The following is a 115,584-nucleotide window of genomic DNA, read 5'->3' on the forward strand; positions in this document are numbered from 1 at the left end:
TACATTTTAGTGAGTCACCATTTCTCGTCTTCTTTGTTCCACTATATTATACAAATATTGTTGATGAATTGTGAATGACATTCCCTCATCGCCTCCTGATAGGGCAGGACACATTCTGAGAGTGCTAAAACCTATTTCTGATTCATTCATTTATTTGTTAGTTCGAAAATTCACGGGACATGTAAAAGATAATTTCTTCCTTGCCCATCAAATTTGCTCATGATATCACCTTTTTATCTGTCACGTGCCCATTTGGAATTTCTCTTAGTATGCAGTTTGAAATGGTGAAACCGTGACATTACAAAGACTTTGGTTTCTACAACATGAATGTTGTGTCTGATTCTTCATGACCTCATTTGGGGTTTTCTTGGCAAAGATACTGGAGTGGTTGGCCATTTCCTATTCCAGGAATAAGAGAAGGAAAAGAAACAAGCATTTTTTCAGCATCTATTTTATTGACAACTAGGTCACACAGTGAATATGGTTCTGGATTTAGAGTCAGGATTGTATCCCCAAGTTCAAATCTGACTTCAGACACTTACAAGTTGTGTGGCTGTGGACAAGTCACACAACCTTCTGTTCCCGATCTGTAAAATGAGGATACCATCTAAGCACCGGGATTAGTGCCAAATGAAATATTTGTAGGAATGTAACCTCTGTTTCCCAATCTGTAAAATGGAGATAACACCTCCGTGCTGGGATAGTGCCAAATGAAATATTTATAGGAGTTTAATGTGGAAGATATTGTCAAGATAACATTTGTAAAAGCATTGAACACAGTGCCTGGCTGAGGACATGGTAGTCATTTATTAAGTGTCTGCTCTATGTCAGACGTCAGATAAATGGGCAAATCTGCGTTCTCTTATTAGGGAAGGAAATGAGCATCGTTAAGCGCCTGTAAAAATCTTATTTGATGCTCACTTTAACCCTGGGATTTAAGTGATATGATCATCCTTCTCTCTTGAGAACAGTCCTGATAATCTACCTGCCAGCCTTTGACTCAACTAGGACTACAAGTGACCCTTGCACTGTGTAGGCTCCAGCAACACTAGCCTCCTGCAAGAATAGCTGCTTTTTATGCTGCCCAGGACCAGTCGTACCAAGGGCTGTGTCTGCAAAGACTCCGATGGAGAGCTGGAGCTGTTGCCACTGATAGCCTTGAGTTTGTGATGTCTCCCTGTGCCTGTTAAATAGAGGAATACATGCATGCCATGGACACTTTTCCTACTCTCTTTTCCTCTGAAATGTGTGAATTTTTCAAAATCTTTTTTAAATCCTTAAAATCTTAAAAAACAAACAAACAAACAAAAAACTATTATCTTTAATCCTAATTCAGAGGACCAGGAAGAGTGGATACTGGGCTCAAAATCACTAGGCCCACTTTCTCCTCCAAAGTCAACTGGGTCCACTGGTAAGACATAGATTAAAATAACTGCAAATGGCCCTGGATGTAGTGGGAGACCTCAGCCTTTTTAAGCTAAGGTCTTTAACTGAGGTAACAACCAATGATTATGATTAAAGCTAAGTAAGAAATGAACCAGAGAATGGCTTCTTTTACTTAATCTACACACACACACACACACACACACACACACACACACACACATATGTATATCACACATGAGTGTATAACTCTTGGGGGGGGGTTTAACCTTAGAGTTTCTGATCAAAATTATTTCTATTTCCATTCACTCTGAGCCAATCAGGACCCAAACAATGATCAAGGGCAGTTTAACCTGGGACCTATTGGTCATCAATCAAAGAGCCAGATTTGGGTTTCAGGCCTGGTCCTAAGTAGTAAACTCCTTGATGACTTTCAGGGTTTCAGTGTATCAAAATTTATGATCCTTTGGACAGAATGCCCGCAGATAAAGGTGATACCCTATATGGATAGAGAGAAGGGAAAGGAAAGATGAAAAAGGAAAGGAGCTGTGTTGTCTAACTGGTCAGTCTTAGTTGGGTTCCCCAGGGGTGTGGGTCCTACTACTATTCACAGAAATGAGACAGAGAATGGTCTCTTTATTTAGTCCAAAAAAAAAAAAAAATGGCTGGGTACAGTGTGAACTAAGGCACAAAGAAGGTGTAAAGTAGGATGAGGGGGCGGAAGAACCAGGTGGCAGTGAGTAATCTCATTTGGCCAGAAAGAGACAAACGTGAAGAGCAACAACATGAGATTTGAACCGATCAGTATTGTGAAGACATTTGAACTTGGATTAAGCATTTGCATTTTATTCATTAAGCAAAGGGAAGACCATTCCAGGTTTTTAGTAGAGTAGGCCTTGTTATCCTTTATGATTGAAGTAGCCATGTAGAGAGATAATAGATTAGACCCAGAAAGACAGGTTAGGAGGATTTTACAGTGAAAGAGAGGAGGGTTTAAATTGGGATGAAGAAGAGGGGCAAAAAGTAACTTCAGAAATGACTGCACAATGATCTGATTATCATTGCCGAGGAAGGCAGAAACAGGGAGACACACCACTGTCTTAGAAATCACATGTAAAGTCCAGACAGAAAAGGGTTTAGAATTGTTTTTGTTTAGCTCAAAGGCAGAACTTGTAGCAGCAGGTATGAAGTTAGAGCTTATAAGTTTCCTTATAGCAAGAAAATTTTCTGAAGCGTTAGGGCTGTCCAACATTGGGAAGGGCCTTTCAGAGGGGAGGGGGTTCTCCTTCAAAAGCTCCCCTTGGCTCTTCAAGCAAAAGCTGGCTGACCATTTATTGGGCTTGTTCTTCCGGGCATTTCTTTTTTCTGTTCAACTAGATGGCCAGCCAGAGCCCAACAGAAATTCTGAGAACTTATGATTCTCTGAAGAACAACTCTTCCAGATGCTGTATACAATCAGTTCCATCAAACCCACATCCCTCGAGGAGATCAGTGATTATTTCAGAGATTTGGCCTAACACACTATGCAAAAAAAAAGAAAGAGAAAACAAACCTTAAATGCATGAAAATGCCATATTGATGTTAGATGACCAGCCCACTTTTGCTTACATATTTGTGCATTTATATATGAATGTGCATTTATATGACAAAGACCCTAAAGATGGACTCCAAGCTGTACCCATATTTAAATAGGAGGAAGAATTCTGAAGGATTGATTTGGAAAAAGAGTTGGCTACAAGCTGCTCTCCAGTACACACACACACACACACACACACACATTCACTCACTTTTGTTTTTATTTCACCATCATTTCTCAATCATCCCAGAGTCATCCTTTATAATATAACTTTACAAATGGAGTTGGGGGCAGGGGAGGATTCAGCAAAATCAAGCAGTGCATTGAAAAAAATCAAAAGTAAAGAGTGGAAAGAGACCTGTATGTGCCAAAATGTTTGTGGCAGCTCTTTTTGTTGTAGCTAGAAACTGGAAGTTGAATGGATGTCCATCCATTGGAGAATGGTTGGGTAAATTGTGGTATATGAATGTTATGGAATATTATTGCTCTGTAAGAAATGACCAGCAGGAGGAATACAGAGGGGCCTGGAGAGACTTAAATCAACTGATGCTGAGTGAAATGAGCAGAACCAGAAGATCACTGTACACTTCAACAACAATACTGTATGAGGATGTATTCTGATGGAAGTGGAAATCTTCAACATAAAGAAGATCCAACTCACTTCCAGTATCAATGATGGACAGAAATAACTACATCCAGAGAAGGAACACTGGGAAGTGAATGTAAATTGTTAGCACATGTCTATCTACCCAGGTTACTTATACCTTTGGAAGCTAATAATTAATGTGCAACAAGAAAATGGTATTTATACACATATATTGTATTTAGGTTATATTGTAGCACATGTAAAATGTATGGGATTACCTGCCTTCGGAGGAGGGAGTAGAGGGAGGGAGGGGATAATTTGGAAAAATGAATAAAAAAAAAAAAAAAAAAAAAAATCAAAAGTGTTGTGTTCTACACCTGAGTCTCAATTATTTTATTGCAGTTGGTCTTTTCCATTTACATTGTTGTGATCATTGTGTACTTTTTTTCCCCTGAGGCAATTGGAATTAAGTGACCTGCCCAGGGTCACACAGCTAGGATGTGTTAAGCGTCTGAGGTCACATTTGAACTCAGGTCCTCCGGACTTCAAGGCTGGTGCTCGATAGAGCACCGTCTAGCTGCCTCACTTCTCTTGTTTTAATACATGTCTTTCTGTGCTTTTTTGTATTCATGAATCATTGTTTCTTACAGCAAAATAATAATCCATTGAATCATTGTTTCTTACAGCAAAATAATAATCCATTATATTTATTTAGCACACTGTGCTTAGCCATTCTCTAATCAACAGACATCTGCTTTGTCTCTTCAAAAACTGCAAGCACTCCCCTGCTGATGCTGTATGGCCATAAACCCTGGAGCGCCACAGAGAAGACAGAAGACAGAAAAGCCAGTCTCCAAAAATGACCTGTGTGCCAGGTGTGAGGGATATCAGAAAGGACATGCGACCAAAAAAGGGATGTGAACCAGTCAGTGCCAAAATCAGGGTATTGACAGGTGGAAAATCTGAATTCCCCCTTGGTACTCCCTAAAAAGGGAGCCTCCCACACAATGGGTGATTCCTATGTGGAAGAATTATGAAAGAACAGACACAAAAATTGCAGAGAATAAAAATTGCCTCTTAGATGTAACAATTTGGGAGCCATTTTCTTAGAAGCAGTAATTGAAAGCAGGATGGAAGAGATCATTGGGGGAGAAGTATAGAAGAGAGGGTGAGGATAAGACCTAGTGGGAACACCTGTGGTTTTTGTTGTTCATCCTTTGTTCTCAAAGAGTCCAATGACATCACAAGGACGATGTCTTCACTTGTTAGTGAATTAGGTTTGAGGCAGAGTCCTGCAGAATAATCAACCTTTCTGTCCTCCAGTGGCAAGAGGAAGGAGGTGACAGGCAATGGTTCAGGATGTAGTGGATGACTTTGGCTCTTTAGAGGTACCATCTCACACCTCTCACATTGGCTAAGATAACAGGAAAATGTAATGATGAATGTTGGAGTGAATATGGGAAATCTGGGAAACTAATGCATTATTGGTGGAATTGTGAACTAATCCAATCATTCTAGAGAGTAGAACTATGCCCAAAGGCATATCAAACTGTGCATACCCTTTGATCCAGTAGTGGATCTACTGGATCTGTAACCCAAACCCTTTTTTGATAAACCAAAACCTTTTTTTTCCCCTGAGGCAATTGGGGTTAAGTGATTTGCCCAGGGTCCTATTAAGTATTAAGCATCAGAGACCACATTTGAACTCAGGTCCTCCAATTTCAAGGTTGGTGCTCTATCCACTGCACCATCTAGCTGCCCCATCAAAGAGATCTTAAAAATGGGAAAAGGACCTACATGTACAAAAATGTTTGCAGCAGCCCTTTTAGTAGTGGCAAGGAACTGGAAACTGAGCGGATGCTCATCAGTCGGGGGATGGCTGAATAAGTTATGGCGGATGAATGTTTTGGAATATTATTATTTTATAGGACACGATGAGCAGGCTGAGTTTAGAAAAACCTGGAAAGTTACATAAACCGATGCTTACATAAAGTGAACAGAACCAGAATACAGCAACAAAATTATGTGATGATCAGTTTTGATGGACTTGGCTCTTCTCAACAATGCAGTGATTCAAGGTAACTCCAATAGACTTGGGATGGATCGAGCTATTCATAACCAGAGAGAGAATTATGGAGACTGAATGTGGATGGAAGCATAGTGTTTTCACCTTTTTTGCTGCCATTTGGATTTTTTTCCCCCTCATTTTTTCCCTTATGATCTGATTGTGTGTGCGCACAGCATGATGAATATGAAAATATTTAGAAGAATTGCATGCTTAACCTATATCAGATTGCTTGCTGTCTTGGGGAGAGGGAAGGGAAGGAGAAATTTGGAAAAAAAATTTTTTGACAAAGGTTTTGCAAAGATGAGTATTGAAAATTATCTCTGCATGTATTTGGAAAATAAAAATAAAACAAAAATAAAAACTAAGGTCTTTTCCAGGTCTATTTGTCTGAGGTACGGCCATTCAATAAGCAAGCTAAGAATTCTAGAAACACCCACTTTTAAGGAGCCCCAGCATAGAGAATCACTTAGAAGACGTTTTAAAAGTAGACAACTGAATAAGAGTTCTTCATGGAAACAAGGAAGGATTGCACAGTCTTGTTAAACGGCACTGAGAAATGAAGGATAAAGACAGAAAGGCAAACAGATCAAGCAATGGGGTAACTGATGAATTTTCAACTGAGCAACGAAGACAAATGTCTGATGGCAAATGAAGCTCTGCCTCTTTTTCTCAAATATCCAAATGTTAGCTTCTAAAGCTGTCCTAAAGGCCATCACCCCAACCTGCTCCCCGTCCACGCCACATGCTCTGTGGAAGCTCTGTGCAATTTAATGTTTTTAGAAACCTAAATGGGTAATTTAGAACAACAAAATATAAAGCTAGAAGGGATTGCAAAAATCATCTACTGCATACATATACTTCTCTCATCTAAAAAGCAATTTTTTCCCCATTGTAATGGCTTCAATTTAGACCAAACAGAACTCTTGTGATCACAAGAAAGAAAAATTGAAGAAACCCTTTTTTAAGAGAGTTTAAGACTGTTATTAGCTAAGGAGCAGCTTTGGCCCCAGAATTTTGATTTTGCTTTGCTTAAATTTCATGTGTATCACCTTCTGGCCTCAGATAACCAGAATGACAGTGATGAGCTAAACAAGAGCGTGTCAGCGGAGGCATTAGGCTCAGCTTGGTCTGCTTTGCAAGCCTTGAGCACCAGCAGGCAAAGCCAAGGACAAGTCAGTTATCTGGCACATTAATTTCTCTGACTTAGTAGTATTCTTTATACACTTTTCGGGACAATTTAGGTTTCCCCCTAAATTGCCAAATGGGAGGCAAAGGAATGAGCCCCATCGATATTTTTAGTATAGAAAAAAAAAATCTCCAATTGCTTTTTTCCTTTTTCATTATCATTTTAAAAATGTCTCTGCATTTCTCCCATAGTTACTCTAAGATCTCATATTCCCAAGAATTAAATAAGGTCCAGATCTCCCCTCATCTTTCCTACATAGTATAAATGGATGGAAGAGAATCAGACAGACAATGAGACTTTTTAAAAATTATTTAATTTAGTTGTTTTTTTTTGGAAAAAGCAATAATGCAAAAAAACCCAAAAATATAATTATAGTTTTGTTTTGTTTGAAATCTGCCTTTATTCCACCTGTAGGACTCGAAGTCTCTCCCACTGGCAGGAATCGGGTTCTGATTCGGTACCAAACCTGGAAATAGAATGCAGGCAGCAGGGGGAAGAGAAGGTGGGCCGTGGGGTTGCTGTAGCTGAGGACTGCCCACTCTGAAGCCTTCTGTTCAAACCACTTACTCGATCCATCTCTTGTATATATTAACCTTTCCCTGCTCTGGGAGTGGGGCATGTTGGAGGAAGTCCCCCAACCAGCCTCCGTTATGCCCGTCAAAGCTGGGAAGGAAGCAAGGGAAACCCTTGAGCCAGCACGACTTCCATTTCAATGGAGTGGTGGTTTCCTCTGGAATGACCTAAACTACACAGCGTTTCCCCCCAACCCTCCCCAGCCAATACCCCTACTGGCTGAGGCTCATTTGTTAAGGAACAGAATCAAAAACACCAACAAAAGCATACAAGGAAGGCACCTCAGTGTGATCCTCAACCAGGGGTGGGTGGTGTTGGAGAGGAGAGGGAAGAGAAGGTTTTCTGGGGGAGACAAGGGACACAAACAAAATATAACAGTGGTGAAGGCAGGCAAGCCAAAAGAGCAGCAGACCTCTTCCACCCCCATGGAGCGCTTTGGGGACCCTGCCTCTCTCTTCTTCCTAGGACCCAAACCAAGGCCAACTACAAGTCTTTCTCGGGGCCTCACGGCTGCAGGACTTCCAAAGCAGCGGAGGGAGGATGGCGAAGGACTTCAATTTGGAGGGTAGGGCAGTAAGGGTATTTACCAGTGTTCAGAGATTACGGTTCGTCATGAAGTGAACCATGAGAACCTTCCCCGTTCCCTACCAGCCCACACATGATCCTAAAATCTTCCTGCCTCATCGGGAGGTGGGAAAATAGAACATGAAATCTCTATCAATATGTGCTCAATGCAAAGAGACCCGGGGTTGGGGTAGATTTAAAAAAACAAACAAGATTCTTAATGGAAGGGAGGAGAATCAAAACAGAAAAATTAGATTTTTCTCTACATATATATAATATACAGATATTTAACAAATTATTCAAGAGGTGGCTCCAGTCCATGGGGCTTGAGACAGATGGTAGAAAGCCTTATTCCAGATTCATTTACTCCCTGTCTCTCCCATTCCAAAATATGTCGGCAAACAGGCAAAGTTCTGCTCCACGCTGGAACGCGGACCCCATGGCGACCTACTGTCAGGAGAGAAAGCTGAAGCACAGAAGGCAATTGGGGTGGGGGTGAGGAGTGATGTGGAGAGCAGAATGGCTGGAAGTCTTGCTCTGGCCCTTCTTATCTTCTCAGGAAAAGTTCTCAGCTGCAGAAGTCCAAGCAGCCCCCAAAGTTACAAGTACTATAATCCTTGAGGATTAGCCCTGCTCCTGCTGAAGTGGCAGCCAGCTGCTATGTAGCCCCAAAGTCGAAGAGTAGTCAAGGGGTGCTTTACACGGATGAAGAAAACTGCTAACAGTGAAGGAGCTCCCATGCCCCCATTCTACTTACAAGTCAGCTCTTCCACTAGGGACTCTTCTCCCGCAGTCAGCATGCCCCGGCCCTCTAAAACTTCCCTGCCTTTGAGAACTCTTATTAAAAAGGGGCAGCCGACCGCCCAGTGCAGTCACTACAGATGCCATCCATAGGGCTTCTCCCTGGCTTTTTTTTAAAAAGGAATTTCGAATATCAGAGCTTACTCTTGGCAGCACCAAGATACCTCTAATCCACATACTCCACGAACACGTCTCTTGGCTGAGTGAGATACTGTTGCTAGGACGGGACTAGAGGTGCCGTAATTTTCAGTGGGGTGAACGGGGGAGGAAGAGTCAAAGACAGAGACCCACAGGTGAGAAATAATGCTAACTCCCAGCTACCCAACCTCTCCCTTCCAAACACAGGTATCTATTATGTCAATGTCGGGGTCAATCAGGTAAGGCATTGCAGCCAATCAATCACCACCCCCAGGACTTCTGCTCCTGGTGATTGCTTTGGAACAAATGATTGGTTAAGAAAGACAACCTTGAGGAAAGCACTAGGTAAGGAAGTCAGAATGGCTGGCTCTCTCTCCCAACCTTCGTCCTCTTCCCCTCTGATTCTCCTCCCTCTTGTTCCTGTAATTTCAGAAAATGTCTGGGCATGAGCTCCAGTCCTGTTTTTCTTTACTTTCCCAGTATCCTCCTCTATAAATATGGGTTAACTCCTTGGTAACAGGGTCCTTTTTCCTCTCAAACCACAGTGCCTTGTAAGGGTCATACGGAGTGCCTGTGAAGAGAGAAAAGACAGGTGTTAGGGGGACTCAGAGGGGATGCCATCCTTCCTCATTCCCTCCCAGCAGCTCCTCTCACCGTCCTCGGTGGCTTTCACGGCCTCAGCCTCCCTCTTCTTCCTGGACAGGCGCTGCTTCTCCTCCAGGCGCTGCTTCTCGGCATTGGCCTCGTCCCAGCGCCCGTTCTCCATCAGCCTCTGGTCCGGCCGCAGACGGCTGTCGGTGGGGGCCGTGCCACTCTCCCAGGCGTTGAGCGTGAGGGCCAGCTCGGAGAAGTAGTACATGTTCTCTGCGTTCTTCCTAGGGTGAAAAGGGGGAAAGCCAGGAGACAGGAGGCACTGTCCATTAGAGAGTGAAGGGCACTCAGATTCCAACCCAGAAAGCTACTGAGGGTTCACAAGACTCGTCCTGAACTGGGTCCACCCTACTATTTCTAGTCATCGCTGTGTTCATGGCCTCCCATGACTGGCAGGGCAATTCCTTCTGCTGCTTGGGGTGAGGTGACTCCCTCCTCAAGGGGCTTTGGCCCCATACCATCCCACCCTCAATTCTCCTCCCTAAACCAGGATGACCTCTGAACCGACTGTAGAAAGTTCCCACCCCACACAGAGGTGGCCAGGAAGTCACTATGACTTTCTTTCAGCAAAGGCATCAGACAAATTCACAGAAAATGAAGGCCTTTTGTGCAATCTCCCCTCTGATTCCCTTAGCCCCTTTGCCTGGACATCTAGGGGGGAAAGCAGGCCCCAAAGCTGTGCCCCTTCCTCTGGGCTCAGCGCCTCCTGCCCAGAACAACTCTCAGGGCATACTCACGGCAGGGGGTTCCTCTTCCAGAGCATGACCCTGCTGTCCTCTAATTCATGGCTTCTTTGGCGACTGTCACCCCCATTATCCCCATTAGTGGGTAGAACTTTGAAATAATCCATTTTCTCATCCCAGGTTCCCAGAAGGGCAAAGTGTACTTTTCCTGAAGGATCTGTGACTTCCCCTGTAACCTACAAGGATGCAAAGCAGGGGCACAGAGAAATCACTCTTGGTTTCAATCACTGAATTTTTTCTAAATTCAAATGGAATAACAGCCACAGGGCTATCATGATAAATTTGGGCAGCCCTATCCAAATTATTCTATAATAGAGAATATGACTTGAAATCACTGGGTCACAATAACTTTAGTAATAGTCAAGTTAAGTGGGTTTGGCAATTTGTTTTAATAATACAAAGATCTTTCACATAATGGTATTTAATTCAACAAACATCAAATTCTGCATTACCATATATTGCAGATTTTTTCCTCACGTGACTTTCTCTTACCGTAGCTGCACTGATTTTGTTTGTGCAAAAACTTTTCCATTTCACAGAGTAGAAATTATCATTTATCTTTTGTGATCATTTCCAACTCTTAAGAATTCAACCCTTGACTATGATTGAAAAAGGTAAATGACCTTTTCCCTTATTTATTTTTATGCTGTGATTTTTAGCTCAGGTCACATCCAATTTGAGCTAATTCAATATAAGATGCTAGTATAGTCTAATTTCTACCAAACTTTTCCAGTTTCAGCTCTTCCTCAATAGGGAGTTCTTCATCAAGTGATTTATGTTTTCAATTTTACCAAATCTTATTACCGAGTTCAATTGTTTTTGAATTTTCCTCATCTAGTCTGTTCTACAGATACATCCACTTTTTAATTTTTCCACTAGTACCAAACAGTTTTGATGGCTACTACTTTATAGGACTAAAGTCTAGAAAAAGTCATTGCTCCTTCATTCAAATTCTCTCCTCTACCCTTTCCCCTTCTCTAAATTCTAGACCAGCTATTTTAGACCCCCCTTAGGCATCTTGGGAAGCCTTCAGACCCTGTTCTCATAATCATCTTGTTAAACATATAGGATTGCCAAGGAAACCAATTATACTGGAAGACAGTTATCAAATTTTTTTTTTAAGTTAATGTATCCTAGGTTAAGAATTCCTTACTTTTCATCATCAAAATAATGGTTTTTTTAATTTTTGCTAAAGCAACTGGGGTTAAGTGACTTGCCCTGAGTCACACAGCTAGGAAGAGTTGTGTCTGAGGCCAGATTTGAACTCAGGTCCTCCTCACTTCAGGGCTGGTGCTCTAGCCACTGCACCATCTAGCTGCCTCCTTCAAAATGATTTTTAAAAATTACTTAATGTATCTCACATCAACCACATGTGTTACTTTGCTAGTTAATTGCCAAGAATATAAAGATAAATTTAAATCACTTCACCTTAGATCTCACAAAACTTACCTTGTTTGGGATTAGACATATACAAGAATAATTATAAGATGGTGTATTATTATAATAAATGCACAGGTCAGAGTAGCATGACAGACCAAAAAGGGGGTAATCGCTTCAGTGGGATGCTGGGAAGGGCAGATTATGTGCAAGGGTGTTAAGGGTGTCTTGGAAGAAGAACGAACATTTCATCAGCATATATTGCAAAGCTGATTGAAGAAAGGGAGAGGAATTCTGTTTCAATTCAGCCCTAATAGAAGGTGCGCTTAGAAAAGCACCAAGAGAAGGCAGGACAAGCCAAGCTAACAAGCATTTATTAAGTGCGAGACTCTGGGTTAAGAGCTACAGACAAAGACACACGAAAAAGTACCTTCCCTCAAGCTTACATTTAAATAAGACAGGAAAGCAGGAAGTCCTACTTTGCTGGAGTGTAGATTGAGTGAAGCGGAGCACCACAAAATAAATTTGGAGATGCATGCTGAAGCCAGACTGTGTGGGAATGAAAACAGAAGGTTAAAGAGTCTGTATTTTCTTCCATAGTCAGTGGGAAGTAACAAAAATGTTTTCAACAGAGAATACCAACATTGGGCTTGTATCCTGGGAAGATTAATTAGGCAGCTGTAGAAAAGATGAACTGAGTTCAGGTGACACCAGTGACCAAGTTCTTCCAAATATTTAGAAGGTGTCAGGACAGAAAGAGGAAATGAGATGTTTGAAAGGTATTTCAAAGTGAAATGACAGAACCTATTCAACTGGATGTGAGGGATGAGGGAGAGAAAAGACAGACAATTGAGTTTCAAAGCTTGGGTGATTGAGAAGAAAACATCATCTAAAGAAATAGGAGAAAGAACAAGTTCTGAAAAGAAAATTGTGACTTCTTTTAGTCATGCTGGACTTGAGGTTCCAATGGGACATGCCGGTAAAGTTGTTAAGCAGATACTTAGAACTAAGGAGACATTAAATCAGAGGAAGAAAGATGAAATTACCTCTTAGATATATGGATATAGAAAGAGTTCATGAGGAGACAAGAATGGAGAGATCAAAAAAAAGGTAAAACAAACAATTGTGATTATATGCAATTTTAAAACTTTTGCACAAATAAATTCAATGAAGCTAAGAAGGGAAGTTAACCAAGAAAAATCTTTGCAATAAGTTTTTCTAATAAAGGTCTCAATATATAAGTAATTGAGTCTAATTTAGTCAATTAGTTAGTAGGCATTTATGAGGTACCTGCTATGGGCCAGATCAGATAATGTGTTAAGTGCTCAGATAAGAATAAAAGCTATCACCCAAGTAATAAATGGTGCAAGGATCTGAATGGACAGTTTTAGGGGAAGAAATCGAAATCAAGTCATTTAAAAATGCTCTAAATTTCTAATAACTAGAGAAATGCAAATTAAAACAATTCTTAAGTACTATCAGATTGACCAAGTTGATAAAATAAGAAAATATAAGAACAATCCAAGAAAATTAAGGAAAAAAGTCAATCAATTAGAAACAGAGAATCAGAAACTTAAGAATATAATTTCTTGAAACCCAGAATTGGGCAAGGGGAACCTAATAATTTTCTAATACACCAAGAAATCGTAAAACAAAATCAAAAGAATGGAAAAAAAAAATCCCATCAGAAAAACAACTAATTTAGAGAAGAGATCAAGGACAAAGAATATAAGTATAGTCAGACTACCTGGAAATTATAACTAAAAAAAAAAAAAGAATCCTGATACAATATTACAAGATATTATGAAGAAAAATTAACCTGAAGTTCTAGAACAAGAAGACAAAGTAGAAACAGATAAAATATTCAGTCATCACCATATGAAAGCGATTCCAGGAGGAAAATTAGCAGGACTATCATAATCAAGTTTGAAAACTTCCAGATCAGGAATAAAGGAAACAAGGAAAAAAAAAAAATTTAAATATCATGGAGCTATGATAAGGATTATGTATCTAGCAGCTACCATGTTGAAGGGCTTTAGATCTTGAAATACTACATACTTTATAGCAAAAGAGGTGGAGTTATGACCAAGAGTTCATTACTCAACAAAATATAATCTTGAATTTTATTTATTTATTTTTTTAAAGGGCATTTAACAAATTAAAAGACAGATTTTTGTGACAAAAACCCCAGTGAAAATGAGACATCTAAAATCCAGGAGAAATATAAGGTAAATAGACTAATTGTAAGTGACTCAATAAAGAAAAATTGTTTACTTCCTATATGTGAAAATATTACCAGTGCTTTTATGATTGTCATCATTATTTGCGTACTTTGAAAGAAAGGCATGGGCTGAACGGAGTAAAATGGGGTGATTCTAATAAAATAAAACTGTAGGAAAAGATAAAAAGGAGTAATTATTTCATATAAATGAAGCATAAAAGGACAAAATGATTCAGAAGAACCTAGTATGAGAAAGGGGTAGTACTGGTACCTCACTCTCATCAGGTATGGATTAAAGAGAGAATAACATATATATCTTGGAAAAATATAAAAGTCTTCTAAATTCAGAAAGAAACAAGAAGGTAAGGAGATAAGGTGGGAGGACAGGATAAGGGAGGGACTCTTAAAGGAATGAGCAGGTTAAGGAACAGCAGGGCAAAGTAGTGAACAGAAGTAAAGCAGAGAAGGGAGGAGGGATAGGTAAGGAGGACAATGAAGAAAAAAAAACAACAGAAGGAAAATATACAAGTAATTGTAGCTTAGAATGTGAATGGGATGAATTTATCCATAAAATGAAAACAGCAGATGAAAAATTTGAATTCAACAATATTGCTTTCAGGAAACAAAAAAAAAAAAAAAAAAAGAAAATAAAAGGCAGGAGTAGAGTTCTGCATGCAAAAAAAAAAAAAAAACAGAGATAGTAATCATGATCTGAGACAAGTTAAAGTTAAAACTGATTTAATCAAAAGAGGAAAAACAGAGCAATTATACTATGTGCCAGTAATAGCATTCAGTACTGTTTTAGACCACTTAAAATACGTGAGTATATACCTGCCAAAAAGACGAACAGAAACATAAAATATTTTTTACACAAATAAACTCAAATCTAAATAACTGAAATAATCACTTACTATTCATGTGTAAGTAAAGCCAATATAAATTTTTAGAATGAGAATTTTACCTAACTAATCTATTCAGTATCATATCCCAATTAAATTACCAAAAAAATTATTTTACTGAGTTAGAAAAAATGATAACAAAGTTCATTTAGAAGAACAAAAGGTCAGGAACTTTCAAGAAATCAGGGGGAAAAGATGTAAAGGAAGTAGATTCAGCAGTAGCTAACACTAAACTATATTATAAGTCCAATGGTGACCTTGAAAAGAACAGTCTCAGTAAAGAAAGAATACCTGGTTGGGGAGAAAGACCAGGAGAGGAAATGATCAATGCAGAAGTTTCCAGAAAAGACAGAAAGACAAAGTATCCACACAAAGGAGCTCATGGAATAATTCTGATTCTCGCTTCTCTTACCTTCCTGGCCACATCTCGGGAAAAGTAGCTGTAAGGAACAAACTTGAGATTGCACTTGTCTCCTGTCTTGTGATTCACAATGTCGATCTCGCCAGACTATGAGTGGGGAAGAAATAAGGGCTTGCATTTACTGAGATTCAGGTTCTTGGGGCACATGTCAAATACTAAACTTAATTCCCATTCATTTCTTCAACCTGCAAATTCCAGAACTAATCAACTACTGTTTCCCACCTAAGTCACTTTGGAGTTGAGCCGGAGTCCTTTATACAGCCAGGAGATAGGACAAATACCCATCCTATAATGTCTATCCATAGTTTAAAGGTGACATAATGTAGCTTGTGGCAAAGATTTCCAGATTATAGTGATATCTGATGTTTCCAAACTTGTTTTTACAACAATGACATTTTGTAGCCACCCCTGCTACATGTACTCCCCATTCCCTTTAACCTTCCTCTATACCTCATCCAACTAGACTTTATTGATTCCAGCAGACATCCTACTCATTTCCCACCTTCATAGCCCGTGCTCACTCAGACTCTATCAACCCACCCAAATCCTACCCATCTCCAGCCAAGCTTAAGGAAATTGATCATTCCTCCAAGAAGTCTTCCCTGACCATTCCAACCCACAGAGAACTTAACTTCCCACACAACACTGAATCACATATTGCCTCATAGCGTATACTATACTGCTGGCTTACATTTTTATTCAAATTTCATTTCTATACAGCTTGCCTCAACCAGACTAGACACTTACTGAGAACAGGACCCATATACCTTTGCACTCCTGGACTGTGTCTAACACACTATATACTTTCAATCAATATTTGCTTAATGAATGAATTTTATAATAAGAATTGTAGCACAGTCATCAGTTCATAGTAGGATTAGACCTGAAAGGATGTTAAAATCCATGCAAGTCTGACCCTCTAGTTTTACAGACAGATAAGGGACTGAGAAGGATCAAGCAATTTGTCTAAAATTACCATGTTAGTTAGTGACGGAATCAAAATACAGATCCAGGGTTTCCCCTCCCATTCTGAGCTGTGAATCATTTCTGATCCATATCAATGGGAAACAATGGTTTTTATTTACTTTGCCACCCATAAGAGATTAACTAAGAGAAATTTTGTGGGCCAATCCTATTTACCTTTCCTATTTCTCTGCAAAGGTGCACCTAAGCAGATGGCCTCTGAGGGCACCTCAGCTTACCTGATCTATCCACAATTTGCCCACAATAATGTTGTGCACTGTCGTTGTAACTTTTTTCCAAGTGTAGTGATGACCAGTGGCATGGAAGATACAATGGATGCTACCTGGAGGGAGAGGGAGACACAGATAACTAGCCAAATATTAGATAAATGGCATAATTCTGTCATGGAAAGGAAATCTGAGTATTTTCTGCCTCTGATAAGCTTTTCTGCTTTTCTAATTTGTTCTTTAGGAGAATGTTATCATCTTGTAGACAGACACCTTGCTATTATGATGAATTTTGTCTAGTAACCTTGCAAACAGGAGTTCAATGAGAAATGCACCATAGATACCAGTTAACTAAATGAAATACAATCTGCTGAAAAATCTCTTGACAATCTATACATCTTGCTAAAAGCTACTCACAACAGAAATGGAAATTAAATAAAAGATACTAACTTTTTAAAAAGCAACTTTGCTTCCCTAGACATTTCTGTTTTTGAATGTCAAAAGTACTGAAAAGGGCCAGAAGAAATCTAACAGATCAAGAAATCAGTGTACAGCAGCAGAAAAGCACAACACTTTTAGATAGCAGAAGACTTCTATTTATAGCCCTGCTATTAATTTGGCATGTGACCACAAACAAAACATGTCATCTATTTATCACCATCTCTCCTTCTTATCTTTTTCCTCCTCCTCTGGATTTCATAAGTTGTTGCTTATCTAGCCAAAAGGGACCTTTGAGATACTTTGATCCATCCTTCACCTTTCCCAAATAAGAGAGAGAACCCCAGAGGGGAATGGGCTGATTTTGGTCACACAACCTGTTAACAGAAGGCACAGATCTAAAACTAAAGTTTTCTGATTTTCTATGAAATTTATTTTTGAATATTATGAAAAGGTGAGAACTGGGCAGAAAAGAGAATGAAAAAATTACCAATCTCCTGACATAATACAGTGAGATTTTTGGACTTGGACCAATTGGTTAAGATGTACTATTGCCACCTGGTGAAGATATGGCTAAATTACAGGGGCAATTCTGGTGGGTGACATTTGTTGTTCAGTCGTTTTTAGTGTATCTAACTCTTCATTACCCCAGTTGAGGTCCTCTTAGCAAAGATACTGAAGTGGTTTGCCATTTCCTTCTCCAGTTCATTTTACAGATGAAAATCTCAGGTAAACAGACTTGGTTAAGTGACTTGCCCAAAAAGCAAACAGTTAATTAGTATCCAGGGCCAGATCTGAATGCATTAAGATGGATCTTCCTGACTCTAGATCTGGCACTCTAGCCACTGTGCCAACTAGCTTCCCCAGTTCTAAAGTACAAGGTCCCAAAACTAAATCCATAGTTTAATAAATTTGAGTTGAAAGAGAGCTTTGGGGTCCTCTACTTCAACCTCCTGGTTTTATTAACATTCATTTTTTTTTTTTTTTAATTTTGAGTTTCAAATCTCTCCCACCTACCTTCCTACCACTCATTGAAAAAGCAAGGGATATAGTATTAATTCTGCATTTTCCACATCAGCCCTGTTTTTTTAAAAAGCAAGAAAAATGTTTCAATCTGTTGATGAGTTCTCACTCTGGAAGTAGAAAACATTTTTCATTGTAGGTCTTTTGGAATTGTCTTGAATGACTGTCGATTAAAGTAGCTAAATTCTTTCCTCTCATTATTTGATTATAGTACACAGTGCTCTCCTGGTTCTGTTCATATTACTTTGTATCAGTTCATATAATTCTTCCCACGTTTCCCCTGAAATCACCCCTTTGTCATTTCTTGTAGAGCGATAGTATTCCATTACAATCATATATAACCTGCTCAACCACTTCTCAACTGATGGGCATCCTCTCAATTTCCAAGATGCAATCACTAAAAGAGCTGCTATAGATATTTTAGTGTCAATAGGTCCTTTTCTTTTTCTTTGATCCCTTTGGGATAAAGATCTAATAGTGGTATTGATGGGTCAAAGGATATGTACATTTTTATAATCCTCTTCTGGGCATAGTTCCAAATTTGTTCAGCAAAATGATTAGCCAAGTTCACAACTCCACCATCAGTGCACTGGTGTCCTTGTTTTTCCACATCCTTTTCAGCATTTATCATTTTCTTTTTCTGTTACATTAGCCCATTTGACAGGTATAAGGGTTTTAATTTGCATTTCTCTAATAGTAATTTAAAGCATTTTTTTCATGACTATAGATAACTGATTTCTTCATCAGAGAACTGCCTGGTCACATCCTTTGACCATTTATCATTTGGGGAATTGCTTTTATTTTTATTAATTTGGCTTAGTTTCCTATACAGTTGGAAAATGAAACCTTTATCAGAGAAATTTGCTATCTACCACTCCCACCCCACCCATTTCCCTTCTAATATTGGCTGTATTGGTATATAACTGGTATATAATGACTTTAATTTCATGTAATCAAAATTATTCATTTTACTTCCTGTGATCCTCACTATTTTGTTTGGTCCCAAATTCTTTCTTACCATAGATCTAAGATAAAATTTCCAATGTTACTCTGATTTATTTATTTCATTTCACCATTTCTAAATCATTTACTCATGTTAACTTCTTTTTGGCATACTGACTGACCCCTTCACTTTAAACATAAGGAAAATGAGGTCTAGAGATGGTAAGGGGTTTGTCCAAGGTCATACAGGTATTAAATTATAAAGTGATAGAGTTAGGATCTGAACACAGATTCTCTGACTCCAATTTTAGGAAGTGAAAACTATTGTTTTCTTGAAAACATTATTTGTCTTCTTGAAATGTCAGCATTTCATTAAGCATTTATTAAGCAACTGCAATGTGTCAACACTATGCTAAATTCTGAGGACACAAAGAAAGGCAAGACAGTCCCTATTCTCAAGTAACTCACAATCCGACAGAGATGGGAAAGAGAATTCTCATTTGCATCTAGATTCTCGTTTGAAAATAAGATACAATTTAATTAAAAAATAAAACAAAAGATATTCAGCTTAGTCTCCAGATCTGTGTATCTCAACTCCTCAAAAGCTTCATTCTACTCCAGCCTCATGTAAGGGGTTTCTATTAGTTTCCATAAGATCAATGATTATTTCTATTCAAATGATTCTATCAATACCTAGAGTTGTCAGCTCCCTCCTGAGCATTTCTACCGGAAGATGCCACATTCAATTCTAGTCCAAAGCGTCCAAAACTAGACCTCCTTCTCTGCCTCTCTAAACCTGGCTCTCTTCCTCCCAAGGGCCCAGCAACTTTCCAGGCACCTGGAACACCACCTCAGAATCATTGTGGCACCTTCCCTCTCCTTCACCTGACACTGGCTTGGTAAATCCAACACTCATAGCACCATCTCAGTCTCTCCTACTTCACTGCCATCATTCCAGGTCAGATATATGTCTCTTGTATAAACTATTGCAAGAACCTTCTAATGAGTCTCACTGCTTTCATTTTCTCCCTTTATCCTACACATAGCTGCCAAAACAATCTTTCTAAAGCACAGATCTAAGACTCCTCTGCTCAAAAATCTTCACCAGCTTCTTACTGCCTCCTCAGGTAAAATGCAGATTCCTCATGCCAGCCTGTAGAGCTCTTCACAGCCTGGCACCCACCTATCTTGCCAGGTTTACTTCGCAGGCTTCCCCCCCACACACACTCCGTGGCCCACCAACCATGCCGGCTTCTGGTCCTCCAAACTCAGCCCTCCAGCTCTGTGCTAGCACCCCTTATGTGCCTCCCTCCTGAACCACTGGGTCTCTGAGAATCCTAATCTTGTTCATTTCAGGCTCAAGAAGCCTTTTCTACACAACCAGGTTACTATTTTTCTTTCTCTTCCCTTCCATTTTTCATCTATTTACACATAATATTCTGAAGTAAAATATAAACTCCTCAAAGGAGCAATTTTCTTTTCTTTGTATTCTCAGTATCCAGACAAATGTCTTACACACAGCAGGCACTTTATGTATTTCTGGTTGATTTTAATGGAAAGGCAAGTTTGTAAATCTACTATCAAGTCTATGGAAAAGGACACTAAGGAAAAGTGTTCGTGAAAGTTTGGAGACAGACAACTAGCCATGCTACCATCCTCCAAGATTAGACAGCAACTCTCTGAGAGGCAGAAATAGGGGCTGGGGTGAGGCACTGCTTTCGAGAGGGCCAGGGCCTGCACCTTCTTTTCACAGTCGGGAGCTGTGGGCTCTAACCTAACCCTTTCAGGAACCAGCTACAGCCTAGCTTATTAATTGTGTAAAACTGAATGATTAAATATGGCATATATTACAAAGTCTCTTTGTGGAACTCTCATGAGCAAAACAGTACTCTAAAAATTTAGAAAATAAAAACAAGTTAAAGATCCAATCATATAATAATAAAGCTTTTTAAAACCCTTTTTCCATTTCCTGAAGCATGCTACAAAGAGGACAAAAGCTAAAGGGCCTGACAGAAATGAACTAAGCCTACATATGGTAGATACTGAGCAAACTCACCTCATCCGGAAGACAGACAGACTCTTAAGGGCTCACTGCTACAGGTCCTGCTCAAGTTCATTTGGACCTGAATCCAGAAGGTATCTATCCCTGTGTAAAGCACTCAAGAACACTCTGGATGTGGACGCCTGTAGCAGGGAGTTACCATTCTAAAGAAGGGGTTAGGAACTCTTTATCAGCTTAGAGAGAATTTTTTTTTTTGCTGTTCTATATCCTTAGGGTTCAGAGTAAACAGTGGAAGGCTTGCTACCATAAATATTTCTAAGAAACTGCTTTATAATTTGGAAGATGCTGAGCAAAACTGAAGAGCCTTAAGGCATTACCAAGATTAGAAAATAAAAATGACAATAATATAAAAGCGTTAAACTTAATAATGATACGAGTTGTTTTCTTTACCCAAGAAGTGATTTTATTTGGGGCAGATGAAGAGCTGGCTCTCTCCCCTAACAAAAAAAGTGACTTGAGGCTTTTAGAGCTCCAATCTTTGGCCAAACTTGGAATAAGCATTCCAGAGTCATTCTAGAAGCAATTATAGAGTACTTTACAACCTGCAAAATGTTTTCCATACATTCTCTCATTTGAGATGCCCCCAGAGGTGTTGTACTTACCAAGGGGCATGATGGACAGATATTTGCCACGGAACTTGCTGGTGATTTTGATTTCCTGTCGTAATGTCCAGCCATTTTTGGATTCAGCATGGTGTGCAGCAGCAGGAGGATGGTGGCTCACCTTGAAGAAAAGACAGATTTAAAAATGGAAAAAAAAATAAAAGGCATAAAACTTTCCTTTATGATTTTAATTCTGGGGGGATCTTAAAAAATATCTATCCAATTCATCATTTTTCAGAAGATGACAACGAAATATTTTGTCCAAGCTTACAAAGCCAGCAGCTTGTAACAGTCAAGGTGAGAACCCACGTCTCCTAATTCCTGGTCCAAAGTCCTTTAAATGACTGATTGAAACGTTTATTAAATTCTTTGGATGTTCTAAGGCTGAAGATACAAACAGAAAAATAAGATGGCCTGTGCTCTCAATGAGCTCCTGTTGTATTCCAGTGAAAAAACACATCTGTCAGTTGCCCGACAGATGAAAGGGTTCCATGGTCTTTAGCGTGCAGCAGCAAAGCAGATGGCAAGGTCCCTTCTTTAAGGTTGGTTCCATTGATAAAACCTCTTCAGTTTCTGATGTCAAATCATTTGACAGTGGCAAAGATTTGGTGACAAGAATGTCCTTTTCTGCATTGTCAGCAGCTGTGACTATAGAACCAGCAGAAGCAGCTTCCAGGCTGACAGCTGAAGGCCCTGGGCCACTAGCACTGTCACTGCCAAAGCTCCTGGGCACGGGGTCCTGGGCCATCTCTATCAGGGTTCAAGGGGAGATAGGGGCCAAGATGGCCACCTCTTTGGAGAGCTAGGCTAGACATAGGATTGTCAGGGGTGGGGTGGAGAGAGGTTCCTGTGTCCATCTGCTGTAGGTGGTAGTTATCTAGCAGGTAGTCTCTTCTCAACAATGATTTCTCCTGTCCAGACTGCCCACTAGAGGGAAGGGAGGGAGACTGACCTGGAAGCAAGTCTGGTGGTCTGGGGAGGTGGCAGGGAAGGGGGAGATGCTGATTCTTGGTTTCATGGTCTGAATTTTTCAATGGCAGATAAGGTAGTGGTCATTTGACTTGACCAGGATATGCTGTTCCCTGTCTCACTCCAAGGGCCCTGCTGACCCAGCTAGGAGGGTCTGCCTGCCCAGGGGCATTATACCAGGCTGCCAAAAGCCAACAATCAAAACTACTCCTGATTCTTATAAGCATATGTCCCTACTATGTACCTGGCTCTGCACTAAGGCTCTGGAATATAAATACAAATACAAACAGTCCCTACCCTCAATAACCCTTAATAAGGGGAGCCAAGGCATAAAAGAATGCTAAAAAAAGCCCTAGGAAGGGTAAAATGAGAAGACTGCAGCAAGTGCCTGTGGATTCTTGGTTCCCAGGCACTTGAGGCAAAAGAAAACAGTCTCAAAGACAGAAAAATATTAAGAACACTTGACAGAAAATCAGTGTGGGGTGGCACCTTGAAATGAAGAACATCAGAGTTTCAAGAATCTGCAATGTCAGAGCCTAGAAGGATATCAGAACAGGGAAAAGAGAGCATACAAGCTGGAAGGGATCTCTGGATCCAGAGTACTGTAGTCCAGGAGAACAAATGAAGTCACGAGACTATCAACAATCACATTTTAAAGAGAAAAATACAACAGGTTACAGCAAGTATTTCTAAGTCTAGGACACAAGGAGGCAAGTCATTCTATTAACTATGAAGGTTTTTTCTTCCACACAAAGAGGCTACCATAAGAGTTCCAACATCCTGGACTCTCTCTAGGAGGTTCCTTACCTGTTCACAGAGGGATCGATAACCATTCTCTTCAAGTCGGTCCAGCTCAAAGGTCTCTCCCAGGAGTGGGTTAAATGGCTTGCTAGTGCGGAAGACAGTAGTGGAGTAGGAGGACACGGTGAAAGCTGCCACGTAGCACAACTGTTCTAGGGAGTTCTCACATTTTGCAGCTCGGTCTAATAGTTCATGATACTCTAAATCTTCAGTGAGACGCTGGAGCATGGATAGGGGCTCATTAAAGTTCACCTGACAGGAAAAGAAGCAAAATGCCAAATTTATTCAACACATCCATAAGAGCCTGTTACCATGGCACCCAAATAACAAAAACATCTACGCAGTTTCTATAAAGTAGGAAATGAAGACAGTTTGATCAAAGTGATGGAGCCAGTCCATAAAGGAGCCTCTTAGCCCAGGGCTTCGTCTCTGAGATCAGCCTTGCAAATCAATATCCCCTCTCTCCTGGGAAGGGAGCCAGGATTCACAGCAGGTGAAAGGTAAAGAAGATTTCTATTTAAACACCTTGCAGAGTTTGGGAAGAAGGGTTTTTTTTTTTTTTCAAGCATCTAAATTGACTTAATTTTAGGTACAGGAAGTTCCCAACTCATTAAGGGACCTCTCAAATTTTTGTTTCTGTAGCTTTAAAAGAATTTGGCTATTTAGATGTCTGCATTTTCTCATAGAAACAATGTTAGAAATGGAACTTCGTTTTCCAGTCTGGCCCACTAACTTAACGTCTATTTATTTCATAATGTGACTAAGCTATATAGGACTAACCAAAGCTCTGAGTGCTAAAAGTCCACCAAGTACCAAGTTTCTAATCCGAGGCCAGTGCTGGACAAAATTTCAAAGTGGGATTTCCCTTGGGCATTTTCCCATTTTTTTCTGCACTTGCCCCCTCTACAGATGGTCTTTCCTAGCTTCCAGCCCTTGGACTCTACCTTATTAGTCTCCATTGGAAAGGCAAAGCTCCCACTTACTGTCCTTCATTGTACTATATACTGTTCTGTTTCCTCCCAATTCAGATTCCCTCATGGGAGATGATCTCAACCAAAAATAAATGAATGTTAATTAATGATAGCCCAATAACCCTTCTGCAATGGCAGGACTTTTCAAAGTTCTGATGAAGCCCAAACTCTGGTCCACTGAATTCCATAAACATTGCTCATGCTTATGGAAGGGTGAGTAGGACACATACATTATTTCTGCAGAGAGGGCTATTAAGGAGATCCCTTCTGCTGGACAGCTTCTTCCCATCTCCTGCTACAGAACCCAGAGTCTAAACCTCTAAGTTTTCTCCTCTGCTTCTATGGCTATGGTGCCAAGGGTTCTGGAAGTAAGTGGGGGGAGGATCAAGAACAACTGTTCCCAAGGAGAGGTCATTTCAAAAATTTTCAAGGAAGACTAGTCCTTATTTTAATCTGCCCCATTACGCTACCCTAAACTGTCTTGTGCTTATTTGTAGAAATACAGTTATACTTTCCCTTTGTCTCTCCCCCAAGGTTGAATGTAAACCCCAAGGTTAAGAAATATGTGTTTCATCTCTGGAAAGTCTGTACCTCACTGAGTACTCAGCACAAAGGAGTCACTGAGCTGCACTGAATGGAAAGGCAACAAAAACATCAGCAGCCACCTGCACCTCTACTATCTCACTCTGCAGGGAGAGAACGGAAGCAGAACTAAATGTGGCATCAGAAGCCCTGGGCTCTCCCCTTTGCTCCACTCTTTCTGACTACCTGTTTATCCCCAGGCTCGATCTCCTCTTCCTGAAAAGAGGACTGGAGGATGTCTTGAGGCCCTTCAAGCTCTGAATCCATGATGCTGCCTGTGCAGAAGAAGCTCCAGCAAGGCTGCCACCAGTCCCTGCCGCCCACAAATCTAGCCTTTGGGCTAATACACAAGAGCCTCTCAGAATTGCATTCAGCTGACAGTCACAAGCACTCATATTTCTAGAGCCCTTTTAGCTTTACAAATTGCTTTCTTTACCACAGCCTGGCTAGGGAGCTAGTATAACAATTCCTATTCCCACTTTCTAGAGGAGGAAACTGAGGCTTGAGCCAAGATCAAAGAGCTAGTACGTGCTGCAGCTGGAACTGGCGCTGTGCCGTCTGCCCAGACCGCCATGGGTCAAAACCCTCCCACCCAAGGCCGGTCTACCCACACCACCACAGCCTCACCGGCATGGGGATCTTGGAGAGTTCCTTTCCAATACAATTCTTCATTATGCTCCATAAATTGAGGCTGTAATTTGGCTTATAGGGAATTCGAGTCCTTTTTTCCTTCTTTGTCTCTTCCAGTTGATGTTTATACTGGGGGCAAGATAAGATCCAGGAAATTATCCCTAAGAAACAAACAAACAAAAACCCTCTTCCCTAGTCTGGGGAACAAAAACAAAACCCAAAGGTGAGATTCTGTATTTGTCCTACTTCTTTTCAAATGAGCTGCCATCTAGAATTCCTTTTAAAGAACCCCACTAAGAACCCTGTCTCTTCCCAACACCTGCTAATGACCCTTCTCACAGTGGCAAACTACCTGTTCATCCAGGCTGATGTCACTGCTGGCCCCACTGATATTGCTGCCAGTCCTTCTGAATGAATGGAAAAAGCATGAGAATTAGACCAAGATCAGAACGGGCATTATCTTTCAAAAGCACAATGGTCGCTGGACTAACAATAATAGCACTGGGCAGACAATGGCCGCAGTGATGCCCTTCTGCACACCGAGCTGGCAGATAGCCCACCACTCACCAAAGGACCCGGCCCAGCACCTAGTAGCAAACATCAAGACGAACCGAACCTCTGACCTCCAGGTCAGAGGTTTGGGGGCCCACAGGGGTGGAGAGCCAAGATGAACTTACTTGTGGCCCAAGTTCTCAGGCATGGTAATGATCTCGGGAGCATCAAAGAATTCATTGTCATCATCTTCATCACTCATATCTCCTTTGCCAGAACAGATCTGATCTGCAAGGGGAAGGCCAGGCTGAACTCTAGCTTCACTTTCTCAATATCCTGAGCATTCTTAAATGCCAACCATACACAGCAAGATGGTACAAGAAAACAAAACAAAGGCAGAGACCAGCCTGCTGGAGGTCACTGTGGAGTTGGCAAACCAGGGGAATGGGGCAGTGGCCCTGAGCCCAAGGGTTGGATGCTCTGTGTCCTGATAGGAGAAGGCAGCCCCCAAGTGAAGCAAGAGGCCAAGGGGGCCCCACGGCTTACCTTTCACGGAACCCGCGCTACCAGGGGCACTTGCCGGCAGCACCGTGGCGCCTCGGAAAGCCCTCTCCAGATGGTTATGCTGTTTGGCTAGCTGCTCCAAAGTCTCCTCCAGGCGGATGCGCTGGTCTCTCTCATATTGCAGAGACTTCTGCCACTTCTTGCTATGCGTCTGGGCCAACATCAGGAAATCCCTGCAGGCCTGCATGGCAACAGAACGGATGTGGGTCATTCATTTGATCTCCTGAGAGCCCCAGTGAGTAAAAGACTCTCCAGCTGAAAAACTTTACCCTGGCCAGTTGTGGTGGATGACTATTCCCTAGGATCAATGACAGTCACTTTCCCACCACAATCGAGGTCAAATTCAGGAGAAGAGCGCTTTCAGCCGGAGATTGTATTTGTTAATATTCTTGTGGTCACAAGGTTCAAAGAAAGACTGAGTGAATAGAAAGCCTGGCCATGGTACTTCTGACATCACAAATGATGACATCTATCCCTGCAGATGCGACCATGTGGCAAATGGAGAGATAAAGATGACAAGAGTCATCAGTTCTTTACAGAGAGAGCAGAAAGGCTATGGCTGAAGAGCCCCATACAAAGCAGGGGAGAATATCTGGCCAAACTCACTGAAAAGTGGCCAAATATGCCCACAGTAGGTCATGTTTTGGGATTTGGTTTGCTGTTTGGGGCCGACACAAGTTCTAGATTTGGGGGTAATCCAGAAGGAGTGCTAAGGTAAAATTCTCTAGTCTTCTCATTTGAGAGAGCTTTAAAAGTACAACCGAGAGAAAAAAAAACAGTGTGATACTTCCAATGTCAGGATCACAAAGGATTCAGTGTGATCTCTTGAGGTCAGGTCACTTTCATCTTGGTTAGACCATTTTGGAAGAAGAAAATGAGAGTTGAAAGGGACCTCAGAAATCAATTAGTGCAGGTCCCTTATTCTACAAAAAAAACAAAACGGAAAGATCTGAAAACTTAGAAAACTGAACTCTAAAGATAAGACAATGCTATTCTTCCTTGTGATAATGTTTCTCAATTCAATATTTTTTCTCAGTTTCATAGCTACAAATATGGAAATGTTCACATATAGACGAATTTATCATTAAGTGGAAAATCAAGGGCATAGAGACAATAAGCCCAAAGCATTTTACAGAGAACTCAAATCAGAAAAGGATGAAGGCAGGCCAAGGAGAGAAAATAACCAGCAAAATAAACTGACAGGTGAGAATCCATCTCACAAATAAATGACTACTTTCTCCCTTCAAGTCTCAGCTTAGATGCTGCCACCTTCAGGAAGCCTTCCCCCAACAAATCCCCTCACCCTCAATTCAAATTCAAAATTCTCCCTCCTCAAAATTTCCCTACAGCTCTTTTCTGGATCTCTCCAGTGACCAAATCAATCCCCACCTTGTATGTCACTGGTCTGTGTCCAGGCCTTGGCCCCATTCCCCACAATGGAACACAGGCCCTTCTTCAGAGCCGGGCTGGGCAGCTGTTCATCTCTGTGGTCCCAGCACCTTCCACAATGCCTTACCATATTGCTATTGATGGGATGTCCAAGCGCCTAACTACCAGAGCTTTAAAAAATGAAGAATAATAACCCCCATAGAGTACAATACACAAATGAGAATGTTATTGAGAAAAAAGATGAGAATGGAAGAATGTAGAGCAAAATTTCATTTAGATTTTGAATAGCGTCTGAGTAGAGATGTTCTCCCTTTAATGTTTAAACAATATTTTCAGGTTCATAAAGTACTTTATATACATTATTTATTTGATTATGTCATGAATTAAGCTCCTGCTGTGCATGCAACACTTGTGTTAAAAACTGGGGAGATAGAAAATTCATTGAGAATGAATCCCCATTCTGATGACACTGACATACATGTACAGCTATAACTCCCAAGAACAGCAGAGTGGCAGCATGGCCTAAGAGAGTAAATGCTGGCCGTGAGCCGAGAGAAAGCCTGAACAAAAATACTGCCTCTTAACACTATGACAGTTGTTACTGTCCCCATTTTACAGATGAGGAAACAGAGGCTCAGAGTTTTGGAGACGTGCCCACAGCCACACAACCAATAAATGGCAGATATAGGAAGCAAGCCCTGCCTAGTCTCTGACTCCAAGCCTAGCACTAGCTAGCCCACACCGCCACATCACTGGCCTTGCTTCTTATCATTCCTTTTAGGAAAAGTTCCACATGAGCTTATTTGCTATTGACTTAATCACCTACCTTTTTTATATACAAAAACTTTGTCACAAGAGATTTAATGAAGTTTAAAAAACAAAGTGTTTGTGGGAAAGAAAGACAATAAATCTGGGAGTCAGAAAGACTGAGGGAGATCACCCATCTTCCTCCATTCCTTTCTCTTAGCAGATGGCTCTAACAAGTAGTTCTCTTACTACCTTCTGAGCTTTAGAGAATTCCCAACTCAAGTTGAACAATTATTAAAATCCTACGGTATGTACCTAAGCATATAATGCTACATGCATAGCACTAAGAGTGCAAGGTAAGGACCAGGGAAGTCACTGAGCTGCTCGGAGCCTCAATTTTGTCATTTACAAAATGGAGAAAATCCTCACAGTATTCATCTTCCAGGACTGTCATGAAGATCAGATGAGCTCATTAACTGGAAAGCCCTGGGGCCAACTCTTACTATATTTATACAGTATAAGAGAGTATGATCAAAATATTATGGGGAAAAGAAGTCTATTATTGATGAGAGATATCAAGAAAAACTTCTTAGAGAAGGTGGCATCTGAATTGGCCTTTTAATGCAGAAATTCACCAGGCCCAAAGCAGGTGGGAAGGCGTTCTTGCTTATAAGATTTATTTACAGCATCCGTTGAACATTTTAGAAAAAATAATATGAAAATATAAGCTACTGGCACACCCAGTAATAAAGAGAATAACTGAAACCATTTAATTTACAGTTGTCCTACCAATAAGAAAAACAGTTATATAGAAGTTAAAACTAGCTGTAAGCACATTTCTAAAGAATACTCCTGAAACTAGAAACATGAAATAGATACACAGAATTTCAAGGAAGAAAGGAACCTTATGTCTTTTCATCCAACTCTCTCCTTTTACAGATAAGGAAACTGAGGCCTGGAGTAGGAATGCAACTTTTCCCAAGGCAGAGGCTACAGAGAGCAGAGTGAGCTTCAAACCTGGCGCCCAACTTCAAGCCTAGTGACTTTCGTCTTATCTCATCACGGCTTCATTTCATTTAAGAGGAGAAAACCACCTGAATGTTCTTCTCAAAAATCTTCCTCCTGTCCATGATCCCTCTAACAAAACAGCTTCTCTGCTGGCCCCTCTGTATTTCTGTCCGTAACATCTGCCAGTCATAGAAGCCACAGGACAATTTAGTAGCTACCTAGCATTTTTCACCTTATAGAGCAGAGGAAGCATTCTCTCCACATTGCTGATCCTCCCAATAAGATCCATCTGCAGCAGGAAACACCACCTCCCCACATTACAGAAGCGTTCTCAAAGTAGAATTTTTTTTTTTTTTTTTGCTAACCTTGAATTACCTCTGAAGCAAGTAGTGAAACTGGACAGCGTCCTCAAGCTTCCTAAGGTTTCCGCTAACACACTATCTACCAGACCAGCTTACTCCACTCTGGGCCAAATGCACAAGCAGGACAGAAACCAAGCTTTACTTTAGGTTCCCTGAGCCTTTTTGTCTACCTGAGCAGGATATAAAAGGGTCATTTCAGCTGGGCACCTTGCTCCCCTTTAAAGCAACAAGCCTAGTAATTCTAGTTCCAGGAGCAGTGAAGCGAAGTCTGATGTTCTATGCGAGGGAGGCTCCAATTTCAGCATATATGCAGGAGTTTGTATTCTAGTCAGGAAAGGGATCAAGGGGCCACATGGTATGAGGTTTACACTTACATTAATCATGGCATTGGACGTGATCCTGAAGAGTGTAGCACGCTCATTGACCTGTTTGATCTTTTCATTACTCTCAGCAGGCAATTTGAGGGACTCTAGCTCACTGAGAGACCGCTGGAGAGCTGTGCCATGCTTGGCGATCAGGTCATTGCATGTACTCAAATCTTCCACTTTGCTGGAGAGGGTCCGGAGAGTATTCTGCAGTTCTGTCTTATCAGTTTGAGAAACCGACTCTTCATCTCCTGATTCATCTGTGGGACAAACAAAACAGATGAAGTGATTCCGATCTGGGACATGTTTGCCAGGGAACCAGCCAGGAGTACTCCAATTCTGGACACGCCTAAAACTGGTGCTTTTTGTGTTCAGAGCTCTCACCAACTTACAGGCCCTTGTGAGACTAAATGAGTACCTGATTACAGGATAGGGATGAGGAAGGGAGAGCTCAATGGCTCCTGAGCTCAGGAGTGGGTTATTAGAGCCTTTTACCTCTAGTTTGCCGGTTCCAATCCAGCCCAAGCTGACTGTTACTGAAAATCCACTACCATCTGTTGGTTGTTCGGTGGGCCCTGTATGAAATGAGTTGAGAATCTCAGTCTAATTTCTTGTGGACAAAAGTCCACATCACAAAATTCAAAACTGGAACTACATTACCGCTAACAAAGGTGGGCTCAGGGGTCAGATTTCAAAGGATATTCATCTGAGACCTGGGAAACTGCATAAGGCAGTTCTATGCTCACTAATTCTTCAGGACTAGAAAATGAAGTTTACTTCTAAAAATCACTAGCCTTATTGATTATCAGCCCAAGGAGCATAACAGCTCACTTAAGTTAGCATTAAAAAGTGCTTTAAAAAAAAAAAAAAAAAAAAAACCTCTGTCTTTCTAACGAGGGAGAAAGGCCCAAGTTCAAATGGAATCTTAAACATGAATACATGTTTAAACATACAAAAATGTGCTGTCTTTGCTATATGAACCCTAAAAATGGCATGGTGGTAAGGAGACAACAGTCATATAAATAAATAACCCATCCTAACTTAGCCTTCAAGTAACCATTCAATTCGGCTTGACTACAATCCTTAATGTCCAAGTGGGGTACCTTCCCAATTTCCCTAGAGGATTGTGTGGATGAAAAATCAAGAGCATACAAATATAATTCACTTTATAGACACCAAAGTAGCAATGGGGCTATCAGGCAGGGAAGTCTGCAATTACTGTTTTAAGGAAACTGCTGAGATTTATATTATATCCAATGATTTGGAATCAAATAGTCAAGTAGAGTCAGAAGATGCCATCAAGCCTGGGATATGGGACTTTGGAAGCAATGAATAATTAATGAATTCAGAAACCAAATCTTACAACAGTGAAGTAAGAAATAAGTGCAAATGCTTAATGGATCCAGATTGGGGGTTTGTAGTGACTCAAAGATTAAGTCATCAGTCAAAAGTGTTTCTTAAAGCATCAGACAATTTACATTAAAAAGAGAAAAATTCTTGGGTGAATACATCTAGAAGAACATTGCTACTGGGATGAGAGACACTTGAGGGAAGCGTACCTAAAAAATACGAAGCAATAGCAGACCAACTTTAAGGTCTAATCAGCAGAGCTCAATGGGGCCAAAGCCTAAAAAGGAAGCTCCCAGGGGCATCTCTCCTTCCTTTCTATCTACACTTACCTGACTCTGCAAGCATCTTCACAGCCTTTGCCTTGGCCAGTTCCAGGGCCGTTACCCAGCGCTGCCGCTCCACTTCGGAACTGGCCTTCAGGTGGTAGGTCTGAGCTCCACCATTGGAGATGATGAAGTTGCAAGAATCCTCTACAGTGATATTGGCTGTGGCCAAGTTGATGGTTCCTCTGCATGTGTGCCGCATTTCTGCTTTTGATCTATGCCAAGGAAACAAAAGAGAAGCCAGGTAGAATCTATCCCTCATCACATCCCATTCCCTTTCAATACTCTAAGACAGCTGAAAAGCCAGTAGGCTCACAAACCTGCATATTCCTGTAAGGGTTTTTTGATTTGTCTGATTCTAAAATGCAAGGTAGGATATGGAGGATGATTTTCCATGACTGTAAATTCTAACTCCTAGTCACTAGAGAATGGCTGGCTCTGTCATTCCTCCAGTTAGCCGTAAAATTACTTTTTATTGAAGAAGTAACAATGGCTAAGTACTTTAGTTACTTCTCACAATGTCCTGTAGGGCTAAGATTAAGATGTAACACCTTCCAAGGTGTTTTATGAAATACATTTGCTACTTCCCATGTGTTAGCCATAAGTATCCACTCCCCTAGTCAAGTTCTGCAACAGTTTCAATGAGATAAAGATGAGACAAGAGGAAAACTCTCTAATAGCATGCTCAATTCAAGCCCTGTGTTAGAAGGGAGTCAAAAGCCTCTCAGACCTTTTTGAAATAAAGCTCGGCAAATGCAGTGTGAAGTTGCTTCTTAGCCTGAAGTAAACTTTTTTTTTTTCCTGGTAGGGGAGAGGGGAGTACCAGACACTGTTTTTTGTTATAGATTCCTCTGCAAGACCCACAGACTCTTGATGAGAAGCCCTAACGCACTCTATTTCTTCCTAGCTAGGTGAGATTCAGCAAACTCGTTTCTGATCTTGGTATAAAAAGTTCCCCTGAGCTTCCTGACTGGCAGCTCTATTAATAGCACTAACTTTTGGAGCTTTACTGCACAGCTCAGTGACACAACAACCAGCAAGAGATGTTTCATTAAATAATAAGCCTCGGTTAAATCTATATATTTGCAGGGGGAGCAAAAATGTGCAAATCCCCTATTCTCCAGCTATTCACTGATCAGGCCCGACCAGCAGAAAGCACCCTGGTGACTGAGATTGCTCTGTCCAGCCCAAGAACACCAAGAGATCAAAGTCCTGGCCAACCCCTAGCTCTTTCTCCTCAGTTAAAAGAACAAACACACCTGGAATGTCCTGAATTCCTACATGCCAAAAAGTGAACACACTGTATCCCTTCTCTAAAAAAAGGTTCTGGGGGGTGAAAAAAGTTTGCCTACTCTCCCTGCTTGGGAGGAACGGTGGCTTCCCCTCTCCCTGCCCCCTCTGACTGTGAAAGAAGGTGAGCCTTCTGAACAGACCGTGCATTCCCTCCCCTGTACCTGATCTGCACGTAACACGAGCCCCCGCGGTAGGCTATTTGCACCCCCCGCAGGGTTCAGTTACTCTATGAATAATACAGGCCCAATTGCGGGCCCACAGCTGACACCCAGCTCAGCCTTCCAAGGGCACCACCTGGCCCCTCCATCACATTCCTTGTTTGGCAATTTCCACAAGCTACTTCATGGGAATCTCTCGTCCCAGTGGGATGTCCCCAACTAACCACCTAGTATTTACAAAGTTTTTCTGACTACCAGAGGATTGTGGTTTTCAAGGGCCCTCAAGTGAGGCCTCCTTCAACTCAGTCCTGTTGGGTTCACGTGCCTGCTCCTAAATGTCTAGTGAAGAGGGAGAGACACGAAGCGTAGGAGACTGAGGAGTTCTTGAAGGAATCGGGCATTAAATGGCATTTCCTACCCTGAAAGTTTTCTCCTTAAAAAATATAATTGAGATAATAGAACCCTCAGCAGAGGATTTACACCTGAAAATCTAGACGTCCAAACAGACATTTCATTCCCAAGCTCTAGAATGCAACATATATAAAGACACATTCTGGTGGTTGGTGAATGAGGGCCGAGAACCCGACTTGCAAGAACAAGGAAAGACAATACTTCGGGAAGAATGGGTGTAAAAAAGTCTGACTAACCTCAAAGGGATTGCTTGGGAAGGGGCAGGTGTAATTAAAAAGCAGTTTACAGATCCGGGGCTTTACAAACCTCTTTCCTCACTGCTGCCCTTGAAAGGAGGCAGTACAAGTCTTATCCCCAAAGCTTGAGATGGTAAATGATTTGTCAAACACCCCACCGCTGAAGGCTGGCAGAGCTGGGAAGCAATACTGTGATGTGGCCCCAAGTGCTGTTCTTGACGACAAGTGAAGAGCCTGTGGGCTGGATGCATGTGAGCACAATTCTCTGGGGGACAAGGTCTATCTAGCCCAGTGATCCTCCAACTGTTTAAATAGGGGCCAGTTCCCTGCCCCTCAGACTGTGGGGGGCCGGACTAGAGTAAAAACAAAAGCTCACGCTCTGTCTCTGCCCATCAGCCCATTTGCCATAACCCGGCGGGCGCATAAACGTCCTCAGCGGGCGCATCTGGCCCACGGGCCGCAGTTTGAGAACCCCTGATCAGTTCTCGGCCTTTTTGGTCTCTGGACATCTTACTCTTTTGTTAAAGTGGAAACCTACTGGTGTCTCCAGTACTAGGAGTAAAATGATATTATTACTAGTCTCGACCTCACGACTTTGTTGAGTCTCAGGGATCTCCGGTGGTCCCCAGACTATACTTTGAGAACTACTGATCTCCATCTGTTTCTCGATATGTCTTGGGTTATACTTTATTTGCAGTCAGAAACAAACTTCTCTGGGACCACGACAACAAGGTTACAGAGATGTACAAGCCCCAGCAGACTAAATGGAACTGGCAGGAATCTAGGTCAGGAAAGATCACCACAAAAGTCAAAGCTTCCTTGTTCATATGCCATTTTTTGGAGCAGAAGGGATCAGATGAGGTGAGGCAAAAAATTCAAGTAAGTCTAAATTCTGTCCTCTCCTCGGGCTGCTCTAGGAAATATGACAGGATGCAGAAAAATCTGGCTGCTAGCCGGGGGACTAGCAGGAAGGAGCAGAAGTGCAGAGTTGGCTAGCTCGGGCTACACGGCCAACAATACAGCGAGCCACCGGTTTCCTGAACCCTAAAGTGGATAGTATTTTGGAAAAGGCCCTAATTCAAATCCAACAAACATCTGTTAAGATTTTATATGACCCACTAAAGTACATTCAATACCCAAGATTTACGACTGTAATCATTACAGGTCACTAACCCATTGTCTTCTACTGAATACTTCCATTCAACTGAATAGGACCCAAACTTGACTTTGGAGAGCCAGTCAAGACTGTCTGGACTTCTCTTTTTCGGTTGTACTGAATATAACTAACATCAAACAAGGGTCTGGGCAATGGGGGGGGGGGGGGTGAGAGGGGGTAGCGTCTGTCCCGTTAAGGACCAATTCGCCAGATTATGCACTTAGATGGCCGATGTCTACCAGGTTTTGTGTGTGTGTGTTTGAGGGCAATCAGGGTTAGGGACTTGCTCAGAATCACACTAGTCTCTGAGGTCAAATTTGAACTCAGGTCCTCCTGCCTCCGGCACCAGCGAGTTTATCCACAGGTCTGGCTGTTCCCGGAGGTGTGTTGTTGGTAACCTTAATGTGCTGAGCAGAACTGCAGGTTTGGATTGTTAGGCCTGTGTAAGAGAGCCAGCGTCCTACTGGACACCCCCCTGGTCAATGAGCCACCTCACAGGTGTGACCACAAGCAGAGAATTTCAGGGTGGGAATGACAGCGTCTAAGGGGGCTCAGAAGACAAGAATCCTGCTTCCTGGTTAAACTATAAGGGGTCTGGGGCGCCCTTGGACCCAGAGGTTCCTTAGCTTTGATCACTGAAGAGTAGAGGTGAACGGGGACCCCCCTTCTTGGGCCAATCATAAATCCCAAAGGGAGGAAGGCAAAACGCTGGCAGATCTTAAGCGGGGAGGGGCACCGACTGCTGTGGGAGCCTCATTTTCGGGAGGAAAGGTCTTCCTGTGTAAGGTGAGGTGGAGGACATTAAGCGGATAGAAAAGTTAAAATCCGAGGGGCTGGAGGGAGCGGACGGGAGCGCCTCCGGCCCTCCTCGCGGGTTTGTCGTTCTCCGAGGTTGCACAGAAGGTCTAGAGTGACCACATTTATGGAGATGATAAAGCCAGGCGAGTGCTTCTTCCCGGCAGGTCCTAAGTGAGTGTTTGTGTGCCTGGAGTTACTCGGGCAGTCCCAGGGTCCAGTGAAATTAAACCAGGTGTCACGGAATAACTGAACACGCCCAGGGAAGGACTGCAGCTAAGCCTGGGGGCTTCTGGGCCACGCTTGGCTCAGGGGATGTGCCCAATGGCTACAGCTCTGCCAAGGGGCCGGGGAGGACTCGGGGTCCTGCCGCATGGGTCACTGCCTCGCGGCACAAAGTTTGCCCATCAGCATTCGCTGAGCTGCCCCGGCGCGGGCCCAGCCCCACTTGGGGCGGCAGGAGCGTCGGCGGCGCTGCCCCGGCACGGGGTGCTCCCGAGATGAGCAGGGGTGTCAGGGAGTGCGCGTGTGCGCGCGGCCGTGTCTCAGCCACTACGGCGGCGAGGACTGGGGGCCCCCCTTGCTGTCTGGGTGACCTTGGCCCTGTCGGGCCTCAGTTTCCCTTCTCCTCCCAGGGCGAGGGGGGGTCGGAGGTAGGAGGAGGGGGTGGGCCCAGGACGGGGGCCCTGAACGCCGCGCTCAGGCGCCGAACTAACCTGTAGTAGCTGAGGAGCCCGTTGCTCAACACGAACCAGCGCCGCTGGTAGCCCTTGATGTAATTGGTCCATTTGAAGAGCCAGCCCTCCCGGGCCGAGCCGGAGCCCGAGCCCCCAGCCCCTCCGCCCGAGCCCCCCGTGGGCGGAGCCGGGGCGGGGCCGGCCGCCGACCCTCCCCCGGTCGTGGCCACGGGGCCCGGCCCTCCGGGGCCTCCTCCCGACGCGGCCGTCGCGGGGCCCGGAGCTATTCCTGACCCGGGCCCGGAGTCGCCGCGTCCTCCTCCTCCTCCAGCTGCGGCCGGTCCCGAGCCTCCGCCGCCTGGCGCGGCGCCCATCGCCGGGCCGGGCCCCACTACTCCCCGCAGCTCAGTTGCCGCCATCACCCCCAGACACCGGCCCCGGCGGCTCCGCAGCAGCAGCGGCAGCGGCAACACCCGGACTCTCTCTCTCTATCTCTCACACACACACACACACTCACACACTCACACAGAGAGCGCAGCAGCCGCCGCCGCGCAACGTCCACGCCCCGCCTGTCCAGCGGCCGGAAGGTGGGATCAGTCACAGCGCCGGTGATGTCCCATTGGTGCATGTAGCTGACACTCAACCAGTTGCTCCTCGCCATTGGCGCGCTTCCCAAGCTGGTCGAATGACCCCACCCCAAAGTACACCTGGGTGGGACACTTCCGCCAGAGACTCCGTGGATTGGGTGGCAGGGAAGCCAATCATACCCAAGCCCTGGTTCATTGGTCCTGGGCATTGGAAGTAGTCCATACTCGCAGAGGAAAAGGGAATGGGACCAACCAGCTGCGTAAGTGATTGGTCCTGATTTCCGCCACTCGTTTTAGTTTATGAGTCCGTCACCGCCACGTCACCCCGTTCCATCATTCCTTCCTCATACCCTCTTCCGCCCTCACTGATTGGTTGTTGGGCACCTGCTGCTCCGGCTTACTCTAACATTCGTTGAGCCAATCAACTTCCTAGTGGGTAGGAGTTTTTTGCACCCTCACTTTCTATTGGTGGATGTTGTTGCCACTCATTAGGTGGCAAAGAGACATTTCGGAGCCCAAGCGCTGAAGGGGACGCCTGCCAGAGGAAGGAGGCGGGACGTTGGAAGCCAAGATTACTGGCTCCGGGGTCTTGACAGATTGGGTCTGTTGATGCTGACCAATAACAGCTCTGGTTCCGGAGCAGCCAATCCGAACTGGGAGCAGTGTTGTGGGTGTGGTTTCCTTCGGAATGGGGGGTGGGGAAGAGACGCCTGGGCTGGCGCAGGCGCGGTACAGGCGGGGCCTTCTCACTCTGGATTTGTCTGCCTTTTGCCTTCTGTAGGGAGGAAACCCCCGAGGCGCCCCCAGAATCCTCTGATATAGGCCGGGGTTTCTCATCACCTGGGTTTTAGGGATAAATGCAAAAGTGCAGATATGGGCAAGGCCGGTTCCCAGACTCAAACTTGCCTCTTGCTCATGCCCACATCCCTTAGTTCGTGTGCGCCCCGCCCCAATCCCGCCCTCCTTCCTCGGTTCCTCTCCTCTCCTCCCCTCCCCCTCCCTTCTCTCCTCCCCTTTCTCCACTCTCCTTCCCCTCTCCTCTCTCCCATCCTTCTCCCCCTCCCCCTGTCCCCTCTCCCTTCTTTCCTCTCTCTCCCCTGTCTTTCTCCCTTCTCCCTCTCCTCCTCCCCCTCCCTCTTCTCTCCCCTCTCCTTTCTCCATTTCCTAGACTGATTCCTCATCCCGGACCCCATCCTTACCCCTCCCCCACTTCTGCCTTTAAACAACTCTGCTCTTAGTAAAACTCAAACGCCATTTATTCCTTCGTCCACAAAAGACTGTCATGAACGGGGCGGCCGAGAGAAGACTTGTATGCACTGATCCACAGTGGCGGCAGAACCCGGACCAAGTGCACTGTGGGTAAAGAAAAGCAACTTTGTGGAAATCTTCAACATAAAGAAGATCCACTCACTTCCAGCTGATCAATGATGGACAGAAATAACTACACCCAGAGAAGGAACCCTGGGAAGTGAATGTAAATTGTTAGCGCTACTGTCTATCTACCCAGGTTACTTACACCTTCGGAATCCAATAACGTGCAACAAGAAAATGGGATTTACACACATATAGTGTATCTAGGTTATACTGTAACACGTGTAAAATGTATGAGATTGCCTGTCATGGGGGGAGGGAATGGAGGGAGGGGGGGATAATTTGGAAAAATGAATACAAGGGATAATGTTATAAAAAAAATTACTCATGCATATATACTGTCAAAAAAATTATAAATAAAAAAAAAAAGAAAAGAAAAGCAACTTTGGGAGACGTTGGACCCTGATCTACAAAGCAAAGACTGATCACATTCCAGTCCGCTGTCCGTCTCAAAACCAAAAGACTCCCGGGAAAGACGGGGCATTTCTGGTCAACGGACCGCACGGATACTAGCTTGGCCATGGTACCTTCTTGATTTTCCATTGGTAGAGAGTGAAAATCAGGAAACGAATTAATTAAAAGTGAACCAAAAGGCCCCACCGTGAGCCCTAAAACCAGAGTACTGTGTGAGGGTCTGCAGCACAACGGGAACCGGAGTAGTGGAAAGGCCTTGGCCTGGGAGCAGCGTGGTCGTTCCGCCCAAGGGCCGCTTCCGGCGGCCCCACAATCTCGTCCCTTCCAGGTCCTAGAACGAGGGGACTTTCCTTCTTTTATCTCCGAGTTCTGTCCCCTCCTGCTCTCCATGGTCCACTTCTAGGGGAGCTTCCCGGGGGAATAGACGCCTCACCTTGGGACTCCCCAAGCCTTCCCTGAACCTCCCGCAGTGTATTTGTTACCCTCCAAATCCGTCTGCCACGGCCAGCTCCTTCCACATGCTCTCCAAGAACAAGTTAATTAATCTTGCCCGCACTTGAGTCTGCCCGTCTGCTAACTGGAGATAAAAGTCTTAATGATCCCTGCTTCACCATAATGCAAGTCCCTTGTAAACTTTAAAGCCTCCTAGAATTGTGAGTCGTCGTGATTAGAAAGATGAAATCAGACAGAATAACTACCCCCTTCAAAGGTCTGGCAATCTTGTAAATGCGGATGCGCGCTCATTCAACAGACTTTATTAGATACTTACTTTGGAACAGGCCACTCTCCGTAATTATAGGTCAGGCTTACAGGACTCCGTGGGGAAGTCGGGGCAGCTCTCCGCCCGGTCCATCCCAATTCCGCCCAGATAATCCCACGGCCACTCTTGCTTGATGTTCTATGGACACTTCAAGTTATCTCGAAATAACCTTTTTATCCTCCACTTTCTCTGACTTTGCTAATTTTGGCACCATCCGATACCAGGTTCCTGAGTGAGAAATCAGATTACCTTGAATTCTTCCGGGTCGCCTGCATCTTGTCCAGTCGAGTGTCCATCCTGGCACTGGAGGAGAGCGTGAGACTGGGGCCTTTGCACAGCCTCACTTCAGTCCGGTTCACTCTGATGTCATGGCATCCCCTCCCTGATGTCATGATTCTCTTGGAGAATGAAGGACGAACAATAACAACGTTTCCCGGTTCTTCTCCATTCTTATCTTGAAAAGGACTCCATCACACACACTCCCCCCACCCCACTGCAAAAGGTCTTTCTGCTTCCTCCACCGGCCCTTCCAAGCCATCTTTCATTGTGCTGCCAGAATAATCTCCTATTATGTGGTGAGGTCATTCCCCTGCTCAAAAATCTGCTGTTTCCCTATTGCCTCCAGAATAAAGGGACTCTTTTATCTTCTCTCTATAACCCAGAGCCAGCCGGGCTTTGTCTCTCTAACCGGATCCTGCCCTCAGTCCACTGGATGCCGCAGCCAGACTGGTCTGACCAACGCACCCTGGGCCTTAGAACTTTGGTTCCCACTCATTCTTCTATATACCTATAATACAGTCCCTTCCCCTGTTGAATTCTGACCAGTCCTTTTAATTAAAGCTCACTCTTCTTACCGTGTTCTGTTCAACGAGTGCCTCCCATCCACACATCCAGGCATAAAAATTCAAGGTTCCTCAGAAGATGTAAAAGCAGAAATCACCCTGTTCATTGGCCTTCTGAGAATGATTGATAGCAGAGGCACAGTGTGACGTTTGTGCTTCGAAGTTGTCCACTACTGTGAGGGAAAAGATCCATTACAGCAGGGGTTCTCAAACTACAGCCCGCGGGCCAGATGTGGCCCACTAAGGACGTTTATGCGGCCCGATGGGTTATGGCAAATGGGCTGAGGGGCGGAGACAGAGTGAACTGGCCCCCTCTTTAAAAAGTTTGAGGACCACTGCATTACAGGGTCCAAGTTGTAGAGGGCTGCTCTGTGGGTGGTGAGGTCATCCAGATGTTTTTGTAGTGAATGATATTATGCCGTGACATCCACCTGATAATATTACAGCTTCCTGAAACAGACTAATTAGTAAACATTTATTAAGCACCTACTATGTGCCAGGCACTGTGCTAAGTGCTGGAGATACAAAAAGAGGTAAAAGTCTCTGCCCTCAAGAAGTTCTCACAATCTAATAGGGGACATAGCATTCAATTATATCCAAACAAACTCAATAGGATAAATAAGAAATAATTAACAGAGGGAAGGCACTAGAATTAAGAGGGGCTAGGAAAGGCTTCCTGTACAAAACAGAATTTTAGTTGGGACTCAAGCCAGGGAAATCATGAGGAGTTGAGAAGGGAGAATGTTTCAGGCCTGGGGAATAGCTAGAGAAAATGTCCAGATCCAAGAGAAGGAGTGGAGTTTGGGAATCAGCCAGTAAGTTGATGCCTCGTCTCTGGATCAGAGCATATCGTGAGCGATAAGGTGTAGCAGGGGTCTAGAGTATGAAAAACTCTGAATGCCAAATCGGATTTTGTATTTTTGATGTTGGTAGTGATAGAGAGCCATAAGTTACTCAGAATAATTTTATCTACTACTAGACTTGTACACCAAGGAGGCTATTAATAAAAAAAAAAAAAAAAAAAAAGCAACACTTGTGAACATAAAGAATTTGGAACAAAGTAGCTGCCCATTTGACTGGGGGAATGGCCAAATTGTGGCACATGAATGTAAAGGAATATTATTGTGCTATAAGAAATGATTAATATGTTGAAGAAAGAAGGGTGGAAAGATCTACATAAATGGATGCAGAGTGAAGTAAACAGAGCCAAGAAAACCACCATGATGACAACCATGTCAACAGAAAGAACAATCACACACACAAAATCAAAGTAAATGATGTGAAATTACAAAGAACAAACATGGGTCCAAGGAAGAGCTATGAGAAGGTACTCCAATCTCACTCCTTTGCAGAGATGGGAGGCCATGTGGGTGCTATATTTCACATATTTTCAGACTTTTGCGATGTATGCTTAGTGCTGCTGATGTTTTTCTCTTGTTTTCTTTATTTTGTGTGTATATATACACACACATAAATTTATGAGGGTTCTCTGGAACAGGGAGAAGAGGAAATAATAGGGAAATTTTTTGATGTAAAAAAAAAGACATCAAGAAAATTTATTTCTTAGGGGGGAAAAAAAAAGGATATGATTGTGATATCCTCGTGTATAAAACAGAATAAAATGTACTAGAACAGAGTCATGGAACATGAAACCCACAGCAATCTTGTCTCCTGAACCAAATTAAAATGTAGGTTTTTAAATTTTATTTATTATTTATTTAGCAAATAAATAAAAAATATAGTAAAATGTAGACAATACAACATTTTTTAAATCAATACACCATCTACAGAGATCTTTATGTATGAATTATTGGCTGTTTCTGTTAACAGCACTGTACTAGAAGATAGCACAGTTGAAATATAAGCTCTTTGAACACAGGGACTGCTTTATTTTTATCTTTGTGTCTGCAATCCTTAGCAAAGTGGCTAGCATATAGTAGGTGCTTAATAAATGCCTTTTGGTTGGGTGACTTGATTAGGTGGATTTGAGACTTATCGACAACATCCGGCAAATAACCATTAATGGGTCCATGCTAATTCAGAAGGGGACCCAGCTCTTGCTCCTGTGCTTATCAACATTTTTATTAACTGACTTATAAAAAAGAAATTCCATGTTTATTAATTTTTTGGCCACAAAGGTGGAATGTGAATTCAATTCAACAAACATTATTCATGCACCTGCTCTCTGGAGCATGAAGAAAACAAAACATTTTCCCCATCCTTTACTACTTTACAATTCACCAATGGGAAACTGGGAGTAATTTGACTTTTTAGACAATAGACTTATCCAAAAATATCTTTATAGTCTAGAAAAATGGGCTGAATCTAATTAGGTGAAATTAAATAGGTGTAACAGGAGACTGGCCCACGAGGATCCAGTTCTGGGAACATGCAAATTGGTGACCTTGTATCTGGAAGTTCCAGAAGACACAGATTGGAGAGACATTGCTCTTCAAAGTATGCATGAATTGGCCAAATCAGCCTCTTTCCCTCTAGCCTTCAAAGTAGGATTTACAACAGGCTTCCTGAGAAGGGAGTCTCAAGTTCTCCCCAGCAGGGGTGCTGCCATGTGGCCTGTGAACACATGGCTCTATCCCCACTGCATCTAGTTTTTCCGGTTTTCTGGTAAAGGATTATTGGAGACAGAATGACCAAGGGAGATTCTAATGGATTCCAGAGGTCCAGTGGTAGGAAGAATCATGAAAAAGTTTCCCAAGAGAAAAGGGGTCTATAAGTGGAAAAAATTTAAGATCCCCTGCCCTGGGAGATAACTGAGAAGTTAAATTAACTTGACCAAGTTTACACAGCTGGTGTGGGTCAAGGGCAAGATTTGATCCCAGGGATTCCCCTCTCGGAGGCCAGCCAAAAGATAACCCCCAATTATGTCTCAGACAAATGGGCTGCTTTGGAGCTACTCTTTGGCACCTTTGGTGTCGAGTTTCGATGGCTGGCTCGGCTCCATGATGATTTGGTTGGCTTTGATCTTGTTACAGACGCCATACTTTGGTGTTGGCTCTTTAAGAAAACCAGCATAATCCCCCTTTCTGCATTTTTTCAGTTCAGAAGTCAGTGTAGACCTGGGTTCTAGAGTCACAACTAAGACATGTGAATTTACAAATTCTCCCCTCCAGGAATATCTAATGGTAACCTTGGAGCAAAACTTGTCCATTATTTTCTCATCCTCAGATTTGAAGTGGAAATCCAGAAAAATGGATTTTCCCAGCCCAAAGTATGGCCACAGTGGGCAAAACATACAGAAGCTGCATGTGCTAATATACATAGCCTGAAAGGAGACCTTGAGGAAAATGATATTCTTGAACCCTTGCCTACCTCTAGACTTAGAGGAGGGCACTTTCACATGCGACATGATCCTGACATCTACAATCATCTAGCAAAGAACAAAGATTTCTTGGGCAGTAGTAGATATGGTTTCACATGTAAAATCAAGTGATGTCGACGAGCATTTATTAAACACCTATTAAGTGCTATAGTACTAAGGAGGCAAAGAAAGGCGAAAACAGATGAAAATGAGATAATGATGGAGTCTTGTGCATTTTGGAGTGGGACATCTTTTCCTCTGAATCTCATGATATCTACACAGAACTGGGCAACAGATAGCAATCGAGTTGATGAGGAAAGCAGAATGCATACATTTGCCTTTCCTGGATTAGCTGAATCAGAAGTGGCCTCCCATATTTCCTGGAATTCGATAAGAGGAAGGAGATTGCCTAAGGAAGCAAGAGGGCAGGCTGACAATGGAGGTTCTAGGGTGTGATGTAGCTAGCACAATGCCATCCACGAGCAGAAGTATTTGGAAGATTTCAGTATCTGTGGCAGGAAGCTACATCTCTGACGTGCGTGTCCAATGAGTTGTTTTATTTTATTTGACTGGATTTTGTGGTTACAAGAGATGGTACAGGGGGAAGTAGAGTAAAAGGGAAGTGTGGTAATTTTTAAAATCTTCAATTACATTTTAAAAATAAAAGAACCTGACCAGCTTTAAGTAACCCCTCTTCTATTTGAAGTCTATTTGGAGCTTCATCAATGCTGGGCATCCTAGGATTGATAAACCTCATCAGACACTATGGTGTAATCATGAGAAAGTCACTTAAAAACGGAATGCCTCAGTTTTATCATCTGTAACATGGAGATGATATTAAATATTCTACCTATTTCATGAGTTGCTATGAAGAAAGTCTTCTGTAAATTTTAAAAGTGCTACAGAATGGCAAGGAAGTGGAAACTGAGTGGATGCCCATAAGTTGGAAAGTGGCTGAATAAGTTATGATATGTGAATGTTATGGAATATTATTATTCTGTAAGAAATGACCAGCAGGATGATTTTAGAGAGGCCTGGAGAGACTTACATCAACTGATGCTGAATGAAGTAGAATCAGGAGACCATGGTACACAGCAACAACAAGATTACATGATGATCAATTCTGATGGACATGGCTCTTTTCAACAGTTAGGTGATTTAGGCCCATTTCCAATGATCTTATGATGAAGAGAGCCGTCTGCACCCAGAGAGAGGACTATGGGAACTGAGTGTAGATTACAACATAATATTTTCACTCTTTGTTGTTGTTTGCTCGTATTGTTTTCTCTTTTATTTTTCCCTTTTTGGTCTGATTTTTCTTGTGCAGCATGATAATTGTGGAACCATGTATAGAAGAATTGCATGTGTTTTAACATATTTTGGATTAATTGCCATCTAAGGGAGGAGGTGGGTAGAAGGGAGGAGAAAAAAATTTGGAACACAAGGTTTTGCAAGGGTGAATGTTGAAGATTATCCATGCATATGTTTTGAAAATAAAAAGCTTTGGAACAAAGGGTTTGGCAATTATTAATGTTGTAAAATTACCCATGCATATATCTGGTAAATAAAAACTATTTAAAAAAAAAAAAAAAAGAGTACCTGAAGACATAAGCTTCTGAAAATTTGATAAGTTCAACTGAAGATGTTGAGACAGAGATTCACAGAATCAAAGATGTATTTATTTATTTATTTTTACTATTAAAGCTTTTTATTTTCAAAACATATGCATGGATAATTTTCAACATTCAAAAAAAAAAAAAAGAAAAGAAAAAGCTTTAATTTAAAAAAATGAAGTGCTACAGAAATATACCATCAATTTCTATGTATTATAAGGATGAGGGGATTATTTTATTTTATAATTATAACATTTTTTGACAGTACATATGCATGGATGGATGAGGGGATTATTGAGCAAAGTTAACTCCAGGTTTACTTCTATCAAAGAATCTCGTTAAACTTGTTCATCTATTGTGTCTGAATCTTTAATGGCTTAGTACAGTACAATAGGTACTTTTTATAATAATATCGCATTATATATAATATATAATAATGTCACTTATGTAGTGCTTTAAGGTTTGCAAAGTGTTTTACAAATATTGGTTCAATGGAGTCTCACAACCACCCTAGGAAGGAGGTGCTATTATTTCCTTCATTTTACAGGTGAAGAAACTGAGGCAGGCAGAGGTTGAAGGGCCTGCCCAGGATTATACAGCTAGGAAGTATCTGAGGATAGATTTGAACTTCTCAGCTCTAGCTGGTTAATATACGTAAGTATTAATTTAATTGACTTGTGGTGATGCGGATTGAATTGTTTTGAGCTTGGATTCAAAAGATATGGGACAATATTCCAGATTTTGGGGGAGGGGGTGGAGAATATAAATGCAGACAAAAGAATAAGAAGAAACATGGCCTTCAGAAAATGGGTTTCGGCTACAGCAAAGATCTAAGAATGAAGCCTAGTCTGGTGGGAAAGCATTGGACCTAAAGAGTCGAAAGATTGGCAGCTGAAAAGCCTCAACAATAGTCATTTGTTGTTATTGCCCGTGTGCCAGGCAGAGAGACAGTGTGATAAAAGACAGAGGGCCAGCCTCGGAGACAGAGAGACTTCCATTCAAGACCTACTTCTTATAGGGATTGGCTGGAGACTCTGGCCAAGTCACCTAACCTTTCGGAGATTCCGTTTCCTCAGCTGGAAAGTGGGGATAATAAAAGCACCTGCCTCTTTCTCAGGGGTATCAAGTGAACTAACATGTATACAGCGTGTTGTCAACCTTAAATAAAACTGGGTGGTTCAGTGGTTAGGGCACTGGCCCTGGAGTCAGCCTCAGGCACTGTGTAAATCACTTCACCCGAGTGGTCATCTCCCCCTAAAATTACTGGGGACTGAGGGACAGGGAGGACAGATTCTGAGCAGGAATTGCCTCTCCTTTGTGAGAATAAACTGGGAAACTGCCTCACCCCTACATTCCCTCCCAGTTCTTTCTTTTCCTGGGTTTTGTCTGTCTTAGACTTCCGGACTGGAGTGTGTCAAGGGGGAAGGGAGAAGGGGAGCCCTCCTGCCCCCCTACACACACACACACACACACACACACACACACACACACACACACGCACACACGCACACGCACACACAGACACCCTTTCTGACTTGCATGAGAAGCACAAGATGAGCGGCCTCCATTTGCCTCAGTGAGACTGAAAGGGAGAGTTTATGAGTTTCCATTTCTAGTCTGCCTTTGGGCTTCTTTTTCGGCTTATGGATCAATCCCGATAATGAGCATTGCCAACCTTGGGAAAATATATTGCTCTATTTTCAGCTCAAATTTCAGGCATAAACCCCACAGGGTAATACCTCTCAGAGAAGGAAGAACAACACTACTTTGACATGGAAGAGATCAGAGATTTAGAACTTGGAAGGGACTCCCAGAGGCAACATCATTCCCCAGAGTCTCTCAAGTACACAGTGCCAGAATTCAGTATTCAGTACCGAACACACAGATTCTGGCTCAAAACCCCTGAACACAGATGGGGGAAGGAGGGGAAAAGTTGGAACAGAAGGTTTTGCAAGGGTCAATGCTGAAAAATTACCCATGCATATATCTGGTAAATAAAAAGCTATTTAAAAAAAAACCCTGAACACACTCCACTGTCCCCCACTTCCTTTCCTCAGCTCTCTCCAGGATTCTGCGATGGTGCAAGTTCGCTATAGAGAGCCTATTTGTTCAGTGCTGGGCCTCCTGCTCCACCCCACCTGTCTTTACTTTCTAGGAGGAGTCCAAAGAGTCTGCCAGATTAAACGTTTCCCCTTACCTGCCTGTGGTCATGTGGGCCTGTGTATCCTTGGGGTCTGATGTATTTTCCGTAATGGGGGAAGCCCTAAACCTATAACTGTATTATATATCTGTAGAAAAGGATCCTGTTATCCACGTTTGGGGACACCTAGATGCAAATCGTACCTAAACTTCATTTAGGAGATTTCCTCAGCACTTGGTGGAATAGAAGGGGAAAGGGCAAAGGGGAAACACGCGAGCCGAAGAGAGACCTGGAAGCTCTTGGGTCTGGGTCACCAGGATTGAGCCCCAGTCCTTGCAAACCTAGAGATTTGGGGGCCAGAGCTATAAAAGCTTTCAGTGATCTCTCTAGCTATTCATTCATTTATATTTAAAGATATTCAAGTTATAATTTAATAAATAGTATTATAAAGTATTTTTAAAAAAACAAAGTATCCTTAAATACATATATATATATGTATATATAATATATATAAGCATTTTATATATATATATGTATATATAATATATATAAGCATTATATATATATATGTATATATAATATATATAAGCATCATATATATATATATATATATATATATATATATAATACTTAAAAGTATTATATATTGTACTCTGTGTGTATTTGTATTATGGAAATACTCTGTAAACCGTGACATGCTTTCCAAACATTGTTGTGTTGAATAGTAGTGGGAAATGGTGGATATGCTGTGGTGGAATCAATTATGAAAAAACTTGAAAATCAGTAAGTTTAGGCAGAAAGTAAAGAACCAGGAAAGATTGTTGAGCAGAAGTCACATGAGAGAGTTAAAGGAGACAATCATAATTCGTTCTGTTGTCTCTGACTCTTCACCTACTAGAATGGTTTGCCATTTCCTTTTCTAATATGTTCCCATTTTACAGATAGGGAACTGATGCAAATAGGAGCCTAGGCTCACAAAGCCAGTAAGTATCTGAGGCTGGATTTGAGTTCCGATCTTCCTGACTACAGGTTCAGTTTTCTATCCACTGCACCAACTAGGTGCTTCACTGAAAAGGGAGGGAGATGCTATTATAATCACTCATTTTACGTCCCATTCTGAGAAAGACTTAAATCAGATTTTTCTTGTGCAACATGATAAGTACAGATATATATATATATATATATATATATATATATATATATATATATATATATATATATAAGAATTGCACTTGTTTCACCTATATTGGATTACTTGTTATCTAGGGGCGGGGTTGGGGAGAAGGGAGGGAGAAAAATTTGGAATACAGGATTTTGCAAGGGTGAATGTTAAAAAGCTATCTTTACATTATTTTGAAAATAAAAAGCTATTAATTTGAAAAAAAAAGACAAATTAAAATCACTTGTTTAGGGTTAAATAACTAGTAAGTATCTGAGTTCCCATTTGAACTCAGGTCTTTTTTTTTTCATAATTTTTATAATTATAATTTTTTTGACAGAACATATACCTGGTCATTTTTTACAACATTATCTCTTGCAATCACTTCGGTTCCGAATTTTCCCCTCCTTCCCTCCACCCCCCTGCCCTAGATGGCAAGCAGTCCCATACATGTTAAATGTGTTATAGTATATCCTAGATACAATCTATGTGTGCAGAACCGAATTTCTTGTTGCACAGGAAGAATTGGATTCAGAAGGCAAAAATAACCTGGGAGGAAAAACAAAAATGCAAGTAGTCCACATTCATTTCCCAGCGTTCCTTCTCTGGGTGTAGCTGATTCTGTCCATCATTGATCAACTGGAACTGAATTAGATCTTTGTGGAAGATATCCACTTCCATCAGAATACATCCTCATGCAGTATTGTTGTTGAAGTGTACAGCGATCTCCTGGTTCTGCTCATTTCACTCAGCATCAGTTGATGTAAGTCTCTCCAGGCCTCTCTGTATTCCTCCTGCTGGTCATTTCTTACAGAGCAATAATATTCCATAACATTCATATACCACAATTTACCCAACCATTCTCCAATTGATGGATATCCATTCATCTTCCAGTTTCTAACCACTATGAAAAGGGCTGCCACAAACATTTTGGCACATACAGGCCCCTTTCCCTTCTTTAGTATTTCTTTGGAATATAAGCCCAGTTTTTTTGTTTTTTTTTTTTTTTCCCCCTGAGGCTGGGGTTAAGTGACTTGCCCAGGGTCACACAGCTAGGGAGTGTTAAGTGTCTGAGACCAGATTTGAACTCGGGTCCTTCTGAATTCAAGGCTGGTGCTCTATCTAGGTACCACCTAGCACCCCCAAACTCAGGTCTTCTTGATTCCAGATGTGGCTCTCTCCACCCTTTCCCCAGGGCCATCCACATACTTTTAATCCTGGATAATGATAACCACCCTGGACATTTATAAAGAATGTTTTAAAATGTTTGTAAAGCTCTCTACAAATATTGCAAATAGCAAATCAAGTCATCAAGGCTACTTTGGATACTGTTGTAGTAATTCAGGTTATCGTTTGTCCTTTGTTCTAGAAGGGGACCATGACATCAGGGAAGTGGATGCCAAGATATGCCAGTGAATTGGATTTAAGGCAGGGAGGGCGGGACAAGGCTACTGTCTCACTTTTCCCTCCTATGGCTCCTGTGGCCTGCTAGGGATAGGGACGACTGGAGATGGTCCCGGATGCAGTGGGAGACCTGGGCCTTTTTCAGCTCAGATCTCTAACAGGTGTGAGTCTGACTAAGGTCAACAAGGGCCCGGCCTAGCATGGCGACAGTGGGAAGAGAGAGATGGAACACTGAATAGCAGAATCTGATAGGAATCGGTGACTGAATATGGGGAATAAAAGAGAAGGAGGCGTCGAAGGAGATTCCAAGTTTGTGTGACAGGAAGAACCGGGGCCAGGAACAAAAAAGTCGATGCATTTGAACTTTCTGAAGAGAAGGGATGAGCTACACCTGTAATCCTTCCACGGCCCACACTTGGCTTTTTCCTGGTTTTCTGGCCAAGTTTTTCTACGGTGAACGTCCTCTTAGCCTTGTTCTTTTGTTTATGAAATAAATTGGAACACAAGTTGGAATAGGAAGAAGAGGTGGGACCTGTTTTTGGATCAGGCTTTTTAACCCAGTTCCAAGTGAAATAAATCCATGCTCCTTTGGAACACTTACTGGAGTAACAAAAGTAATACCTAGATAAATAAAATAAAAGGTAAATAATAATAATAAATGGTACAATCCTAGAGGTCAAGAGCCATGCCTTCTGTGTGTTTTGATAGTCATTATGGACAGTTAGAGCTAGAAGGGAGCTCAGAAAACATCGAGCTCCTGACTTAGCAGGAAAGCTCCTTCCACCCCATTCCATCACCACTTCCTAGTCAATACAAGCAAGTTAGGATGGTACAATGGCAACATTAAATTGGAATCAGCAGATTGAGAAGCGATTTCCAGCTCTGCCATTGTCTCCGTGATACTGGGCAAGTCATAATTTTTCTCCTCTCTGGGTCTCAGTTTCCTCACTTGTAAAAGGAGTGAATTAGACTCTGTGGATCTGGAATCAGAGAACTTGGGTGAATTGAAATACAGGCTTTATCACAGCCATCATCAGACTGTTGAAGCTGGCAAAAAAGAATGACAAATATTGGAAGAGCTGTGAGCAAACAGAACATTACTGTCCTCTTGGTGGGGCTGTGAAGGGATCCGGCTGCTCCAGAGAATAATTTGGGAAAAAATGTCCCTAAAGCTATTAAACTGTGCATGTCCTTTGACCCAGCTTTACTTTTACTAGGCTTACACCTCCAAGAAATCAAAGGAAGAAGAAAGGGGCCAGATATAAACAAAAACATATAGACTTAGAAACTACAGAGGTGCTCATCAGTTGGGACTAGGTGGACTTAGGGTATACTTATGTAGTAGAATGCTGTTGTGCTTAAAAAAAAAAAAAATCTAGCTCCGGGGGACAGAGACCATTTCTTTGTTCCAAAAGTATCTGGCACATAGGACAGGATAATGTCAAGATTATGAACTGGAGACACTGGAAAGATGATGGTGCCTTTGACCGAAATAGAGAAGTTTGGAAGAGAAAAGAAATTAGGGAGAAGATAGTGCAGTTCTAGACATTTGAGTCTATGATATCTCTTGGCTATCCCTTCAAATGAAAGAAAACACATAACAGGAAAACTGGGAGGATGGTTTTTTCCAAGGCATAAGGCCTGGACATGTCCAGGAAGTAAAGTGGAGGCCAGGGTAAGGGCAAGATAAGGAGAAAGCTCATCAATCAAAGTCCAGGGTGGCTCTGGGACTGGATTCCATGTTCCTGAAGGGAGGAGGTAAAGGGTGGAGACTGCATGGCCAGGGATGGCTGCATTCAACTGAATTCCTCTTTAGCCAATGGTTCATGTGGTTCAAAGTCTTCGGCCAGAGTTCAAATTGATAGTCTGAGAAAGACTAATTGAAAAGAGGTTTAAAACACTTAAAAGAACAAAGATGGGGACCCTACCAAGGTCAGAGATATGTAAAAGGTCATGGATCACAGAAAAAGTACTACAAACTTGGAAAAGATCAGATATTTCTACAATTCTCAAAACAAGACGAAAGAACATTTTCCAAACTGTAGGGCAGAGGGTTTGACTTCGATTTTGGGGGGCAGGATAGAACAGATCATTAGAGAAAATCAGTCACAAACACCTACAAAGCAAAGAGGTGATTTAGAGAGTTAGCCTCCTGAAGAACAAGCATGCTAGATTAATCTTAACTAATTTTTTGACAGGATTACTAAACTAGTAAGTGAAAGGAATGTCCTGGGCATTGACTACCTAGGTTTTAGCAAAGATTATGATAAGATATCTCTTGTTATTCTTCCCGGGAAGGTTGAAAGATAGGGAGTAGGCAATAAAATGATCAGAAGGCTTCAGAATTGTTTGGATGGCGGGAATCAAACTGTAAATGTTAATTAATGGTTCTGTGACCATGTGGCTAGAGGTCTCTAGGGGAAGGTTCCCGCTGAGCAGTGCTTGGTCCTGTGTTGTTTAACATTTTTATCAACAGTGTGGATAAAGGCACATATGGTATGCTCAGCACACACATATGCCTCCCCTTCTCAACCGATTCCAGTGCTTCCTCTTGCCTCTAGGACAAACTACAGATTCCTGTGTTTAGCTTTTAAATCTTACACAATCTGGCCCGAGCTTATCTTTTCAGATTCTTTGGCCGTCATTCCCTGCTGCTCTCTCCAGTCCTGGCAAACTGGTCTATCTGTGTCTCACATGTGCCTCTTATGGCCATGCCTTTGGGTTGGTCTCTTTTGCCTGGTGGATAGAGCACCAGCCTTGAATTCAGGAGTTCAAATCTGGTCTCAGACACTTAACACTTCCTAGCTGGGTGACCCTGGGCAAGTCACTTAATCCCAGCCTCAGGGGAAAAAAATATATTTATTCTAATCTTTTTTATGGAAAGGTGGAATAAAATCATAAGTGGGAAATGAGTATGGAAACCTGTAAATGTCAGATAAGTGTTAGTCTCAGACTATCTTTATTTTATATTTATTCATTTTATAGCAATGCTGGATGTATTTTTATACATCCTTGTTCTCTCCGTTGAATTTAAGCTCATTGAGAGTAGGACTTGTCCAGTCTCCACTTGATATATGGTCAAAAGATATGAACAATTTTCAGAAGAAGAAATTAAAGCCATTTTAAAATCACTATTGATCAGAGAAATGCAAATTAAGACAGTGATAAGGTACCACTTCACACCTCTCAGATTGGTTAAGGTGATAATAAACATTGGAAAGGATGTGGCAAAACTGGGACACTAATACATCGTTGGGAGAGTTGAGAAGATCTAATCACTCTGGAGAGCAATTTGGAACTATGTCCAAAGGGCTCTCAAATTGTGCATACTCTGATCCAGCTGTGAATCTACTGGGTCCGTATCCCAAAAAGCTCATAAAAGAGGGGAAAGGATCCACATATGCAGAAATATCTGTGGCAGCCCTTTTTGTAGTGGCAAGAAACTGAGTGGACGCCCGTCAATTGGAGAATAACTAAGTTATGGTATATGAATGTTATGGAGTATTATTGTTCTATAAGAAATGATCAGCAAGATGATTTCAGAAAAGAGAACATTGTACACAGCAATAACAAAATTATGTGATGATCAATTCTGATGAACTTGGCCCTTTAAATGAGGTGATTCAGGCAAACTCCAGTGAGAGCTACCAGAAAGAGGACTATGGGCGCTGAATGTGGATCACAACATAGTATTTGCACCTTTTTTGTTATGATATGTTTGCATTTTGTTTTCTTTCTTGTTTTGTTTTTTTTTTTTAATCTGATTTTTCTTGTGCGGTAAGATTATTGTATAAATATGTATAGAAGAATTGCATATTTAACATTGGATTACTTGCTGTCTAGGGGAGGGAGTGGGAGAAAAAAAGGGAGAAAAGTTTGGAACACAAGGTTTTGCAAGGGTAGATGTTGAAAACTATCCTATCTTTGCATGTATTTTGAAAATAAAAAGCTAATTATTTAAAAAAATTTTAAAAGGTAGGATTTGTGGATTCTTTGTACATTTATTTCTAATACTTGGGACCTAGTAGATGCCTAATAAATATCTGTTGATTGATTTTAGGGCAAATCTTTCTCACAACTTTTGCAACATAAACAGCATCTTAGATAGTACCATAGTTAGTGCTAGACTTGGAGTCAGGAAGACCTGAATTCAAATTCAACCTCAGATACTTCCTAGCTGTATAACTCTGGTCAAGTCAGTTAACATTATCTGCCTGTTTCCTGAATTATAAAATGAAGATAATAATAATACCTACCTCCCATTATTTTTGTGAGGATCAAATGGAGATATCTGTAAAAAACAAAAAACAAAAAAACAAAAAACCCACCCAAAATCTAAACAAACCAAACCAAAACAAACAACCAAACAAAAAAACCCAACCCATTTAACACAGTACCTGGAACATAGTAGGTGCTTATAAATGCTTCCTTCCTTCCTCCCTCCCTTCCTTTTCTTGCTTCCCTCCTTCTTTGCTTCTTTCCTTCCACAACTGTTAGAAGTCACTTATTTCTGATTTTGAGGGAGTCACATTGTCACTGATCTTTCTTTATTAGGAGACCAGGTAGAACAGTGGATTCAGAAGGAATAAAGTGCAAAGGCCACTGGGAAAGTCACTTAAGCCTCAGTTTCCCCATCTGTAAAATGGGGATAATAATAACACCTACATCCCAGTGTTGTAGTGAGGATCAAATGAAATAATAAACACAAAGCACTTAGCACTGTTCCAGGTAAATGTTGGCTATTATTGTTTCTCTTATTACTTAGTGCCTGCCATTTTCAAAATTGTTTAATGCTCAGATGAAAACTGGCTATCTAAAAACATAAAGGATCAGCACTTCGTTGACTTACAGGATTGTATTAAGGAGAGGGAATTGGCAAGAGTCTTTTCTTGCTTCCCCGCTTAGCCAAGCTGTCTTCACTGACTCGGGCACGGGGACATGCTCGGCTCGGTGTATTTTCTTCGCGTCCCAGTCTGTAACGGTAACATCTTGGCTTCCCAGTGCTTGACAGGCTGATTTGGGCACTAGCCAGTTGGCTGAGGCTTGAGCCAGCCAGGATGGAATGAGTCTTACTGGAGACATATTGTTTAGGGCGGTAGCCAGGAGTTATTGCACAGATAATCCATATATCCTACTCTTTAGGAAGGCTTGTTTCAACCATTCAATCAACAAACCTTTAATTAAATACTTACTATATTCCGGATACCGCATTAGTCACTGGGGAACAAATATAAAAGAGAACCTGTCTCTTGATTCCAAGGAGCTTAATATGTCCTATTTGGGAAGATACAACATTTCATAGCTAAGTAATATAAGATATGAACTAAAAACCAAACAAAAATCCCCAAAACATGGTGATTTGGGAGGGTGTGTTAGTGATGCCTGGGGGAATCAAAAATGGCCTCCTGAAGAACGTATCACTTGGGGAGGCTAGGTTTTCGAAGAAACAGAGTTGAGAAGGAAGAACATTACAGAACGTACAAAGGCATGGGGGTGGGAGACAAAATATGATGTAAGAAAAAGTCTGGCTGCGATGTAAAATGTCTGGGGGAGAGGAAGTATATAATTAGTTTGATTTTAAATCTAAGCAAAGGTTTGTGTTTTATCCTAAATGCAACAGAGAGCCACTGAAGCTCGTGGGGCAGGGATAGGACTAGACAAGAACTCTGGGAGTGCCGGCTTGGCAGCTGTGCTGGAGGATGGCAAAGGGCAGAGACTGAAGGTTGCGGATCTATCTAAAAGTCTAGGCAAGGAGTGCTGAAAGCCCTGACAAGACTGGTTAGGCCGTCAATAGAGAGAAGCAGACAGATGCAAAAGATGCCGAGATGTAGCACAAACAATCCTTGGCAGATGACTAGATATGGGAGGGAGAAGGAGGAATCAACAGGGACTCCTAGGATATGGTGCCAGATGACTGAAAGACGGTAACATCCTTAATAGAAATAGAAAAATGGCAAAAATCGTAGGGAAAATTGTGAGCTCGCGCTGTTTCAGGCATGTTGAGTTTGAGATGCCAATGGGACATCTCAACCCTCAATATTTAAATGATTTAATAATTCTTTATTAAATATTATATAAAATATTACTATAAATTTTATAGTAAATAATAAGACAACCAAGGAATGGAAACATTTGATAGAGAAGGGAGCAAATTCTTTTAAAGCGCCTACTATGTGCTAGGCACATTTGATCCATATAATATCATTGTTATTCTCACCAGAATTATTATTCTCACCAGAAAAGTTGGTCATCTCACAGTGGGGGTCAGTGCTCAAAGTCTGGATCATCTGCTGTCAAGGTCATTTCTTCCATTAGGCTCTTAGGACATTCATTGACCCCTACAGTGAAACTGAAATAGATTTAATGGTGTTGGGCATGGGTGTTGCCAAAAAAAAAAATAATAATAATTTGGTTACGATTTCTCTAGAATGGATTTAAAACTCCTAGAAATCTGTGGGTATGATTTCGGTCACTACCCGTGGTCCGCAGATTTAACTAGCTAGCCTTGTATCTGCCCCGATGGCTGAATTCACTTTTCCTATCACGGCTATCTCAAGTTGTTCATCACTTATCTTTATTCATGATGTCCTGCACTTCCTCCATGAAATCCGCCTCCCACTGCCCATCTCGTGGAGGCTGACTTCTCAGTGGCTGGGCTGCCTGGTCCTACGAGCTCCTGGCACGCTATAAATGGTTTGAACCTGGCCCCAGTCATGGTCTGTGTGTCCGTGGGTGGGTGTAGGAGTAGCCTGGAAAAAGTCAGGCTTTGACACAGGGTGATAACATCTTTTTGGCCCTACTCCTGGAAGACTATCTACCACCCTAGAGAGGAGCTGCAGTATATATGAATAAAGGAAGCATCCTCCATCAGGCGGCATGGTAGAGTACTTGAACTAGTTAGTAAGACCTGAGTTCAAGTCCAGCCTTAGATTCTTTTTTTTTTCCCCTGAGGCTGGGGTTAAGTGACTTGCCCAGGGTCACACAGCTAGGAAAAGTGTCTGAGACCAGATTTGAACTCGGGTCCTCCTGAACTTGGGTGCTCTATCCACTGCGCCACCTAGCTGCCCCGTTAGGTTCTTATTAGTTGGGTGACCTTGTGAGTTATGTGTCTTAAGCTCCACGGGGTCTTCTCGTCTTGTATTAGTATTCCCGCCTCTGCATGGGAAGGTCAATTCCACTGATTGGGAATAAGAGACAGTTAAACCCTCGTGATGCCATTCATACTAGTCCCTATTTAAGAGACAAGTGATTATGCTACCTTTGCACAGTCAGGATACCTCGGCCGTTAAAGTTATAACTCACCGGGCAGGCAGTGCCTCTAATACGGGTTAATGCTAGAGGTGATGTTTTTGGTAAACTATTTACCTATCTGTAAACTGGGGATAATTACAGTACCCAGGGTCATTCTTTATTAGAATTATTTTATTAATAATAATTATTAATTAATAATAAAATAATATTATTTTATTAATAAATATATTTTAAAAATATTTTCTAAACCTTAAAGTGCTAATAAAAGCTAGCTGTCATTATTATCCATTTCTCTGATACTTGTTTAATCCAGTTCGACTCTGTGAGTCCATTCGGGTTTGACTTTGCTAAAGTGGTTGGTCATTTCCTTCTCCAGCTCATTTTATAAATAAGGAAACTGAGGCAAACAGGGTGAAGTGATATGCCCAGGGTCACACAGCAAGTACATGTCTGAGGCCAGTTTTGAATTCAGTCTTCCCGATTCCAGACCAATGCTCTATGCACTCCCCTACCTCTGGTACTCCACTACATAGAACCTTGAAGTTTGGAAGAAATATAACTTTTTTCACATCAGGTTTTTATTCCTCCTCAGTTTTGTATTTCTCCAGTGCTTTATAGTTTACAAAAAGCTTTACATACGTTATGTTGTTTGACTTTGCCCATAGTCCCTTGTGAGGCAGGTGCTACTCATCGTTTTACAGATTAGGAAATTAAGGTAGACAGAACCTAAGTGATTCGCTCAGGATCGCACATCTAGTATGTGTCTCTATCCATTGCTCCCTCAGGTACCTATAACATTATGTTGTTTGATTTTCATGATATTTCCTTGTGAGGCAAGTGCTATTAATGTATTACAGATTAGGAAATTGAGGTAGACAGAACCTAAGTGATTCGCTCAGGATCGCACATCTAGTATGTGTCTCTATCCATTGCTCCCTCAGGTACCTATAACATTATGTTGTTTGATTTTCATGATATTTCCTTGTGAGGCAAGTGCTATTAATGTATTACAGATTAGGAAATTGAGGTAGACAGAACTTAAGTGATTCGCTCAGGATCACACATTTAGTATGTGTCCATTGCTCCCCCAGAGTACCTGTTGCCATGAAACTGCAGATGTATTCTTCTAGAATGGCCGCTAGAAAAGAGATATCTCAAGTCTTCCTTATGTCTTGATGGAAATTGAAAGTTTCCTTTACAGAATGGAAAACGACAACAAATAAAAATCAGTGTTCTTCATACTCTTACTTTGGGAGCTTCTAAGTGTATGAAATAACATTTTGCTGGTTGGTTCAGGTAGAAGTGAATAAAAATTGTAATGTAAGGAAAAATTTCCTAGCATTTAGCACTAAATCTGGAGATATAATGGTAGGGGACGGGGGTAAAGGGACATGGAGGGGATTCCTGGGTCAAGGTTGAACAAAATGACTTGCTTCTAAAGTTCTTCCTAAGAGTTTGTGATTTTACACATAAAACTTTTTTCTTACGTATCTATAGAATGACATGTGAGTGGGCTTACAGTGGAATGAATGGCTTAGCTGATGTCATGCAGTCATCCTGAGCTGGGATCACCAGACTGGGGTGGGGAGCACTAGAACAAGTGCTCTTCTGACCCAGCTTTGGGTGGCCCTAAGTAGTAACCAAATACTTGATCTCTGCCTGAGCACAAAGATCACAAGTTAAATTTCACCTAGTCTTTCGTGTTAGTAACCAGGCAGATTACTAACTGGAATATTATGAGCAGTTTGGATTTAAAAACATGGAAATGATTGCAAAAATGAAAAGATTGAAAAATCAGAACCCATGAGGAAAAATAGAAATGAAATTTAGAGAGTAACTGATCTCAGGGCACAAAAGGCTCCCCAGAACAGCTGAGGCACGACTCCATACTTGCTTTGGATCGAATTTTTCGTGTCTCAATTTTAGAGCCTGGCTCAATGTCCAGTTTTAATGGGAAATTGGCTAATAGGACTACATCCTTACTAGGATTACTGAGCTCAGTTACTACCAAAAGATTTCAGAGGGAGAAATGAGCCCCCCTTTAGCCAATTACTTTGTGGGCCACGAGCCCTGGCTGATAGCATCTCTCCTGCTTCACCCCCAACTCCACGTCCCTGGATATAGGATTTACAGCAGTAGTTTAAAGGATCAGGAAACCTCCTAGAGCTGTCCACTTTAGTGGTGCCGTTTAAAGCTTCACCTTTTATTTAAATGTTGACCCTGCCAGTCATTCAGCCTTAATTTCGACATAAATGGGAGAACATTCACTATTCCTGTGTGCACAGGGAGATCTTCCTAGTTTAAATACTATCGATGCTTAATGCTTGAAGTTATGTTGGCAAGGGGCTGGTCATAGAGCCAGACTCAAAGCCTAGAAAGACCTGCAGGTTCCTCTTCATTTGATAAGGCAACTGAAGCCTAAAGAAATAAACGATTGGCTCAGTTGGGAAGGTTGGTTTTGAACTTGGGTAGAGCTCTTTCTATACCATACTACCGTACCAGTGACTTGCTCATGGTCAGAGATTGTTAGCAATGAAGCTGGCAGTCAAAACGTATACTACATGTAAAATGGGTAATAATCAGCCATAGGATATGGATCAGAAAATGGTAAAATGGTAAAAAAAATAAAGGCAAATAGTGTATTACTAGCTAGCCACAATGGATGACAAGTAGCTTTCTTCCATCTCTTTTGGGGAGCTGCCGTAAGAGAACTGAAGTTCTCGTACTCAAAGTACATTTATCGAAAACAACAGCTAACCCCTCCAATGGATAACACAGACTTTCTACAGAGCTTTTAAAAATGAATTACTAGGGGCAGCTAGGTGGTGCAGTGGATAGAGCACAGCCCTGAATTCAGGAGGACCCGAGTTCAAATCTGGTCTCAAGACACTTAACACTTCCTAGCTGTGTGACTCTGGGCAATTGCGTCACTTAACCCCAACCTCAGAAAAAAAAAAAAAAATTACTGCCGTCTTCCCAGAGATTAAAAAAGCTCAAAGTTCCGTTCAGAGTCAAGATTCTATTTTGCATAAAGGCAGAGTAAGATATTGAGAATATTTTAAATAATCCATATTCTGGGAAAAGGGACGGGATCTGGACCTGGGGATTGTGTAAGTAAACCCCTCCTCCCCTGTTGTTGGCAGCTGCTCTGTAATATGGTTTTGGGAAGGTGCCTGGGGCACCACAAGATCCCATGGTCTATGTAGGGTCACCGGAGTTGGCATGTGGGATGTGGACCCTCGGCCCTTCTTGACTGAGGTTGGTTCTTGTGGCCATTACACACGTCTCTCAGCATTACTGAACACAAAGTGGGGTGATCATAGCTTGGCGAGTAGCGGATGGAATGCTGGGCTGGCAGTCAGGGAGAGCCTGATACTAGCTGTGTCACTTTGGGCAAAACACAACTTCTGTTTGCTTCAGTTTGCCCAACTCTAAAAAGGAGATAATACCACCAGTCATCTTCCAAAGTTGTTGTGAGGATCAAACGAGGTGACATTTGTAAAGCACTTAGCACAGTGCTGACACCTCGTAGGCACTATAGAAATGCTGTTATCATGATGTGATATTTCCATTCACTGCCTATTTCAAGGTGTTTGCGAGTGACGAAATGTGACCAGACACCTTACAGATACCCATTTCGAATCATAACTCATGGATAATTCTCAAGTATACAATTTGTTTTTATTTACAATACCCTATAAAAATGTAAATTTAGAAACTTTTATTTTCATTAATTAGAACCAAACAAAAAAAGTAAAAGCGGAGGAAGAAAAAAAAAGAATGAAATGTCCACTTGATCGGCTGGAGGGAAGGAGGGGGAGAGAGGAAGGTAGAAATATTCAGTAAGTGATGGTTGGGAGAAAAACTGGATGTTAGTGGGAAAAGGAATGGTTGGGAAAGAAACTGGAGGGTGGATAAGAAGAAGAGAGGGTGAACCAAGAGTGATGGAAGAGAGGCTGGTGATAACGGAGGATTTCACTGGTTGTACAATACATATATGTGCAAAATGTTCATCTTCTTAAATAAAAGAACCTCTCCTCTCCACCACATTCCAAAAGGTGCAAACAGAGGAACAGTATAGGATGATAATGAAAATTCATCAGATTCAATTGTCCTGGGAGCTATACCTGCTGGGGATGAACCCAGGGCCCCCGGATTAATTTTGCTAAAGAAATCAGGGCAATGCAAGGGGCTGTTCCAGCTGGGCTTCCAACCCAGACCCCTCAGTTATCCAGAAAATGGGACTTGAGTGAAACAGAGCAGGGATAGCATTTCTCCTCCAGGTGGGAGGTGGGAAAAGAAGGGAGGACCGTGTCAAACTCGGAATTCATGGTTCCAGCTGGAGGCCTCTACCCATGAAGGACCAAATGAAAAAGGTTCAAGAAGAGCCACAGGAGAGCTTCTAAAGCATTCCCAGGAAGACAAGAGTGGGTGAGTGTGCAAAGAGGTGCAGTTAAGTTCCTACGCTGCTAACGCAGTCTATGGGAGGGAAGCAGTCATCCTGAGCAGTCTCTTAAGGAAGGGACAGGAAGTCTGAACTCATTTCTCTAATGGTTTCAGTGAGGAGGAAAAGAACTGAACATGTGCTGTTTCCACAGCAAAGAGATGAAAAGTGAAGCAGGAGGAGCAATGAGGAGACAAATGAGGATTTCTGAGCAGGGTTGGGCACCTAATGAAACAGGCCATTGCTCAATGATTTCTCTCGGTGGGTTACCCAGATTTGTGGAGGCCAAACAGCCAAGTTAGATCTGGGGATGGCCTAGACACATCCCCCACATTCCCAGCTGGCTGTTAGAAGAAAGAGTTGGTCAAGAGCCCAATAAAAGATTTGATTTTTTTCCCAAGCCATCACATCACTCCTTTGGAACTCTGGAGACAACACAAATATTGGGATTTCTATCTAATGTCCTCTCCTAGAGTCTTGTTAATAAGGGCGAGGAACTGGAAAGCATCAAACAGGATAGGGAGGAAGAATATTTTTGGTGGGCTATAATTTACTCTTAGCATGAATGTTGGAAAAATGTCAGATTAAAGAGATTATATCTGTGACTCTGTGGTCAAAAAAACCCAGTGAAATTAAAAAGAATTGTGGGCCAGGGCAGGGCAGGACATGCAGAATTGTGACCTAGTAGTGAGGAGTAGAAACCAGCAAAAGTCATAGCCAGCCAAGTTTCCCGAGCAGAGAGGAGGAGGCAGGAGATCGGGCTGTCTCCAAATACCAGTTATCGATGAGAAAACAATCCCACAAGGCTTTGCTTTGGGGAAGGAGCCACCTTCCCTCCCCCACTGAAAACACTCCATTGGTGATGGCAGCAGTGCAGATAGCGGCCACCTGGAGACACAGGTGCCTCCAGAGCTCTTTTACCGTATCCCCTGAACCAACCTAAAGAGAGAGAGAGAGAAAATGTTACACAAACAAACCCAAACAGGGGTCATCTGGTAGATGCAACAGTAAGGAGACTTTATTAAGGCCAGGCACTGAGCTAAGTAATTATCTCATCTCCCTTGATTCTCACTACAACCTGGGAGGAAAAATCACTTGCCCAAGGTCACACAGCTATTGCCTTAGGCTGCTCCTGACTGCAGGCCCTGAGCTCCTAGCTGCACACATACTCTCATGACAAATGTCCGTCCTCCTCCCTCTCCTCCCCAATCCCCTTTCTCTCTGCTGGGACAGCTATTTCTTTTCTTTTCTTTCTTCAAGTTCATCCCCTTCTCCTGCCTTGCTGCCAACCCGTTACGCACACGAGATCTTGCACTGGCTTCACTTACTGCAATTTTGTCTCAAGCAGGTTCAGTTTCTGTCGGTCAACATAGCGAGAAAAAAGGGATACCAGGTTTGCTGGGGTGGAGACGGGCTTAGCCAGAGTGGCCTGGGGAATCCGCAGGAGCTCTCTCGTGGCCATGAACATCAGCTCTGTCCTGACAGAGAAAACCCACAAAAAGACTGTGAGCGAGAGGAGGGAAGAAGTGCTCCCCCGGCGCCTCCCGGGCCATCCACGGCCTGCCTTACTCACCACTGGTTGTCCTGCATTAACTCTGTTGACGTGTTTGAGCTCTGCAGCTCCTCTCCTCGGCTCAGGACCAGGTAGAGCAACGAAAGGCCAAACTGTGTGGAGGCAACGAAGACATCAGTCTGACAACCAGTCAAGCAAACAGGCCTACTGTGTGCCAGGAAGCAGGCAACGTGCTGGGGACGCAAGGAGAGGGGAGGACACCGTCCCTACTCACAAGGAGCTAACTGACTGCCAGGGAGATCACCAAGGCGTCAAAAAGAAGAGACTAAGAATGTCCCAACACAGGATGGTCAGGGTGGGTGGGCCCTAGCCAAGATGCCACCAAAAGGGTGGCACTTGAGCCATGCCAGGACGGAGATGGGAGATGGAACCAAGCAATTCCCTTTAGCCAGATCAGATTATGGGAGGAGCAGCAATTTGTAAGACTGAGGCTGGACCATGAAAGGTTCTAAAGGCTGAATAGAGGGACTTCTGTTTTATTCTAGGGGCTGAGACAGTCAAATCTGAGCTTTTAAAAATAAACTTAGGAGCAATGCCAAGGATTTACTGGAAGGGGGAAGAGCCTTGAGCAGGGAGACAAATTAGGACGTCACTGCATAAAGCGTAGACCGAGGAGGCAGCTGTGTGAGGTGAGTGAAGAGCTTGGGAGTGACGCAGACCTAGAAATGGAAGGCTCTGGCAACTGGGACGAGAGAGAGTGGGGGAGTCAGTGCTAACGCCAGCTATAAATCTGGGAGACTGGCAGGATGAGTGTGCCTTCTGCAGGAACAGGAAATGGGGCACAGGGGTGGTTTGTGGCAGGAAGACAATCGCTGGTTGTTTTGGGCAAGATGAGCTCGAGATGTCTCCAGGCTGTCCAATTTGAAATGTTCGACACCAAAATGGCAGTGTGATGAAGTGGAGGGGGAGGCTGAGACAGGAACCCAAGTGAGCTGGCAACTTCCAAGGGAGCCGGGAAGAGAAAAGAACGATGAGCTTCTGAGTGGCAGAGACAGTCAGGAGGAGATGGATTTGGAGGATGAGGCAACAAAGGAGAAGGATGAGGAGCAGCAAAAGGGCAGAACCAGGACAGAGCAGTGTCACAACAGAATCAGGACTCCTCTGACTCCTGCATGAGGAATCACATTGGGCAGTTGACTTAGAGAGGAAATGGTGATCACATTATCAGGTGATGAGGTCAAAAGTCAGAGCATCAGCTGCTGAGGAAGAGAGGTAGAGGCAGGGACCAGAGATGACTTTTCCTAAGTGTTTCCCTGAAAAGGCACAAGGCCCAGATATAGGGATGGCTGCTGTTTAGTCATTCATTTGTATCCAACTCTTCATGACCCCATGGGCCATACTGTCCATACGTCCATACTGCAGTCGTTTGCTATTTCCTTCTCCAAAGGATTAAGGCAAACAAAGGGTAAGTGACTTACCCAGGGTCACATAGCTAGAGTGTCTAAGGTCTAAGTGTCTGAGGCTGTCGTTAGATCTTCCGAACTCCAGACCCAGACTCTACCCACTGAGCTACCTGGCTGCTCCAGAAGGGATTTTAGGAAAAGGTTTTTAAAAATAAGGAACACCTGGACATCAACAGGGAGAGACTGAAGATTAAAAAGATGACTAAAGTTGTAATTTGTTGGAAAAGACAAGATGGAATGAAACCAAGGAAATATATTGGCTTTGGGCAGGAAAAAAATTACTGTTAGATAGTGGGGCAAAGGTATAAAGAGTGGGAGATGATGCTAAGGGATTTTGAAATGAAAAGGTGGAAAAGAGGGACACCCATGGAATGGTTTCAATGTTCTCAGTAAAATAGGAGGCAAGATCCTCAACTGAGACATGGTGGGGAAGAAAGAAGTTTAGAAAAGCTCTGTGGTAGTAAAACAGGGATTCAACTTGGGAAGAAGAAATGGACTGAAGTTGGATAACATGCAATTTAATCTATCTAGTCATCAAGGTTGTGACTTCCAGCTCCATTAAGCAGCCCATTAAATAGGAGCAAAGAAGCTGGATGGTAGGAATAATGTAGGGCTGTCCATTATATGTAATCCTTGAGCACAGAGACCTCGGTAGTCCCATGCTAACATTTCCCAACCCTTTACATTCTAAGTCAATAGAATTAATACATAAAGAACTTCCCTACTTCAGGTTGGCATGGTGAGCATCATTCTGGGGATACACCAGATCTGCTTAACTATACATATTGTGATGAGTTTATTGTTTCTTTTTCACTGTGATAGACACAAATTCAAGCTGGGAAAAAGTTGGAGAAATACACGAACATAGTCCCCACATAAAATGCACATAAAATCTACAACATGCCTGATAAGGTGGTCAAATGGCCTGTGTGGACATCTCCAAAACCAGAAAATCCTGTGGCTTTAAACTTTAAAAGGAAGCTCTTCCTTGCATGGAACTGAAATCTGCTTCAGATAATGGAAAGGAAACCACAAAAAGAAACTGTGGTACAGATCAAAAAAAAAAGGAGAAAGTCAAGGCTTATAAGACTGACTTCACGTGAGAAGAGAAGCAGCAAGGAAGCTTGCTCATCAAAGCAGTGGAGGTAGCTTCTAGATGAGGATGTTTTTAAAAGTAAAATCTAAAGATAGATACAAACACTGGAAACTAAGATTGTAGCTACTACAAATCCAGAATTTGGCGCAAGCCAAGACCAATTTACCAAATCCTGGAGTAAATAAATTAGGGGGAAGCACTTAATAAGTTAATAAAGGCATGAAATTTTCTATCCCTAAAAATGTTAAAATTGAAAATTAGCCAGAGTGGCCTGGGGAATCCGCAGGAGCTCTCTCGTGGCCATGAACATCAGCTCTCCTGACAGAGAAAACCCACAAAAAGACTGTGAGCAAGAGGATTCCAGAAGGAGTTTGGTAAATTTACAGAAAATTAAGTCAAGACAGGAAGCTAGGGATGTCTTAGAATATACATCTCTATGCTTTTGGCTATGACATCAGATAGGAAAACCATCTTCCTACAAACCTCCCTAAGGTGATATTGTCAAAGGATTAGCTGGATTGTTTTTCTTTTCTGATCCAGAATTTGACTTTTTTCACATTTAAATAGGGTGTCCCCAAAGTTTTTAAGCTTTAATAGCTTAAAACTGCATTTAAGACTTTTGAGATTTGCTATATGCTATTTTCATTGTCCTTTCAGAGTAACTAAGGCAACCTAAACTAAGTTAGAACTCAATTTTATTGCCTTTAAGATATCTTTACCACTCAGTTTTTTGAAAAGAATGTGAATTAACAGACACAACTTATTTAATCGCTTGAATTCTAACACTAGGGAAGAATAGGATGAGTAGGATTAGATGCTTCTAGTTCCACCCGGTCTATCCAAAGGTCTAGATTTTAAACTGCAATAACAACATACATGAAGCAGGCAACAGTTGCTCCCTAGGCCTTTATGCCAGGCCCCTGGAGCCTGCATGCACAACAATTAAAGGTTGAGAATATGCTTCAATATGGTATTCAGAGGGCATAAGGAGCCCAAGAGCACCTTGTTCTGGAGCACAGCAGTGAGGTGTGGGTTGGCGGGTGCTGGTGCAGTTGCACTTTGAGGTAGGTTCATTAGCTGTTGCAGAAGGCTGGTGACAGTCATTGATGGAAGATGATAAAGGAGAAGGGAGAAGGGACTCAGTAAGCAAGGTAAAACCTAAGAAAGAAAAGACAAAAACATCACACATTAGCATTGGATATTCATATTCCTTCCATCCAAAGTAGGTAAGAGAAGGAAGTCACATTGTATAATACACTGAATGAAACCAAATTCACAGAAAAGGAAAATACATGAGAGCATCCCACATTGAGGGTTAAAATTGATATAATCCTTAAAAAAAAAAAAAAATCCTAGAGCACCCCAACTTCTTTAAGTACATTTTATTAGTAATTTCACACCACCTCAAAGATATGAAATCCTTTTATGTTTATGTATATACACAATAGGATTTTCTTGAACTTAGAGACTATTTAAAATGTTTAATATCTTATTAGAAACTTAACATTAAATACATTGATTCAAACCACTTATTAATTTTAATCCTTAATAAAATATAATACTTTTTCAGTACCTTACTTTATGTTCCCACACAGATTCTTTTCCTATAAATTCTCATTTATTTTTCATCATATAAGTTTTCATTTTGTATCATAAAGGTCTTTCTGGATTTCTCTGCATTGCTTCTCTATCTTAGTTCTATTAAAGGATTCCATTATGCTAATGTAATAAAATTCATTTTAATCATTCCCTTACTGTTGGAACATTTAGGTTGCTTTTAGTTTTTTTCTTGCAATTACATATAACGCTGCTATGAAAAACTCTGGACAGTTATTTTTGTCAGGAGCTGTTCCCAACAATGGAATCATTGAATCAAACAGTAAAATTCTTTTTGTAACTTTTTTCTGTCTATTGTTACCTCATTTATCCTCTTAATCACTATGTGAGGTAAGTGGTATTATAGAGAAACTGATCTGTCTGCCTTCAGAGCAAATTAACTACTAAACCAAAACAAGAATACAACCTTTTGATCACACTGCTGAGACAAGGGGTTCTTAGCTTTTTGGGAGTCCTGAACTCCCTTCAGGTAGCAGGCTGGTTAAGTCAATTGGATCCCTTTTCGGAATAACATTTTAAAATGTATAAAATACATAGAATTGCAACTGAATTGACTACAATTAAACCAATTAGAAACATATGTATATATAAATCTTTTTAAATATTCATATACTTCCAGTTAAGAACCCTTGATTCAAACTACAAAGTTGAAGTATCAAGCTCCAAAAAAAGAAAGAGTTTGAAAACTAGCAGGGCATCTAAGAGTTTATCTGTCCCAACTCTCATTTCTCTTTGGCAAAATAGAGAGTCCATACTATTACAGTTATCAATTCTATTTTCAAAGATATTCATCCAGTGAATGAGATGGTAAAGCTATTAATTTCTGTTCTCCAAATTCTCCCACTATAATCCAAACCCATTTCTTTCTTATTTTGTCCTTTAAGGAAATCACCTGGTGTCTCATAACAATTTTATACCCTTTAAGAGAGTAAAGGCAGTGTTTTCATCATGCTAAAAAAAAAAAAAAAAAAAAAAAAAAAAAAGCAAAACATAAATAAAAACCTCCTCAAATATAATCTCTCTACAGCCCTTTGCTTAACTCTAAAGTGAGACTTCAGCAAAGTGATCACTAAGGCCTTTTCAAGAGTGAGCATCCTATGGTTCTCTATTCCAGGTTCCTGAGATTTTTCCAAATAGCAACAACAGACTATTAAAACAGAACAGTCTACCATGCCTTCTGAGTTCTTTTCTGCCATTCTGGTGCTCATCCTACAGTTCCATCCTATATTTATCAATCTTACTTTTGTTTTAAAAACATCACTTTGGGGGCAGCTAGGTGGCATAATGGATGGAGCACCAGCCCTGAAATCTGGAGGACTTGAGTTCAATTCTGGCCTCAGATACTTAACAACTCTTCCTAGTTGTGTGACCCTGACCCTAGGCAAGTCACTTAACCCCAATTGTCTCAGCAAAACAACAACAAAAACAATAGAACAAAACATCACTATTAAACTTTATCCAGCTTTGAATTTCCTGAAACCACTTTAAAATTTATTCTGAGATTTTTAGCAAGTCTGTACAAGAATTCAAATATTACTTATGTCACCTAAAAAAAGCATTTCATAAATATTAGCATGGGCTTCAGGGACATTACTTGATTCATTTTCATGATATTGGGTCACAGATATATATTACATACATTCTTGTTTTCTCCCAAATTGGAATGTAAGCTTCTTACAAGTGAAATATGTCAGTCTTTATACCCATATTCCCACTGCAAGGCATTTAACAAATGCTTACTAAGAATAATCCATAGGAAGATAAAAGCTATAAATTAAATACATCAGAAAGAAAAGGTCAAATGGGGCAGAATCAACACTGCAAACCCGTAACGATATACTAGTTGCTTCCTTCTTGTTTACATGGCCTGTTCTTCTAACCTGCTGAACAAGTTTCTTAAAAGGAAAGATTTAAAAATCCAAAATTGTTATGATCTCTAAGGTGTAAGGGCAAGATGTCTCTCCAGAAGTATTTACCTCATCTTGGGCATCCTTCTTGATCAAAAAGGGCAGATTTCTGGCTGTGGCCATGAGGATGTCAGCTGCTTGCTCTTTGGACAAGAAAGGGAGAATACGGGCAACCATTCTCTTCCCTTTACGGATACACATGATTTGCATAAAGTGGTCATCACTTGGCCTGTACAGGGAGAAAAAAATTTCAAATTAGGTCAAAATCAGGAATTCTACAGGGAATGCCTAATTGATTTCATTTAAAATAGGGCCAATTGAACATCCCATATAAGATTACTTTACTGTGGGTTTTTTTAAACCATAAACTTGGTCAAAACTAACCCTCACCCTCGAAGAAAGGATGAAAAATTTTCTAGGTCCCCAAATGCTTTTGGTCAAAAAAAAAAAAAAAAAAATTTTTTTTTGGGGGGGGGGTCAAAAGATCCAGGAGCAAACTTCTTACTGTGTATATCTATATGAATATTTTTCCAAGAAAAATTCTTACTGTAAAAAGTGAACCAGTTTACTTCACAGAGGACTACACTATTCAGGTCCAATCCAACTTAAGAGATCCATCAGTGACGCTATGCCCCCAGTTGATACTGAACCCAAATGGGTGGTAAAGCCAAAGAATGTTTTAGCACCCTTGCTATGTTTGGTTTCTCTTATTTCTGCTTCTCCACAATAGAAATGCTTCTCTTTGTCTAATTCTAGAAAAGGCTTACTGGAAGGGAAGGGTTTGCCCCTCACAGCCAAACATATGTTTTGGTTTGGGAGAAACTATTCTAAAAGTACTGTATGCGTATAAGGCAGATAATTAATAATCGCTTTATAGGCAAGAAGGAAAGACCTTATTCACCCTCTGCTCTCCCAGTCAGCAACTCTTACCTTTCTTGCCCAGGCAATTTCCCCCTCAGGTTATCATACATGTCACATATCTTCTGCTTTCTCTCCTCCATCAGTGCTTTCCGCTCCTCTTCCAGGCTTAGAAGATAGCGCCTTTCATAATCCTCCACATCCAGGAGAAGACTATATGTCTAATGGAACAAAAGAGTATTAGGGCATCGTGCTATCAGCCTTGCCCCCCTCCCCAACCATGAGAGATTACAAAAATTGAATAGTACTGAAATTAATTTAAAAGGTAGACTAAGATACTATCGATCTCTATTAAGTCTCAACTTGGAACTTCCCTCAACATTGTATTGTCCCATCTCCTCCTACTCATTGTAAGAAGCGTTTGCTAAGTGACTGAAACACAGACTATATATGCCATTTATTAACCTTTTTAAATTCCAATAAATGCAAACTTTACCACATTATACATATGCGTACCTATAAATAAGTATGTATTCAAGACTTATATGTATGTTTGTGATTATGATACGTGTATATAAAAATATAGCAATTTTCCATACTGGGAGTGGGGGTGAGGGTGGGGGTGAATGTAGGTTTGACTATTAGAACTTACTTTCTCAATTGTAACGAGAGTCTTTCGTCTTTTGTCTCGAACTTGTTTCTCTTTGGTCTCCTAAGAAAAGACAGAAGCCTCAGTGCTATGTTTTTTATCACAGCCATCCCAAAACACATATTGAATATCTACCTGCAGGCAGTGTGGCAATCAGGTTGGGTAAACTAAGCTGAACAAGGAGATTTTGTCTGCTAAAAATAAACAACTGATGGAAGACAATACCACAGAATGAAATACAGACAGCTGAACCAACAGTGCCCAAGTAGAGATAACAAAGGACATAAAACTTATTAACATTTTATATAACTGAGAGGAAGTACATACATATGTACTACATATACAATGTGTGTATGTACACACACAGATAGATAGAGACAGAGAGAGAGAGAGAGAAGAGAGAGGAGGAGAGAGAGAGAAAGAGAGAGAGAGAGAGAGAAATCAAGGCAGAAACTGACAGGGAGAGACAGAAAAACAGAGAGAAAAAAGAGACAAAGGTGAAGGCGGGAGAGGGAAGCAAAGAAATCATGGAGTTCTTTCAAGAACTAGACAGATGTCAGATAAATAACAACCCTTTTCTCCCCCTTCCCCCCTTGCTGTATGGCACGGATAGGGACATGAAGAAGAAAAGGTGATAATCCAGATCCCTGTAAACAGACAGCTCTGCTAACACCTACATCATCTTCGCTCCGGGATGTTACCACGGCATCAATCATTTTCCGGGGATTATTCACACTAGAGACAGTAAGCTTTCCCAAAGAGCCCTCAAATTGCACTGCAAAAATACAAACAAAACAAAATAAAAACAAAACAACCATAACAATGTTGGCAGACAGGTTTTAAAGAACATAATATTCTCTCACTGAACTATGAGGAAAAAAAACTAATCATCTATGTCCAATTCTGAGTAATAGATTTCCCAATAATCTCTTATGCAAACTTTTAACACACAGTGGGATGATTACTGAAAATATTTCGCTCTTTATTTTAATAAGGGGTCATGGGAAATGGGCTTTTGCCACTAAGCTTTGGCCACTGTATTTTGAGTCGGCCCCTGTACTGCTCCAACCTACTTAGCCCTGGCACCACTTCCAACACTCTCAGATTCCAATTCAAGAGCTCAATAGAATGATGAGGCCCTTACTCACCTGGCTTGTAGGCATGCTCCAGCTTTGCCACTTGGGGGGTGATCAGTTTGGTGCGTTCTTTCTTGGGGCCATCTCCATGTACTTCCTCAGCTGCTGAGAGTTTCTCCAGTTTTTCAAAGTAGTTCTAGAAAACAGAAAGGATTCCAAATTATCTTTAATACCAGAAGGCCTGAAATTTAATGTGTCAACTAACATAATACTTTTTTTTTTAATGTATAAGGCAAAGAAAAGATATAATGAAAAATTTATTTCAAAGTAAAATTATAATTATAATATAATTTTGCAAATTGACATGTGCCTTGTCCATCTAACATTAATGAATTAGAAGAACAGATAAACAGAGTCTTCTCCTTACTGATATTCCACATTTTGTTTTTGTCTACTTTGTGACTGGTGCAATCCATCAACAAACATGAGTAAATACTACTATGTGCCAGAGCCGAGGCTATAAAGACAAAAGTAAACTCATAGTTTCCAAGAGTGTCTATTCTAAGAGGGTAACAACACATACAAATACAAAATAAAATGTACAAAATAAATAAGAGGGAGCATGGGGGGGAGGGTGTCCTAGCAACTGAGAGAGATTAGAAAAGGCTTCATATAGAATTTGGCTCTTGAGATGAATTTTGAAGGAAACAAAAATTTGAAGAGGCAGCGATGAATAAAGAGCATATTCCCAAAGACAGGTAGGGACCCGGAGATGAGGTGTTAGAAACAGCAGGACCATGTTCTGACTGAACCAGGGGCAGGAAGAGGAGTCCCAGATACCAAACTAGAAGGGCAGGTTCAGTTTAAGTTGTGAAGGGCTTTAAAACTAAATAGTTGAGTTAATATTGAAAGTAAAGGTAAAAGGGGTCCCTGCATTTTACTGAGAAGTTGTTCAGTTGGTTTTTATGTTCATGACCCCATTTGGGATTTTTCTTGGCAGAGATACTGGGAGGGTTCACCATTTCCTTTTCCAACTCATTTTACAGATGAGGAAACTGAAGCAAATGTTCAGTCATGTCTGAGGCCAGATTTGAACTTGGGGAGATGAGTCAGCCAGAGTCTAGACCCTTTGCTCTGTGCCCAATGGTGCCCCCTAGCGTCCTTATTGGGAAGTACTGTCTCAAGTCTGTCCTTAGGAAAATGGACTGGGGACTGGGTGCAAGGTGGATGAATGTTGAGAGACAGAGAGGGGAGCCCTGATCGGAGGCTATTTCACCAATCTATACAAGAGAAGGCCTGAAGCACAGGGACCGCCTGAGTGGAAAGAAGATGGGTCTAAGGAGGTGGGAATGACAAGAGCTGGCACCTGACTGAGATGCATGGGGTGGGGAGTGAATATTCCCAGCTACACACAAGGGGTCATGATGCCCTTGGGGGGCTGGGTGGTTTCAGGAAGAAGATGAAGAGTTCTCTCGGATTTGGTGAGCTTGAGAAGCTAGCCTATTTGCAGAGGTTCCAAACATGCCAGCCATACCATGCTTGGCACCCCAAGGAGCCTCTGTCCACTACTCTTTCCAGTGCTATCCTCTCTTTACCTATTTCCCTAGCCAGACTTTAACCTTACTTCCAATCCCTATAATAAACCTCTTTTATCAGTCTAGGTTTTTGGGTCTGTAAATTCCTTTACAGGAACTTCTGTGCCACCAGAAGGGAGTCCCCAAAACTCCCTACCCTTATGCCAAAACCTACCCTGCACCCCAAACCTGCCACTAGACCTCATTTAACTCCCTGACCACCAGAAATCCTAATTCATTTGGGTTCCCCAAATCTAAACCTCATCAAAAGAAGAAGCCCACCACAAAGTCCTGAGTGTGGCCATTAGAGGAAGGGCATGACGTTCAGAATGGGGAGAGACTGGGCAGGTGGAAACCAAGAAAAGGCTCCACCACAGGGAGAAGAGAGGACCCAAGGCCCACAACAATGTCAAATGCCACAGAGAGATCTAGGAAGAGGAAATCTGGAAAAAAAAAAAAAAAAAAAAAAAAAAGGGAAGCCTTTCAAAGCCACCACAGGGGACAACGAGAGGATCAGTGAAAACTAAAGTTGGAGTGGAGTGGTGGAACTGGAAGCCAAAGATGAGAGAAAGTGTTTTTCTGAGGAGAAGGTAGAAGAAATACAGCAAGAAAAACTAAGGGGACGATAAGGCCTGAAGGCTCAGGCACAACTTGGAGCAGATGATAAAGCCTGAAGACCAGAGAGCAAAATCTTATTGAGGTAATCTGGTAGAGAATGTAGAGCGAGGTGGGGGTGTGGAAAGTTTGAGAGAAGCCCTGAATTGCTTCTGTGGTAAATAAGAATCAATTAGGATTGGAGTCAAAGAATTAACTTGCTGTGGTGAAGATCCTTTGAGATTAGGTAACAAAACTAGTAGACCTAGTCAACTTGGTTGAATGATTTTCTCCAATTCCATTAAAGCCTTACAGGAGCAGGAGATGAGAAGGCAGATGGCAGTAGTAATCTAGGACTAGAGTTTGGCAAGGTTATGAACACTGACAAGAGGGAATAGACCATATAGAACCAAAATGGTTAACTACAAGGAAGAAACCGAGAAGAGGAAAAAAAGGAAATTAGGACAGGAGCAATGGATTGGAACATTAAGGGGTGAAGGAATTTAGAATTGAAGATAGGAATCGGTTTAGCTTTAGTAAATCTTAGGTTTACTAAAATAGCTTTAGTAGTAGGACATGAGGAGATATGTAATAGTAATATGGCATTATCTCCTAAAAATCTCTTTGGAGGTTTTGATGGTAAGATTCTATAAGTGATCATATGAAAGAGTGTTCCAAATCACTATTGATCAGAGAAATACAAATTAAGACAACTCTGAGATATCATTACACACCTGTCAGATTGGCTAAGATGACAGGAACAAATAATGATGAATGTTGGAGGGGATGTGGGAAAACTGGGACACTGATGCATTGTTGGTGGAGTTGGTGGAATCCGACCATTCTGGAGAGCAATCTGGAATTATGCCCCAAAAGTTATCAAAATGTGCATACCCTTTGACCCAGCAGGGGTACTATTGGGCTTATATCCCCTTTTTGTAGTGGCTAGAAACTGGAAGATGAATGGATGTCCATCAATTGGAAAAAGGTTGGGTAAATTATGGTATATGAAGGTTATGGAATATTATTGCTCTGTAAGAAATGACCAACAGGAGGAATACAGAGAGGCTTGGAGAGACTTAAATCAACTGTTGCTGAGTGAAATGAGCAGAACCAGAAGATCGCTGTACACTTCAACAACAATACTGTATGAGGATGTATTCTGATGGAAGTGGAAATCTTCAACATAAAGAAGATCCAACTCACTTCCAGTTGATCAATGATGGACAGAAATAACTACACCCAGAGAAGGAACACTGGGAAGTGAATGTAAATTGTTAGCACTACTGTCTATCTATCCAGGTTACTTATACCTTCAGAATCTAATAATTAATGTGCAACAAGAAAATGGTATTTACACACATATATTGTATCTGGGTTATATTGTAACATATGTAAAATGTATGGGATCGGGGGGAGGGGGGGATAATTTGGAAAAATGAATACAAGGGATAATATTATATAAAAAAAATTACTCATGCATATATACTGTGGAAAAAAAATTCTAAAAAAAAAAAAAAAAAAAAGATTCTATGAGTGATGGTAAAAGGTGTGAGGGATCCTATGTGTAGTTGAGGTAGAATGAGAGAAGCCTGAAGAATTTGAAGATGAAGATTCTTTTGGAAACATCAATATATACTGAAGCCTCCTAGAAAAAGGAACCTTTTATTTATATGTGTGTGTATATATATATATATATATATATATATTATGGCAATATAAAGAATTACTGTGAAGCAGCCACTGCACATCTTGACAAAAAATCCTGAATGACATGGGATGAATGAGTGCCATAAAGGAAGAAATATTAATGAATAATACGGCAAAGGGAGAGTCTAAAAGTGGCCATGGAGAGCATGAAATATTCTAACTCTCCTTCCAAGAACCAGTGTGCGAGGGTCGGATAAAAAAATATAGTTGGTGCTGAAGACAGTGGTCAATGATGTGGTTTTGTCTTGTAATCATGTCTCTGTGAGGAGCAGAAGATGGGAGGAACACAAAAGGAAAAGGGCTAAAATGAAGAAAAATCTGCTAATCAAGGAAGAAAGGAATTCTGGAAGGCATCACATAGGGATGGGAAGAACAAAGTGGAACACAGTAGAACAGGATTGAGGTGGATAGGGATTAAAGGATGTCAAACGGGAATGAAGCATTTACTCTAGAACAAAAGTCACAGTCTCCAAATAAGTTGTGTCATCTAAGGGAAGGTTGCCAGTGTTCTCCTCTGGAAGAACAAGAATGATGAGCAAAGGTAAAGCCCAAAGGACCTGGTGTATTAAACTAAAAGGGCCTATTGAAAATAACTGAAATGTATACAAAAAACCATTCTATTACATGCAATACCCACATTCAGCTTGAAAAATGGAATTTATCAAGTTGAGAGCCAGTCAGGGATTTCAAAAGAAAATTTCACAGATAATTTTTTTTGGAAGGAGGCATAAAATAAAATTATTGTCTAAGAAATATATATCTTTGTTATACTTTAACATATTTAACATGTATTGGTCAAACTGCCATGGGGGGGAGGGGCGGCAGGAAGGGAAAAGTAGAACAAAAGGTTTGGCAATTATCAATGTTGTAAAATTACCCATGCATATATCTGGTAAATAAAAACTATTAAAAAATAAAAATTAAATTTAAATATATATGTGTATATATATTTTAAAAATAATAAAATAACAATTAAAAATATATATATATATTTGGAAAGAAGAGTCAATGATGTAGAAAAAGGATAACAGACCACCTAAATACTGTTAGTGTACCAACAGTTTAAGTTACAATATCTAGGAAGTCTCCAGAACATGGGGGAGGTGGTCTACCACAGTGTGTCCACAATACAAAAGCAAGAAATCTCACAGGATGAGAAGGAAAGTATAGGTTTCACTATTTCATCATTAAAAGGAGTCCTGTATCAGTAAAATCACAAATTCAAACAAGTATTTCATTAGTTAAAATAACCAGTTAGGGATCCAGAGAGATATACAAAGAAATGGCAAATAACATGTACCTGGTAATAAAAGTCATCCAGGTAGGGATCAGTGCTTTGTAATTGCATCATCTGGATCTTCGAAACCCAATCCTTTTCCCGTTGCAACATAAGGTTGGCATATGGGTCCTTTCGAAGTTGTTCCTGATGGTTGCTTCGGTGACCTCCTCGATCCCCAGCTGCACCATTTATACTTCGATGCTGACTAAGGAAAAGAAAAACATGTTTAATTCACTCAAAGATTTGGAATTGGTGGGTACCTTGTTTTGTTTTGATGCTATTAATAGGCCTCTAACAGTCAGCTTATTTGAGTCATTTCTCCCAACTCTATAAGCAGCATGTGAGCATGAGTGAAGAAGGCAGATGGCAGGATAATCCAGGGCTGGAGTATGGCATGGTTATGAATACTGACAGAACAAGAGGGAAGGGATTTGAGATTAGAGGATAATATAAAGCTGAAATACTAAAAACAATGTAGAAACTGAGAAAAGGAAAAAAAGTGAACTTAGAATAGGGGCAATGGTTTAATTCCAAAAAAGGAAAAGGACCTATATATACAAAAATATTTCTAGCAGCAATTTCTGTGGTGGCAAAGAACCAGAAATTGAGGAGATGCTCATCAAATAGGGAATGGCTAAAGAAATTGTGGTATATCACTGTGATGGAATACTAGTGTGCTAAAAGAAAATGCCAAGGGGAGTGGTTTCAGAAAAACAAGGCAAAACCTACATGAACTAAAGCAAAGTAAAGTGAGAAGAACTAGCAGATCATTGTGTATAACAACAGTAATGTTGTAATGATGACGACCTGTGGAAAAACTTAAATTATTTTGATGAATACAATGATCTAAGACAATTCCAAAGGACTCATGATGAAAAAATGCTCTCTATCTCTAGAGAGAAAGATGGACCTTGGAATGCAAACCGAAGTATCTCATTTCCTTCATTTTTGTTATTTTTTTTTTGAAAATGTGGCTAATATGGAAATGTTTTGTCTGATTTACATGTAAACTGAGATGCTGCCTGCCTTCTCATGAGAATGAGGAAAAGAGGGGCTAAATAAGAGGGAAAAAAATTGGAATTCAAAATTTTAAAACAAAAAAGGTTTAAAATAGTAAAAATCAACACATATGAAATATTCTCCCCTCTGGTAGTGAGAATGAACTCAAATCTAAGTTAAAGAATATAATTTTATATAATGACCAAGACTACCCTGAACGGTTTATGATGAAAAATGCTATCCATACCCAGAGAAAGAACTGATTATCTCTGAATGTAGACTGAGGCATACTTTTTTAAAAACTTTTTTTTTAATTCTTGAAGATTTTTTTTGGGGGGAGGGGAATCTATGTTTTCTTTTGCAACACGAGTTTTATGGAAATGTTTTGTATTTCACTTGGGTGTTCTCAATGGGGGTGGGTGGAGGGGAGGAAGGGGAGAATCTAGAACTCAAAATTTTAAAAACACGTAACAAATTGTTTTACATGTAACTAGAGAATATAAAAATATTTTTTTTCTCTCTTTTCTTTTTTTTTTTTTCCTGAGGCTGGGGTTAAGTGACTTGCCCAGGGTCACACAGCTAGGAAGTGTTAAGTGTCTGAGACCAAATTTGAACTCGGATCCTCCTAAATTCAAGGTTGGTGCTCTATCCACTGTGCCACCTAGCTGCCTCTGAGAATATAAAAATATTTTAAGAGAAAAAGAACTGCATAGTATTCTATATAAAAAGGAACATAGCCAATAAGGAAAAAATGTTTGAAAACTGAGTTGAAAATAATCAATCTGTCATTTACTATTATGTGAGTCAGTAGAATGAAGAGGATGGACCATTTACTTTTAATTTCTGCATACTTGGCAGCTTACCATGATGCCCTGGTACACAGGCAACCTATAAAAACTTGCGCTGAACTAATTAATGTTTTTTCATAATTCAAGTCTCCATTATCTTCCTGGTAAAGTGGCTCCCTTCTCCAGAACTTTGTGATAAATTAAGAAAAAGAATTTTTCAAAATTGAAATTCTTTAAGCACATAAATAAGTGCTATATCATTCACTGAACTGTATGACCAAGAAGAATAAGTGTAACATCTGTCACTCGGTCATAAAGATTATGTTTGGTATTAAGACCTAAAATTTTTATAGTCAGTCAAGAATATTCGCTATTTAAGAATATAGTACAAAATAATACACATACATAAATACATCCTATATAATGAATGATAGCTATACATATGTCAAGGCATTCCTGGAAATGAGGCAAAAGTAGCCAAAGATTTATAGCAAAAGTTACTTTGAAGGACAGAAATGTGATTCCATGAAGAATAGAATGTGCAAAAGGTTAAGGATAGAAGTAGGAAAGTTATATGAGCATTAACATAGGCTCATTTGACTGATATAGTGAATGCAAGAGAAATATGAGAGTAAGAGAGACAATAGGTGGACGAGAGGAGAGTTCCTGCAGAAAGTGATATCTGAACTGAGCTTTGAAGAAAACTTGGGACTCTATTACAAAGCAGAGGAGAGAATATTCCAAAGAGGGCCGGCCAATGCAAAGGTTGAGATAAAAGAAAGAATTTCAGATAGAAGAAGGAAAAGCAATAAACTAGTCTAGGTGGAACACAAGACTGAATATAGGAAAGTAATGTGCAAGGAACCTGGAAAGGTGAGTTTAACTCAGATGATGGAGGACTTTAAGGGCTAAATAGAAGAGTCAATATAAGATACTAGAGATAAAAAGGACCACTCAAGTTTCTTGAGGAGGGAGATAACAAGGTCAGATCTGTATTTTATGAATATCAGTCTGGAAACTGTGGAAAGTAGACTATAGAGGAGACAGAATTGAGGAGACCAATTCCCAGGAAGAGGTGATAAGGGCCTGAAGTAGGGTGGTGATTACATGAATAGAGAAAAAGGAAATGAGACAACTGTGAAGACAGAATAAATAAGACTTAGCATGGAATAAAAAAGTTTTTGAGGGATAGCAAAGAACTGAGTAAATTCAGGGTTAATGTGCCCATTAAGTCTTGAATTTAGGTAACTAAAGACAAGTCACAATCTCAATAGAATAAGAAAATTATGAAGATAGATTTTTTTTGAGTTTTATACATATTGCATCTGAAACACCTAAAGAACATACAGGTCTATCTAATAGTCTGTGACAGGGAAATGCAGTTTAAAAGGCCCAGAGTTTTGGAGCTTGATAGGCTTCATCAGCCACAGTCAGACATACCATACACTTATGTAGACACCACAAAATCATGACATCACTTTGATTTTCAATTCCGAAAACAAACAACATGAGGTTGAGACAAAGACAATGATCCTGCAAAGGACACTAAGGAACAGCCAGAGAAGTAGAGAACCAGGAGATATCAGTGCTCAGAGATGAAATATCTAGAAGGAGGGAGTGGTCCATGATGTCAAAGGCTAGAGAAGTGAGCAAAGGCCTCTGGTTTTGGCAATTAGGTCACTGGTAAACTTGGAGAGGGTAATTTCATTTAAGTGATGTGATCAAAAGTCAGAATGCAAGTGTTAAGAAATAACACGAATAAAATGGAAGCAATGGAATTTTTTTCCCCTAGGAGTTTAGCTGAGAAATTTAAAATTAAATTAAAATTAAAAGTATTCAATTAAAAATATAAGGAACCACACATTAGCAATGTGTTCAAATAAATATTTGAGGATAGTAATTCTTGGTGCTATGTGTAATCTGGATAAGAAGAATAAGCTAAGCTGCTGTGCAAGTCCTGAAACGATAGAGAAAGAACAAGAAAAGATAGATAGTGTGAATATTATACTTCAAGAAATCATGCTCTAAATCTATTTAGAACTAGAGGGCAAAGTGAAAACAGAATCCACTGACCATTTCCTGGGGAAAAAATTCCAAGAGAAAAATCTAGAAATATCACAGCCAAAATCTAGACTAGACTAGACTAGACTAAAGATCCTTGGATAAGTTACTCTGCAAAACTGAGGAGAAAAGTAACCCTTCAGTATTTCGGATGAAAAGACCAAAGCTGAGTAGGAACTTTGAATATGAAAGGAAGTTTATTTAAACAACTGAAAGGGGTTATATGTTGAAGCAGAACTAATATTCTAATTGAAGAGAATAAACAAATGTCCCACTGGAACTTCAAAATCTTCAAAGGGTATTGAGGAAGTTAAATACAGAAAGAAAAACGGAAGACCTGGGGGTATACTGTTTCCTTTCTGAGAGTTTTAAGAGAGGAAATGAGAAGGAAGAGAATATTAGCATAAAAAGGAGGAAGAATTTCTCATTGTTGTGGTATGTGAGAAGAGTATACAAACATGGACAAATGGCATTTGGAAAAGGAGCATCAGATCAATCTCACTGTTATCTGAAAAAGACAAGAGTCGGCATTTCAGGGAAGATGGGGGGGGCAGAGGGAAGAGGAAGAGATATACCAGGCATGGAATAGTCCTGAACAAAACTTCTTCATGCTTAAGGTGATATTTGAAAGAGAAAACAAAAGAAAAACAAAGGAGATAAATGGATACTATGAACTAATCGTAGTATGTGAATATAATGAAGTATATTGTGGCATAAGAAATGATTTGATGACAAATATAGAAATTTGTTTAAAAGGGAAAAAAAAAAATAGATGAGATGATTTCAGAAAATCCTGATTTAGTATGAACTGATACAGAATGAAGTGAGCAGAACTAAGAGAACAATTTATACAATGTTAACATCAGTCAAAGCAATGACAAACATATCTTGGGGAGGATCCATAACAGAGTCTCACAGAGAGGCGACAGGCTCAAGGTATATAAAGGGCCCTGGCTTTGCATATGGTCACCAAATGATGTCATGTCATGCTTCCCTGGCTCTCTTCTTTTTGTAAATGGGGAGTTTAAGAGAGAGCGACAGAGAGAAGGGGAGAGAGAACTAGTGCCACTGAAATATTTTCACAAGGGCACAAGCAAGTTCAAAAAGAAAGCATGGAAAAAGCAGGGCAGTTTTCAAAGTAACATATGGAATTCAAACAAATAGATTCATGCTTCCCACTCAATTTTGTGTTCTGCCATGCTTGTGGAAATGCTAGCAAGAAGATAAGTCACAGCTAACGGGAGGTGTTAAAGATCATTCAGGCAGGTAAGCAAGGTCCCAGAAAGGAGACCAGAAACAGAAATAAGCAGGAAGTGAACAGTGTGAAAAAGGATCAAAAGGGTGAACAGCAACCATCTGTTTTTAAAGACTGCCAGGGGCAACTTGAGATACCATTATACACCTCTCAGATTGGCTAAGATGACAGGAAAAGATAATGATGAATGTTGGAGGGGATGTGGGAAAATTGAGACACTATTAACATTGTTGGTAGATTTGTGAATGGATCCAACCATTCTGGAGAGCAATTTGGAACTATGTCCAAAGGGCTATCAAACTGTGCATACCCTTTAATCCAGCAGTGTCACTACTTAATCTGTATCCCAAAGAGATCATAAAAAAGGGAAATGGACACGTGTACAAGTGTTTGTAGCAGCCCTTTTTTATAGTGGCTAGAAACTGGAAACTGAGTGGATGCCCAAGAACAGGAGAATGGCTGAATAAGTTATGGTATATGAATGTTATGGAATATTGTTGTTCTATAAGAAATGATGAGCAGAAAGGCCTGGAGAGACCTACATGGTCTAATGCTAAGAGAACATCGTACACAGCAACAACAAGATTATGTGATGACCAATTCTGACAGATGAAACTCTTTTCAACAGAGAGGTGATTTCAGGCCATTCCCAATGGTCTTGTGATGGAGAGTCACAGGGAGGACTAATGGGACTTAATGTGGATCACAACATATTATTTTCACCTTTTTTGTTGTAGTTGTTTGCTTTGTTTTCTTTTTAATATGATTTTTCTCGTGAAGCATGATAAATGTAGAATTATGTTTGGAAGAAATCCATATGATTAACCTATTTTGGATTGCTTGCCGTCTGGGGAAGGAGGAAGAAAAATGCACAATACAAGGTTTTGCAGGGGTGAATACTGAAAACTATCTTTACGTGTATTTTGAAAAATAAAAGGCTATAAAAGAGATTACAAATTTTTAAAAAGACAGTCAGGGAAATGGATTTTTTAGTTTAATACTTATGAAAATTAGAGATGAGGCTTATACCACTTACAAATAATTTTTAAATTCAAATTTACATAGAATATTTCTTCTAAGTAATTCAACAAATTTCATAAATTCATTCATTCAGTGCTCACTATTATAAAGTAAGAATATGGGAATAATAACTTCCATGTCTATGATGTTTTAAGATTTTCAGAGCAATCTTCTTACAAAAAGCCCTGCAAGGCAGGTAGTCTAAGTAACACCAGATTCTTGTAAAATCAAGGAAACTGAGTCTCTGGGGTTAAGTGGCTTGCCCAAGGTCACACAGCTCAGATGTGCTGCAACCAGCATTTGAATCCAGGTCTTCAGAATCTAAGCCCACTACTCTGCATGCCAGAGCACACTGTCTAATAACTCTATTTTCACAACTGAATATCTGGGCACTGTAAAATTGCCCAATTGAAATATTAGAATTTCTCCTTCCTTTCCTCCCATTCTTTCTTCCCTTTCTTCTTTTAATTAAAACACATACAAAAGGAAATAATGTATTTTCAGGAAACCTGACTTGTAACCTTACCTCACAAATAGTTTTGTGTGACCTTGACTAAAGTCACTTAACCCTGATTTGCCTCAGTTTCCTTCATCTGTAAAATGGGGATAATAATAGCACTAACTCAGAGTTGTTGCGAAGATAACATACATTTACACATGTTAATAGGCTATGCAAACTTTAAGCTGCTATATCAGCTTATTACTGATTATTTTATTATTACTTTTACCTTTATTATTGATTAGTTAATCCAAGAGGGTATTTCCTAATTGTAAAAATAGTCAATGGAAAGTAGAATTCCTTCTATCAACACCATTCAAACTCAGGAGAATTTGGTACTCACTTTCTATTCTGTTGCTGTCTCTGATGTAAGAGTCGACGGTGCTGGGGGTGAAGGTGAGTTGTGTCTGGTCTGAACATCTGGGACTGAGGTCTGTGGGGGGAAAAAAAACTTCTAAGAGTCATCCAAGTGATAAGAAGCATTCTTGTATTAGGAAAGTCATCTGCTTTGCCTGCTCCTCATTTAGATGACAGATGGTGCTTATGTAGTTCAAGTTTATAAATGGACACCATTGTAGGACATTGAGTTACAAAAGTCTTCAGTGACTTCAGGAGAGCTGTTTGTGAAATGATATCAAAGACAATGAAAGTTCAAATCTCCTAAAGGCAGTCTTGACAACTGAATAAAGGGCTAGCAAGATTATATGTTTTTTGCTTAATTTCTCACTCTAGAAATAAGGACCAAGTAATACAGCACTACACTCTGTAAACACAAAAGAAATCCAGTGAGCATCAGATAAGTTGTAGTTACCTTAGGTTTTGCAGGTGAGGTCCTGGGCAGGGGGGATGCTGCTGTGCTGGGGGTGGTGTAGCTGGTGGAGGTGCGCCAAAGAAGGCACGGAAGCCAGGAGCTGGAGGAATCATTTGCCCAACCCTTCCTTGAAGCAACTTAGGATTCATGGAAGCAAGGGGACTGCTTACAAATCCAGAGAGACGAGCAAACTGGCTGGGAGACATCCGCCCAGGCTGCAGGTATAAATGGAGACAAAACCTTCACTTCAGTTACAAAGGACTTTATTCTAAAGAGCAACAGACTTTTTTATCTACCAGAGAGTATTTTCTCCATCATTAGCTTTGCCGGTGGGAAAAATTAAAAGACTAAATAAATAATTTTTAAAAACAGCTTTACTTGGAAAAACAAAGCAGAAACTATGCTTAGGAGTGATAGAATACTAACAACCAAAATACTACATCCTGAGGCAAGAAAGTAAGAAAGCCCAACTGGCAAGAGGAAAAGATAGCCACAGCTTTACCTGTGCTCCTCCTAGAAGCTGTGCTCTCTGAATAGGGCTGAGAACAGGTGTGACACTGGGAGGGAATGGGTGGCCCAGAAGGGAAGAATTCTGGAAAAGAAAAATGGAAAACTGAAGTGTATTTTAAACAAACAAAAAAATTCAATAAAACACACACTCAGTAGAAACACAAAACATACCTGGGTCACGTGCAAATAATATAAATTTAACAGCTTAAGATACTCAATGGGAGGCAGCCCTTTCTGCCAAGGGCTATTTGGATATTTATAACATCACTGCAGACCATATAAAATGATCAATTTATTTCACCATTTTCTTTAGATGTTAAATAATCAGTGTTTTTCTTTCTATATTTTGAAATACCATTCCATCTCCATTGTGTTCCTCCTACAGCAAGGATGAAGAATGTCTGACCTGCAGGCCATATAAGGCCCACAAGGCGACGATGAGCTAAAAGTTAGGTACAACAACCTCCCACTGCTTGAGTTCTAAAAGGTGATCAAATCAACAGTGTGGATTTGGAAAGAAGGGAAAGTTGAGGTAAGAGAAATAATTGAGCAGTATGAATCAAATGAAGCTTTAGGAGTTGTTGAGATTAAGAAATTGAAGTAGAGAGGTTGTAGAAGACACATGTCCAAGTTCAGTATCTAGTGATGGTTAATAGGCAGCAGAAGATGGTTCAGAATATAAACACACACACACACACACACACACACACACACACACACACACACACACACACACACACACACAGTGAGTAGCAAAGTACAATACCGCAACTCCGCAGAGCTGGTTTGGAGACATCCTCTCGCCATAGGGAGCAGGATATCGCTGTTGCATTGGGGCACGAACATGAACAGGCTTCGGGCAAAGAATCTGTCAGGACAAAACAAACCCCCAAAAACATAGAATTGGCCTTTAGTACAGGTCAGTTTGCCTTTCACCTACTCTAAGCAACCCTCCCCTCAGATTTTCATGTAGAAGTCAAATGGAAATCAATGGCCCTGCTTCTGAACAGGTTCAAGCAAGGTCCTCCTGATCTTTCTCTCTCACAAACAACAATGTGCCCATTTTAGCTGAGGGAGATTTAGCTAATTCTCCAGTATCCCCACCCCTTCCATGCTGAGGGAGGTACTAGCAAATTCTCGGACTTGCAAATTCTCACTCCCTTGATGGCACATTTTGGTAAACAGTTTGGGATAGGGAATGGAGAAGAAAGCTGGAGGATTAACTAAGCCCCATTCTGCAGACTGACATTCTGCTATGGCCTCTATGCTCAGCAGCTTCATGATATACACTATCACTATTTTGATTGTTTCAGATAAAAGTGATCTTGGCTGGGCCATACCAGCACCTCCCTCCCCCCATACCTTCCAAATGGGCCTTCCTTTTCAGCTGCTGGTTTCAGGTGGAGGAAAGTCTATGGAACAGGACTGCACAGGCTCTAGGGAAAGCAGGGATATCTTAAGGGTACAAAGGGATGTGGACAGCACTGTGTGTTCCCATTCCCCCCAGCCTTTAATTATCTGGCAGTGTTTTGGATAGTCACCAAAATATTTTTTAAAAAACCATTAAGTGGTAACCAATCTGTTTTCAATTATTAGACAGCAGCAGCAGCAATGGATGAGAGGGGCAGCTTTCTTTTTTACTCTAAATTGGCTATTTTCCTTTCTAATTCAGTGCCTACCAAAATCTTCCCCCCCTCCGCCCAGAAAGAATCCACTGAATGATTTTGCCCAGATTCCCAATAGCCTGGGCTGAGTGCTTGTGAGTGAGACCTACCTGCTGGTTAAAGCTGGGGACAGCCATCTGCTTAGGTGGGGTGCCTATTGGAACTGCTCTGACAGGGGGGCTCCCAATGATGGGAGAAGTTGAACGTCTTGGTAATGCCCGCTCAGAAAGGTCCCGTTCCTCTTCTGGGCCCTGTGAGGGTCTCTGAGGTAAGGCATATTCTAACACAGACACTGTGGGCATTTCCTGATTGAAAAGCAGAACAATTAGAAAACTGGACACGAGTGCTTTAGAAATTTCCAAAACATTTTGAGATAAATATGATCTGCGGTGGCAATTACAGAAGCGAATGGTCAAATTGAATTTTAAACAGTGAAAAAGAATACCCCAAATTGGGGAGACAAATGCTGGACTAGATGTATCTCACCATTTCAACATACTTTAATAAATGTTTGCTGAAGTGAGTCTTAAGGACTCAACATGCCAGGTACTATGCAAGTCATGGGGCATACAAAAGTTCCTCACATTCTGCTAAAATGACGATATATTTCACAATAGTAAACTGTATATTCTGGAACATACATATATATACAACCACCTGAGCAAGCAGTGGTCCTCGTATTCGTCTCAGAACTGCAGAACCATCCCAAATGCTAGAATTGAGTCCTCCAGGCTGTGGTTTAACAAAGAAAAAAAAAAAAAAAAAAAAAAGGACGAGAGATAAGCAATTGTTGGAACTCTGGAAAAATTTGAATTCCCTGATTGGTTTATTCTATTTATCGAAATAAGGATTCAGAGAGTTCAATCTGAGAAAACATACTTCATCACTCAGCCTTTGTGTGTAGGCCAACCACTACTATCTGTCTTTTTTACTTTGTATTCACTTTTAGTGAACATGAACAGCAGCACAACAAAAAGTTACAAAGCTTAAGACGTCATTCAATTCCATTGCCTGGGTGGAAATACCAGAAAAGGTCTAACTTCAGAAGGCCTTAGAGCCTAGGGGATCCACTCACTTGCACCACAGGCCTGGTCTGCAGTGCCCTCATGATCGCCGGGTCCTCCAGTTCATTGTCAATCACCATTTTACTTAGCCGTTCTGCCAGATTTTCTTCATGGTCTCCCAGCAAGTCCATCTCATCAGTGCTCCCATTGCCAGTCTGTTCAACTGCAGCCACTGGCTTCTCTTCCAATTCAGCCAGGCGCTCATGTGCTTCCTGCCAATCATCATCTATAAGAAAACCACAAAGATGAGAAATACAGCTAACAAAAGCACTAAAGATCTTATTTCACAAATCATCAAGGGACTAAGGTTTATAGGCTTACAAATTCTTGTTCTCGGACCTCTTTTATTTATCTATATATATTTTATCTATATATGTTCTCTTTGCTTCCTTCAGAATTACCTCTACTTCACTAAGTGGAAAGAATCCCAAAGGTCTCTACATAGTCCTGACCTCTCTCTTTTTGGACTACATAAGTTCCAATGAGCTTCTGCATGTTCCCATCAGGCTACTGCATTGATACCTCCAATACAACATGCTTAAAGTAAAATTCAACTTTCTCCTAAAATCTGCTCCCTTTCTCTATTCCTAATGGCACCATCCTAGTTCCAAGCTTCACTGCTTATTGTGTCCATTATAACAAACCTCTAAGTAATTGACTTGCCTTCAATCTCTCCTTCCTCTCTCTCCCAAATATAGACACATGAGGTATCTGCAGTTCCACAAGCTGGCAATGTGATAGTTAATAGTTAATACTTTCTGGCTCTTTGAAAAGGAAGGAGAGTAGTAGAAAAACCTGCTCTTATCCCACCAAGCTTCCACGAGCACAGGAATGTCCCTCAATCAGTCACAGTTGAGGGGGCGGCTTCCTATTATGAGACAGACCAGGACTCTCTTGAATCAATAAAATTCTATTGAGATAAGGAAGATGATTGAGCTAATTTAATAGGAAAGTCTCCTTTCTAAACTGTTTCTGATGGCACAGCTTTCAACTTGCATGAGCTCTGCATTACCTCTAAAGTACGTGGTTCTGAAAAAGAACACATAGCACATCTTTTTGTGATCTAATATGACTAAAAGGAGACAAGAACTTCTCGACTTGGCCCATAATTTTCCCCATCATTCTCTTGCCTGCTGTAGCTGCCTGGTACAGCTGTTACAAAATGAGAAGCAGTCTGGAAACTTTGCTTTCACTTTTTTTCCTCTCTTCCCCATAGCCCATAGAATGCCGAGTGTCCTTCCTAGCTCTCTTTGTAGGCTCAGATCTGTTCTAATCTGAAGCTGAGCTTCACAGCAGAAGCACACTCTGTCTCTGTCTCCTTTAATCTTTCTTCCCTTTTCCCTACCCTCAATTCTGATCCGTGTGGATTGAGTCTAAAAGACCACTATAGTGGGTCTTGCTCAAATACGATTCAAACACGAACCTCCCCAGAAATATTAAACTAGAACTATTCTTATCTGGAAAACATGCTCATGTCTCCATTACCTCTAAGCTTCCTCTTTCTCTTCATCCCTACAGATACATTCTTCACTCAGCTTCTGTTTATCTCTTACTTGCTGTTTTTCCCCTTCCCAGGCTCTAGCATCATCTCTACTCTCAATCTGGGACAGTTCTACGACACATTTTTTCTTGTTGCTACCACTATACCACCCCTGTGTCTTTGAACTTCACTCTCATGATGACCAGAACGCTGATAGCCACCCACCTTAGCTTTCCCAAACCATGTTTCCTTCCTTCTGCCAAAATTTCTTTAATATAACCATTCCATTCTTACATCTATGAGAAACACTCTTTTCAAACCAGTTTGCAAGCTTAACCTCATTCATCAAAGAGCTCCTGAAATTTCTGCTTCTACTCTGAAGATTTTGATAAGGAACAAAAAACAAGCAGCATTTTTCTTCCTAATTCCACTCCATTTAAATATATACAATGATTATTATCCATACAGAATATACAATGACATTTCTCTTTAGTTGTACACATTACATATTTTGTATTAAATTTGTAGATACATCATTAAATTGTCTGGAAAGACTTTCAATGCTGTCTGTCCTGGGCAAGAGATCAAAGAGAAATTTCTAATTCTCTCTATACTTGATCTTTTGTAGCACCATACCAAATAACTTTTTAGAGTTGGCCCTTCATTTTATAGATGCAATCTTAGAGCAACAGACTTTACAAGAAACTCACTGAAAAGAAAAAGCAGAGCCAAAATTAGAACAGGTTAAAGTTCCTAATTCAGGCTTCTTTCCACTCAGTCACATAGAGATGAATATAAATTCCTTACCTTTGAACCTAAACAAATATCACCCAACCTGCGAAGTACAAGAACAGAGACTACTCATAAAGCAGCTCATCTGAACAAGATCTGTACCTTTTAGACCACAAGTTCAATATGAGGCAACATTCAACAGCAGCCAAGGAAGTCAAGTTAAGTTTTCTGCTGCCCTACAAGCTGGCCAGCCATGTCTGGAGTTAGTGGTGTGCAATTCTGCTGTCACATTTTAGGAAGGACAACCCTGAGCTGGAAAGTGCCTGTCTAAGGTGGTAAGGGGCCTTGAGATCATGCCAAAGACTGAAGAAGATGTTTTTGTTTAGTCAGGACAAGACAAGACTTAAGGGACTCAAATATTTAGAGGATTATTCGGTGAAAAAGGATTGTTTTCATTCTACTTTGCCCCAAGGAGCAAAACAAGTAACAATGGATAAAAGCTTTGGAGAGGAAAATTAAAGCATGCCAAGACCTGTGCTCCCCCTCTGTGGAGACCACCCAGCACAGGCTGGATCATCACTCCTTGATGAGTGGTCGAGTTCTTTTTCAGGCATCATCTGAACTACATCTCTGTCTGAGGTTCCTTCCAATTCTACATTTCTATGATATATAGCATTACTCTAACTTTTTTTCCTTTTGCCTTTTCTTAAGGACCAATATAAAATTCAGCATTGCTAATAAAAGAAATAATTACCTATAATCATCAATGATTATAGGTAGTAAATCAATGTAGTCTGGAATGGAATAATTTCCCATACCTTATAACTATGGGAAAACTACATTTGACAACATTTCTCTTATTCACCCTGCAATGGAAAGCATTGTAGCTTAGGAAACATTAGTTAGGAAATAAAGGACCTTCACTGACTCTGAAACAACAGTCCATTCTGGTACCAAAGATGGCAAATCTGGAAAAGACATGCCAAATGTGTTTACAGATGCATTCAGATTTGTAAGTGCCTGCCACTCATACTGGATTCCTTGGCTGGCTCAACAACTCCCTGTTTATCAGAATGAATGACCCAATGAGAATTTTCATTATTATCTCCTTTTTTACAGTAAAAAATTTGAGAAAGTTACCTACAAATTCTCAAAGTTTTCATGGTACTAACAGTATATTTTGGCTGCGATACCTATAGAAAAGACAGTGTAACAGATGTTGTGTAAATAATGAGTTATTTCAGGCCATAATACAAGGAGTATCACTACACATCTTACTTGCCATTTCCCCATTAAAATTCCACTTCTTCTGGGTACCAAACAAGAATGAAAACTATTTTCAAACTGTTAAGTTTATGATTCCAGAAGACTGATGGTTTAGTGTGCTACCCACCTCCTAATAAGAGAGGTGGACTGTGGGTACAGATTGAATTATGGTTCTGGACATGGGCAATACAGGAATTTGTTTTGCTTGACAATGGATATTTGTTACAAAGTCTTATTTTTTCTTTTCCTTCCCCCAATCAGGAGATGTAGTTGGGTGAAACATAAAAGGAATTTTTCTATATTGAAAAGAATAAAAAAATAAAACCACTGGTTTGTTAATTCCTCTGGTGAAGAAGTTCGATTTTAAAAATTAGATATTTAATCCCGAATCAAGCAGGCATGTTTGCACAGTGTACTATAAACTTACCATTCTGATTCTTTCTTTCAATAAATATATAAATCACTTGAAAACAGTGTGTGGCATTTTGAACTCCAGTGCACACACTGTGTGGTAACATTTTACTCTCTATACTTTTCACATGGTCTAAAGAATGCAATTCCTCAGATATGAAAAAAGTTTGACCTCAATCCATGTAGGTCACAAGTGGCATTGCAAGTCAAGAAGAAAACAAGAGGTGTGATGGGGGAGGAGAAGAGGGAAGGAAGGAAGAGGAGGAAGAAAAAAAGGAGAAAGAAAAGGTAGCTTGTACTCTCAGCCACTTAAATCAAGGCCTTTTTTTCAACCAAAAAATACTGTCTTTAAGACTCTCAGAGTCCGAGCTGCTTTTGGATTTAAGACAATCCCATCAGCGCAGTGATGCTAAAGCCAGGTGGATTTGAGGTCAACCCTGAAAGATCAAGGAGCAATGGATAAGAGCAGGAGAGATAATCAAGGAGAGATGGAGACTTAGTTTGGGGACAATCACAGTTCCCAAGAAAAAGACTATTACTTTTAGAAGGTAAAGAAATACCCAATTTCAAGAAAGTTGAGATGACAGGCAAGTAGCTCCTTCTCTGAGTTTGTTTGGTACACAAGTATTGCCTTTTTTAAACTTTTGCTTGTCTGAATTTACTACTCCAAAATAACATAAAATCTTAATACATACATACAAAGAATCATCTATTTTCTAAAGGAAGTCTGATACTTGGTACCACAGTAACCCAAGAGTTACTAACACTGCCAAGCTGAGTCAATCAAAATGCTGAGTCTTTGAACATATAACAATTACACAAAACAAACTAAAGAAGATCTTTAATTGTAATGAATGATATTTACACGATGCTGATTATTATTATTGAAGAGAGCTAGCATGCGTGTGTGTGTGTGTGTGTGTGTGTGTGTGTGTGTGTAAAACCTGCCAACAGATTTTTAACTCTAGTCTCTTCTTATGTTTTTTTCAAAGATTTCCCCATTTTGGAAAATCCTTTTTCTTTTTTTGGTTTGTTGAAACTGAAAGTTTTTTGACTGAAAAATTTTCCTTAGTCACTCTTCCTCTCTAAGCTAGCAAGTAAGCTCACAGGAAATAATTTTAATTCTCTTTATTTTCTGCATTCTCTTCTTTGTGTTGTTCCAAGGGGTACAACAATATCTATGTGGAGGGTTGGGGGAGAGAAAGGCTAAAAATCATACACTAAATAAATATCCTTACAATGTAATATCTGTACCACTTTTACAGGAAACATACTTTAAATATCTTTGCCCAGAACAATACTGAAAGTTACTCAGAGAGCAAAGATCATCCTTTTTATGGTTATAGGTTTAAAATCGTAATAATGCAATATCTACGAACCAATTTTAATGTTGAAGAACTCGGTGAAAGAGTGAAAACAGAACATGCTCTTTAATAGATAAATGGCTCTAAATACTAGCATTCTATATTTTGTGCTATATTGTTACATAGCTGTCTACAAATGCTATTGTTATAAAGATAAGGCAAAATTACAGGCAGCTCTCTGCCCTAAGACTCTATCTTCTGACTCTTTCACCCTGGTTGATACCATTCTTGAACATCTTAGAGCACAGCATCCTTTTGGCTTGTCTCCGCCAGAAGGCCTTTGGTCCCTTTCTCTTAAGGTTCTTCTGGCTGGAACCCAGAACAGTGCTCATGACAATTCCTTAGCTCTCTAAGGAATTTACAAAACTCAATTCCCATCCTTAAATTCTCTTTCACTTTTCTGTCTTCATCTCAATCCAAGATATATTGAAAGCTGCAAAGAATATCATCTAAGGCCTTCCTTTCTCCTATTTGTCAGCCTCAGCTTCATTCACCACTATTCATGTTCTTCTTTTTCCTCACTGCTCATGTATATATATTTGTTCCTTACTATACTTTGTCTTGGAGTACTTGTGCACAAATGCTTCAACTCTAAATTCCTACAGATATTTTGACATCCTAATTTTATCACTATCATTATACTTTCTCTGTCATTAATTTCACAACCAAAGGATGAGTAAACACTGCTTCTCACTTCTGAGAGAGTAAGTCCAAAGAGCTCCATTGCCTACGGATTACTCAGTTATTTCAAATCCAGTTCAAAATTGAAATTTATTTAAATTTTTCTACTTGTTGCAGGGTCTCTCTTTCTGAAAGGCTGTTTAATGGCAACACTGAGCCCCAAGATAAGAGATGTTAAATTGGTGATTTTCATCTGACTTCAGAAAAGGTGCAAGAATGCTTAGAATGTGAGGTGATACTTACCAACTGCACCTGCTCCAAATGTGTCATCATTGAATTGATCAATATCTTCATCTTCTTCCCCCAGAGCCTGAAAAGCATCATCATCTTCATCCAGAGGACAATCTTCTAGGGACTAAAGAAATAAGAAACAAGTGTTATGGTACTTGACAAGTCCATATACCCCTATTTCATTTTCAGTTCTGAAAAGGCCACTTTGAACTGCCTTCTCTGTTAAGAATGTTGTCCATTCACTTTTGTGATGACTATGGTCTCTCTTCTCCACAACTTTATCAAATCTGAGATTCTGCTTTCAAAGGTCAATCTACTTTTAGGACAGTCTTCTCTTTCAGTAGCCATCCTATTTCCCTGGATTTGGAGTAGTGAGACTCCAGTCAAAACCTTTCTCAAACCCTTATGAGCATTGCAATTTAGGGCAAATCACTTTATCTCTGTCAATTTCCTCCCATGTAAAATGGAATTATAACAATATCTACCTACCAAGGCTGTCATGAGCATCAAAATGACATATTTGTAAAGTGTTTTGGAAATCTTTTAAGCATTATATAAATGAAATAATTATTAGAATCACAAGCTGAAAAATATCAGCGTCTTGAGGGCAAAGAAGCCCTGTATTTCCCCATTTTTAAGATGGAGGCAATGTGGTACAGTGAAAAGTATGCAGTCTTAGAATCTGAGGACCTGGGTCTGAATTCTAACTCATCACTTTACTATCTGCCTGGTTTTTGCCCAAGTCACTTAACTTCTTGGCCACTGTTCCCTCATCCATGAGAATGAGGGAGGTTGGAATAGAGCAGTGGTCCTCACACTTTTTAAAGAGGGGCCAGTTCCCTGTCCCTCAGACTGTGGGAGGGACTAGAGTAAAAACAAAGCTCCCACTCTGTCACAGCCCATTTGCCATAACCCGGTGGGCCGCAAAAAAACGTCCTCAGGCCCACGGCCGTAGTTTGAGAACCCCTGGAATAGAGGGTCTGGAATTGCTTCTAGTTCTAGATCTAACATCCTATAAAATCCAGAGGAGTCATTTGCTTTGCTTAAAATCACCAGCTTTGGGATCACGGAATTTTTGAACTGGCCTCAGGAGGAGACAGGCCTGGCAAGTATGTTATTTGTAACGTACCCCCTCTTCTCATGAACTTCTTAAAGAGTGTCTAACTCCTTAAAAGCTCAGCTTAAGTTCACCCCATTCTTCCCTCCACCTCTTCCCATCACTATTAGAAATCCCTCTGTGTTTGTACTTTAAGCTCGCGGGTAAGGGGTGTTTAATTTTTAATTTTGTATCTGAAGAACAGACTCGCCCAAGGTAACACAACCAACAGTAGGCCACAGGATAGGGGTCTCCGTCTGCAGTCAGTGGTTACCTCAAATCCAGGTCTGCTCCCACTGAGAACCTGAATGCCCTAAGCTCCCTGGGCCGAGGTTCCTGTAAAACGAGGGGGTGGTACGCGATCCTGACTAAAGCTCTTCCCCAGAAAGGAATGGAAATTCTTGTGGTAAAGTCATCTACAAAGCAGTTCAGGGGCCTGGGTGAGGCTGGTTTCTAATTTGGAGCCGGGGCTCTCGGCCCAGCCACAGAGGCCAGTGTGGGCGGGTGGAGGACACCAGCACAGGGGTCCCAGGTTTCTTTCCCCAGGAAGTAGGGGGAGTCAGCCAGCTCCGCTGGAAGCCTAAGGGAGGATGCTATTCCCACAAATAACTCCTAAAGGGAAGAACACCCCCCCTTCCCTTCCCCTCCCCCCCACTTCCCCCCCCCAGCTAGGGAAGCTGCACACACGGGGGTCCTTCCACAGAGCCCCCCAGCGGCTCGGGCTCCCATGGGGACGGGGCTCCCCCGGGGGCTCCCAACGGCTCAGGCCCCCCCGGGGGCTCCCAACGGCCCAGGCTCCCTGGAGAGCTCCCAACGGCACTGACTCCCCAACGGCGGTCACGTCTCCACCGCGGGCCTGGGGGGAGCTCCGAGTGCTCCTGCCCCCTAGCACCTGTTCCCCGGGTACCTCGGGATCAGAAGCGCCCGGGAGGCGGCGGCCCGGGCTCGGCCCGACCCCAAGGCTCCCGGAGCGGACTCGGCCAAGTTAGGAGGGATCCCCAAAGTGAGAATAAAGTCCCCGAGAGCCAAGGGCGCGTCCCGGGCCACAGGAAGAAAGCCTCGGAGTTACACTGTAGGCCCGCAAAGTTACAGTGTAGTTCTTCAAAGTTACACGGTAGCCCCTCAAAACGTCTCGAGAGTCTCCGAAGGTTACAGAGGGACTCCCCCAAAGTTACACAGGGAGCCCCCCGGACCACGCCGGACTCCCTGAAAGTTACAGGGGGAGCCCCTCAAGGGCCCCCCAAGTTTACAGAGGAAGCCCCCTCCCCCAGCCCCGGGACAGCCTCCTCGACCCCCGCTCTCCTCAGGCTGGGCAGCGGCTCCCAGGCCGGGGCGTCGGTCGGTAGGCGTAACGGGAGTAACGGGCCCGGCCGCTCCCGCTCTCCCCCACCCAGTTCTCTCGGAATGGGGGTCCCCCCTTCCCTCTGACCCCCACCCGCTCCCCCTCTTCCCGAGGGACCACTTCCGGTGGCCCGCGCTCACCTCGTAGCGAAACATCGTCGGGGGGAGGGGGGAGGGAGAAGGGGGGGAGGAGGCGGAGCGGGAGGGGGATGGGGGAGGGAGGCGTGGGGAGGGGGGGGAGACGCGTCCGACGCCCCGGGCTCCTCCGCGCGCGCCCGCCACTCCTCCGCCGGCTCGCGACCCCTAGCCGCCGCCGTACGCCGCTTGCGTGCCAGCGTGCGAAGGGGCGTGCGCAGGCGCGCTGCACCGTGCCGCGGAGAATCGGAGGGCAGGGGGAGGGGGAGAGGGAGGGCCCTTCTCCGCTCGTGCGGCTGCCCTGGGACGGATCTGGCGCTCCGCAGTCCTCGGCTGTCAGCGACAAATAGGTCCCAGAGTTCAGTTCTGCCCCTGCGCGCGGCTTCTCCCCACCCCCATTCCCTCCCCTCAACCCCGGGTTGTATTCCCTGGGGCGAGCGGCGGCTCCCCGTCTGGGGCGTGGCCGGCGCTCGCATCACGAGGCATCCGTCCGCTGGGGAAGTCCGCGTGATCGTCACCGGACAGCGCCCCGCGGGGCCGCTTACTGGCTGGCTTTCCTGCCTCGACCTTGAGAATCCTTCCGGTCCTCTGCCTGCCGCGCTCCGGGCTCTCAGACCCCCCTCACCCCCACCCCTCCCCCCGGCGGCCCGGCCCAGAGACCACAGTGGAGGAGGCCGGGGGAAGCTTTCTAGCGGCCCAAAGGAAGAGTCCTGTGGGGAACCCTTAATAGGAGCGGGAGGGATCCGGGCATTCTGCGGGCGTCCGGGCGGGCAGAGGCCGGGGAGCTGGGGGTCACGGGCTGAGGGTCCCGGGCAGAGGGAAGCGGGGTCATGGGCTGAGGGTCCCGGGCAGAGGGAAGCGGGGTCACGGGCTGAGGGTCCTGGGCTGGGGGGCGGGGGTCATTGGCTCAGTTCCCTCTCTCCCTCTCTTCCTTCCTTCCTAACTTCCCTCCCTCTCTTCCCCCCTCTCTCCCCTCCCCTCTCCCCTCTCTCCCTTCAGTTTTCACTTTGGTAACAATTAAAGCTGAAACCCAGATAAGATGTTCTGGCGCTAAGAACAATCGCTGCTCTTTGTCTAGTGCTGGATTTAAACTTTACCAAGTGACGGAGCCGCAGTCATACAGCAGTCAGGACAAAGTGGGACTAGTGCCCAGCCTCCCGACTCTCCTGCACTTCTCCTAGTAGCTTCCCCTCCTCTATAACTGTGTGCCTTCATATATAGCGTGGATATCTATATATGCTTTTGTATGTGTCGCTTGTCCTTGGGCACTCAGCCTCTCTTATTTGTCCCAAGGAAGGAGGCGGTGCTACCAGATCGCCGAGGTCCCTTCCTGCTCTAAATCCAGTGGTTCCTTTGTCCTCAGTTTCCTCAACTGTAAAATGAGCAGGAGAAGGAAATACGAAGCACTCCAGACTCCCAATGGATTCACAGAGAGACGAATTGAACAATATGTAGCTCTGCAGACTCTATATCCATGTATTAATTTTCCTGTCTATGACACAATGTAACGTGTAACAATATACATAAATAATTTTATGTAATATATACAGGTATGCACATACACGCATATAAGCCTGTTTGTATGCTTCATTTTATGCACTGAATTTCGTGGTTATAACTTCTACAATGTCCATTCAACCCATAAAAAACATTCCCTCCCCTACTTCCTTGTCAGGTTCTTACTAGGTGCTAAGTTGGTATTTAACAAACAAAACAACACACAAAACCATAGAATTTAAATTGGACATTTCTGCAGGAAGCATTAGTCCAACCTGGGAGTGATCGTAGGATCAAAATTTCCGGTTATGAGAGACCACTAAGCTCACCTCCCTCATGGGTGAGGAAACCTAAATACACATAGATCACACAGCCCTCCTAGGATCACACTGCCACTTAAGTGTCTGAGGCAGGACCCGAACTCCAGTCCTCCCAGTTCCAAAGCCTCTTATCTCATCCAGGGGTTCTCAAACTAAAGCCTGCTGAGGAGGTTTATGCGCCCGCCAGGTTATGGCAAATGGTCCAAGGGGCGGAGACAGAGTGGGAGCTTTTGTTTTTACTCTAGTCCGGCCTCCCACAGTCTGAGGGACAGGGAACTGGCCCCTATTTTAAAAGTTTGAGGACCACTTTAAACCATATTGCCTCTTTAACGGTCTACTGTGCTATGCCTGAAAGTCTTTAGTGGAAGATATCTGATGAGGGGAAACCTAAGACATCCGAAGAAGGCAACCCATCCCCTCTGAAGATCATTGTTCTTGTTAGTAAGTTTTTCCTGACTTCGTCTCAGCTGACCTGTTTACAGCTTCCAGTAGCCCTTGCTCCTGGTTCTATCCCCTAGGCCCAAAATATTCATGTTTAATTACTTTAAAGGATTCTGAACCCAATTCACAATTCTGAAGCAAATACTATGACTATCTGGCCCAGGTCTCTTGGTCTTCTACATAAGAATGTGACACATTCTAATACTTTGTTAAAATCTTAACAGCTTTCCCCACAGCTTCCCCATATCCCATTTTAAGAGGTTTTTCAAACAAATAATTGAATGAATGAATGAACCAATAAATGAGTGAATGAGTAGATAGATAAATGAACGAACAAATGAAGGAATAAATAAGTGATGTCATGTTGGTGAAGTCCCACTGGGACTTTGTAAGAACTACTTACCTTGCTACCTCTCTTATGGCATGTAACTCCAACCTGGATTCACCTCTTCCTCTTTCCCTGTCATTCAGTTACATTCGACAAGCATATTGCAAACACTGTAGGCAACTACTATGCTAAAGTTACCAAAACAAAAATGAAACAATTCTTTACATTTTTTTCAGGAGAAAAAATGTACCCAATACATAAGCTACATAAACTATATACAAAGTATATGCAACATAATTTTTTTCAGGCAATAAACAAGTAGCTAGGAGGGGAGGTGAAGTTAATTTCAGGTAAGAGAATAGCATTTGAGCTGAGCTTAGATTATCACTAATTTACCATCTGCATGTGTATATGTAGTTGTGTGTGTGTGTGTGTATATAATTTGTACATAGTTGTTTGCATGTTATGTCCCCCACTAAAATGAGAGCTCCATGACAGCAAGGACTGTTGCTACCTTTTTAGTGGCCCCCGAGTTTAGAACCATTCTTGGTACATAGTAAATACTTAAATCAATGCTTGTTTTAAGCATTCTAAGAGGCAGAAGAGAGGTAAGCAGAGTCTATACAGAGGATACTGGTTATGCAGAGGCATGGAGATGGAAAATGGAATACAAGTGGTGGGTTTCCTATTATTGAGTATATATAGGCAGAGGCTGAATAGCAGTTAGGTCAATATTGTAGATTGAATTCTTATTCAAGGACCAGTGAGACAAGATGTTCTTTATGGGTTTTTTCATTTTTGAGATTCTGTGTGAGTTCTATTTCAGCTACAGCCATCTCTGTGAGTCTGGGTAAGCCATTTAATCTCTCTGAGAAGATAAGCAGAAGCTTTCTGCTGTGAGCAATAAACATTGAGCTAGTACCCTGCAGGCTCCACTGAGCCAAGCCTTCACAAGCAGATACCTACCTACAGCATGATGTCTGGCAACAGATAGCTGACCCAGACACAAAAAGAACTCCTTTTTCTATATAGCACCTACATGTGAAAAGTCTTATCAGGGAAATGTCTGATCACAGACAGAAAAGGTACTTTTCCCATCCAGCACCTTCGTGTGAAAATCTTATCAATTTTCCTGGTTTTGCCCAATTTCCCTATTTTTCTTACTCTTTCTTCTTTATATAAACTCTATAAATTTCACTCTGCAGGGGTACTTCTCCCCTTATGGAGGACCTGCTTCAGTGTGTAAAACTTAAATAGAACAAAATGTCTTTACTTAATTTGGAGATGGTTTAAGCCAGAATCTTTTCAGAGGTAATATTGAGACACCTCTGAACCCAACATTTCTAGATCTTTTTTCCTTACCTTAAAATGAGGGAACTGGGCAACTAGATTTCCTAATAGGAAGGGATTTTAGATGTAGTGTCCAGAGGATTTGATCTCAGATACTTTATATATAAATATGGACAGGTCATTTGACTTCTAACTCAGTCTTCTCATCTATCTCTACAACAGGAAAATAATAGCATTTATCTCCAAGCGTTCTTGAGAGAATCAAATCAGATAATATTTGCAAAATATTTTGCAAAACCTAGAGACAGAGATATATAAATACTAGGTAATATTGTTCTTTTAATTATTATTAATAAAATTATTTGAATCCCATATTGCATTGATGTGAACTTAACCTCTTCCTCTGTCAGGAGAAAGCCCAAATGGCTATTATCAGATATAACCAATTCCCAGACTATCCTGTTTGTATAAAGTGATTATGAGGATGAAACTCTATCAACCTTCATTGTCTATCCCCCAACTTCAATGCATACTCTTTTTATTCTGCTAAACTCCTCTATGGATCTAACCTGCCATTCTATGGCTTATTCCCACCTCATGGATTATTTCCTTTCTCAGTGAGTTCCACGGAGGAACTTGTCTTTCATATGCTCTCCCACTCTATTTCATATTTACCATTCTTGTTGTCTATTGTATCCATTTCGTCTGTAATCTATTCCCCTAAATAAACATATCTTTTGCCAAAGGGAATGGCCATGGTCAATTTGTCACATTTACTTTGAACTAGGAACTGCTACCACAGATCTTATCAGCTTTAATGAGATCAGAAGCAGTCGATGGGTTCCAAACTACATTAAGAGACCTAGAAGATTGATAATCTTCTCTAACTTTCTTGGAAGAGCTAACTGATTGTTAAATTTTTAGTGTGAGCACTTTCACTACTAGAATGCTGCAATGTACAAATCAGAGTCTTACTTTATTGTTTTGTTGATTATCACTCTGGATCTAAGGAAGTAATGAATAAAATGTTAATGCAAATTAAACTTTAAAAATGTGTCTGTGAACTTTGTGGTTGTTGGAGATCTGGTTGGGGAACCCACAGCCAGTCTACTCTGTAAAACAATTTTGCTTAAAATATTCTTTTTTTTTTTAAATTAATTTTATAATTATAACTTTTTTTGACAGTACATATGCATAGGTAATTTTTTTTTTTTTTAACAACATTATCCCTTGTACTCCTGTTCCGAATTTTTCCCCTCCTTCCCTCCACCCCTCCCCTAGATGGCAGGCATTCCCATACATATTAAATATTTTATAGTATATCCTAGGTACAATATATATGTGCAGAACCGAATTTTGTTGTTGTTGTTGCAAAGGAAGGATTGTATTCAGAAGGTAAAAATAATCTGGGAAGAAAAACAAAACCAAAACAAAACAAAACAAAAATGCTCACATTTTACACTCATTTCCCAGTGTTCCTTTTCTGGGTGTAGCTGATTCTGTCCATCATTGATCATTTGGAACTGGATTAACTCTTCTCTATGTTGAAGATATCCACGTCCATCAGAATACATCTTCATACAGTATCATTGTATAATGATCTCCTAGTTCTGCTCGTTTCACTTAGCATCAGTTGATGTAAGTCTCTCCAAGCCTCTCTGTATTCCTCCTGTTGGTCATTTCTTACAGAATAATAATATTCCATAACATTCATATACCATAATTTACCCAACCATTCTCCAATGGATGGACATCCGTTCATTTATTTTCCAGTTTCTAGCCACTACAAAAAGAGCTGCCACAAACACTTTGGCACATACAGGTCCCTTTCCCTTCTTTAGTATTTCCTTGGGATATAAGCCCAGTATTAGCACTGCTGGATCAAAGGGTATGCACATTTTGATAACTTTTGGGGCATAATTCCAGATTGCTCTCCAGAATGGTCGGATTCTTTCACAACAATGCATCAGTGTCCCAGTTTCCCCACATCCCCTCCAACATTCATCATTATTTGTTCCTGTCATCTTAGCCAATCTGATAGGTGTGTAATGATATCTCAGAGTTGTCTTAATTTGCATTTCTCTGATCAATAGTGATTTGGAACACTTTCATATGAGTGGACATAGTTTCAATTTCATCGTCTGAAAATTGTCTCTTCATATCCTTTGACCATTTTTCAATTGGAGAATGACTTGATTTTTTTTTTAATTTTTTAATTAAAGTCAGTTCTCTGTATATTTTGGAGATGAGGCCTTTATCAGAACCTTTAACTGTAAAAATGTTTTCCCAATTTGTTACTTCCCTTCTAATCTTGTTTGCATTAGTTTTGTTTGTGCAGAAACTTTTTAATATGATGTAATCAAAATGTTCTATTTTGTGATCAATAATGATCTCTAGTTCTCCTTTGGACACAAATTCCTTCCTCCTCCACAAGTCTGAGAGGTAGACTATCCTATGTTCCTCTAATTTATTTATGATCTCTTTCTTTATGCCTAAATCTTGGACCCATTTTGATCTTATCTTAGTATGTGGTGTTAAATGTGGGTCCATGCCTACTGCCATACTAATTTCCAGCTTTCCCAGGAGTTTTTGTCAAATAATGAATTCTTATCCCAAAAGTTGGGATCTTTGGGTTTGTCAAACACTAGATTGCTATTTTTATTCACTATCTTGCCCTGTGAACCTAACCTATGCCACTTATCAACTAGTCTATTTCTTAATCAATACCAAATGGTTTTGGTGACTGTTGCTTTATAATATAGTTCTAGATCAGGTACAGCTAGACCACCTTCATTTAATTTTTTTTTTTCATTACTTCCCTTGAAATTCTTGACCTTTTGTTGTTCCATATGAATTCTGTTGTTATTTTTTCTAAGTCATTAAATAGTTTCTTGGGAGTCTGATTGGTATAGCATTAAATAAATAGATTAGTTTAGGGAGTATTGTCATCTTAATTATATTAGCTTGGCCTATCCAAGAGCACTGAATGTCTTTCCAATTATTTAAATCTGACTTTATTTTTGTGGCAAGTGTTTCGTAATTTTGCTCATATAAAGCTGACTTTCCTTTGGTAGATAAATTCCCAAATATTTTATACTATCGATAGTTATTTTAAATGGAATTTCTCTTAATATCTCTTGCTCTTGGATTGTGTTAAGATATTCTTAAAGAGCTTAATTAATAGATAGCAAGAATAAATTAATTACAATAAGTGGGAAGTAGTAAGTTTCTTCTTCTGGATACCAAGTTTTCTTCCTCCTATCACTAATCAGTACCTAGATGAGCACAATCATCAAGCTTAATGGATTCCTATTTCTAGCTTTGTTTTTGACTGCAGGACACCATCATGGTTGTTGATTTGCTCCCTTGCCCCTTTTATTCATTGCTCCTAGTTAAAATAAGATAGCTAAAGTTTCACCAATGCCTTTGGACTTTGGTTTTCCCCTAGGCAGCCAAGGAACTGGGATTCTCTCATTACCTACCCACTTAGTTTGTGGTGGGATCATCTTAACCACCTATGAGCTCTAGTATTCCCTGATGATTGATTACCTGGTAATGAGAACTGGGAGCCTCCTGGGATATGATGTGGATTGTGCTTTGAATAAAATACATTGAATCATATTTTAATGATTTAAAAGCCTCTGCTGAAATCTGGGGTCAAACCTGGGCAAAAGTCCTCTCCCACATCTCTGGAGAGGACTCCAACCTTTAATTTTGGCATACTTTTGCAGAGTTAAGAAGAAGCCAGCATCCTAGTTATTGAATGAATCACTTAGCCCCTCTTCTATTGGCAGAGTCATACCATTAAAATCTATGAATCCTGCATCAGTATGCACTTGACACAAGTCCTGCTCAACTATTTAGAACATAAACTCTCTGTTAGTAGCTTTCAGGCTGCAATTGGAGATAAACAAGGACAGCTTTAGGAAAAATTGTAAAGAAAGGGTTTCTCAATTCCTTCTCTGTGAGTCTCTTTCCTGGCTTCTGGTCTCAGGACTCTCAAACTTTCTCACTTCCTCATTCTTATTAAAGGATGCAAGTCATTTACAATGTAGTGTGAATGAGTGAGTCAACTTTTTTTTTTTTTTTTTTCCTGTTTTAAGCCTGGGTGACAATTTACTCTGAGTATTCTCTAGAAGAGTGGGGTCAAACTCAAATAGAAATAAAGACTACTAACCCTTGTGTAATGATCTCTGCCTGTAGATTGCCTTGGTTTTAAAATATATTCTTATTTATGTTTTATTATTATCAAATTTTATTTTGTCAAATATTTTCCAATTACATTTTATTTGGGCTTGGCTACACTGGGGAATTATATTGAGTTAATTTGATTCCTTTTCTATAGAAATGAGCATTTCCTAGTTGCTTTACTATTGTATAAGTAGAAAGAGCAAGATTTTTGGAGTTTGAATTCAAATAAATTCAACAGGCAAATTTATTAAGCATCTACTATGTGCCAGGAAATATGGGAGGTTCTCGGAATACAAAGATAAAATCATAATTGCTTGTGCACTCCAAGAACTTATATTTGGTGTAAGCTTCCTATGCTTGGTTCATAAGAAGTGCTTCATAAATGCTTTTTATGCATTTTTTACATTTTAAGACTGGAATTAAGAAGAGAGATTAGGGATGGATTTTTAGAATTGGGTGTCATCTGCAGAGCTGGTAATTGCCCCCACTGTAATGGATGAAATCAGTAAAGGAGAGTTTGAAAAAAGAATTCTGAGGACCAGTCTGGTATATACTCATAGATAAGGAATGGGAGATAGATGATGGTCCAGCAAAGGAGACTAAGACTATTAGGAAGAGGGGAGGGGGAGAAGAAAGAGGGGGGAAGGGAAGACAGAAAAGAGGGAGAGAGAAAGGAAGAGATAGAGGGAAGGAAGGAAAATGGGAGGGAGGAGGGGAAAGAGGAAGAGAGGGAGAAAGAGACAGAGAAATAGAAAAACAGAAAGACAGACAAAGAGAGAAAGAGAAAAAAGAAGAAAAGAAGAAGGAGGAGGAGGAGGAGGAGGAGGAGGAGAGAGAGAGAGAGAGAGAGAGAGAGAGAGAGAGAGAGAGAGAGAGAGAGAGAGAAAGAGAGAGAGAGAGAGAGAGAGAGAGAGAGAGAGAGAGAGAGAGAGAGAGAGAGAGAGAGAGAGAGAGAGGAAAAAGTGTCACAGAATTCAGTGGAGGTGAGGATATCCAGGAAAAGGTAATAGAGTATCTGGAGTTTCAGAAAAGTCAATAAGGGTGATACTGAGCAGATTCAGTGCTCATTGGAATTAGATTTAGCAATTAGATCATCACTCCTCTGAGAAAGGGTGATTTCATTGGAGTGGTTGGGTCTGAAGCTAGTTTGAAGAAGTATGTTGAAATGAACAAATGCATCTCAGCAGAGAAATGGAGGATTCTGGGATAGAATAAGTGGGGTTGGCTAGATCAAATGAATAAATGATAGTTGTTTTTGTTGTGTTTGATTCTTTGGGACTTCATTTGGGGTTTTCTTGGAAAAGATATGAGAATGATTTACTATTTCCTTCTCTAGCTCATTTTATAATTGAGGAAATTGAGGCAAACTGAGTGAAGTGACTTGCCCGGGGTCATACAGTTAGTTAAATATCTGAGACCAGATTTGAACACTTGAAGATGAGTCTTCCTAATCCCAAGCCCAGTGTTCTATCCACTATGCCTGACACAAGAGGATTACCTTCTTCTTAGCAGTTCTTGTATGATTGAAAGTTTGTTTACAAATCTGAACCTTGAAAAGAGAGTCCAGAATTTTAAGAACAGGTAACTGTAGGAATATGAAAAGTGGCATCAATACTTGAAGAGGAAGTAGAAAGAAAAGCAGGTTTGAGAATGGGGAAGAGGACATTGGGATAAAATGACAAACTTAATTTTGCAAAAGTTCATTTTGCTGAATGTATGCCCATCAGTTGGAGAATGGCTGAATAAGGTATGGTATATGAATATAATGGAATATTTTTGTTTTATAAGAAACGATCAGCAGGACGATTTCAGAAAGGCCTGGAGAGACTGACATGGACTGATGCTGAATGAAATGAGCAGAACTAGGAGATCTTTATACCCGGCAACAACAAGATTATGTGATGATCAACTGTGATGGACTTGGTTCTTTTAAACAATGAGGTGATTCAGGTCATTTTCAGTAGATCTGTGACACGATCTTCATCCAAAAAGAGAACTGTGGGAACATAATATTTTCACCTTTTTTGTTGTTATTTCCGTGCCCTTTTTTTCCTTTTTGATCTGATTTTTCTTGAATAGCATGATAAATGTGGAAATATGTTTAGAAGAATTGCACTTTAATCTAGATTGGATGGGAGTAAGGTGGAAGGAAAGGAGGGAGAAAAAGCTGGAACACAAGTTTTGAAGGAGTGTGTGTTGAAAATTATCTTTACATGTATTTTGAAAATAAAATGCTAGTATTAAAAAAAGTGGAGTTTGCCCTCACAGAATCCTTTGTTAGAACCTCTTTTTTAAATTAAAATCATAGATTACAATGTGGTTTAGAAGTTCCCATCACAAGAACTTGGTCACCAAAGTATACTCTTCTGGTTGGAAAGAAGCATCATAAGGTGGGAGTATGAATTTGAGGTATTGGATCCAATCCTTTCAATTCCCCCTTAAAATTTTCATTAAGGAGAGATGTTACTCTTCCACATTCCCCAATAGCCAAAGAAAGTAGGAGATTCTAATCCAAAAGGGAAAATGTCTGCCTAGGGCTTATAGAAGCCCAGGATGGAATAATTTAATCAAGAAAATGGTTCACATTTACTTAAATACTTGAAAAGACCTCAAAATATATTTTAATTTTTACTGATGCAGCAAGTGGTATAACAACCATATTCTTAGAGAAGTGAGTTACAGAAAGAAATAGACAGCAAAACTCAATCTCCACCTCTCATAATTAGAAAATGTAACCATAAAAGAAAGAAGAAAGAAGTTAAGGAGATCAATAGTATTTTGGAGAAAAAAAATGGGGTTAGAAAGGAATATACCTTTTTTTCAAGTGGTGCATGGCACAAAAATAGAGCATGTATTATTAGGGTATTAAAATCCTTATACCATCAAATGCAGAAACTCAAAAATATTAAATGTATCCTTTTCAGATAATGATTCAATAAAAGGGGCCATGGAAAGACAGATTAAAAATTAATTGGAAACAAAATAATCTAATCCTAAAGAATGAGTGAGTCAAACAACAAATCATGGAAACAATTTTATCAAAGAGAATGGCAGTAATGAGAAATATGCCGGAATTCATTGGATGCAGTCAAAACACATCTTAGGGGAAATTTTATATCTCTAAATGCTCATATGAATAAAATAAAGAATAGATCAATGAATTGGGCATGCAATTTTAAAAAGTTAGAAAAAGAACAAATGAAAATTAAATACCAATTAGAAATTTTGAAAGCCAAGGGAGAGATTACTAAAATTGAAGGTGAGAAAATTAATAAATAAAACTAATGAAGAAACAAAACTCATTAGAAAAATCCTAGAGAATAAATTTTAAAACTACTTGAAATAATTAACAACTTTAGCAAAGTTACAGGATATAAAATAAACTCACATAAATCTTCAGTATTTTGTTATATTACTGATAAGACTCAGCAAGAGGAGATAGAAAGATAAATTCCATTTAAAATATAAATTATCTGGGAGTCTATTTGCCAAGACAAACCCAGTTATGAAGACAATTATAAAAAAAAAAAGATTTAGCACAAATAAAATCAGATCTAAACAATTGGTAGAATATAAATTACTTATGGGTAGGCTAAATTGATATAACCAAAATAACAATTCTATTTCACTTATTTAGTGTCATACCATTCAAACTACCAAAATTTACTTTATAGAGCTAGAGGAGATGATCACAAAATTCATCTGGACGAACAAAAAAGTCAAGAATATAAAGAGGATTAATGAAAAAAAAAATGCAAAGGAAGATTCTAAAACTATATTATAAAGCAACAATCATCAAAACTATTTAGTATTGGTTAAAAAAATAGAGTGCTGGATCAGTGGAAAAGATTAATTTCATACATGGTACTACAATAAATGCTTATAGTGATCTATTATTTGATTTACCCAAAGACTCCAGTTTTTGGGATATTTGACAAAAAATACTAGGGAAACTAGAAAATAGTATGACAGAAATTAGTGATAGAACAATGTCTCATATGTATAGCAAGATAAGATCAAAATAGGTACATGATTGTATTTGAAAAAAATACTATTGAGGAAAAAAATGGGTATATGATTTAGACACAAAGAGTGCTACCTTAAGGAAATTAGTAGAGCAAAGAATAGTTTATCTGTCAGATCTATGGAAAAAAGAAGATTTTATGACCAAACAATAGCTGAAGATAAATAGATAAAACAATAGATAATTTTGATTACATTAAATTAAAAAGATTTTATGCAAACAAAAACAACTTATCCAAGATTAGAAGGAAAGGAGAAAGATGGAAAACAATTTTTCCCCAGCACATATATTTACCTGAGTTAAATTGCTAAGAATACAAGTCATTTCAGCAGGATGGAGAGAGGCTTGGAGAGACCTACATGAACTGAAATGAGCAGAATCAGGAGATCATTATACACTTCAACAATGATACTGTATGAGGATGTATTCTGATGGAAGTGGATATCTTCAACAAAGAGAAGATCTAATTTAGATCCAATTAAACAATGATGGACAGAATCAGCTACACCCAGAAAAGAAACATTGGGAAATGAGTGTAAACTGTTTGCATTTTTGTTTTTCTTCCCAGGTTATTTTTACCTTCGGAATCCAATTTTTCCTGTGTAATAAGAACTTCGGTTCTGCACACATATATTGTATCTAGGATATACTATAACATATTTAACATGTATGAGAATGCCTGCCATCTAGGGGAGAGGGTGGAGGGAAGAAGGGGAAAATTTGTAACAGAAAGGAGTGCAAGGGATAATGTTATAAAAAATTAACCATGCATGTGTATTGTCAAAAAAAAAAAAAGTTTAAAAAAAAATACAAGTCATTCCCATTTGATAAATGGTCAAAGAATATGAACAGGCAGTTTTCAGATGAAGAAATTAAAGCTATCTATAATCTTATGAAAAATGCTCTAAATCACTATTGATTAGAGAAATGCAAATTAAAACAACTCTGAGATACACCTCAAACCTATCAGATTAACTAATATGACAGGGAAAAAATGATTACTGTTGGAGAAGATATGAGGAAATTGAAGCACTAATGCATTATTGGTGGAGTTGTGAATTGATCTAACCATTCTGGAGAGCAATTTGGAACTATTCTCAAAGGGCAATCAAACTGTGCATAACTTTTAACCCAGCAATACCAGATGTGTATCCCAGAGATCATTAAGAAAAAAAAAAAAAAGGAAAAGGACCTACATGTACAAAAATGGTTATAGCACCTCTTTTTGTGGTGCAAAACATTGAAATTTGTGAGATTGCCCTTTAATTGGGGAATCGCTGAATAAATTGTGGCATATGAATGCAATGGGATAGTATTGTAATATGAAAAATGATGAGCAAGTGAATTTCAGAAAAATCTGGAAAGACTTACATGAACTGATGCTGAATGAAGTGAGCTGAACCAGAACATTGTATACAGTAACAGCAACAATGTGTGATGATCAATTATGATTGATTTGGCTATTCTCAGCAATACAATGTTCTAAGACAGCTCCAAAAGACTCATGATGGAAAATGCTATACACATCCAGAGAAAGAACTATGAAGGATGAATGCAGATTGAAACAAATTATTTTCTTTTTTTTTTTTTTTTAAGCAAAGTCATTTAATGGAAAAACAAAGTTGTAATAAAGCATTTCCTCTATAAAGAACAATGTTTCACAGTATAAATATCATCAGTTAGAACAATGGGCACAGGGAATACATAGGGAAAATTGTCTAGGATATATATCTTGAGGGACATATGTATAGAGATCATTATCACTACTGCAAGACCATGGATATTTCCTGGTGATACCATGCTCCTTCTACTGAACCTGCTCTGTGATGGTTGCTCTTGGACACAAAGTCTATTCATCCATAGTCTCTCCTGCATGCTACAACTTGGTCCTATGTTTGTGAAGCATACTCTTTTCGCATCTTTTGTATTTTTTTTTTTTGGTGGCTTTCCCCTTTTGTTCTGTTTTTTCTTTTATAAGAATAATGTGAAATTGTGTCCACATGATTGCATATGCATTACCTATATCAGATTGTTTGACGTCTTATGGGAGTGGGAGAGATGGAAGAAGAAAATGTTTGAAACTCAAAATCTTATAAAAAATGAATGTTGAAAACTATTTTTATATGTAACTAGAAAAAATACAATTTGCAAAAAGTACTCATACAGCAATTCATTTTTCAGTTAGCAAAAAACTAAAAATAAGAGAATGATTGCCAGTTGGGAAATGGTTGATTAAATCATGCTGTATTGACAACATGGAATATTCATTTCAGTGTGTCTGACACTTTGTAACCCCATTTGAGTTTTTCTTGGAATAGATACTGGAGTGGTTTTGATGTGGGTTGTGCTCCCTTTAAGAAACTAATCCTTTCAGATGAATTTATTCCCTTCTGATTCCCAGCCCCTCCTAGCTGATGCATTATCAATTGAAGAAGCTAGGGCCTTTGATTTATAAATCCTGTCAAAAACACCTTTTGAATTCCAATAGGAGATCCAGGCTCTCACAACCCTCACCCAGATCTGAGCCAACTTGGGACTCCACCCACAGGCCCCTTTAGCTAAATCTCTCAGTGTAAAAGAGCCAAACTAAAGTCCTCTCTTTGTAGAGGTTTCCTAACATGGCAGTTCCTAACATGGCAGGATCTTTGCCCACCGAAACACTGTTTTTGATGCCCTCTTATCTCTACCTTCACCTTTTACTGAGTAGACTTTAACTTTACTTCCAAACCCCATAATGAACCTCTTTTATCAATCTAGGTTTTCGGGATTGTAAGTTTCTTTATAGGGGACTCTTGCACCACCATTAGACCTCATTTAACTCTGTATCCTTGCACCGAATCCAAAGGGATTGCAGGGGAGCTCTATTTGACTCCCTGTGCCCCAAACCTGCCACTGGATCTCAATTAAATCCTAGTTTCATTTAGGTATCCCAATTCTAGACCTCATCAGTTTGACAATTCTTTCTCCAGTTCCTTTTATAGTTGAGGAAACTGAGTCAAACAGGGTTAAGTAACTTGCTTAAGGAGACAAAACAGTACTTATCTGAGACCAGATTTGAAATAAGAACTTCCTGACTATAAGGCTGGTGCTCTATCAACTACACCAGCTAACTGTCCCCTAATAGAATACTACTGGACTATAAGAAATTTATGAAAAAGCTGGTTTCAAAATGTTGTGCCAAAGTTCTCTTTTAATGTCCTGACCCAGTTTCCCTAATTGTCCTATTTAGTTACTCTGCCTCAGGTTATAACCTCTTAATATTTGATAGGATAAAAGTCTTATATCTTGGACCTTTGGCTATACTTATTCCCTCAATGTTTGATTGGATAAAAGTCTTTATCCATTTTAGACCTCATTAGAATATCAGAAGCCTCTCCAGTATCTCCCCCCATTAGGTCATCCCCATCCAGGTACCTCCCCCATGGCATTGTTCTTATTACCCTATAAAGGAATCTTGTATCTGACATTCACCGTTGGATTCTTTGAGTCTCATTCAGCCCTGGGACCAAACCATGGATCCATTTGGTCCCAGTATTTCTCTCCATTTAATAAAACTATTGAATTGTTCTCTAATCTCTTGTTCAGTTTCTCCAACATTACAAAAATAGCCTCAGAAGACTTGTATGAACGAATGCAGAATAAGTTAGCGAATAATTTATACAATAATAAAGTGACAAGGACAAGAAATTTTGAAAGATAAATTACCAAATTAATATAACATGCCCACATGTGCAAAAACATTTGTGGCAGCCCTTTTTGTAGTGGTAAGAAACTGGAAATTGAATGGATGCTGGTTAATTGGAGAATGGCTGAATAAATTATAGCATATGAATGTTATGGAATACTATTATTCTATAAGAAATGACCAGCAGGATGATTTCAGAAAGGCCTGGAGAGACTTACATCAACTGATGCTGAGTGAAATGAGCAGAATCAGGAGATCATTGTACACAGCAACAACAAGATTATATGATGATCAGTTCTGATGGACGTAGCTCTCTTCAACAATGAATTGATTCAGACCAGTTCCAATTGTTTAGTAATGAAGAGAGTCATCTTCATCCAGGGAGTGGACTGTGGGAACTGAGTGTGGACTACAACATAGCATTCTCACTCTTTCTATTGTTGTTTACTTGCATTTTTGTTTTCTTTCTCGTGTTTTTTTTTTCTTTTCTTTCTAGATCTGACTTTTCTTGTGCAGCAAGATAATTGTATGGATAGGTATACATGTCTTGGATTTAATATATATTTTAACATTGACAATTGTTGGAACATCTGCCATTTAGGGGAGAGGGTGGGGGAGGGAGGAGAAAATTTGGAACAGAAGTTTTTGCAAGAGTCAATGTTGAAAAATTACCCATGTATATGCTTTGTAAATAAAAATTTTTAAAAAATTAAATTTAATTTTTAAAAAAAATTTTAAAATCTATTTAACAAAAGTTTTAATACTAACTCAGCTTTCTATAGCTCTTTAAGGTTCAAAAAGGATTTTCCTTATTGTCATCAAGTAGTGAGTCAGTTAGTCAATATTTATTAATCACCTACTATATGCCAAGCACCAAGGCTATGAATATGAAAAAGAAAGTCATTCTCTGCTTTCAAGGATCTTATAATCTATGGAAGAAGATAAAGAAAAAAAAGTAGAAGTATGGGGCCAAGAAAGAGTAACTGTCCCCTTTTTCATTTACCTTACTTCAATCCTCTCTGTGTTTGATGCCCAAGGTGGGTGCTAGCTCTAGGCATTATATAATTTATAGACATTCAAAGGTGAAAGTAATAAATAAACAAAAAAAATCATTTCTTAAGGACATTATCAAGGGTTGGGTGGGGATCCAAATCCAAATAGGCAAAACTCTCCTCTGCTCTCAATAAGCTCACATACTAACTGGAGAAAACAAAAGATAGGAGAGTGGTGGCCAGGGAGGAGTGTTTTGAAAACAGGAAGTCAGAGAGAATGGTGCTTGGGGTCAGAGAGCAATTAATTCATATGTCTTTAGCAAGGATAGTAAAGTGGATATGATGACTATTCTCAGAGATAGTATGAGGAAGTGTAAAGGTAAAAGTTCACCATTCTGAGCCAGGGACACTAAGATGTGACCTTCAGTTCCACACAGGGATGAAGGCTAGAGAACAGGTAACATGGCATGTAAATGGCATCAAGCCCAACTCCCTAATTTTATCCCCATTTTGTAGAAAATAAGATAGAGACTCGGGTCTTCTGATTTTAAATCCAAGATTCTTTTCCTCAAACTACAGAACTCAGCATACTCAAGGTTTAGTCTATAGGATTAAATCCCAGGATAAGCCAAGTTTATTCAATGACTTTTTTTTGTTGCTGTCCCAGATGACTTCATCACTGGCCCCATTACATCAATTACCAGAAAAGGATTTCTCTGGCAGCTGAGTAGACAGAACAATTCTGATGTAATTCTTAATCCCAGACCAGAGTGCACTGAGAGGTGCCTCAGAATGGCTTTGTGGATGGGTGGCGATTGGCCAAATAGGCACTTTGTACTTCAGCCATCACATACCTATTTTACTCCTTTGACTGAATATTTAGGGACCTTAGTATCTGCTGAAATCTAGAAACTGATGAAGATGGGGGTGGATTCTGATTTAGGATTCGGGAGAAATAAACTCCAGATAATAGCTGACAACTGGAGAAGAAGGATCAAGTGGGAGGGGATGGGGATTAGCTGACAATATCCCCACAGGAATGGAGGACTACCCCAAGTCACTTCACTGAGATATCAAGAGATGTAAAGCTGGCAAGGGTTAACTGGGCAGACCAGGGTCCCTCTGAGGACCAAAGTGCTGGGAGATCAGCCTCTGGGGCTCTCTAGAGGTAGGTAAAGGATTGAGGACAATCAGCAATGCTTGGAAGTTGCCTCAAACCCATTAGAAGGTAAGAGCTAAGTCTCCCCATCACAAATTTAAGAAAGTTGGTAAATTTCCTTGCCTATCAGCAGAACCCTCTCAAACCAATGTCTGCAGCAAAATGAGATTTTTCAACATTTTAATGCCTCTTCCTACCATTTCCAACACCTCCCCAAACCTATTTCATCTAGGTAAAAATTAGTCAAGGATTGAAGATAAGAAGTCAGGCTTAGAAGACAGCATGAAGCTTGAGCAACATATGGAAGGAGATGGGAGAACTTGTTCCTAGAGGAAGGAAAAGTGGGATTTGGAGCAACAGAAAATGGGCTTGACCTTGACTCTTTGATTTACAGCCTCTATGATCTTGGCAAGTGATTTTAAACCCTTTTTGATTCAGGTTCCTTTTGTAAGGTGAATAATCTCCTGAAATTCTATGGTTTCTCATGTATATCTGTGAGGCCCATGTCTTTTTCTTTTTAAGCATTAGTGAGCAGAACCTATTTCTTACCTTCTGTGAGAAATCTTTCCCAGACTCTCTTAATTGCCATTTTATTCTAATGGGCAATTTATTCTAAGTTTTGTTTGTACATAGTTGTTTGCATGTTGTCTTTCCCATTAGATTGTGAATTCCTTAAAGGAAGAAACAGATTTCAGGCTTTTTTTTTGGGGGGGGGGTGAAGGGAGATTTCTTTGTATCTCAATGCAGATGTTATTCAGTTATTTCAGTTCTGTTAAAAATCTTTGCGACCCCATTTAGCAGAAATACTAGAATGATTTGCCATTTTCATCTCAAGTTCATTTTACAGATGAGTAAACTGAGGCAAACAAGATTAAGTCCCACAAGT

General features: G+C 40.8%; 2 protein-coding genes across 3 annotated transcripts; both read right to left on the reverse strand.

Moving 5' to 3' along the window:
• Positions 1-7,094: 7,094 nt before the first annotated feature.
• Positions 7,095-37,269, reverse strand: OSBP (oxysterol binding protein). Its single transcript, XM_074274097.1, has 14 exons — positions 36,763-37,269; positions 32,004-32,212; positions 30,334-30,584; positions 26,436-26,634; positions 26,075-26,177; positions 25,750-25,804; positions 25,395-25,526; positions 23,221-23,466; positions 21,445-21,565; positions 16,390-16,493; positions 15,179-15,274; positions 10,264-10,445; positions 9,530-9,750; positions 7,095-9,446 (listed from the first exon to the last, which is right to left on the reverse strand). The coding sequence occupies exons 1-14, from the start codon at positions 37,140-37,142 to the stop codon at positions 9,304-9,306; spliced, it is 2,442 nt and encodes an 813-aa protein (XP_074130198.1). The 5' UTR covers positions 37,143-37,269; the 3' UTR covers positions 7,095-9,303.
• A 23,978-nt stretch (positions 37,270-61,247) lies between these two features.
• On the reverse strand, positions 61,248-96,952 carry PATL1 (PAT1 homolog 1, processing body mRNA decay factor). 2 transcript variants are annotated; one of them, XM_074274099.1, is made up of 19 exons: positions 96,778-96,952; positions 94,212-94,323; positions 88,046-88,260; positions 87,628-87,702; positions 87,081-87,275; positions 86,073-86,174; positions 85,299-85,388; positions 84,797-85,011; positions 84,329-84,418; positions 77,385-77,568; positions 72,279-72,402; positions 71,808-71,905; positions 71,134-71,193; positions 70,554-70,702; positions 69,693-69,852; positions 67,102-67,257; positions 63,601-63,692; positions 63,356-63,505; positions 61,248-62,966 (listed from the first exon to the last, which is right to left on the reverse strand). In XM_074274099.1, exons 1-19 carry the CDS (start codon positions 96,790-96,792, stop codon positions 62,945-62,947), a joined length of 2,304 nt encoding a protein of 767 aa, XP_074130200.1. In that variant the 5' UTR covers positions 96,793-96,952; the 3' UTR covers positions 61,248-62,944. The 2 variants fall into 2 exon arrangements, with proteins under 2 accessions (XP_074130200.1, XP_074130199.1); XM_074274098.1 differs by having other exon boundaries at positions 87,625-87,702; positions 96,778-96,949.
• Between the last annotated feature and the right edge of the window lie 18,632 nt (positions 96,953-115,584).

This window comes from Sminthopsis crassicaudata, chromosome 6, assembly GCF_048593235.1.
Source record: "Sminthopsis crassicaudata isolate SCR6 chromosome 6, ASM4859323v1, whole genome shotgun sequence".
In the NCBI taxonomy this organism is placed as follows: Eukaryota; Metazoa; Chordata; class Mammalia; order Dasyuromorphia; family Dasyuridae; genus Sminthopsis; species Sminthopsis crassicaudata.

What these genes read in the sequence shown, in the direction of transcription:
- OSBP (XM_074274097.1), bottom strand. Translation starts at nt 37,142, where the DNA reads ATGGCGGCAACTGAGCTGCGGGGAGTAGTGGGGCCCGGCCCGGCGATG. An exon ending in GAAGATGCTTGCAGAGTCAG is followed by an intron (nt 30,585 to 32,003) that starts GTAAGTGTAGAT and finishes TTTGTCCCACAG; the next exon opens with ATGAATCAGGAGATGAAGAG. An exon ending in CCCGAGATGTGGCCAGGAAG is followed by an intron (nt 10,446 to 15,178) that starts GTAAGAGAAGCG and finishes GCATCCTTGTAG; the next exon opens with GTTACAGGGGAAGTCACAGA.
- PATL1 (XM_074274098.1), bottom strand. An exon ending in CCTCACCTGCAAAACCTAAG is followed by an intron (nt 84,419 to 84,796) that starts GTAACTACAACT and finishes TTCCCCCCACAG; the next exon opens with ACCTCAGTCCCAGATGTTCA. An exon ending in CTCTCGTTACAATTGAGAAA is followed by an intron (nt 70,703 to 71,133) that starts GTAAGTTCTAAT and finishes TTGTTCCATTAG; the next exon opens with ACATATAGTCTTCTCCTGGA.